The 144,179-nt window shown below is 46.6% G+C and overlaps 1 protein-coding gene across 1 annotated transcript; it reads right to left on the bottom strand.

Moving 5' to 3' along the window:
- Positions 1-37,666: 37,666 nt before the first annotated feature.
- LOC146865427 (uncharacterized) lies at positions 37,667-90,470 on the bottom strand. The gene is made up of 5 exons (XM_085632165.1): positions 90,219-90,470; positions 78,460-78,617; positions 67,559-67,727; positions 61,158-61,293; positions 37,667-44,862 (listed from the first exon to the last, which is right to left on the bottom strand). Exons 1-5 carry the CDS (start codon positions 90,265-90,267, stop codon positions 44,607-44,609), a joined length of 768 nt encoding a protein of 255 aa, XP_085488291.1. The 5' UTR covers positions 90,268-90,470; the 3' UTR covers positions 37,667-44,606.
- Between the last annotated feature and the right edge of the window lie 53,709 nt (positions 90,471-144,179).

The following is a 144,179-nucleotide window of genomic DNA, read 5'->3' as shown; positions in this document are numbered from 1 at the left end:
GGTGGACCAGCGCTTCGACACTCTGGCGCAGAAGATCGACTCGGTCCTCGTGGACGTGGGCCTCGTGAGAGCCGATCTGTCTAAAACGAATGACCGGGTCGATTCTTTGGCCCACTCTACCTCGGGCCTCACAACTGACGTGGCGGCCCTCCAACAGGAGGTGCGCAGGCTTGGCCAGGCGAGCGCCCTGATGAATCGTCGACTGGAGGATTCCGAGGGTCGGGCCCGGAGAAACAACGTCCGCATTATCGGGGTGCCAGAGGGACGAGAGGCGGAGGCAGCGGATCTGTTCGTGGAGGACCTGGTCCTCACCCACCTACAGCCTCGGGGGCTGAGCAAATTCTTTGCAGTGGAGCGGGCCCATAGGGTCCCCGGGGGTAGGCCTAAGATCGGCGCCCCTCCGAGGCCTCTCATCGCCCGGATCTTCAATTTTAGGGACAGAGACGCTATCCTGCAGACTTCTAGGCTCCAAGGGCCAGTCAGACTTGACAACATGGATATTAATTTCTATCCTGACTTTACCCCGGCGGTCCAAAAGCAGAGACTAAGCTTTCTGGGTGTCAAACGTCGCCTACGAGACCTGAATCTCAAATATTCGATGCTTTTTCCAGCTAAGCTGAGGGTGGAGGTAGATGGCCGCACGCACTTTTTTGATCGTCCCGAGGCGGCCGGGGACTGGCTGGACACTTTGCCCGGAGATCGGGGCCGGGGGGGCGGGGGGGGTGCGGTTGGTGGGGAGGGCCCGCCGGGTCAGGCCTAAGGGACTAATGGTAGGCCTTGCTCCGGGCTGTGTTATTGTCACCATTGTCACCATTGACTGTTAGGGTAAGTTCCCCTCCTGTGGAGGTCATGCGGGGTCTCTTGGGGGATCTCCCTCCTCCTCTGGGGGACTAGTTAGTTTTCTTCTATGGGGCGACAGGCACACTGCACTTTGGGGGGGCTGTTTGGGCTCATGCAGGGGTGCAGGGTGGGGGGAGTTCTGTTGGGTTGGGTGGGTTGGGGGGGGGTGTGGTTCGTTTCTACCGCAAGGCAAGCCCTTTATTGTACTGGTGTTTTTGAGTTGCTCTCGGGGGGACAAATGATGGCTTCTGTATGTGATGGGGGGTAGGGACCTGACTTTGTTGTCCTGGAACGTTAACGGGCTGGGGGATAGGATTAAGCGGGGTGTGGTCCTGCAATGTCTGAAACGGATTTCGCCTGATGTGGTCTTTCTGCAGGAGACACACCTTATTGGTAACTCCTTTTGTGCCATGAATCGACGTGGTTATCGGTTGGTGGCCCACTCGGGCTTTACGTCAGGCTCACGAGGGGTGGGCATTATGGTCAAGACCTCGCTCCCGCTAGAAATAGACGAGGTGCGCCATGATGAGAGGGGACGCTACACTGTTTTGGTGGGGAGAATGGAGGGCAAAGTAGTCGTCTTTGTCTCAGTGTACGTCCCACCGGGGTTACAGTCCACCACCTTTGCGGACCTGGGACGCCTCCTTCTTGACCTTCCGGGGGGGCTTCTGGTGGTTGGGGGGGACTTCAATGCGGTGGTTTCTGGGACTATGGATCGTTATCCCCCTAGGGACCTCCCCCGGGCACAGGCGTGGCTGTCGGGCCTTTTGGACACACTGGGATTGGTGGACTGCTGGCGTCTAAAGCATCCCACTCAGCTGCAGTACACCTTCCATTCGGGTGCCCATGGTAGCCTTTCGCGGCTTGATCATATCCTTGTCCCTGCGGCCTATGCCGGGAGGGTGGGGGAGGTGCGCCATTTGGCGAGGGGCATTTCAGATCACTCCCCGCTCCTGTTGCATTTTGATGTCTTCCCGAGGGGGGAGGGCAGGGTAGCTCCAATCAACGCTTGGTACCTGCGCGACCCCACTATTCGCGCTGACTTGATTAAATCCTTGCAACGGTATTTCGAGGAGAATGTGGGGTCAGTCCGGTCGGCTATCTCCCTGTGGGAGGCTTTCAAGACGGTGCTGAGAGGGGAGGACCTCTCCTTCATTTCCCATGCCCGGAGGCGCGCACAGGAGGAGGTGACCCGGATGGAGGCCGAAATTACTGAATTGGAGGGTGATTTGGGGAGTGGGGTGACTGACGCTGCGCTCCACGTTCTGCACCTTAAGCAGGCGGCCTATAGGGCCCTCGTCACGGAGGCGGCCAGGGGCCTCAGCAGAGAGCAACAGGGGCGATTGTATGATGTGGGTGATAAGGCGGGCAAGTTGATTGCGTGGCTGGATAAGAAGGAGAGAGCGAGTCGTGTGGTCCCGCTGATTGAGAGGACGGATGGTGTGCGTGTCATTGAGCCGGAAGGCATTGTTTCTTGCTTCGCGGATTATTTCCGCGAGGTATATTCCCCGGTTTCTCCCTGCTCGGAGGAGGATTCCCATGCCCTGCTGCGTGACATCGCGCTCCCCTCCCTTTCTGTGGAGGACAGGGAGTTGCTGGATGCCGCCCCCACCTCGGACGAAATCGCCCTCGCCATCCGCTCGGTCGCTTCTGGCAAGGCCATGGGCCCGAACGGCATTCCCATCGAGTTATACAAACTGCGACCGGATGTACTGGCACCCCACCTTCGCGCAATGTTCCTTGCGGCCCACTCGCGGGGCTCCCTCCCGCCGGACCAGCGTCTGGCTACCATCGTGGTCATCCACAAGGGGCGGAGACCTCGAGATCGGGTCACATCCTATCGGCCTATCTCGCTCTTGAATGCGGAACCTAAAATCCTCGCTAAGGTGCTCGCCAACCGGCTGGTCGGCGTGGTGGGCGACCTGGTCCACCAAGACCAGTCCGGCTTTATCCCCCACCGCAATACGGCTCTTAATCTGCGACGCCTGCACGGCGTGCTAGCGCGTGTTCCGTTCGTGCGGGAGCCGGCCATCTTGGCGTCTTTGGACGCCACTATGGCGTTCGACACACTCGAGTGGCCGTACATCTGGGCGATGCTGGCGAAATTTGGCTTTGGGCCGGGTTTCGTCAGCTGGGTCAAATTGTTGTACTCGGACCCACTTGCACAGGTGGTGGTGAATGGTCGAGTCTCGGCCCCATTCGGGTTGGGACGGGGCACGCGACAGGGTTGCCCCCTGTCGCCGCTCCTGTTCGCACTGGCCTTGGAGCCCCTGGCAGAGTGGCTGCGGTGGCACCCTTCTATCCGAGGTCTCCGTTGGACCCCTGAGTATGAGGACCGAGTGTCTCTCTATGCAGACGACATCCTTTTGTACTTAGCCTCCCCGCGCAAATCACTGATTGTCCTGGTTGATGTTCTGCACTCTTTTGGCCGCAATTCCGGCCTTGTCATCAACTGGGCCAAATCCTGTGTCTATGTGCTTTCCGGGGAGGCTCCTGTCCTCCCGCGGGGCTGTCCGATCCAGATTGCCTCGGAGGGATTTCGATACTTGGGTGTCTACATTACGCTGGACCCGGTGGCCCGCTACGAGCGAAATTTGCTTCCCCCCCTCCAGCGCTTGAAGGAGGATGTCGCGCGCTGGAGGCGCTTGCCGCTCTCGCCGCTCGGCCGGGCGGCGTTGTTCAAGATGATGTCATTGCCGAGCTTCCTGTACGCTCTCCAGAACACTATGGACTTGGTCCCAGCGCGCTACTTCCGTGAAGTGGAAGGTTTACAGCGCCGCCTGTTCTGGGATGGGAGGCCGCGTATAGCCTTGGCAAAGTTGACGCTCCCGTGGTACGACGGAGGGATTGCCCTCCCGGATATTAAACGGTATTACTGGGCCTCCCAGTTAGCTGCAATTAATCAGGGCCTCTATGGGCCCGCCCTAAACCCGGCATTTGAAATGGACAAGATGCTCCTACCCGGTGGCGACTACAATCGAGCGCTCTACGCTCGTGTGCCCGATTCCCGCTTGACGGGACCCACGCGTGTCATGGTGCGAGTATGGCACGCGGCTAATGCAGCTATGGGCTGGAAGGACCGTTTGACCCGGGCGTCACCGCTGTATGCGTCTGAGAGGTTGGGCTCTCTGTGGACCTCGAAGGGCTTTGAGCAGTGGGACACTATAGGCATCAGTACAGTGGGGGATCTCTGGACGAGGGGAGGATTTAAAACATTCGAGACGTTGCAGGCGGAGTTTCAGCTGCGGGGCAGTGAATACTTTCGGTACCTGCAGGTCCGTCACGCGCTGGGCTCCGTCTTCCCAGACGTGGCCTCCATCCCGGAGTCCTCCCCCCTGGAGGATCGAGTGCTAGATGGCCATGTTCCGGACAGCACGATCTCCCTCATTTACAAGAAATTGATAAATGATCGTTTGGGCTTACTGACTGGCCTCCGCGAGTCCTGGGTTGCCGATGGGCTGGAGTTGGACGACGAGGACTGGATTTCCGCGGTGGCCTCTCCGAAGGAGGTGGCCATCCCGGCTCGCCTTCGTTTCGTCCAGCTTAAGATACTCCACCGGGTGTACATGACGGGGCCAAGGCTTCTGCGTATGGGCTACGCCGAGGACGGATTGTGTAAGCGTGGGTGTGGTGCTTCAGCGACCTTTTTGCACATTTTGTGGGAATGCCCGAGGGTGGAGCGATTCTGGCGTGATGTGCATGAGGTCCTGCGAGCGGTTACGCATGTCGCGCTGTTGCCTGAAGCGAGGAGATGTTTGCTGAATGTGTGGGAACCGACCGATTACTCGGTTCCTCAGACGCGATGGGTGACTCTGGGCTATATGGTGGCTAAACGGGACGTTGCACAGCTGTGGGGATCCCAGAGGTCCCCGGCGGTGTCGGCCTGGAAAGAACACATGGATTGGTGCATGTTCCGAGAAAAGGTGGTGTATGTGGCGCGGGGTAAGCCTGGGGCATGGGTGAAGATATGGGGCCCCTGGAACGCCTACCGCGGGGATATCTGCGAGCCGCCGTTGTTGCCTCCCGCTTCGCCAGCTCCATCCCCCTAGTTTGCTCCCTCCCTCAGTTCCGAGCACAGTATTCTCCCGGTCCCAGACCTGTTTCCCTTCCCCTCTCGGGGGTTTACAGTGGATGGTTTGGGGTCCCCCATTTGAGGAGCACGTGCTGCCACTTTCGATCGTGGGTTGCCTTGCGGGTGTGTGTTTATTTATGTTGTTGTGTTGTATAAAATGAAACCGTATTGTGGGCTCAGAGCCATATGGCCCGCGTTGTGGATACCTCCTGCCTTAGTGTCTATGTAAAGCTAAGTGCCTCATTGTATGTATGTCATTTGTTATCGTCACTTTAGCGGCCGGCCAGAAGGTTGTAGGCCCCTACCTGTATATATTTGAGATTGCAATAAACGGTTTCAAAAAAAAAAAAAAAATGTCCAGCTAACTATAAAAAAAAAAAAACACATTACAAAAAATAGCCGGCAGATGATGGAAGTCATCCAGGTAATCCATTAAGGTGTATGAGCAGTAAGTTGCAACAGCCTCCAAGAGGAAGTCATTGATATGGTCAGAAAAGAGAGTATTATCTGAACAATGGGGTAACCCTGTGTCCCTCAGAACCTGGGCATACGCACTATAAGAAACAATGGTTCTGTCGGGCAAAGACCAACAATTACTTTGTTCTACGAATGGATCAAGACACAATTGAATACATCAATTATGGAAGAGAGTATTCTCTTTGTAACAGTGACCACAGAAAATATGAAGTACAAATCACGTATACCATGTCAACATACAAATCAAGATAAAGTCAAAGTCAAATTCAGTGGGTGAAATGCTGTTCTTTATATATAAATTGCATCATTCATATAGGCACCCACATCATTTATAACAAAGCACGGTTACCAAAGTAGTACACCATAGAACAAGTTTGTGAATCAGTGAAAAAGTGACATGAGTGACAAAATTGTGCATAGTATATACAAAAATGAATACAAATGATCTTTATGTACACGATAAAAAGAAGAGGGCCAGTTTCAAAGAAAGTTGCAATGACACAGTTTCATGAATCAATCAAAGTATGTATGGAAACAGGTCTTGAACTGGTCCTAGCTATTGTCGTCGACGTTTCAACCCAGTATAAGCGACACTAAATCGTCAAGCGGGTCTTCATCAGGACTTAAAATAAACGATGGCAACCTAGCCGTGGGTCTAGGATGGCCTAACAGTCAAGTATTCAGGAGACGAATTAATCATCCAATGGGGATTCTCAAAAAGTGTTTCCTTATATGCAGAACCGTGTTAGTAGATTGTTATGCGTCAGATCTGATGTTAGAGTTACTATTTTGGTAAACTTCAAATGTATTTGATATTCAGCGTTAGCCACTCGCGCTGTCACACCACCTTTCGTTGTGGGGAGAAAACAACGAAAGGTGGTGTGACAGCGCGATTGGCTAACGCTGAATATCAAATTGGATGATTAATTCGTCTCCTGAATACTTGACTGTTAGGCCATCCTAGACCCACGGCTAGGTTGCCATCGTTTATTTTAAGTCCTGATGAAGACCCGCTTGACGATTTAGTGTCGCTTATACTGGGTTGAAACGTCGACGACAATAGCTAGGACCAGTTCAAGACCTGTTTCCATACATACTTTGATTGATTCATGAAACTGTGTCATTGCAACTTTCTTTGAAACTGGCCCTCTTCTTTTTATCGTGTACATAAAGATCATTTGTATTGATTTTTGTATATACTATGCACAATTTTGTCACTCATGTCACTTTTTCACTGATTCACAAACTTGTTCTATGGTGTACTACTTTGGTAACCGTGCTTTGTTATAAATGATGTGGGTGCCTATATGAATGATGCAATTTATATATAAAGAACAGCATTTCACACACTAAATTTGACTTTGACTTTATCGTGATTTGTATGTTGACATGGTATACGTGATTTGTACTTCATATTTTCTGTGGTCACTGTTACAAAGAGAATACTCTCTTCCATAATTGATGTATTCAATTGTGTCTTGATCCATTCGTAGAACAAAGTAATTGTTGGTCTTTGCCCGACAGAACCATTGTTTCTTATAGTGCAGAAAAGAGAGTAGCCATCCATTCCAGCAAAGAGAATGAACATACATGTTCATCAACAATGGGAGCGTCTAGCACCATCAGTGGACAACTTGCGTGTTCCTCAAGAAAACTTAGTTGTAGGAAATCATGTGCAGCTGCACAGATATCCCATTCCGCTAAAACTCCAAGCGCAGCTGCGCAGGCCATAATCCCAACACCAGAACATTCCAGCTCATGCACCACTAGAGGACTCATTACCAGGTCGTAACGCGGGGCAGGATACACCGTATTGGAGAGGCAAAGATCCAATGCCCATTCAAACGAACATTCCAGGCAGTGGAAGACTGGTTGCACGCATGTGAAATAACCAAAACGAAAGGATAATCCTTAATCCACGCTCAGAGTGGCTAGTGGCAAAGTAACGTAGCATACGACTACAAAGCAGCAGCAGCCGGTCTCGGATGTTTGGGGCCACAGGAAGAGCATCCATTTCGGAGCAAGCAAATTAACAGCAGAATCCCAGCAGCTAGGGCAAGTAATAGTGGTAAACCACCGAAGACGCTGGAAAGAATAGAATGGATAAATGCTTTTATCACACCAAATATAGTTTGAAAAAAGGTCACAAGGCCAGAGCCCACAGCTTTAAAAAGATGGGCAATGCCTGTAGTGTTAGAAGCATTGAAGATAGTGTGAATCAACGCACCAAAATGCAGTGGGAGGTCAGTATTAAGAAGCGCATGTACTTTTGTGCAGGTGTTAGACACGTGAAGGACGAATGTCTCACGGGCAGATGTGAGAGCAACTTCTTTTTGGGACAATAATGCTCTTATTCTGCTCAATTTATTGAACTCTGCCTTCCAGGTCGGAATGGAAGGCCAAATCGAGATGTCAAGCCTCCCATGCGGGGGTGGAAAAAGCACATTTTTACAGCAAACCACACGTTGTGAGACTGTACAATGTAAGGGATGCCAGCAAGCAAGCCGCAGCAATCTTCATTATTTAAAAGCAAATAGCTACCGTTTGCTAGCAGGGTAAACATAGGTGCGATAGCTGGTACTGGATGATCTTTCAAAACCCACACCAAATTCGGTGCTGTTAAGTTACATGCACCATGCAACTGTATGTTCTTACACACAAGAGAATGATCAGGCGAGGAATCACATGATTCCCCAGTGAGGTACACCTCTTTGTCATCCCATAAGCATCTATATGTGAATGGTAAAGACCACACCTCGTGAAGAAATGCACTGCCTAAAGGTTCATAGCGGCCCAAGTGACAATGTTTCATACAGGAACTAAATTTAAACAAGGAAAATGGCAGAGTTATTACCCCATGGATGAGCCACACTGCTGAATTAGTTTCAGCAACAGAAAATGGCAAAGGTTCTAATTTTTCAATATGTAACAGAGTGTATGTGGAATCCTTCATGTTCATAAACTGTTGTTTATCTGTCAAGTTAAATGGTGAAAATAACGATGACATGTTCATGTAATCCCATGGAACTTTCCCCATCTTCAAAGTTTGCAATGTCCATGCAAACTGCATAATTGAACGCAATTGATTTTGACCATTGCGTGAGACACAATAAACTGTGGAGCATATTAAAGGAAATGGGTGTGGAACCACCGCTTATATCTTTTATGAGGTAATTATATAAAGATGCTAGTGCTAGAGTTCGTTTTGATAGGCAGGGTGAATGCACAGCCAAATTTCGCATCAGTAAAGGTGTAAGGCAGGGCTGTGTGCTCACCCCCTTACTTTTTAGCTTGTACATTAATGACTTAGGACATTTTTTAGCTGAACGAGCTCAGGATATCCCTATCATTAATAAACAACCTGTGCCTGCATTGCTGTACGCGGATGACGCGGTTTTAATGGCGCGTACTCAATTAGGCCTGCAGAGAGTTTTAACGAGTTTTACATTATTTATGGGTGCAAGGGGTCTGAAAGTAAATACTTCAAAAACATATATTATGAAATGTGGTAAAAATAGCGCAAGGTGTCGTGATATTTTTATTGATAATACAAAAGTAGATTGTATTAATAGTTTCCCATACCTTGGAATTCAATTTGATTACCGAGGGACCTGGGGACCTGCTGTGCAGGTAAGAAAATCATGTTTGTTAGGACGAATGGTGCTCTGACCAATTTTGCTAGAAGGCTAGGTAGAAAACCAGTCCCAGAATTAATATTGATATACAAAGCTAAGTGTCTTTCCACAGCTATATATGGAGCAGGCATCTGGGGCTACACGAATATGAACTCCATCCAACTAATAGAAAACGCATTTACAAAGTACCTACTGGCCGACCCCTCCAGCACGGCGAACTTTGTTTGTCACTCTGAACGTGGGTTGACTCATATAGCAGATTTGGTCAAAATCGAACCGATTTTATTGTGGCACAAGGTCTGGGCTACCGAGGAGACCAACTTTAATCGTGAGATGATTAGGGATTGCTTGGGTATGGAGATGGTGTCCTTTATCGCGTGGTTAAATTACATCAAAAAGTTCACGTGTGATATTTGCCACCCAGAATATTTTGAAAATCCAGATAGTATCATCAAATCGACGAGAAAGTCCTTAAAAACATTTTGCTTAGCGCATTTATAAATTAATAGACTCACCACGGAGATTGTTAAACAATCAGTTGTGAGGAACCAACTAATGCTATCATGTTATGCTATCCAGCCATTCCTAGTCTGTGTTCCTGGGCCTTATGAGAGGATGCTTTTAACACGATTTCGCTTTGGGATCTTACATAGATTGGTGAGTTTCCCCATTACTAATGATTGGTCAAAAACATTAGGTGCCTGCTCATGTGACGCTATATCACAACAATCCACGTTACATGTTACCCTATTTTGTCATTTTTATTTGTACCCAAGAAAAAGATTTTTAAAACCAGTTTTAAAAAAGATGGGGCTGAGACAATGCCGTACAGCATTTTTAGCGATGCAAGTTTTAGATGATGAACTGACTATTTTAGCCGATGTCTCTTTCTTGAAAAATGTTATGAACTATGGAGAATTTTAATGAAAATAGCTGATGTATGATTATTTTGAATTATTATGAAATTATTTCCTTGTAAAAATGTGTTTTTAGAATGAATGTTTAGCTTAGTGCTTTTATGATTTAGAAACTAAATCGAATAAAGTTATTTTTGATTTGATTTGATTTGACCATGATAGAAAACAGAAACATCCTCTTGCACAATGTCAACAACAGATGAAACAATATTGTCCAATGTGTAAATGTTGGAAGGAGATGTGTTAATACTATTATCAACAACAGCAAGCACTTTTTCTAAATTAGCTTCCTCTGTTGTCCTTAGACGAGAAGCAGCTTCAATTTGGGACAGCTTCCAGGTTTCATTGTAAGCTGCATAAAGAAATCGTTTTGATCTAGAACCAGCAGGTCCTTTTATAAAATCTGTCAAATCAATGTCACTTGACAACAATGACAAATGGCGTTTTACTGACGTAAGAGTTGAGTGTTGCAACCAATTTTGACATAATTTTCCTACTGAATAGGTAGTAACCGAATGGAAGTCCGAAAAACGTGGATCAGATCTATCCTGAGTGTATCCTGGGACCTTGCCTAGAAAATGGAGTTGGCAAGAATCTGAACTTCTTTGCCAAACCAACCAACCCAGGGGGTCCAGGCTAGAGATATTAAAAGTATGATTGGTAAGCAACAATTGCAAATCATAAATGGCCAAATCAGTATGATTATTCCAGTTCTCATAATGAGCTAGTGCAGGTATTTTAGGTGCATTCATTTGTTTTGCAGTGGCTAAACCTAAACAGGTTGTTTGATAAATCGAACTATTCAAGAATAGGATTTGTATTGGGATAAGGCATCTACGATGCAAAGCTTCAAGGCCTTGTACCTGCCAGAATTTAGAACCCCAAACAGACTTAAGATCTACTGCATCCTTCCACATCTCATAGCCACCCACTGCCAGTTGATCAATAAAGAATTTGGAATACACTAATTTAGTGTGGGTTAGCATGACTTTAGAATTGGACGCAGTATTCATTTTAAAATAAAATGAATCCGGATTGGATTTATTAAAATCAGTGAAATATACAAATCTTTTCAAAAGAGTTTTCGAACTGCCTGCAATTGGAGCCGGGCAATGTTCCCATTGTGTGTAATTAAAAACATTTCTAAATGTATTAGCTTTATGCAGGTAATGATGGCCATAATGCTGGTAACAAAAAAAATCAGCATAATTTGCAGTATTTAAATACAAATCCCCAGCATCAAATGCAGCATAATACTTTAAATCAGAAAATAAAGATTGAACGGCTTGTACGTCCCAATCAGAGCGTATGTTATGTTTCACTACATCCCCCATAGAAACAGTAAGAACATTTGGAACATTAACCACCTTGGTGGGGCCATAAATTTGGAAGTTTACTGCATCCCAAACTATTCCATCCCCAACTGGCCAGGCAGAGATGTTGACAAAAGTCTGGTCTCTTTTCATGATGTAAGAAGAGGAGTGTGGTGCCAAAGTTCATTCAATTACTTTTACTGCAGAGCGTTTAGTGAGGTAGTGACCATTTTTTAAAAGGAAGAAAAACGTCACAAATCCAATCGACATGAACAAAAAAATGGCGATGAGCACCAACCAAATATATGTCCAAGGAGGAACCAAATATTTTCTTTTAAACCAGGTGACAAAAATAGAAAATTTGGACGGGGGACTTTGGAGTTAGTGTCAAAAGAAAATCGTGACTGGTTAAGGGTGTTGTCTTGTAAACCAGGCAATGACTCTGTAGTGGGATCCGCATATTCAGTTTCTTCCTGATGACTGCAAGCCGGAGGGTTTAGCAAACGATCAGTAACCGGTCATCTCTATGGCAGTGTCAGGCCTGATGTTGTTGGAATTGGCCAAAACCGTATTCCTGGATATTGTTGGACAGGAAGCAGCCGGTGTCATACTAAGTAGAATCGGCCAGGAGTTGTAGTTTGACATTGTCCACTGAGATGTATCTGTTGTCTTTGCGACCAGGAAGTGGTGGTAAAATGAATGACGAGTACCCTTCACGCCAAGCACTGGGACAGGTGCACGATAAGAGGGGCCAAACTCTTTCTTGTTCTCCACCTTCTCACGGACCAGGTCTCCGATCTTGGGTAGCCAGCCGACTACCGGAATCTGCAGCGCCACTTCAGCGGCGGAGGGTAAATGTTCCTTTGCAAGACCGTCTCGAGTCTCTTGCAGTTTCTGTAACACATCAGAATGATTATCTAGGTCAAAGGATGTGGCTGTCGCCGCCATGTCTAGACTGTCAAGGTCTGTAACAAACATTTTCATGCCAAAGAGCATTTTGTATGGGGTCCGCCCACCCAGAGATCTTCTAGGGAGATTATTTAGTGCACGTTGTACGCTATCCAAATGGGTAAACCAGTTCCTGCCAGTACCTATAACTCTAGCTGTCTAGGATTGCTATAGGTCACGGTTCATTCGCTCCACAACTGAGTTGCCCTCTGGCCTGTATGGAGACGAAAATTTGACTTGTACCCTCAAAGACCTCATGGCATCCTTGTATGCCTTAGAGGCGAACGCGGGACCCTGGTCAGAATGAAAGGTGCCACATGCAAAAATTCCCACAAAGACACGCAAATCCCGGATGACAGTTTGTGTGTCAGCACTGCGTTGTGGCCAAACCCAAAGAAAACGTGTGCACGAATCAACTGCAACTAAGATGAACTTATACGCAGTATCTACGGAAAACGGACCGCAGTGATCTAAATAAACACAACTGAATGGTTTATTAGAAATGTACAGCTGTGTTTGTGGCGGGCGTGCTGCAGTTGAAGGTTTAATCTGCTGACAAATGTCACAAGAAAGGACATAATTACAGGTTTGTTTATATAACCCACGCCACCAGTAACGTTGCTGCAAGATAGAGACAGTCGCCAAAACGCCGGCATGAGCCAAGGCCATGCCTTCATGCACGGCTGTTATCAATGCTACTCTGCGGTCCTCGTTGGGAATCAACCTGTCACCAACATCATTAATTCTCACATAGGGAACTTTATCGGGACTTAAATGATAAGAGTATTTTGAAGGGAAACCCTGTGGGTACTTACTTCCCTTCTCTGTAGCAGCTATAGCTGCCAAGATGTCATCATCAATCTTAGTCATGGATCTTGTAACTGCTGCAACAGAATATGTGGCTACTGCTGTTTTAGCTGCTTCATCAGCCAAACTATAACCGACCGCGTGTACTCCTACGTGCTGGTGGCCGAGAGTATGAATTACTTGTGTGAGAGGCAGACATTCTTTAAGCTCTGTGACTTGAACCCACAGCATTATATGCTTAATTGCGCTGCCTTTAGAATCACGATAGTCATTCTGAGACCAAAAGAATAAGTTGTCATTAAAAGACTGAACACAGTAGTAAGAGTCACTTACAATCAAGGTAGTCACATTAGGATCAGCAAACTCCAGTGCTAGCACCAGAGCTTGCAGCTCCACTAACTGGGAGGTACAGTCCCCTAGTGCCTGCGTGTGCACGACACTGGACTTGAACTCACCGTTCACTATGGTACCTGCCACTATAGAGCATGCTGCCGAGTAAGAATGTTTTGATCCAGGCGCCGGTTGCGCAAAACCGTCAGTATAAATGATCCAATGGTAGTCCTCGAGCGGGCACATTGACAGAGGAGCAGGATGAACAAATTCATACTGTAAGAACTCCTGAGTTTGCAATGAGGAGTCAAAGTTATAGGTGACATCAGATGATGTCAGCGAAGTAGCCATTGTATCCAACGCAGATGTAAAACTTTTGAGTTTGGTACACTGGCTTTCGTCACAGGTTCCAGAGCAGGATATGGGGTTACAACCATCATGCGTTTTCCTTGCGCCAGTTTGCGTTCCTTCAGGATCGCCATCTGGACTGCGGTCAATACTTTTTCAACAGTGGAAAAACGCAGTTCAGCCGAAGTGTACAAATGTGACTTGTAAGCAATAGGTACTGTGTCACCTTCATTAAATGTCAAGTATGTGAAACCCACTGCCCCTGGCACAATTCTTATCACCAGGTTTGTGTGGTTATCACGCGTTAACAAGTATTTAGATTCAAGAAGATCAGACTGCAAGGATTGCAGAATAGCTGAAGGTTCCGGAAGCCAGCAGGCTTTTGTAAAGGTAGGTTGTATCAAGGCATACAGTGGCTTGATATGCTGGGCATAATTGGGAATGTAAGTTCGTCCGAAGTTTAAAAATCCCAGCAAAGATTGCAGTTTTTTCAGGGTTGTAGGAGAGCGCAAACGTGCGCATTTCTCCAAGAAGTGAGGCGCCAGGCCTCTACCTTCAATATTGAGCTCATAGCCCAGGAACAACACTGTGTTAAATTTGTAACCGTAGTCCGCAAACAAAACTATGATGCGGTCCACGCGACAAAGATGCGGCCATAATTCGTCGTCCGTGGGATAAATATCATCAACGTACGAGTACGCATCAGGGTCTATGTCGTCTTAACAAAGAGACAACACGTGCGGCAAATACTCCCGGGCTGTTTTTGTAGCCCATGGCCAATCTTGTAAATTGTTTTTGTTTGCCGCCCAAGGTGAATAACTACTTATAGAGGACAGATTGTGGCTAAAAAAAGCCATTGGAAATGTCAAGTGTAGTTTTATATTTTTACGCACAAGACTGTCTACAAGACGGAGGTATGGGTATTCTGAACCGTACAGTTACGACAATGAGAGTTAAAATGTAAGTAATCTAAAACTAAGCGGTATGACCCATCTGGTTTGGGTACTGTAAAAAGAGGGCTATTCATCGGTGACACACATGTCGCAATCACTCCTTGATACTCTAATTCTTCAAGAATTTCAGAAACGGGAGCTTTTGGTTCCCGCCAGAGGGGATATTGGGGTTGTGGCTGTGGCAGAGACCGCAATGGTATCTCATGAGGCGGAGAGGTTTTATCCCAGCCCACCTGAATACGGTACAGAGCCGGTGCGAGTACCAAAGCCCACTCTTTCGCAAAAGCTATTCCTTGCTCCTTGGCTACGTTGTGTGAAAAACTAGGGATGATTACCTCCTGCCCCAGTGGAGCGGCTAAAACAAAAGGCTGGGGCCAGACTGCCTCAGCTAACAAGATGTCATACGAAGAAGTCAGATTTTCCCAAAATATCCCTTTAACAACACGTGGTATATCACCTTCAATTAGAAATACAATTTCATATAATATGTCAGGGGGAGCCACTCGGGTGTCAGCAGTTTCTACTGTGATTAAAGTGTCAGTTGCTGTCGCCTCCAGAAATGGACGCAGTGCTTGGCGTACTATTGTAACCTCCGCTGCGCTGTCTAGCAGCGTTACTGTCCAAGTTAGATTCCGAAGGCGGGTTCTCACCGTCCGTGGCATATCTCGCTATTAAAGCAGCAACTTTCTTTTTCTGAAACTGAGGACGCCAACGAGGAAAATCGTCTTGCTTCCCTTTGCCGTCAGTCTGACGAGGCTCACGTCCTTGCAGAGCACCTCAACCTCTGCCGCGATCCTGGCGATCACCTGCACCGGCTTGTGAGCCTGATGTTTCCTGTGAAGAACGAGAACACTGATCAGGAACCTGAAACCTGTCAGAAGACCTAATTTTCGCGCGGTCGTGCAAAGCATAAGTGCGCTCAGAAGCTTTCTTCCCCTGTTTCCTTTTTTTCCAATTCTTTTTAGAAAAATTAGTACTGTTGTCCTTAGTAGACTGCGCCGTCTGAGTTTGCTGTTGTGCCAGTATTTTAGCAAAAGGCTTAAAACCCAAACTATTGCGTCTAATGGGCTTATAAGCATCTCCAATAATTTTCGGTAACTCGCGGGGTTTGTCTCCATCCGGGACAAGACGCAAAACATTAGACACTTGAAAGTTAACTGCATATCCCTTGACGTTAGCAAGGATGAGATCAGCAACTACGTCAAACACTCCGACAAGCCTCATCCCCAACTCCACCGCTGCCTACGATGAGTGCTCATCCTGAACACGCTTAATCACGGAGGGCAGCACAGTCATAGAGGGTGTGCCAAAACACTTCTCATATACTGCTGCGAATACTTTACCCCAATTATCACAATCGGTTACCTCTGGTATTAAATCTTTCTGCAAACTTATTGCAAAGATCCTGTGTTTCTCCACAGGAGAGGTATTAGGAAATATCGATTCCAGCTGGTCAAATTTCTCAGCAAGCCAGTAAGGTAAATCATCCTTATTCTGTGGTCGCTTGCCCATAACCGAATCAACCATGATGGGACTAATAGACATCCCGGCCGGGCCAGCTGTTTGCGCCACAACCCCAGGTGCTCCCATCTGGAGATTGCGGAAAACGTATTGTACTAGAGCCCTAAGCACCTCAATTAAGGAGGTGTGCAAGACACGCAATTCGTCTACATTGGCTGCTAGATAACGTGGATGTGGTGTGAACCCGGCCAAAACTGGCCAAGTGGCCCCTGGAATCGACAAAGGGCCTAACCGGACCGGAGTCACTGTGTGGGGGAGGGCACCATTAAACCAAATACGATGTTGCCATGCTGAAACCGGAACTTTGAGAGTCGTATATGGCAGATACGCTACAGTTATTGCAGTGGGAGTGTATGTATGGAACAAATTATCATCTCCGTTCACTGCTGGAAAGGTTACCCAAGAGTAAAATACCTCAAAGTGGAAAGCCGGATTGGCTCCAACCACAAAGAAAAGTGCGCTGCCTGTGTCTGGCACTCCATATGCGGTCAAATGACGACAGAGTGGTGCGCGACTATGCACCGCAATATCAACTTCAGCCATAAGGACTAATCAATCAATCAATCAATCAATCAAAGCCATTTATAAAGCGCACTACTCACCCGGAGGGTCTCAAGGCGCTAGGGGGGGGGTGCCGCTACTGCTCGAACAGCCAGGTCTTGAGCTTCTTCCTGAAGGGGAGGTGGTCTTGGGTCAGGCGCAGGTCGGTCGGGAGGGAGTTCCAGGTCTTGGCGGCCAGGTAGGAGAAGGACCTTCGTCCTGCTGTCGCTCTTCGGATGCGGGGGACGGCGGCGAGGGCGTGGCTGGTTGATCGGAGATGGCGTTTGGGAGCGTAGAAGTTGAGGCGGTTGTTGAGGTAGCTCGGGCCTTGGTCGTGTAGGGCTTTGTGTGCGTAGGTGAGGAGACGGAAGGTGATTCTCTTGTTGACGGGGAGCCAGTGCAGGTCTCTCAGATGTCCGGAGATGTGGCTGCTTCGGGGGATGTCGAGGATGAGTCTGACTGAGGCGTTCTGTACCCGCTGAAGTCTCTTCTGGAGCTTGGCGGTGGTTCCGGCGTAGAGGGCGTTGCCGTAGTCCAGTCGGCTGGTGACAAGGGCCTGGGTGACCGTCTTCCTGGTCTCGGTGGGGATCCACCGGAAGATCTTCCGTAGCATGCGCAGGATGTTGAAACAGGACGAGGAGACGGCGTTGACTTGTCTGGTCATGGAGAGGGAGGAGTCCAGGATGAAGCCCAGGTTTCGTGCGTGGTCTGTCGGTTTGGGTGCGGTGCCCAGGGCGGGGGGCCACCAGGAGTCGTCCCAGGCGGAGGGCGAGGAGCCCAGGATGAGGACTTCCGTCTTGTCTGAGTTCAGTTTCAGGCGGCTGGTCATCATCCACTCGGCTACGTCTTTCATCCCTTCGTGGAGGTTGGCTCTGGCGGCGGCGGGGTCGTTGGTCAGGGAGAGGATCAGCTGGGTGTCGACGGCGTAGGAGATGATGTTGAGGTTGTGTTGGCGTGCGATGGCCGCAAGGGGGCTCATGTAGACGTTGAAGAGGGTGGGGCTGAGTGAGGATCCTTGGGGGACGCCGCAGATAACTTCGGTGGCCTCTGACTTGTACGGTGGTAGGCGGACTCTCTGTGTCCTTCCGTCGAGGAAGGAGATGATCCATTCCAGTGCCTTCTCCTGGATTCCGACGTTGCTGAGGCGCTGCACTAGGGTGCGGTGGCAGACAGTGTCGAATGCCGCGGAGAGGTCTAGGAGGATGAGGGCCGCTGTTTCTCCGTTGTCCAGCAGGGCTCGGATGTCATCGGTGGCAGCGATGAGGGCGGTCTCGGTGCTGTGGTTGGCTCGGAAGCCAGACTGTGAGGGGTCGAGGGATCCATTCGTCTCGAGGAAGGCGGCCAGCTGCTTGTAGACGGTCTTCTCGATGACTTTGGCTGGAAACGGGAAGAGCGAGATGGGGCGGTAATTCTTGAGTTCGGTGGGGTCCGCTGTTGGTTTCTTTAGTAGAGCGCTGAGTTCGGCGTGCTTCTAGCTCTCAGGGAAGGTGGCGGTGTCGAAGAAGGTGTTGATGATGTCCCGCAGGTGGGGTGCGATGACAGCGTCGGCCTTGTTGAATACGTGGTGAGGGCAGGGGTCGGTCGGAGATCCGGAGTGGATAGAGTTCATCGTGCGGATGGTGTCTTCTGTGTTGATCGGGGTCCAGGCGCTGAGGGTGGTGGTGGGGGGCGTTGGTGCGGTCGTGGGGGGCGTTGTTTGTGGGATGAGGCTGTTGTGTATGTCAGCGATCTTGTTGTGGAAGTAGGAGGCGAGGGAGTTGCAGAGGTCTTGCGATGGGGTGATGTCGTTGTTTCCGGCGTTGGGGTTGGAGAGCTCTTTCACGATGTTGAAGAGTTCCTTGCAGTTGTGTGCGTTGTTGTCCAGCCGGTCCTTGAATGCAGTTTTCTTGGTGGCGTGGATTAGTTGATGGTGCTTCCGGGTGGCGAGCTTGAGGGTGGTCATGTTGTCCGGTGTTGGCTCCCTTCTCCAGGCTTTCTCGAGGGCTCGGCAGTTCTTCTTGGAGCTCTTGAGTTCGTCGGTGAACCATGGGGCCTTCTTGCTGCCGGGTCTGCTGGGCGGGATCCTCAGTGGGGCGAGTTCGTCCGTGCAGGTGCTGATCCACTTCGTGAGGTTGTCGGCGGCCTGGCTGGGGTTCACTGAGCTGGCTGGAGGGTGCTGGCTCAGGGAAGCGGTGAGCTGGTCGGCTGTGATCTTGTTCCAGCTTCTTCGAGCATCCTGTTGCCGGTGGTGGTGGATCGTGGTTCTTCTGAAGGTGAAGTGGACACAGCTGTGGTCCGTCCAGTGGAGTCCAGTGGCGTGGCTGAAGGCGATGTCTTTGCTTGATGAGAAGACGGCGTCGAGTGTGTGTCCGGCGAGGTGCGTGGGGGTAGACACTAGCTGCTTGAGTCCGAGGTTGGCGAGGTTGTCAAGCAGGGTGGTAGTGTTGCGGTCATTGTTGTTCTCCAGGTGGAAGTTGATGTCCCCCAGGAGGATGTAGTCAGCGGAGGGGAGGGCGTGCGGGCTGATGAAGTCGGCGATGTCTTCGCTGAATGGTGTGCGTGGTCCCGGGGGTCGGTAGATCAGGGTGCCTCTGAGGGTGGTCTTAGGGTCGGTGTGGATCTGGAAGTGTAGGTGTTCGGCGGTAGTCAGGGTGTCGTCGGTGTTGGTCGTGATGCGGATGGTGCTCTTGTGGATGATGGCGATGCCTCCTCCAGAGGGAAGGGTGCGCGGGAGAAAACCGGGCAGGGGTACAGGAGGCAAAATCAGGGTGGTGGACACAGATGAACAACAGGGGAAGAAGCAGGCTGAGGGGTACAGAAGAAAAACGGTTGGCTGGGGTTCAGGGCACAGTGAAGCACAGGCAGTCTGGGGTACAGAAAACAAAGGTTAGCTGGGCACAGGAAAAAAACGGGGGAAGTGCAGGCTGAGGGGTTGTAGTATGCAGGTATTGTGTATTGCACCTTTCCCGATTCCCTACCTTGCTGCTCAGCCAGTGTGGATGTTCTTGGAATGTTGGTATGCGTGGTGAGATCATAGAATGCTGGTATGACTGTGTGTGGAGTGTCAGTTGAGAGGATGGGCTGAGCAGCAAGGGAGCTGCTCCTGGTGGGGCTCTGAATTGGAGATCTATCATACATCAATTGTTATCCTGTGATTCCTGATTTACCAACTCTTCAATAAACATACATGTAAATCAAACTGGTCATATCTCCATACTTCGATTATTACAATGGCGACGATTGAAACGAACCTGCACCTCAAGAAACTCCATGATACTTCAAGATGAAGAACATTAAGCATGAGAAAAGAGATTTTAAAAAGCAACTCAAGTTTACTGGCACCCGACCTGAGCCCCACCAGTGACCACGTTATCGGTCGCCCTCAAGTCCTGATGTGCCAGTTCCTACCTGCATACATCTTAAGTATGCCAATTTCTGCCTGCATACAGATTAAGTATGCCAATTTCTGCCTGCATACAGTTTAAGTGTGCCAGTTCCTGCCGCAAGCTGTCTGGAATCAAGCTGTCTGGAGCAAACCCAGCGTTTACATAGAGAGTATGCTGTACATCGTTACGCTATGAGCACTCTTCAGTGAGCAAACAGCCGAGCTTCTCTCCCAACTAGACAGCCTGTCAACCCTAGAAGTGCATACTTGTGGAAAAACGGACTTTCTAGCTTTCCTGCACTTTCTCTTGAACGTGGACAGAGAGAGCTTCTTACGGCGCGTCTCATCTGTTGGTGAGTTTTCATGTGATTTGTGTCTGGGCAAATCTAGATATGCTGTTTGTGCACTGTCGAGCTCTGCGTTTGTGAGCTTGTACGGCAGTGTCTGTCATGGCGTGAACACTTCATCTTTAGACATTGACTGTTCAAAGGAGTTCGTGTTTTCAATTACAGCTTGTGCATCTCTAGCATTTATTTCCCTGATGGCGTCTGGATTTATTGTATTCTTTGTTCATGCCCTGGTTAAAGTCAAGTGCAACTCATTTTTATTTTTCACGTGTGGCCTACGCTGAGACCTGATGCCCTTAACTTGCTAACTGTCATTTTTTAAATTTCAAAAAGAAAGATGTGGCTCGAGCTCTCCAGCGCGCACTCACCTTCATCTTCTGGACATGCTGACGTCTCGTCTTTCCTCTGTGACGATGTAGGTGCTGCTCATTGCACGCCTTGGTGCTTCAACGTGCTGTGAACCATACGGTGCGCCGTCAACTAAACGTGCCGCCATCTTAGCTGCCAAGGTTTCTCTTCAGGCTGCTGTTAGTGCGAGTTACTGGAAAAGTCTGTGGTGATGATTTGTTTCCAGAATGCTTCGATTCTTGTCGTCTATGTTTTTTTTATTTAATACAAACTCCGAAGTGGCGGAAAACGTGAGTACGACATGCTGCATTTTGACACTGCAATGGAAAGTGATCTTCGCGCTGCAGACAAGATGACATTGCATCTTATTGTGATTTAAGCACTTTGACTGCCAGAAACTTTTCAATCCTTCGTCAGTAAACAGCTGAAGCAAGATTTTCAATGGCGATCTTTTCTAACATGAGTGGGTTCGGGTGAGACATCGCTCATCAGGGTTTCTGGACTATATTTTGGAGCTGTCCTATATGTGTTTTTTTTGACTCATTATGGTCTTATTGTATCTGATTCTGTACTAGTATTTTACTGTACCAAACTGCTTCTGGTGATTTTTGCAGTTTTATTTTATTCTTGTAAATGGAGTCATATGTTATGCACACTATGTCAGTATGCTGTTTCATACTTAACTTGTGGAGTTGCATTCACTAAGCAAAATTGTTATTCATTTGCTGTGGTTCTTGATCTAGATATTTTTAGGGTACTAGGCTTTGAATTGTTTTGTGAGGGTATTTGTTGTGTTGGAGCTGGCTTTCACACACTCTATTTTAATCTACAGTGTGGGTAGTGCACACCCTTTACACTGATTCTACCCTATATGGTTTTCTTTGTGCCTAGCATGAGTGTTACAATCTCGCTACCTTTTATATTGTTATTTAGCTGTGTGGATTGATAGTTACCTCTAGTTATTGCATAAGTTTGAAGTGGGCAATGGACAGCATTCATATTTTATTATGTTATGCACAATAGCCAGTGTACCTATATTTTGGGTAGTGTTCCCATATTTTAGTTTAGGCGCAATGGGCAGTGGACCCATATGTAGTTTATGCGCAATGGGCAGTGGACCCATCTTTAGTTTATGTGCAATGGGCAGTTGACCCATATTTGTTTATGCGCTATGGGCAGTGGACCCATCTTTGGTTTATGTGCAGTGGGCAGTGGACCCATATTTGGTTTATGTACAATGGGCTGTGGACCCATCTTTGGTTTAGGCGCAATGGGCAGTTGATCTATCTTTGGTTTATGCGCAGTGGGCTGTGGACCCATATTTGGTTTATGCGCAATGGGCAGTGGACCCATATTTCATTTCAATGCGCAATGGGCAGTGTGTCCATACTTTATTTTTGAAATCCATAATGGGCAGTGTTCCCATATTTGGTTTATGTGCAATGGGCAGTGTACCCATGTTTTTTGGTTTGTTATGCGGAATGGGCATTACGTCCTTTCTTATTTTGCTTGTAAAGGAGGAAGAGGTGGTGTAGTTAATTGATTTAATGCGTTCATTATTGGGATTGATCGCATATTTTCCTTTTTGGAGGGATTGCATATTCTAGTTTTGTTTTGTTCGTTAAATGCAATGTTTTACTACAATATTTGGTTATGCTTTTACTATGCTTACTGCTTACATAATTCTTTTGTTTTCTTTATTAAAGGGGGAAGGTGTGTAGTATGCAGGTATTGTGTATTGCACCTTTCCTGATTCCCTACCTTGCTGCTCAGCCAGTGTGGATGTTCTTGGAATGTTGGTATGCGTGGTGAGATCATAGAATGCTGGTATGACTGTGTGTGGAGTGTCAGTTGAGAGGATGGGCTGAGCAGCAAGGGAGCTGCTCCTGGTGGGGCTCTGAATTGGAGATCTATCATACATCAATTGTTATCCTGTGATTCCTGATTTACCAACTCTTCAATAAACATACATGTAAATCAAACTGGTCATATCTCCATACTTCGATTATTACAGGGGTACAGAAGAAAAACGGGTGGCTGGGGTACAGGGCGCAGTGAGACACAGGCAGTCAGGAACCAGTGCAAGCAGCGGCAGCGAGCGGCAGACGGCGGCCTGCAGGGCACACAGGGGGCTGCGTGGCGGTGAGGGGAGCGACCTACCTGAAGCAGGGTCAAAGGTCGCTCCCACTAAGAAAAGGAAAACAACTTAAAAGCGTGGCAGCGCAACAGGTTCGATATTCATATGAATGAGAAAAAACATTTTATAATATCAAGCTTGAAAAGACCTATAAAGTATCAATACAGGTAGGTTATGCCATCACCACTGTTTACTGGAAAACAGGAGTGAGGGTATTGTGGACAAGTAGAAGCACTACTAAACGTCTCGTAAATAAGTACCAGACCAAAAGTTAAGGGTGCCATGTTGCAGTGATTCTGCTCATGCACAGAACTATGCGCAGGAAACCAGGACCTCGGTGTATTGTGTGTACCAAAAAAGCCACCTCAGTGCGCAGAACCCCAATCCGACTAGCAATAGTGTCTCATTCATTCTCCGTACTACAGCGAAGCTACCAATGATTAGACAACCTAGAACATGCGACGTAGCAAACTCTCACGAATAGTGGGAAACAAGAACACTCTTTCATTCACACTCATACTTGTCCACAATGTGAATAATCAGACACTGTATAGTTTAAAAAATTTATTTTTAACTAAGGTGCAGTACTCTAGCCAATACGAGCAGCATAATGCATAAGAACAATATAATCAGCATTGTTACAATTCCATAAAGCACAAAAGGGGAAATCATATTATGATGACAGTGGAAACAGGACTATAGCGCTTTTTACCTCCCTCCCCGTGCTCATGAACTAGTTTAGAAGAATTATAGAAGACCTCTGGGCTTTGTCAGCGAGACCCCATACCTACGAGATCAGATGCAATGAATTACATCCCAGGATCACCACAGCTCTTCTATGTTGGAAAGGTTTCCTCCAAGTGCCTTCTCATGCATGTAATGCCATATTAAAAAGCACCCGAGTTTCAGTTGGGCCGCTGTGCTTCATGTTATGTCTAAGTGCGTTGGACTGACCAAAGTGAATCAACAGCATACATTGTTATTCGACCTTGAACACGCTGAGAGCACGGTGCCCAGCTAGATAAGTGAAAGGTAGACACTTCTCATGTGAAGCAGCACCAGCAAAGTATTTTACAAGAACAGAGCCATGTAGTGTTGTGTGCAAAAGCGGCAGTGTGCAGCCAAGCATATACTACTTATGCTAACTTAGCAATGTCTGCAGTTAACCCCATTTCCTCACTACACAGCAGAGTGTGCCACAAAAGCAGTACTTTAACCCTTCAGCCAAAAGGTTTGTCCTCCTCAACTTTACCAGCCGGCAAAGTGCAGGTTTAGAATCGCAGTTCAAGAAAGTTCAGTTCAAGGATCTGGCATAGGGGAAATCGAGAGTCAGACAATCAGCATGCCAGGCAGGGAAACTGGAAATGACAGCCAGCACCAACTCTTCCTCCAAAGGTTCACGGTTTACACCCACAAAGTATCCTTTTCATCAGTCCATAGGGTTCTCGTTGGTCGCTTCCAAAGGGCCGCTCATGGGGTGATCAATACATCAGAAAAAAATCCGGAAGGGTAAGTAATCCTTTTGCAAATTCATAAGATTTATTAAGTTCAATTTGTATTACATATCCGTCCCTTCCACGGAAGTAGGTGGAACTTCACTTTGCTCACAGTTTGTCCGTTTCCAAGCGCCCTTCCTACGTTTGCAATAATGCTACTTTTCTGTCAAACGTGTAAGTCCATTGTTAACCAATACAAAAAAGAAACTTCATGGAAAGTTCTCACAGTGGCTAAAGTGACTACTTCGTATGATTTTATACTTGAGCAGAAAAGAAAATCATTTGACGCATACATGAAAATTAAATGAATTAGTGTTGTGTTATATTATGATTTAGCACACATTAATAAAGAAACATTCAACATCTCTTGAAGAATTCAAGTATCAATCTCTGTTAGAGGCTTCATGTCAATATTAGGTACTACTAAAAACATCTGTTTATAACATCATTTGCACGTTATCGTTTTCGAAGCATATTATTAACGTGTCACTCTGAATTATACCATCTAAACTTTACAGAAAGCGGCAGGTTTCCTTAATATCGAGTATTACTAGATAAGCATTTTAGCATTACAGGAACTTCATTATGCAGACATTTCATTTCATTTTTAATTGCATATGGAAAATATCGTCACAACACTATGTTAGCTATATTTTATTTCTCATAACACGTAAATATGTTCATGCTTCTTTCTTTATTTGCATTTCATAATCTTGTTTTCGCCATGTCAAGGTTGGGGTCTAAAATTATTCCCAGTGACTTCACAGAGTCTGCCGGAATGAGAGTGTAGTTGAGAACATCAATAGACTTTATCCATTCCGTGATTCGGGGTGTCTGCTCTTTGTTGGCTATCAGGAGGATTTCCGTTTTGTCTTGGTTGAGTTTCAGATGGTTTTGGGGCAACCATATTTGGACTTCTATTAGGGTGTCATTGAGTCTTTGCATGTCCGCTATGGTGGAGGTTTCGAGGTAGATCTGGGTGTCATCTGCGTAGAGGTGGAAGGGTATGTTGGCTTTTTTGAGGATGATGGTGAGTGGCTCCATGTAAATGTTGAACAGTGTGGGTGAGAGACCTGAACCTTGGGGAACACCTCTGGTTATAGGGTGTAGATCGGACGTGAAGTTTCTGATTTTTATTCTTTGAGAGCGGTTTTGCAGGAAAGAGGTGAACCATTGTAAGACCACCCCTTCTGCTCCTACCCTTTCTCGAAGTACGTTGATGAGTAGTTTGTGGTCAACCGTGTCAAAGGCCGCCGAAAGGTCCAGGAGTATGAGTAGGCAGCAGCGGTCCATGTTCAGTGATTTGTGGATGTCATCAATGACATTCAAGATGGCAGTCTCTGTGCTGCATCCTTTTCTAAAGCCCGATTGGTGAGGGTCGAGGAGATCGTTGTTGTCCATGTGATGGGTGAGTTGATGGCGAACACATTTTTCTAGTAGTTTTGCTAGGAATGGGACATTGGAGACAGGCCTGAAGTTGTTGAGATCGTTTGGGTCAGCGCCTGCTTTTTTCAGTAATGGTGTTACCTGACCGATTTTGAGGCAGTCAGGCATGATTCCTGTTTTCAGGGAGCTATTTATAATCTCCGACCAGCGTAGGGCTAGGGAGAGATTGAGATTTTTAGCCAGTTTGGCGGGGAGAGGGTCCTCAATGTATGATGAAGGCTTGGATCCGATAGTCAGTTCAATAATTTCAGTTTCAGTGAAGGGCTCGAATGTTATCCAGTTGTTAGTGGAATGCCTGAGTGGGTTCAAGTCTTCTTTATAGAGTAGCAGACCTTCATTGGGAGGACGGAGGTGATCCTTAAGTGACTTCCTGAAGATGCACAGGGTGGCCTTCGCTTCGAGGCTAGATCATGCGCCACCCCATGTGTCATTAAGCTGCAGGCATACTCCGTTTGGCTGCACCTTTGGTTTTCCAAGGACTAAGGTACTCCAGAGCAGACGTTTGGTTGTAAGTGGGATATGGGGAACCATTGGATGGACCAGTCTTTGGCCTCCGTTGGGGTCAAACATGGGCCTTTTCTGCAAAAGATACTCCAATGTTCATGAGGTATCGGGTGGGGGTTATTTTACTGTTGTGTTAAAGGCTGTTAGGCACAGTCCTGGTGCCTGCTTGATCGCTTATCCATCCATTGCAGCTCCTGACATTCGTGCCCTCATTTTAGATGGTTGATGTAATCCCTACCGCGTAACTTTGCCATATTTCATGGAATGTCTGAGAGCTCTTAAGTAAGTTCAAGCATGGTGCGGTGCTTAGACAGGCCAAAAGGTTGCAGATGAATATCTTTCTTTTGCAGGAGACCCACCTTCTTGGGTTCATGGTCCCCTGTTTTCCTAGGTTTGGGTACTCTCAAGCATTTCATACTGGGTTCGTCAGAGGATTGCGAGGCATGGCTGCTCTTATTTACCGCAAGGTTCCTTTTATGCCTTCTAAAACCTGGATAGACACTCAGGGCAGATACACTTTTGTGGCAGGCACAATATTTGGAGAGTCTTAGGTCATTGATAGTGTCTATGCCGCCAGGCCACTCGGGCAATCATTTGTTGATCGTATCCTTGGCCTGTGGGGGGATTTGCTGGAGGGTCTGTCAGTCATTTGCGGTGACTGGAACGATGTTATGTCCTCAGAGATTGATAGATGGTGTGCAGAGGACTCGAAGTTCCAAGGTGAGGCCTCTGGTGGATTGACACCTGGAGGGTTTATCACCCAGCCAAAGCAAGTTATACGTACTACTCTGCGGTCCATAGCTCCTTCTCTCCTCTAGACCATCTCTTGGTGCCAGCTGGTCACATACATTAGGTGTCTGGGGTCGATATTCTGCCCCAAGGGTTGTCTGACCATTCCCCGGTGGCGCTATGGCTTGACATTGGTCCGAGGCCCCCCCCCCTCCATTTAAGATGGAAGCTCTCACCGTGGCACTTGAGAAATCCATTATATAAGGCACATTTATATTATGCATTGACCGAATATCTTTTCCTAAATGTTAAGTCCGCTTCCTCAAAAATAGTACTGTGGGAGGCCATGAAGCCCACGCTTAGAGGCGTTGGCATTAGTTACTGTGTCAGCGAGCTTATGAGCAGGGCCAAGGTAATGTCCCAGCTGGAAGAGCAGGTATTAGACCTTGAAACACGTATTTGTAGTGGGAGTGGTAGAAATGTGCAGCAGCAAATTGAATTAACTAAACAACAATTTCAGCGGGTACTTCTTCATGAGGCCAAGAGCTCATGGCAGGCTTCTCAGAGCTGCATCTATTAATGGGGAGACAAATCTAGTAAAATGCTCCATAGATTATGCCAGATGTTCCACACGGTCGCCCTAGTGCCGGTAGTTGATGAACAAGGGGGACTGTTGTCGGGTCCCGAGGAGGTGGACCAGAGCTTTGCTGACTTCTATAGAAATGTATACACACAGTGAGAAGTCCTGACTGTCGACTAAAGACTTTTTTGACACCTTACTCCTAAGTCCCTGTAGGTGTCTACCAGCACACAGTTAGATGAGCCACTCACTGCAGAGGAGTTGACCGCGGCCCTGGCTGAATTATGGTCCGGTAAAGCCAGTGGACCCAACAGGTTTCCTAGCGAATTCCTCAAGGAGTACATGCCACAGCTGGGGGTGCACCTATTGGGCGCGATTCACATGGCACGTGAAGTGGGGCGCCTTCCTCCAGACTGTAGACACACTGAAATCGTAGTGTTCCTGAAACCCGGCCGCCCCCCTGAGGTCCATTCCTCCTATCGCCCCATTTCCCTTCTCACCCAATAGATTGATGACATATATGCCGGACCTGGTCCACCCAGACCAGACCGGTTTTATGCCTCACCGCGCCACTTATCATAATATATGACGTGCTCATAATGCTATGGCCATAGCGGACCGACTGGGGTAGCCCGCAGCATTGTTGTCGGCCGATATAGACAATCCTTTTGCCTCTGTGAATTGAGAGTATCTTTTTGTGCTCCTCCAGCGGCTTAATTTTGGGCCCGGGTTTCTTTCATATATAAGATTTCTGTACACACATTCTGACTACATCTGTCCGAGTGACTGGTGCAGTTTCTGCCCCATTTTCTATTCGGCAGGGCCTCCTGCGGTCCCCATTGTTATTTGCCCTGGCTACTGAGCCATTGGCTGCCTGGGTCAGGATGTATGCCCAAGTGACGGCCTTTGAATGCTCAGACAGAATTACATTATCTGTTGACGACGTCCTATTCTTTATGACGTACCCAGTGAGTTGGGCCCCTATACTCTGCAGATTATGCGGGTATTTGGTGAGACATCTGGACTGTACGTGAATTAAGCCAAGTCTGTGCTACTATTGCTGAGTTGCTTGTCGGATGATATGGGAGGGCGTTGGGGCTGAGCTTGGCAGCTGGAGGGGTTTAATATCTTGGGGTCTTGGGAGCACAGTATGGCTCCCTTGCACCTCCAGGGAAGGGAGGAGGTTAAGACTTGGCCTCCATTGCCTCTGTCTTTATTTGGTAGATCAGCAATCTTTGAAATGGTATCCCTAACCCGTCCCCTCTACCAACTTCCAAATTATCCCTATACTATTCCCCCCACATGGTTTCGACAGATCAACGCAATATTTGGCCAGTTCCTGTTGGGTGGAGGTACATCCTGTATAGCCCTTAGAACCTGCTTTCAACCCACCTTTTGTGGGTGTATCACCACTGTAGATGTTCAATAATATTATATTGCATTCCTCTTGCAGATCCTGAACAACTGGTTGTATGGTCTCTAGAATGATCCGGCTTATACCACGGAGTGCTGGGTAATAGGAGATGTTTCAATTTTTCATTGGATACATAGTGGGTCTGGGATGAAAGCTGTTCCCCCCACGATATGAGCAGTGGTGCGGGTATGGCGACAATCCCTTTGTAGAATAGGTTGGTGCGGGCACTTGACATGCAAAACACCGCTGTGGCAAGGCATTTTTCTCCCGCAAGTAACTGGGCTGCAGGGCTTTCAAGGGTGGGATGCTATAGGTTTCTCTACATTAGGAGAAGTTATGCATGGCACTATACTTAAATCGTTCCAGGAGCTTCAGTCTGACTTCACAAAGCATCGTAGTAAATTTTACAAATACTTGAAGTTGCGTCAAGCTATCTTCCTGTATCTGCAGGACCTCCCGGCCCTCCCAGAGTTTAGTCCGCTCGAAGGCAAGCTTTTAATGAGCAACTTGGATAGCCATAAAATCTCAAAAAAAGATCAATCACTGGTCACCAACGGCTCGGCGATGCTTCCCGCCCGATGGGCAACATGGCAGGCCTATATTGACGACCTAGATGATGACGATTGGACAGAGGCCTCGGAGGCCTCCCGTGGTGCGGCAATTTCCTCTTGTCTAAGATTAATCTGATTAAAATACTTACATAGAGTATATTATATGAGAAGTCGTTTGTGGCGTATGGGTCTCATCGAATCTCCCTTATGTCTCTGATGCGAAGTTGAGGAATGCACGTTCATGCTCACTGTATGGAGTATAGTGTATTGACACAATTCTGGAGGGTTGTGGTGTCTTGTTTGTGTGAGGTTATGGCATGGGATATTCCACTTGTCCCAAAGCAGCTTCTCCTTCATAGTACTGATGCAATAGAGGAGAACCGGTATAAACGCCACGTATTGTTCCTTGAGCTCACACTGGTGAAGAGAGATATAGCTAGACATCGAAAGGCCAACACTCTGCCATCTGTGGGGACATGGAAGCAGGGGATGGACTTTTGCATGGGGTTGGAAATAGTGGTATTCCAGGCCAGGGGATGCCCCCAGAAACACTCAAAAACTTGGGAGCGATGGGCAAACTATAGGGGCCTATTCCTGGAGCCAGTACAAGCAGTGGGCCTACATGTGGACCCTGAAATGAAACAATATGGCAAAAATATACAAGACACTGCACCAAGATAGAGACGTACAACTGTATAAGATTCTTTGTGTTGTAGTGAGGTGGGTAGGAGGGGATACCAGATCTTCTGTGCATATGGTTCTGTTTTGTATGGTTGAGGGTTTCATCCTACAGAGTCTAATGTTTATACATTGCGCGTTGGGGTTGTTTGCTTCTTTTTTGCTTCAAAACATAATAAAGTTTGTGTGACAAAAAAAAGAGTCATAGATATTTTGTCCTTGAAGAAGATAGACAAGGATTTCCAGAGGTCAAACAGAGGAGAAATTGATTCAAGGGCCCATACAGGATTGGCAAGCCCACGCACAATCCTGAATATTTCACGGGAGACATTACTAGCCTTTAATGCGAGAGGAATAATACTTTGACCTAGCATCTCAGATCCCCTTTTTATATTTTCCAAGTGCAGTGATACTGGCTTTTGATAATTGGACAATAATTAAGATACCAGACTAGTTTCAGTCAATAACAACCTTACTTAGTCTCTGCCTCTGCAAGAGCAGGAGAGAACCAGAGGGTGAAGGTCTGGCTCAATGAGGCACTAAGGTTTTACTGGGAATGAGAATGTCTAAAGCTGATGTCAGCCGTCTGTTGACACTATCATTATCAGCCTGGGGATCAAGAGACATCTTTCATGAAGTCAATGTGATATGTTATGAGAGCCTAGACTGTTTAATTTTAGAATAATCACATTTAGCCCTGACTATGGTGGAAGGACCCTGATAGAGGGACTGGACTTGTTAAGCAAGAAAGAGCAGTGTGATTCGAACAGAAAACTAGGAGGTAATCCCTACTAAATGAAATCCCCAGATAAAAAATAAAAAAAATTAAGAGGTCTGTTATAAAGAACATGCGCAGGTAAGTTTCTGAGTTCTTTATTTCTTCTTTAGTAAAGCCACCAACTCCATCTGCTGCTCTGTTCACTCTCCTCTGGCAACTTTCTCACACGAGACGCTACCATGGAGATGGACCACCCATGCAGTTGCAGCACTTAAATAATTACAACACATCCCCCTTACAAAAGAAAAAGAGAGTAGAAAACATGACAGGAATAAGTAAGAAGAGAAAGTGGAAGAAAGAAAAAGAAAATGTAACAGTCTAACGTACATCATAACAGTTCAAAACATTACAGGAAAAATCAATACGTTTCATATTCTTCAAAACGCTTGGGAGGACAACGAGACCTGGAAGAAAAACTTTGTGAATGAAAACTTGTTGAGAAACCACCTTTGGGTAAACTTGGATCAGACAAAACATCAGGGCATGAAGGAAACATGGATTTGTCCCCCTTGAATTTCACCTGGCGAGACATACTCCACTTACCACCATTATGAACTGTAATCACATTCTTATGCACAGCAATAATAACAAAAGGGCCCATGAATTCAGTGACACCCTTTCTGTGCCACCGTGGTCTCTTTATAAGTACCCACTCACCAGCCTTCCATGTTATGGGTTTGGTCAATTTCTTAAAATAAAACCTTTCCTGGTACTTCTCCTGGTAGGACCTGATCTTAACACCCACCTCCTCCTTATCAAAGGTAGGACCTTCAATGAGCGGTAACCAACCAGGGTTGAGTTTAGACAAAGCAACTCTCACTCTCAATATCTGAAAAGGAGACCTTTGTAAGACCGTATTGAGGGCAGTGCAATGTGCCCACCATGTGTCCCTTAGGACGCTTTTAAGAGACACTTTCATCTCAAATGCCCTTTGAACACATGACTTGACAACTCTGTTCATGCGCTCCGCAAGTCCTTTGCTCGGGGTGCATAGAGCGCAGTTCTCTGATGAATAATGCCATAATCACTTAAAATCCTTGCATTTCCTGAGAGACAAACTGCACTCCATTATCTGAAATGAGAAACCTGGGAGCGCCCTCGCTAGCAAACTCATCTTTAAGAAAATCTATGACTACCCTAGTAGTAACAGAACTCACACATTTAGTGGAGACCCATTTGGAAGAATAATCCACCAACAGGATCACAAATCTCTCTGCAGGATTAAGCAACTCAAAAGGTCCCATAAGATCCAGACGTAGCTTGGCTCACTCGGAACCTCAACAGGTGACAAAGGAGCAGTGTTGGTGACATGGGACTTGTCACTAGAAGCACACTGACAGCATTCTTTGACCACCTTTTCAACCTGTCCATCCATTTTTGGCCACCAGTACCTTTCACGAAGACGTGATTTCATGAGATTCCTACCTAGGTGTCCCTCATGAGCCAGATTTATGAGCTTAGGCTTAATATCATCAGGAGGCACCACTCTCTCGCCACGCATCAACTGACCCTGACAGAGGGTAAGTTCATTCCTGATGGACCAAAAAGGCAACAGATCAGAATCCATTTTCTTGTTGTCAGGCCACCCTTCAACGACATAACGTGTCACCACAGGGAGTAACAGATCATCTTTCAAAGCATGTTCTCACTCAGACTCTTGGATGGCAGACTCTTTGACCCAACAAACATTAACAACATCAGAGTCAGATAAATCTCCACAACACTCAATAGGCAGTCTGCTGCTTTGTTGGCAGAACCAGGAAGATACTGCACATGAAAATTATACTCTTCCAACCCTTCGCTCCATCGAGTCAGTCTTTCACTTTCTGCACAGGAGAATACTTGAACCAAGGGACGGTGGTCAGACCTTACTAAGAAGGGAATCCCCCACAAGTAAAACTTGAAAAGCTTCACAGCCCACACTATGGCCAGAGCTTCCCTTTCACTACACGAATATTGTTGCTCTGCCTTTTTCAGCGCTCTAGAGGCAAAAGCAACAACTTTCTCTTCACCACCATCAATCTAAGAAAGTACAGCCCCAAGACCACACAAGCTGGCATCAGTGGTCAGGAAAGTTTTCTTTTTAGCGTCAAAGTGACCAACAGTCGGCATCTTGCCAATCGCTTGCTTGATGACATTGAAAGCTGTCGTACAATAAGGTGACCAGGAAAAATGCACTCCTTTCCTAAGAAGAGCTCAACTGTGGAGGCAAAACCCTGAACAAACTTGGAGTAATATTCAGCGAGGCAAGGAAAGACCGCACTTTTTCTTTGTCAGTTGGGGCAGGGGCATCAATAATATTTTTTGCCAAATCCAATTTTGGTCGGATACCCTCCCCAGATATGACATGGCCCAAATAGGAGACAGAAGTTACACTAATTCTGCATTTTTACCGATTCACAGTTAAACCCTTGTCAGCCAGTTTGTGTACAGTAAGTCTCAAAATACTGTCATGTTCTGAATCATCCTTCCCATAGACTAAAATGTCGTCTTGAAAAAACATGATGTTGGGAATGTCACTCAAGACCACTTTCATAATACGTTGAAAACAAGCAGCTGACGAGGCTAACCCAAAAGGCATTCTGACAAAACGGTAAGCCCCCAGTGGTGTTACGAAAGATGTAAGATGTTTGGAGTCTGGATGAAGAGGCACCTGGTGGTAGGCCGAAGATAAATCCAACACACTAAAAACCTTAGCACCTCCTAGCATGCTAATTGACTTGGAGATGTTAGGGAGTGGTTGACGATCCACCCATATGCACCTGTTCAAGCTTCTCAAGTCAACACACATCCTAATGTTCTTTCCTCCATCCTTACTTACTTACTTAAATAATTACAACAAGAACCCTACAACATGCATAGGTTCAGAGACAAATTGGTTGAGGCCCTAAGTAAATAGTCTATTAGTGGCTGAGAGATCAGGAGTATCTGTCCATATGTTAAAATCTCCCACGGCCAAAAACGTGAAGGCATTAAGCACAAACGGAGAAATAAAACTGGCACACTATTGACTGAACTCTGTATTATTTCTGAGGGGGTGGGGAGGGCTACAACAGAGGGATATACCAAAGCACCTGTTAGGTAGGTAGAAGCATTACAGGAGATGTTAAATAAAATGTGTTCTGCCCTTAGATATCCCTCTGAGCCAAGGTTGTCAGTCAAATAATCTCGATAAATAATTGCAATACCCGCCACAGGTGTTGCACTTCTGATCAATATATGTAATTTTACATCCTGGAGCAACTGCTCTGTAGATCTCTGGTGAAGACGTTTCTTAAACTGAATTAGAGTCAAAAAGAGAATGACTAGGTGGTGATCAAAGTTGAAATGATGTACCTCATCACAATGTTTCACCAGGGATCTAATGTTCAATAGGGTGGCCAGCAAACCATTATGACATGCTGTCATGCATGCGGGTAAGACAGCAGTTCTTCCAAGAACGTATCAGAGAATTGTTCAGAGAGATAGCAATTATTACGTTACCCTAACAAAGACATGGTAGGAGCCCATATTAGTAAAAGTAGCCTTGCAGGTACCAAGCTTGTGCAATCTACTGGAATCTGCAACTGAGAGGGGAGTCAGCGAGAGAGGCTCATTGCTTTGAGCCTGCTGTCAGGTAGGCTTGCACAGGCTTATGTATTTTACACATAATTACTGACTTTATATTGAAAATCTAAAAAAACGTTTACTTGTGATGTAGGGTTTATGAAAACTTTCCTGATGGGCAAGGTGTTAGACTCCAGCTTTGATCAGTATAAGCTCCAACTGCTAACAGCCAGGGCATCACTCAGACAAAAAGAGTTCATCATCTGTTAGGGGAGGCATTTACATCCCCCTGAAGATGGCTGATTGTCATAGTAAAGCAAAAGGAAGATGAGAAGATGTGAGTTGGCGCTGCTGCAGTACCCAGGATTTGGCTCACTTCAAGGAAGTGCAAATGGAACAATTTATCAGGACTGGCCCGAGTTCTGGATTTGGCTCAGGAATAGCTTCCAGAATCCAGCTGAATCTCATTCTGTAGAGATACTGAATGCATTGCTTAACTAGACTAATTGGAATCAGTGATATACACAGCATTCGTATCAACTTTTTCAGAATAATAATTCAGAATGCCTGTCTTTCTTATTACAGATATTTGTTAAGAAAAACATCCAGTTCAGATCATCCCAGTTTCAGCACAAAAATACATCATAAAGCGCTAAAGGGACCACCTTAGCAATTGCTGATGGGATAGGGTCTCATTGCTTGCCCACAGACCCCCACCCCTTGCAGTACAGTACACATAAGCCCACCTAACTCTGGAACAAAGTTGAAAGGGCAGAGAAAGCTGTCATTGGTGCAAAACGGGATTCTTGGCCTGTAATGCTTTAGCATTCATCTGCTGGCTGTGGGCTAAGGCAGTTTTGGATACCTGAATGGCTGTGGGGTCAAAGTAGTGCTTTTGATGCACGCCAAATAAACGTTCTGATGAACTACAATGTCGTTTAAGAATGGTTGAAGGGGTGTTCAGAACTGCAAAGGTTCCACAGTAAGAAAGGGTCATGAACCAGTTCAGTCTGCTCACCACGCAGGCATGAAAGGCATTAGCCCAGGCTTAACTAGTTATGAAAACATGGTGGTATTCCAGAAAATTTCTGATCTCTTAGGAAGATTACCAGAGTCCCAAAAAGTTCCTTCAGTGTTCCTGCCAACGATTCAGGAGGAGAGGTCCCTGTGGCAGGGGATTGGGGAAAACCTAAGTGACTTTTGGACCTAAAGGGACTAGGTTCAAATAGGCTATAGAATAGAGTTTAGTTCAACCCCATGCAACATCATTCCCACTATATATACATATGTGGGTAAGATGGCAGATCTTGCAAGGAAGTATCAGGGAATTGTTCAGAGAAATGGCAATTACATTACCCTAACAAATGCATGGTGTATATGATTGTGTCTTCCTGATACTGAAGGCATAGAGAGACTTCAGGATTATAAGCAATCTCAAGAAAGTCAACGTATTTGTATGTACTGTGCATTTCAAAATGAATTTAGACTTTCATATGAATCATTCCACTAGGTCGATCAGAGCGGTTCTTGGCCTCACTGGATCTGAGACTGCAAGCCTTCACATCCCCAATCCTAGAGAACTAACAGTGGTTCCTCTCTTTTGCCACCCAAGGTTTGGATTTCCAAGTTCAGGTTCTACTGTTTGGCCTGAAACCTGGTCTAAATGTCTCTGTGAGTGACAGAGTTGCAGAGCTTCCTTATCAGTTTGAGGTAGTCGTAGCCGACACCTTGTCAGCATCTCCATTGGTGCCAGATTTTGAACCGATCTGGGTGCCATGTTTCTCCCAGAAGTAAGAGCTCTAAATCCCTTGTCTCTGGGAGAGAACTGAGCTTTGCCAAGGAGATGGCACTGACGCTGCTTCTGTAATATATAGTGAGTCATTGTCAACAATTAATCCTACTATTACCATGTTCTAATGGTGTTCTATTACTGCTTATTTCCCTTTACACACTATTTATTTCAGGTGTTCAGTGAAAGCGCTGGCCTGAGGTATTATGTGTTCAACATGAGAGGGTTTTGGCCCTTAATCAGGAAGGCTAGGCCAAATGTAACTAGCACACAGCAACACACATGCCAATACTTATGTAAATTAGTCATCACTCCACATGATCACACATGACACTTGATGTGACTGTAAATCGTAATTTTATTCATTTCATTCATACAAAGGTTCACAGAAGAATCACAGCATTAATATGGATCAAGTTTAGAAATACTCACTGTCTGGCTGCGGCCCGACTAAGGTTACTTTTTGTTTTGTTAAACCCAGTGCTCAATGTGTAAAACATTAAGTGCCAGGGCTCCAACCAGGAGGCCACTGCAGCTTGCACCACCCATCGCCCCTATCATCGCTGCCAAAACAACTACTGGCCATCTCTCTCCCCTGCAGGTGCGACAGTTCAGATTATTCCAGGTCCCCAAAGCTAAAGGAATGGCTGGGCGGCAGGTATGAGCACTATTTTAATTCATATCGTATTCCTAAACACACGTTGTTCAGCTCATCTCTAAATTAGATGAGCAGCGCCACTATGTGGTAGACTGTTCTATGCATGGTGTTGACAAATAGGTGCAGGTGCCAAGTACCGGAAAACAATAAGGTACAGGAAAGGACAGGCTCAAATTAAGCACTGGTTAAAACAATATCCTATTTCAATCTGCAGGGCGATGTTTATCTGTCTCTTATTGTAAAGGAACTTGCTTATAAAATACAGAACTCGCGCTTATCATTTGTTTTTGTAATGTTGAATCTGTTGTCTATGTTGTGTCTATGACTTGGACAACAATGTAGTTTGTGGCGTTGGATATTGGAATACAACATTTATGAAAACATTTTCACAAACAAATGGAAAAAGTGAAAGAAAAAATTGAATACAATTATGATTTACGGTCCCTTCAAGTGTCATGTGGGATCATGTGATGACTAACTGACATCAGTATTGGCATGTGTGCTGGCCTGTGGTATTACGTGAAGCGAACAGTGATTCTGCCACAAGTTTACTTAACAAAAAATGTAACTTCAAAGTTACCTATCCCTTTACTCGCTAGGGATATCACAAATGCTTCTCCAAAAATTGTCCAAACACATGATGATAGTACATAGCACAAATTAATTAATTAAAAACTTTGAAGTTACAAGTAAACTTGTGGCAGAAGCACTGTTCGCTTCACGTGATTGTCCCCGGGTTCTGCGCGATACTGGGTATCCCCATTGATTAATACTGGCCTGTGGTATTATGCACGCTGTACCATATTTTTGGAGCTGGTACCTGGGCATGTGAGCTTGGTTACCCCTATCTTCCTTCATAGAGTCATATCCCATCTGGCTACTTCCTGTTTGTGGTTCTGGAGTTTGGGAAAGCTCCGTGATCTCTCCTGCTCCGCTGGTGGGCGGAATTTGCGCAATCGCGTTACGCAAATCTCCGCGAAACGGCAAAAAATCTCCGCGAACACGCAGAAGTTCCGCGTTGCTTGTTCGCGATACTTTTTTCCTGTTCGCGATCGCTGTTTGCGTGCTCGGGGTGAAATATCTCACGAACACGCATATTGAGAACGCGAACAAGCAAAAAATTTCGCGAAGTCGCGGAACGCAGATTTTTGGGCAATTTCGCGTTCTCCGTGGAACGCGAAATTACCCAAATTCCGCGAGCGGAGCGGAATTTGACGCCCAGGCGTATGGAACGCACACTCCTCCCTTACCAGAGTGTGTTTTTTTATGTAGAATGAAGGCAAGAACAGGGTTCCTCAGCACCATACAATTCTTATTAGACATATTTGTCACACTTGTCCTATAAATACTTCACCTAAACAGATAGGAGAGATTGCAACGTATGTGGGCATGTCATTTATATGACGGTCCTGGCACTATTGTCCATATAGGGTCGCCACATATCCTTGACCTCTTGCCGTTTGTAGCTCTCATCCTGCATCAGTTACTTCCTCACTGGTACATTACACAGTCAGTGATGGCTTTGGAGATGGATGTCACTTCCGTTCTTTCTTGGTGGTTGCAACTGACGATGTTGCTGCCCATGTGACTTGTGAGTGATTTCCTGTGCCAAGATGTACATAATGCTACCTCTGGAATATTTGACACCAGGTCACCAAAAAAATTTTTCTCCATGAGGCCTTTTCTCCAAGCCAAATGTTACTATTCGGCACCGGGGAAATGCCTTGGAACGGAAAAGCCACAGCTTTCCTATGAGTACATCCGGAAAACTGTGACTGACATAGCTTTTCCAGCACAAGCTGGGACAGTTTATTGTTTACACAACAAAAATAAATACAAAAATAAAAGTACACTCAGATGGGAGAGGACATTTCCAACATAATTTTACTTTTTTTTTGACACGGTCACAGGGTCCGAGTCACAAAAAGCCATGCAATTACACCTTTAGACATACTCCTACACATGGCTGTACATGTATGATTTTTTTGAATTCACAAACATTCCCAGTAGTATGCCTGAATAGCAGTCCCCGTGGGCACTGGGGAAAATTCTTCTATATATTTTCTCCACAAGGAATAAAAAATTCTCTGTCCGAGACCTCTTACTGCGGCCCACAGTTTGGGAGTGTTCTGTTCCTGCTTTCACTCTGGAACAGGAGTTACTCCAGCCTTTTGCTGCGGTAAATTGGCAACTGCTCCATGAAAGGGACAGAGAGGTGTTTGTGAATGCCAACATGAACACAAGTTATTGAGTGTCCATAAAATTTCAAGGCAAACCATGCCTGGTTTCACCCACTTTCTGCTTTACTTGTGTTGCGTTTACTACCACTGCCATGGAAGGGTTCCGGTATTGTAAGCCCCCTTGCTGCGGGGCTCGGGGCGCGCTGGCCTTGACGCGCGTGCACATAAATTGGAAACCACACTCCGTTCCCAGTTGGGTGCCAACTGCCTATCCAAGGCACGCCCCCTTTATTTTTCGTTGCGCGCTCCGCCCGTCGGCATGAGCGCGTGGGTGCAACATATCCAGTCGCAACCCTGACAGAGCGCTAGACCGCTCAATCATTACATCCCATCCCAACTTAGTCCCTGTCCCTTTTGGTGGGAGCCCACCGTCTCCTTACTTGGCATACGCAGTCCTTCAGGCGGGAGCTGGGTCTGGGGTTTTCTCCAGGAGCTGGGTCTGGGGTTTTCTTTCAGTCTGTACCTGGGGTGACCACCTCGAGTGCCAATTCAGGAATCTGGTGGTTCGGGTGCCATTGCCTTAGCTTCATCGTAGCTTGGCGTCGTTGGTCCTGCTTCTTGGCATGCTTCCCTGGGCGTCGCATTGCTCGTTGGTGGCACAGCGTTCATGGGGGCTTCCTCTTGCTCTGTATCATTGCTTTCTCCGGTGTCCTGGACACTGTCGGATTGCATGTTGGAAAGAGGGTTGGGTACTCGTTTAAACCAAGAGATGTTGCGGGTCACGTTCTCTCCTTCTTTCTCTACTGTTATCTTGGTCCCTTTTGCACTGACCACTGTCCAGTGGCCCGGCTCGTACCTTGTTTGGAACTTTCCTCCTGGTCTCCGATCTTTCATTATCACTGTGTCCCCTCTTCGCATTTCTTGGGGTGCCGCCCTCCTGCTTTGGCTGGGGGTGAGATTTTTCCTCTCTCTCTGCTCGAGGGTGTCTTCCTCACTGTATTGAGACGGGGTCCACCCTGGGCGCATAGGGAGGGTGTCACGGCGGGCTCCATTGAACATCAGCGCCCATGGTATACAGCATGTGGTGCTGTGAGGGGTGCTTCTATATTCTCGGAGGAATAGCTGGAGGTGACGCTCAGGGTCTGCGTTTTCTGCCACGACAATCCACAGGGTTTTGTTGAGGGTCCTCATGAACCTCTCAACCTCTCCGTTGGCTTGCGGCCATTGTGGGGTGATGCGGCGATGATGTATGCCGTAGTGCTGCATGAAGTCGTAGAATTCGTTCCCCTGAAACGGATGCCCATTGTCGCTCTTGATTTCCTCTGGGCACCCGAACATTGCGAAGGTCTTCTCGAGCACTGGGGCAACCCGGGAGAATGCGGTGGGGCTGACGACTTCTACCAGGGGATACTTGGACTAGCTGTCGATATTGACCATGATAGCTCGGCCATTGGGAAAACTCCCGAAGTCGATGTTCACCTTCTCCCACAGGTCTTTCCCATGCTTTCGTCTGGACTGGTGCTGGTCTTTCCGAGGCGCTGGTTAATTGGCAGGCTGGGCATCTTCTCATGGCCTCCTCCACCTGGACCTCGAGGCCGGGAAACCACAACTTTTCTCGCATCCGAGCCTTCATTTTTTCCACTCCTTGGTGTCCTTCGTGAGCCAGCTGGGTTGCCTGATGTTGCAGGGCCGCCAGTACACCAATTTGGGACCCTCTTAGCAGAATTCCTCCTTGAGTTACTCTCAGTTCGTTCCTGATCCTCCACATCTTCATGAGGCACTCCCTCTACGGTCTGGCCCAAACATTGGCCGATTGCAAGAACTGGTGCCAGCGTCCCCCTTGGACGGCTGCGCGTACTTTGGTGATTATGGGATCATTTTCCACCGCAGTGGCAATGTCCTCCAGCGTCCAGCGTCAGGGCTTTTGGGCACCTGATGGTTGAGATCATGTTCAAGTGGGCTTCAAGCGCCTTGACGTCTGCCTCCTCATTCTGGTCTTCTTGGGGGTGGGTGTGTTGCTGAACACCTGAACAGCGGCACCAATGGCTGGTGGTCGGTAATAACCCTGAATGGCTGGCGGCAGACATACAAATGAAAGTGACGGCATGCCCAGCGGATAGCCAGGGCTTCCTTCTCAATCTGGGCGTAACATCTTTCTGTGGGTGAAAGCGCTATGCTGGCATACGCCAGAGCCGCCCATCTGCTCCTGGGTCAGCACTGCCCCGAGGCCTACGGGGCTGGCATCAACTAGTATCTCCGTCTGCTTGGCAGGGTCAAAATAAACCAGGATGGTGTGGTATTGATCTTTTGGAAAGCTGTTTCTTCCGGGGTTCCCCACTTCCACATGGTGTCTGCTCGGATGAGGATCCGGAGTGGTTCCGCAATGGTGGCCAGGTCCGGGATGATTCAGCCACCATACGTGGCCATCCCGAGGAAGCTTCATACTTCAGACACTGTCACAGGGGCTGGGGCGTCCTTGATCGCTTGGGACTTCCGTGGGTCCACTTGGATGCCTTCCTGATTGAATAGGTATCCCAAAAACTTCATCTGTTTTTGGAAAAAGAGGCACTTCTCTCAGTGTAGGGTGACGCCATGGTCTAGCAGCCGCTTTAGTGTAGCCCTCAGGTGGCGATAGTGCTCGTCCGCGGTTTCAGAGTAGATGAGGATGTCATCACTCACGTTCAGCACTCCTGGCAGGCCGGATTGGATCTCCCTTACAGTGTCCTGGAACACCTCGGCTGCCGATGATATTCTGAAATTGAGGCGTTTGTATCTTCTCAGCCCAAGGTGGGTACTGAACGTGGTGATGTAGCGGCTTTCTTTGTCTAAGACCAGCTGATGATAGCCTGAGTTCAGGTCCAATTTTGAAAACCAACGGGATCCGTTGACATCGGCCACAATGTCATCCATCATTGGTGTGGTGTGATATTCGCGCCGGATGGCTTTGTTGGGGAGGCGCATGTCTATACATAGCCGGATCTTTCCTGGCTGCCGGGGCTTCTCGGCTATCACCATGGGTGATACCCATGGTGTGGGCCCAGAGACCTCCTCGACGACCCCTTGGTCTTCTAGCTTTTGCAGCTCTTGTTCCACAAGTGGCCTGAGGTGGAAAGGAATCCTACTGTGTCATAATGCTGTAGGTGTGACTGACGGGTCAATATGTAGCTTTCTTGATCAGTCCCAGCCCTTGGTGAATTGGGCTAACAGCTCTTTGGTCTGGTTCGCTTGTACACTCCTCGCGAACACTACCAACCCCAGATCTTCTGCAGCGTGGCTGCTCAGTAGAGTGTCGGCCTCTTGATTGATGACGTGAATGTCAGACGTGATCTCGTGGTCTTCAGCATATATCGGCGCTGTCAACTTGCCGCGGAGGTGCAGAGGTGAGTCCCTTCCATATGCAAATATCTTCATCTTGGACGGTCTGAGCTCTGGTTTTGGACTCAGCCGGTTATATTGCTAGATCCCCATGACATTTGCCGACGCGCCGGTGTCGATCACTGCGCTTACTTCCGATCCGGCGATTTTTACTGTGCATGTGGGCTGCAGCCTTCTTCTTTTCTTCACTGCCTGTGTGAATGACACTAAGTATGTTTCCCCTTCGTCATCCTCAGTCGAGGAGTCTTCTGCTCGGTGGGTTGTCCGTACACTCTTTCCTATCCCTTGGGAGAACGCAAGGGACATACTCGACAGCTGTCTTACGAGCTTTCACATGGGCCTGGCTCCTATTCTATCCTTGCGCGGGCCCCTTCGTCTGCACACGAATGCAAAATGGTTTGTGATGCTGCAGTTGGTGCATGTCTTACCCCAGGCATGGCACGCATGTGGTGGATGCTCTTAGTGCCCCCAGCACCCACACTGGCCTCTCTGGGTCTGGGGCAAGAGGTCCCGTGGCCTGCTCCTTTTGTCTTACATCATGACGGCATCGGCTCGCTCCGCTTTGATGGTCGCGCTCTTCTCGGTGGTACGTGTTAGCGCCAGGTCCATTTCATCTGCCCTTGCTGCCGTCAGGTCGTGTGACCTGGCCATGACCAGTATGCCGTTCAGGGGTATGTTAATCTGCCTTAGTATGAGTCCCTGCAGTACTTTGCTGCCTGCTCCCTGGATGAGTTGGGCTCGAATCTCCTCCGCGGCCCTTTAGTCGATGAGATGCATGCTTGCCAGTTCCCTGAGTCTTGTGTGGAACGCGTCGATGGATTCTCCTTCCCTCTGTCTGACCTGTTGCAACTTGAATCTCTCATAGTCTGGTTTCAGCTGCGGGTCGAAATGTGCATTGAGCGCAGCCACCGCTGCGTCGTAATCGGTTGGGCCGCTTGTGATCGGGAGGTGTTTGAATAGCAGGTAGACCTCCTCCCCCGCATAGTGGAGCTGGAGAGACTGCCTCACCGCTCCGTCCATTTCCCTGGTGGCTATGAAATAATTTTCTAGCCGACCCAGCCACGTTTTCCACCTGGGGAATGCCATTGTGGGGTCCGCAGCTTCGCTGAATGGGGGCAGCACGCCTGTGGGTGCATGTTGAGTGACGACTCGGACTGGCGTCTGGTTCCTATTGGGGTTATCTCCCACCTTCTTTCATTTCTCGGGGGTCACAACTGCTGGTGCTGTGCTGCACTATGCGCAGTGTAGTGCTGTCGTGCCTCTAGTGTGCGCACCCCTAGGTCTGGCTCCCGTTGTCCTGCGATGCTACAGGGTCAATCCTGGCACCTTACTTGTTTTTAAATATCACTCTGCTGTCTGTCTTTATAGTGCTGATGTACTTGTGCCCATTCTCCTTCTGACAGAGCGCTAGACCACTCAATCATTACAGGTATTAGTAAAACCATGTATGCCAGCCAGGAATTCATTTAGTGGAGCTATTTTTGACTATAAACATGGGTTACGGCCATAAATGTCTTTGTGAATGGGGCTCCCCTGTTTCTGTTTACGCCTCTTCTTTAACAGCAGCTCTTTGCCAAAACCCAGATCTGGCCATGTACTAATGAACAGAAAATCCCAACAACACAAACCTAGCTTTTTATTTTGCTGATTGCCAGAGAGATTTTAGTTGATACCTCCTCTTTGGTATTCACTCCTCTAATCATTTATAGAATAGAGTTACCCTCCTGACATATAGGGCACCAAAGATTGCAGAGTAACAATCATTTTCTTGAGTTGTAGGCAAAATGCACATTTTGTAATTGAATGTTTATGTTTATATCCACACTTTCACATATGAATACGTATACAAATAACCGCTTTATCCAAAAAAGCATATTTCGTAACTTGAAAATAAGGAATACATTCCAGAAAATCTATCAAAACATTTCTTTTTCTTCTAACATATATACAAGGCATAATGCTGTGTGGTTTTTCTACTTTAGAATTTAGCGAAACATAAGTGCCAAGTGAGTCCTTCTTTGGGGTGCATGGGCGCTTCCAGGCAAGAAATCCACGCTGAGTCCTAAGTCCTTTACAGTCACCTTAGACCTGGCTGTTCCCTCCAGTCTTGTGATCAGGGCTTGCAGCTCACTGTTGAGGTTTTTCAGCTCTTCGTTTTCTCTCCTTGTGATCTCGTGTTCGTTTAATGCTAGATCTCTCTGCCATCGGACAAAGGCAATTTTTTCTTCAAGTTGCTTCAGGCTACAGAAGAGCAGAATTGATTATAGTAGTTCAGGCAGTTGGTGATAAGTTATAGAAGAGCTGCTACTCAAACAAGAATTATGCGTAAGCTGCTGCTGTTTGTTATAAAATATACACCTACATCGTCCATCTGATCTCAGCGGGCAGATTCGTTATACCGGTTCAATTTACATGTACAGATGGCTTGGCTTACTCGTGCAAAATATTCACAAAATGTTAATTTGCAATAATAAATCAGTTTACTCACAAGTAACATCATAGCTAATGGTGTAATATTACATATGTTTAAATTTACTTCCAGGGGTGGCAGTGGCCACTTGTAAGGATTATTCTTTTTGCGGGGGGGGGCATGACTACTCACCTCAAGGAATAATCACAACCCTTGTCAGGGGGAAATCTCAAAGTCACAAAATTATCCCGAGCTCAGCCCCCTGTTAGATATGGCACAGAGCAGAAGGGCTTAGCTAAGGACAATGAGTAAAGTATTTATGCAATACCAAAATGGTAATAAAGGAAAAAATCAAAACAATAAAAATCCCAAACCGAAATAGAACAATAGAGTAACATTTAATAAACAAAATAACGCTAATCTGACAAAAATACAATAAGGGGAACCGTAGATATGGATTTTTAGGTCTCGCCAAGGCAGCACTTGCGCCATCTCTTTGAGACATGCTGTATTCAAGTATAGACTTGAAGCTCTACCCACTCTCCACCCATATTTGAATGGGCTGCTGTAACTGTCCTTTGTAGATGTAGGCTTTTGATTTGTTTATAGACTTATTAGTCCCTCCTTAGTACCTCCCTCTTTCCCTTGTTACATCCCAATAGGACTGACCTTTTTACATGTGTTGTTGCTCAGTATGTTTAATTTACAGTCTGTCAGCACTATTTTCTTAAATGACTTCTCCTGCCTGTCGTTGCAGGCAGGACATGCTCTCCTGCAACTGCTTGTTTTTTTGTACCTGTGGGGCACGCTTTATGTTTTACCGCTTCTAAGGCGCAAAAGAAGTGTCATGACGCGCAGGGCCATCATGTACCTCCTCTGCTTCTCCTTTCAGCCCAGAACAGCATCATTCTTATTGCCCCTTTCCAGTGTTTCTCCCTGCAATGACTCTGACTCCTCTCACCCACCTCTCTTCCTTTGTAGTATGCTTTTTGTTGCCTCCTACTAAATGTCTGTTCCCTCTGTAGCATCTTATTGATCATCGTCTCCTCTCCTCTTCTCTTCAAGGCTTCCCTTTTCAGGCTGCAACTCTATAAGCAGGTGCAAAAACAACAGTTGATGGACAGAATGCAGAACAATGTCATACATTCACCCCAGTACAGAGATCTGGGCCTAAATCCATCGTTTTTTTGCTAACCATGCCATTCCAGTTTGAACCCAGCCATATGCAAATCAGTCTTGACCCTGTGCCTCATGGGAACAGTCCAGCCCGAACTGCCAAGCCAGGTCCTCCCTGGACTGGAACCAAGCATCCTAGGACCGGTTTCGGGGTTTCACCCCTCTTCAGCCAGGATAGCTATGGAGAGCACGGGGCTCACGTCTGAGCATACCCGTCCCACTCAGGGTGACAAATGCAAAAACAACAGTTGATGGACAGAATGCAGAACAATGTCATACATTCACCCCAGTACAGAGATCTGGGCCTAAATCCATCGTTTTTTTGCTCACCATGCCATTCCAGTTTGAACCCAGCCATATGCAAATCAGTCTTGACCCTGTTTCCCATGGGAACAGTCCAGCCCAAACTGCCAAGCCAGGTCTTCCCTGGACTGAAAAAAAGCATCCTAGGGCCAGTTTCGGGGTTTTACCCCTCATCAGCCAGGCTAGCGTACCTCAAGTGGCATGGAGAGTACAGGACCCATGTCTGGGCATACCCGTCCCACTCGGAGCCAAAAGAACAAATGATGGACAGAATGCTGAACAATGTCATACATTCACCCCAGTACAGAGATCTGGGCCTAAATCCATTGTTTTTTTGCTCTCCAAAACTGGGGTGGCATGGTGAGCAAAAGAATGTTGAATTTAACCCATCTCTCTTGACTGAGGGTGAATATTTTGATTTGTTCCGCATTCCGTCCATCACTTGTGTGTCTTTTGCTTTCTCGCCCTTAGTGCACCGGGTACTGGGGTGAATGTATGACATTGTTCTGCATTCTGTCCATCAATTGTTGTTTTTGCACTCTATAAGCAGGAGCACAAAAACATCAATGGGCAAGGTCTGAACCCGCGGTCACACTGCACACAATACATTTTTAGGCTATTTTAGTCACTTTGAAGCCTTGGCCAGCGGTTCTATGTGAAGCTGAAAGTGGAGAATTTCACATGCAGCTCTGCTTGCGGCAGAGGGGGAGGGGGCGGAGGGCAGCAGGCTTGCGTTACACGGGCCGTTCCCAGACGAAGCCAAGGCACAGCTAAGGAGGGAAAGCAGGCTGATACTGAATTGAGCAGTAGGAGGTTACCGAGGCAATGTCTGCTGGTGGTAAAGAAGGTGTTTCAAGGAAATTGCTACAGCCCAAAAACAAATACAAGGACGTTCCTTGCATACAACAATGCACAATGAGTGGGAAGAATTAATTTAACATCAGAGAGGGTGAAACAAAAAGTGCGAGACATAACAGTGGCAGAAAGCAGCAGTCTAAGGTTGTTCATTATGTATCCGCATGCAACAAGGTACACAGACACCTACATTATTTTTAAGCTTGTTTACCTAAGATTCCTGGGCAAAAACAGTTCAACCGACTTCCTTACTAAGTCAGGATTTGCTTACATACATACGGTCGAGTCATGCACAAGAGTATGCCATAAGCACCATAATAGGCAGGGACCTAACCTCAGCTTATATGACGAGAAGCTTACTCTGTCCCCTGAGTGTGTCAAAATCAGATGCAGCTGTTTTAAGTCCCAGTAACATGTACAGCAACTTGAGCACCAAGTGGTTGGCACTGACCTGTGCAGGAGTGGACATGTGTCCCAATTAAGTATAGACAAGAATATGTGCTCACAGTTGTAGTCCTCATAACTTGTACCACATTTATTACTACATCAAACGTGTCCCGTTTTACAAACAGTTCAACACCAGCCATAGCCAAACTGAACCAATAGATATGCAACATTATATAGACTCTGCCTACAGGTGATAACCAGCAACCCTTCTTTCTACATCCTCCGATTTGATGTTATATCAAAAGCCCCCAATCCACTACATCCCTCAACCCCTGCATACATATGACTTCAAATAATAACAACTGTTCCTCTTCCCTTCACCCTATCCTTACCCACCATCCTCTGCATGCCTTATGGTCTGAGTATAGCCTACTGTGAAGCATGCCTGTTCACCTAACTCCACTATATTTCTGCATACTGGCCACACATCTCCTCAAATCACAAACTCACCTGTGTGACCATTCACTGCAATCTAACAATATCTACTCTCTGCCAGATTACTTGCTCATCTCTCTTTGCTCTCTGGGGGCAGAAGACTAACCCCAATAATCAACAAATACTAATAATCACTAAAAGAAATAACCAACCATGGGTTTCTGGAGTACTATGCTACCCACCACAAAGCACTTCAACAACTTGACAGGTGTAGTAAGCGCTGTATAAATGCAATTACAAAACAACACAGAGGCACTCAATATAACACACACTCAGTGATTCCAAGCATTGCAATCACGAGTGCAGAAACATTACACAAGACCATCTACCATCCTAAATACACAAAGCCACTTCTTAAGTGTACAGTAAAAAGCTTTCAGGGGAAAGAAAAGAAATAATGCCTTCAAAAATGAAGCCAAAGATGCCTAAAATGTTTGGCACTCAAATGTGTCCAACCGAATCCCTGAATGTAGCATGCAAAACATCTGTAATCATTGACACCAACATTTGTGAGAGGCAAATAGAGAACAACATGTAGAGTAAAACCATGCAGTACTTCAGGACCGTAAAAAACATAACATTTTCTTTGGTGCTAAAGCATTGAAAACCTGCCAGGGGTGGATAAACATGTACTTTGTACTTATAGTCCTCGCTTACCAGAAGCAAGACTGGCAGTAAAAGAGGCGCAGTAACTGGCAGCCTTGCTTCTTGTAAGCAATGACAAGAAGTACAACATGCGTGTTTACACACCGCTTGCAGGTTTTCCAAACATAAATAAAAGGCATTGTCACTTACAATGTCGTTAGCTCAATCTCTTGCACATGTGAAACCTATAGCATTGCTGATGCTCGTTACTGTTTTAAGTAGGAATAGCGCCAAGAAGCATAAAGCCAATGGTCACTGTAGACTGGAACTTAGGTGCAATTTAATGCTGAATACAATGGAGCGTGGGTCTGGTATACCAACCAGAAATGTTCTGGTCAAAGGATTTACCTTTTGACTATAGTCTTTCAAGTCCCAATCCACCACAGAAGTTCACTTCTAAACCGCCCAGGACCTCAGTGGAGGCACTTAGAGACTCACAGGGTGTTAAGCTTAGGGCAAACAGCGGTATCCGGTACAGGTCCAGATGCCACTGGTAAGCTTGGAAGCTGCAGGAAAATACGTCTTGTAGCTTGTTGTTGTGAGAAGTTGGACTGGTATATGCTGTCCACTAGTTATAGTGGGCACCTTGTACCAGTCCAAACAACCCTTATTGATGAATAGGTTTAAAGACAACCTTTATTGAAAGGTATCCTAGTGGTAGCTATGGAGAGCAGCCTTCAGGCTAAGTCTTGAAGGAGTGTAAAGCAGCTTGGTTTACCAGAGTATAACCTTTTGAATTACTAAATGAACGGAGAACCACACAAGGTATATATAAAATATATGTATTTATTTCTAAACACTCACTACTAATCTCTTTATGAGATTAGACTCCAAGATACACAATAATACAGTTCTAAAACGACAGTAAATAGCACAATATACAATGGGCCCCGGGGGGGGGGGGACCAAACCATATTTTAAGAAAGTGGTATAAGAACCACAACTTGACTAGACACAGTGCCTAGAGCACGTAGAATCGCTGGGACCCCAAGGAACCAACCAAGGTAGTGACATAGGAGACCCACGGGGGACGCGTGCAGTGTGAGAACACAGGCGCGAGCCCCGTACTATTCTATGGGAAAGTCGCGGTTGGAATTTTAGAAGTTAAGGACACTTAGGAGAGGACTTTGAGCAAACCCCTTTAGATTTAGTAGGTTACAGGGCGAACATCCAAGGGAGCATCGGAGTACTTGAGCTACCTCACCCAGGGAAGCCGGGTGCATAGGTATCAAATGGTGTTGGGAATCGTCGTTGATTTCAATGGCGATATGCTGCAAAGTGCTGCTGCCGGGAAGAAGAAAAGTGTCCGGTGTGATCCAAGCCTGGATCGAAGATCAGAAGAACCTAGAAGCAGAGGGGACAGAGTCTGGGTCACTTGCCAGTGACCAGGGGCACGATAGACGAATGCCCACCGATGTCGGGTGTTTCAGGTGCGAAGAGGTGAAGCTTGACTCTGCAGCCACAAGGATCAGGAAGTGTCGACGATGACCAGGAGCTGGATTCGAGCTGTCCCACAAAGGATGTCGAGTGCTGCGGTGTCGGTGTTCGGATTGAACCCAACAAGCCTTGGCAACAGCAACCCATGCAGGAAGAGAAAAGATGCTTCGGTGCGGATCAGCAAGGTCCTGGGGACTCCCCAAGTGATGGAGAGTCAGGGCACGTCTGGAGCAACCAGTAAAGCCCAATTAAAGTTAGAGTTGCCTTCACAGGGACCCACCAGTTGATGGACCAGGGATCGCGAAGGGACCTCAAGAGGAGTCACACAATGCCAGCCCAAGGGACACTCGGTGAGTGTAGGCCAGTAATCTTCAGTGGAGACACTGCTCGGGGTGTGGACTACAAGTAGTCCAAAGCACAGCCTCAAGGATCGACAAGAAGCATATGCACTTGCAAATGTGCACGGTGTCCAGGGGTTCCGGTTCCACAGTCCCCACAAGGGCTACGGATCTCAGCTTTGCTGGGAGCTCGGGTCGACCTCTGGGAAGTCTGGGAACCCACCTCCTGTGTTGCAAATTCTTTGGAGTCCGGCGGGAGCTTCGGAGATGCAAACCGGTCAGATGTGTCTTAGGTGCCAGCCTTGCAGGGGAGTAACTCCTTTACTCCAAGGGAGATTCTTCAATCATCTAGCGCCTTGTAGATTGTTGAAGTTCCAGGATTATTTATCAGAGTTTCGTCCAGGTAAATCTAAAGTCCTGTAGCCAGTTGTTCCTATCTTATACTCAAGAAAAGGGTGGGACAAACTCTAGGGACCCACCTATGGGAGGGTCAGGAAAGAGGGGTGGCTACACCCATTCCCTTTGTCCAGTTTTGTGCCAGAGCAGGGGCTGGCAGCCCCTGCAAACGGTTTGAGCTGGAATATGCACAGGGACACCAAATTTGCCCCAAGTGCAGACTTCAAAGCACACTTGGAGTGGACCCACCCAGCCCCAATACACTAAAGCCTGTCTGGGAGGTGGTTACACCTCCCTGTGACAGGAAACATATTGTCCAGGCCTCCCCTGCTGGAGTTTTGTCCAGCAGCAGGAGGGCAGACTTGTGTCTGTGGCTGGCAGCATCCATTTTGTGATGCCAGGGTCTGTTTAGCTGGTACCGGGTATACTGGTGCTGTCATGTTTCTCCCTCTAGTAGGGTGGGATCATACTCCCACACCAGTTACTGGTGTGGGGGTATGATTCCAAGGTGTTTGACACCAAACACGACATGTTTTCATGCAGCCATTCCAAAGTTAGCATTTACAGCGAGGTTATAATGCACTTAAGAGTATATGGTTTGGCTGCATCACAAACAACCCCGGAATAAAGGTTCCAAAAGCTGCAGAGGGGCTCTGCTCATGCATGGGCACCCTCTCACATGAAACCCAGCACCCTGCCTTCAGAATTGTTAAGGCCTGCCATAGGAGTGACTGATAGGTTTACATGTGCAGTGATATTGAGAGATATAGGTAACCTATATCTCAGTAAGGGGTGCATACACCACCTTGCCCAGGCTGTAATAGCAGACCTGTGGTGTCATTTTAGAAGGCTTCTCAGGGGTTGCACACTACATGCTTCAGCCCCTGGGAGGGCACTGGGGTACCTATGCCCTGGGTACATAGTATACCATATACTAGGGACTTATAAGGGTACCCCAGAATCCAATCTGGAGTGTACCTAAAGTACTGGTAATCAATTTAGAGAGGAAGCAGCTAGGCTGGGGTCCTGGTTAGCAGGGCCCCAGCCAGACTTAAGTCGAAAAACTGTGAAACATCAGCAGCGAAAAGTGGGGGTGACTATAAGAAGCAGATTCTACTCTCCTACAGTTGTGTTTCTGTAGTTTTAACAGGAGGTCATTCCTATGACCCTTGATTATCCACTCATTTGTCCTGGGGAAAAGAAATAGCAGGTCCAGTCCTGCAGGGCTCGTCTCGGGTGGCAGATAGCAGGTTCAGTCCTCCTCTGATCTTCCTCAGGTTTAGGAGTGTTCTGAAGTGAGTGCTTGCAGGTGCCTTATTTATGCCTAGCAGAAGCTAGGGGGATATAATGACTCCTGGGCATGACCTAACCAATGGGGTAAGAAGTCCCTTGGCCAAACACTTAGGGCTTTTTCAGGATAGCGAAAGTCATCAGTCTCTCTAAACTTGGGGTGTGAGGGCAACACTAAACTTGGGCTGTTAGGGCTAGGTGCTTTTATTTTAACTGCCACATAAATCTTAAATAAAAAACTCTATTTGAAAAATTAAGGGAATCCTCAAAATATCACAATATTTGAATTTCAGACTCACCACAAGCCACAGCTTTAAGAGCAGGTGTCTTGAGTAAAACATTAGACAAAAGTGTCTTCAGACAGCATTGTAAAGGGTGAACCAGAATCAGCCTAAATTCCTAACTATACATTTCCAATAAACTGAACAATAAGGTCCTTTCTGACTGCCTACAACACCCATGTCATTTTGTACTTTTACTGTAACTATCACTTATGAAACATCTTCCCTGACTGGTAGAAGAATTAGTATTCCTGCACACACGCATAAAGTGACCAACTTTCTTGCACTTGTTACATTTCTTACAATGCGCAGGGCAAATAGAATTCTTATCAACATGTGTGCCTGAACCACATCTTGAACACACTAAACTTCTAAACAAAAGGTTCGCCCACTTTGATATCCCCCTTGTGACTTGTTCACAACACTTACACTTATTTGCTCAAAAATAACACCATCACCCAACATCACGCATGTAGACTCGACCAACCTCTCAATACCATTTGCAATTTGCTCCAATATGGGCTTAGTACAACATATTGAATGCTCCTGTATTTTTTGAAGTGCAATTTAAAACAATTTGATCTCCAATATATTGTTCCACGGCATTTTCAAAGGAGCATGTGTTGGCTAAAATTCTGAACCCCAGGGTATATGGAAACAGTGAAAGGCTTGCAAACGTATAGTCCAATATGGAGCTTGTTGTCAGGGAGTAGTATGATTGAACAGGAGGTGTGTCATCGGGGAATCTGCCATTGAGCGCTCTGAGGTTTAAGTGTTCTAAGTCTTCCAGGAGGCGGCTTATCTTGCAGCTCTTGCCATATGTTGGAGCGCGTTGGGTCGGGATATTATAAATTACAGATTGTATGCGAACCTCCTCTACCCCTGATGTACCAAAGAAGCAACATATTGGTCAATGCTTTCTGAAGGCGATTGTTTACTTCAATAAAGTTATGTATTTCCAACATCAGGGTTGGTTCATCTGTAAAATGTGACAAAAATCTGTTAACAACCTCAACGTGCACATCCCACATACCAGAGTCTCCAGACTGTTCTTCTGTAGGTCTTACTTCAGGTAGATGGCAACACTTTTCTGGGCCTCAGTACCCAGACAATTGGATACCGGGGCATATTTCGTAGGTGCTGCATAGCCAATCCATCAATGGCAACCAGATAATTTTGAAACACATGGATCCAGTGTTTCCCTTTTTGTGCTGGCTTCCCAGGATTTAGCAAAGAAATATGGTGGTTGTTGAATATGACCACCCGTAGCTATTTTAAATTGCAGTACTGATAGGACCGCAATGAAACTTGTAATGCTTATGGTACCCCCAAAGCAAAAAGTATCTGGAGAAATAATCCACAAAATTAATGATTCAAACATTTTACTGTCGATAACAGAATGTTCAACTGGCGCAAAGTAAGCTACTTCCTTTATTTTCCAGAAATACATATGCACTGTTGAAACACTGTAGCTGTTCTCCACCACGTTCTCCAATTGTGCCTTTCCACAATGTCTCAAGATGGCCACACGTTATAAACACAATGTACATTGGTGCGATGACGTATGCCTTGTCCCAAGAGCAGTGATGCACACTAGTCCTGACCTTTGCTTCAAGCATATGGCGTTTGAAAGGCGTAGTAGCATAAGCATAATATGCCAGCATCTACCCAATCATCCAAATATGTCGAGAGATAAAATTGTCCCACACTGCCAGTCCAAGGCAATAAACAGATTCAGCTGAAGAACTCAGAAGAATCACAGTGGGCGTGAATCCTGAAAGGCTTTCACCAAATATGCTGTGGTATGTCTCCAGGTTATCCAAGAAAGAATGAACACACAAACAATGAATTGGAAGTAAATATGTATCTATCCAGAAAGCAAGCAAGACTAAAGGAGCCCACAAGAACTGGAACGCATAACAACAAGCAAGTAGCATGAGCATGCAATTCTATGGCAGAACCGGAGGCTCAGATTATGCTTCTCAATCTTTACTACTCATTAAACAGCTGCCAATGAAAAACAGTAAAAACATTAACCACTACATATCCCATGAGGCTTTGAACCACGCCTCTTACATCAACCAATCCGAGCAGTCCAGAGTCTTACAAAAGAGTGAGGTACCATCTTACTTCCTCTTTCTTTGCTGCTCCACAGTGTCTAACTTGTGCAATACACTTTTACTTTCAGATTCATCGGTGCGTGTTGCGCTGTTCTCTCCGTGCATGGTTTTTAATGTTTTATGCCCGTAAATGATGTTAGTTAGACCGCTTTGACCCATGCGGCCGTGCCGTTGCACTGCGCGCTCCTCATGCCATCGGTAGGGAGCGGCCCCTCCCTGGGAGCGAGGATGCGTAAAGAAACCCAATTGGGCTGCTTGTGCGTTCCTCTCGGGAGTCTGCACGTGTCAGGGCATGCGACTGCAGACTCCCGACACACGTTGGATGATGCCTCTCCACTGGCTTGAACAATTGAGGGATTGCAGCCTCGACAGTGTTGTGCCGGTACCGGGCCTGATTTGACATGCTTTTTCGGAGCATTTCTTTTCTGGGAAATTTTTCTCTGCAGTCTATAATCCTACATGCTGCTGTACTAACAGCCTCAATTTTTGTAGAGATGCTTTTCTTCATTAGCTCCCCACAAGCCCTAATATTATGGTGTTTTTTGGTACCTTTTCAGCCTCACTGTCCCAGCATCTTGCTCCCTTCTGACGCCCTGTATCCTAAGCTGGTCAGGGTTGTAAAATTGGCTTCTCACTGGGGAATTTTGAGAGGTCTATAATATATTCTTTAAGATGTCGGACTGTGAAGTCTATGAACAAGAACTAGCTGCATATGGGCCTGCAGAAGATGAAGACTATTACTATGATGAAAATATGGAGTCCCTCATTGATAAGACTTTAGATAAAAAATTAGACAAGTCTCTATCCTCTGCCCTTTTGCCTATCTCAATCCGCCTTGACCAATTAGTAGTTTCTACCCTAACATTCCTCCTGGTAATCTCTCCTCTACCCGTCCCCCCTACCCTCTGAACCCCAAGGCCCCTCTTGGCCCCATGTCAAAATTTACACCAAAGTTACGCAAAAAGCCAAATACCACGACTATAATGTCGATCGGCTGGCCCCTTCGCTATCACCTTTCCCCTCTAACCCCCATCCCCATACCGATACAGACACTGATACTGATTCCTCACAGGAATCTCGCCTGCGCAAGCGCGCTAAGAAATGAAAACACTCCTTTTCCCCTGTTATTCCTTCTCCATTTAAGTTTGACCCTTCTAGTATTATCCATCCTAGATCTTCCGAATGGGCCCCGGCGGTGGCGGAATATATGCAGACAAATCTGCTCAAGAGCTTCGACAAAGAAGTTAGATCCTGACTTAGATCAGAATGCCCACGTCCAGACCTTCCGAACAAAACCGCCCTGACCCCAGAAATAGACACCTCTATGCAAACCTTCCTCAAAAAATATAGGAAAGATCCAAAAGAAAGGTATAGATAGGGCTCTGAGAGCCTGCCAAGATAAATTACTCGATGTCTCTGGCCCACTGGCAAAAATTTTGGAATTAGCACTACAAGCACCAGAAACGGCTGCAGCTATTCACCCGGAACTCATAGCTGGATGGACTCAGTGAGCAAGTTGCCTCCTTAGCAATGCGAACTGCACACTTTCTTCAGAGAGAGGCAAGCCGGTCCTTTTGAGGTGGCAGAACTGGCCTCAGCCGAGCCAGGTCCGCTAGCGGAAGGTCAACTATTTGGCGAACGGTTTGTGAAGGATAGCGCACAATTTGTAAACACTTTCACATCCCTGGACAAATCTCAGTCCTCCCTCAAAAGGGTATTCTATACCCTCTCTGGTAGGGCTGGTCGTGGCAGAGGACGCTCGAATGGCCGCTACAGCTAGCAAAGTCCTCAACGTGGCTTTGTTCTTAGACGCAGAGGCTATACCCAAGAACCAGATCAGGCTAGATTCTACCCCACTAGATCTCGGGGTTTCCGTGGCTGTTACAACAGAGGGATCAATCGAGGTTTCAGAAACGACGCCCAATCTACAGATAACAATTCCTTTTCTCCCTTTGATTCCCCTTGGTGGCAGATTGATGCATTTAGTACACAATTGGGTCACCACAGATGCATGGATCATGAACACTGTTCAAGGGTACCAAATAGAGCTAATCTGTGTTCCCACCCAACAGGCCCCTCCTCCTCCTCTCCATTTTTCCCTACAAGAGCAGTCCTTTATAGAATCCGAACTACTAGAACTTTTAACAAAACAGGCTATTGCTCCAGGAGCCTTTATTCCGGATGGCTTTTGCAGCAAGATCTTCTTGGTGCAAAAGAAAGTAGGAGGCCAGAGATTAGTGTCAAATCTCAGAGAATCCAACCCCTTTGTCATTTACAGACACTTCAAGATGGAGGGTATCCATCTTTTAAGAGATCTGTTGTTATAAAACGACTGGATGGTGCGCTTCGACCTAAAAGATGCTTGTCTGACAGTTCCTATTTTTCCTCCACATCAATGATACCTCCAATTTCTATGGAAAGGACAGCGGTTCAGATACCAGGTCCCTCCCCGTCGACCTGTCATCAGCTCCCTGGGTGTTCACCAAGCTGTTGAAACCGGTGGTGACTCGCCTTCGGAGTTGGGAGTTCGCATGATCGTTTGCCTTGACGACATGCTTCTGTTGGCACAAGATCAGACTCAACTGTGCACTCATCTACAGTGGACTATGTCTCTGCTACAGAAACTGGGTTTTGTAATAAATCTAAAAAAATCCAGTATGACCCTCTCCCAACAGGTGGACTTCTTGGGTTTTCGGATCAACTCGGGGAGAGGAGTTGGCCTAACGGTTAGAGCAGTCGATCTCGAGTCTGGGGATCCGGGTTCGAGTCTCGGCAATGACGCTGAACATCCTTTGATTCTAGGCAAATCACTTAATCTCACCATGCCTAACAAAAAAAAATGAATGTGTCCTCATGTAAGGCAACTGGTGCTATGTAATGCGTTCTGATACCCGATACCGTGTCAAGTTCGCGCTATATAAAACTCCGTAAAATAAAAAATAAAAATAAAAATAAGACTCAGTGACTGCTCCTCCCTCCAACCAAGATCAAGTCCATCAAAAGGGAAATCCGAATGATGTTGTCGAAACAGAGGGTTTCTTTGAGGTCCCTGGCGGGGATTGTGGGCCTTCTGGCATCCTCGATCCAGGCGCTCTTCCCTTGTCCTCTACATTGCAGAGCATTGCAATGCCTCAAGATTCATTATCTTCAATGAAATGTCACTTACGATCACTTGGTTTCTCTGTCACCCGACGCTCAAGAAGAACGCAATGGTAGTTAACCAATATGGAAGCTTCTCCCGATATAGTTATCAAATCAGACTCCAGCCGCTGGGGCTGAAGCGCCAGATGCGGAGACTTCGCTACTGTCGGACGCTGGTCAGCAGAAGAATTGAAATTACACATCAGTTGTCTAGAGTTGTTGGCGGGCTCGTTTGCCATTGTGTCGATCTCACCACTAAAGAGCAATTGTTGCATGCTCCTCAGGACGGACAATGTGTCAGCGGTGAGGCACATAAATCGCTTCGAGGGACGAGATCTCGTCTGTTAGCCAACATTGCATGAGAGGTCTGCCATTTCTGTCTTGCGCAGAAGGTAACAATAATGGCTTAATATATCCCCGGCAAATACATCATAGTCTTTCAGTCTCCAGGTTCCTGACAGACTTCAATGACTGGAAGCTCCATCCTGCCTTGTTTCAAGAGATCATTAATATTCGAGGCCCATGTCAGATAGACCTGTTTGCCTCCCGTCTCAACACTCAGCCTCCCCGCTTCTACAGCTGGAGACTGGATCCAATGGCAATCGGAACAGATGCTTTTCTTCATCAGTGGGGACAGCAGAGGAATTTTGCTTTTCCTCCCTTTGCATTGATCCTGAGAGTGGTGGCTCAGGTCCGTCGTCAGTCAGCATCGTTGGTGTTAGTCACACCACTGTGGAAGACACAACCGTGGTTTCCGACTCTCCTGGAGTTGTCAGTGGATCTCCCCGTTCAACTTCCTGTTTTTCCGCATTACTCCTGGACCCAGTGGGATCCCTCATCCACTGGTCCTTCAATACCAACTGGTTCTCATGGTTTGGATGCTCTCAGGAGACATGAATGAATTGAAGGCCAGTTGCCGAATTTATACAACAGGATTGGGCTCCTTCCACCCGCAAAAGATATTCAGCGGCATGAAAACGATGGATGGGTTAGTGCCTTCAACGTCAGGTGGATGCAGTGGGATCAGATTTGAAAGACATTTCATATTTTTGTCAGAATGTGCAGAATCAGGTTTATGCTATAGATCAGTTAACAATTTTATATCTGCCTTGTCTGCGGGACACGACCACATAGATGGAAAGATGGTTGGAATCCATCCGATGGTATGTAACTTAATGAAAGGTATGAGGGTTGCTCGCCCACCAAGACCCACATATAATACGTTATGGGATGTGTCTAATGTTCTCTCATTATTGGAATCTTGGCTTGACAATAAAGATTTATCATTAAAGCAAATATCAGCTAAATCACACTCTTATGTCTTATTTCTTGTTGAGATGTATATGCGTTAGATCTAGCAAGCAGGGTTTTCTCTCCTCAGGATGTATCATTCATTATTTCTAGAACTAAAACAATGTCTTGTTCTGTTGACTATCCTGCTTTTTCTCATAATGATAAATTATGTGTCATGAAATGTTTAAAAAGTTATGAAGAACGTACTTTGTTGCATAGAACCGATCCTTTAGGACCATTGCTTTTGTCAAACCTTTCAGTACAGTAACGGCGGCCCGTTTGGCTCGTTGAGTCAGATGAGTTATGGCTGAGGCCGGTATAGATGTATCTGTGTATGGCGCTCACTGTGCGAGAGGTGCAATGGCCTCTAAGGCCCTTATTATGGGACCCCGATTAGAGGATATCCTTAAGGCAGCGGATTGGTCATCTGATTCAATGTTTAAAATATTTTATTACAAACCAATTGTGCATGTTTCTTCTGTGGTTGTTGGTCATCTTTGAACCAGCATACTCTGAACCTCCGGTCCTGCCATAGAATACAAAATTTTCCGGCATTTGTGAAAATAATTTTAGATTCAATTAAGGACACACAGGCGAAGATTATCCTACCCGTTGGGACAGGTAAGAGTTGTATTACAAATGTCATGATGTCATATGCTGTATTGCTACATGTTTTTCTTCCCTCCCTTGAATACCAAACTTCTTTAGTTCTATGGTTTTCAAACTTTTTTCTGATTTCTGGAACGGATTCCAAACAGAACTGAATATGGAATATCTTCTGGCTATGTGTTCTGCGCTGTTTATGGATAAAGTTGTATCGTCTGAGACCTGTTATTTGGAGTTGCTCTCCGTTGAGAGTGGGAACTGTATCCTGTTGTTTGAACTTGCCTTAAGGAAAGACTGTTTGTTACAAAGAAAGAGGCAGTAAGACGGTGCCTCGCTATTTTGTAAGACTCTGGACTGCTAGGATTGGTTGATGTTAAGAGGCGTGGTTCAAAGCCTCGTGGGACATGTAGTGTATAATGTTGTTACTGTTTTTTCATTGGCTGCTGTTTAATGAGTATAAAGATTGAGAAGCATAATTCTTGCCTCTGTGTCCTTAATAGAATCTAAAATTATTTTCGCCAATGCTGAAAGATTTGGTATAATGTAGCACATGGAACTAGCAAAAATAAATAAACCACGCGTACAGATACAACAGTAACCATTTGAAAAGGGTCAATGGTGACCTTGTGTGCCGAGACAGTGATGGCCAAGTGAAAGTTGGAGTGCTATAATATGCTGAGTTTACAGAATCCCTGCAAAGAAGCGGAACACCGGCAGTGATAGGAAAGGACCACTGATGCTGGAAGCAATTAATCAGAAGGAAGAGCTCTGTCATAGACTATTGTTCTTCCCCAATTTGAGCACAGGAATGATGGACATTCTTACAGTAAAAAAATGGCCTGGCCTGAAATCTGACGGGGTGGCAATATTACACTATCATGCAAAACTCAAAAGGGAACATCACGGGTAAAAAATTCACTTGCTCACAATAAGCGGCAGCTCAAGGCTTGCCGGAGAGTGTCAGACTCATCAAACTTCAACACTGAATTGTAAATTCATGAAGGTCTTCTCATGATGTTGGGCGCCAGAAGTTGTGGATGGGTGTTCGGCGTGATTGTGGTCAGAGTTGGAGGTGGTATGCCATATGAAAAGGCACTGCTGTGATTTTATTATCTTTATTTTAACTCTCTACTCTCCAGCTGTACCACGCCCAGCATCACTCGGACCTCGGTGCACCGTGTAAAAGAATGAGGTTTAATTTAATTTGGGAGTATCTAAATTAAAAGAAACTCTGGAAAAGGGGTGACGCCTGAGAACTTATATCTATATGAGCTAGTAGCGTTTTGTTGTTGCTGTGAATAATCTCAATAAACAGATTAAAAAAAACAGGTAAGTATCTAAGGAAGCCTCAGTGGATACTTACTTATGCTGATATTTGCTCTTCAGATATTGGATTCTCCGGTGCAGTCTCATGTTTTCTTCTTTCAGAGCCCACTCATGCTCATTGAGGGCAAGCACAGCTTCCGTCAAATTCCGCTTCTGATATGCTTGTGACTGACCTTTATACAGAAAATAAGGCATTTCTCATAAGTTACGCTTCAAATTCCCTTGTTGAAATTGTTTCACTGATGCACAATAAATGCCAGGTTGTATAATGTGTGCAGTGAAAATTGTTTGTATGTTCATCATAATTGGAGGAACTATTCAAACTGCAACAGTTTTAATAGCACATTTAGCAACAAGAGCCTTTACAAATGGCGCTCCCGTGCCCCATAAATGAAGCACATAAAATCACTGACTTTTTTATGATTGATGTTATTTGTGAAATCAATATAAAGCATAGAGATGCACCACAACAATAATCCAAAAACAAGAACAAAGATGTCATTCTTGTCTTTCTGTTTTTGTTTTTGGAATAATTTCACATATTTGCAGTGAAGACAGCCAATGCATTTCGTCCATGAAATTGACTTCTTCAGGGCAAGTATAAACACACACGAAGTTCAGCCTAGTAGCAGCATCACAATACAGTTTCATAATGGAACCATTGTAATATATTTTGTTAATATTCTGTTTTATGCATCGCAAGCATTATTAAACATTGTCGTTCTATTCAAAAGGCAAATATTTGCCACAAGAGTGACACCCTAGTAGGGTAGTGACAATAGTTACAAGGGCCAATAAGCCCAGATAAGCACTACGATAGGTGATGTAGCAGCCAGCATCTGTCCGCTGCACCACGGTGTAGTGGATAAGGGAATATACACAGGGTATAGTGGATACCGTGGAAAGGAGCACCCGCTGAGGCAAAGAAATTCTATGTATATAATAACGACGGAGTGAGATTTTCCTACAGTGTATGTACGTCATTGGATTCCACATGTGTATAGAGTTTTGAAAGTCTTTTTGTGTGACGAGACAGACAGTACGACTTCAATGTCGAATTTCGCCTGAAGAAGGGTGAACTCACCTGAAATACATTGGGATTCGCAAACAAGTCGTGTTCTACTTTGCTTTATTGTGTGTGATGATGTCTCCTATCTGCTGTGCTGAGAAACTTTGTGAAACAGAAATTTAGTTGCATTGTGGTTGGGCTGAAGCAGAGCTTTACTGCCTGCCTACAGGATGTAATGCCTTTTTGTTTGAAGATTGGGCGGAGCAGATCGCGCCTAACGTCCAGTAGGCTTGGGCAGATACAGATTATGTGCACAAGATCCTTACTTCCATCTCCAGGGAGGTAAGTGCGGAAGGATGCCCAGGTGATATCTTTAAAATTTCTCCTTCGTCATGATTTTGAACCCTGCGCTCAAGTAGGGTTGTGGATTGAGGGATTTATAGTCACTGAGAACAGATCAGCCGTGTGCCCTTTTTGCCAGAGTTCCTTTATCTTCGATTATAGATTTTAGCTTTTGTAGCTTTAGTTACTGCTTTTTTGAAGCTCAAATCGGTTGCTGGGATATTCCACAGATTGGTTAAGCCTTGTTTCGATAGGGAGTCTAGCACCTCCTAGACTCCCTGGTGGGTGAGTTTCCCCAGTGTGAAAGTTCGTTTCAGAGTTGTGAGTTTAGTGAGCCTTGCTCGACTCCCCTGATTTTATGCCATCTTTTTATGAACGCCCCCCCACCTTGACCCCCCCTTCTGGCCACAGTCTGTTTCTGTAGACCAAATTCTAACCAGATTTGGGCTGGGGAAGCATAGTTCGGGATGTGGAAGATCGCTCTATAGGCACGGATGATGATTTTGTCCAAATCGATTGCATCCCTCCATAGCATTGGCTTGCTTCCGTGGGTTAACGTTGGTTGTAGCTTGGCCAATAAGACCTGTAGCAGTGGATCTAAGGTCAGGTCTAGTAGCGCTTTTTTTAGGGGGCTTCATTGCTATTGTTGCTGTGATGTCTTTCCTGTGCAGGGCCTCCATCTGAGGTTTGCTGTCTAGTAAAACTTCAAGGTAGTTGTATTCCATTGCAGTTTCTAGGTGATGCACGTCCAAGTGCCAGTGCAGCTTTTTCTTTCTATTTTACATTATTGCCATTGTTTTTGTTTTGCTTAAGTTAATATGAAAAGTCTTTGGTAGTATTCAGTAGGTTCTGTAATCAAATTGGTGTTCTGCTTATTAAGACCAGGTTGTCCGCATATATAAGGTTGGAAAGGGACATATTTCCCACGTTCAGGGTGTGTGCTATGCTTTTATCCAGTTTTGCCAGGAGGTCAGCCATGAAGAGGTTAAAAAGGAAAGGAGCTAGGACACACTCTTGCTTTAGCCCTTTGGTGGTGTTTATGCACCTGGAGATGTGTGTCCCTGATCCTGACTTGAGTTTGACCCAGGTGTTTGTGTGTAGTAAGATCAGCTGGTTTAAGAGGGCAGGTGGAATGCCCCATTTTCCTAATTTCTGCCATAGTCTAGCACAGTCTACATGACCGAATGCAGAGCTAAAATATATAAATTGTGGTTGCTTTGCCTCTTTGACTGCATCAATCAGCAGTGACAGGGTCCTGATGTTGGTAATGGATACCATTTGTCTGCAGAAGATGGTTTGGTTTACTGGAATGATGGATTTTAATGAGGCCCAAGATGTAAGTTCTTCTAGGATCACTCCTGCGTAGTAATTAGCCTCATTATCGATTAAGGAGACAAGACAATAGTTGTTTGCATTACACTTGTCGCCCTGCTTGTAGATTGGAGAGATCGTTGATCCCTTCCAAGATTCTGGGATGGTTTCTTTCTCCAGTTGAGAACAATAGAGGGGGGGCCCACACTTGATAGAACAAGGAAACACACTATATGAGACATCATACTCAGATTAGTGCCTTGCTCTTTATTTTTAATTAGGGTAGGAGATCCCCAGAATAAAAAAACTTGCTTACCTCGGCACTCCCAACCCTATTTTATCTCACTTCATCTACACAATTCTGGCCCCATACCCGCACGTCATCACACGGCAATTGGATAAAAAGACCTCCGCCAAAGAGCCCCTAATTTTAGGGAGCCCGTCGGGTATTGCACCGCCGACCCGACGAGGAGCAGCCCAGATGATGAAGCATGACACCTGCAAGGGTGTGTGAGGGCATTATTATCCAAAACTTTGGATTCCCAATATTTTTCCATACTATTGGAATTATGGGGTCCTTGTCTCCTGCGACTCTTTATAATTCCGACCTATAAGGAACAGCATAATATCTCGTTGATCTAACGTTTCTTTCTCCAGTGCCTTGTTGAAGACTGGCGCCAGAACTTTACTCCAGTACTATGGGTCATGTTTGTACGGGATGGGTGGTATTCTGATCTCCCTTTGGCTATTTGCCTCCTGATTTGTTGCGCTGATGTACTATGGAGTTCCTCGTTGCTGGTTTGAGGTGCTTCAATGCCTGCTGCTTCTACTTCTTTGTTGGATGTGGTTTGGCTCTGTGTAGTGCCTGAGTGAGTGCCCCCTTTCTTTTTGGCGCAGGACTCGTTCCCGGTTTTTTCTCCTCCCTGATCCAGGCTCTTGGAGTGATGGTGCTGGAGTTTTGGTTTATGGGTCAGTCTGGTACCTGGGTGTGTATCGTCACCTGGTTTGACACAGGGTTCTTCACCGATCTTTTCTCTCCGTTTATCCTGGCGTTAAAGTGGTGATGCAGGTGTTTTGCCCAGTCTTTCTCTGAAGTGGTAGTTTATTCCTTGGTGGCTTGGCCGCTGGAGGGTGTTGATTGTCCACCAGAACCGAGCAGCGTTCTTGCTTCTTGAATCGGGCAGCAGCCTTGCCCACAATCATTCATTTTCTTGCCTTTTTGTCCATTTTTGTTCTTTTCAGGATTTTCTCAGTTCTCCTTGCAGGGTTACGTTTTGAGGGTTCCTGCGGAGTTGTCTTAATATTTGCTTTATGGAGCGTTTGAGTCTTCTGACCTGGGGAGTGATTATGTTTAATGAGGGGTTCCTTGCTGTTGACCCCTTTTTTAATCCTACCTTGATGGCGTATGTATCCCTGAAGATCTTTGTGAAGTTCTCCCATGTGGTTAAGGGGTATGTTGTGGTGTCAAATTCTTGACGAAGGAGGACTTATGCAATTTCTGAGAGCTTCTCTACTGAATTCTATGCTAATTGGTTTTCTGACCTGGTTTACAGATTTGGGATTTTGCTTTGAGTGTTACTTCTTGCAGTAGGTGGTCACTTTGCTTGTTGTCTCCCAAATGGTAAGAGGAGATTTTATGAAACACGGAGTGTAACAAATGTATAGTCGAGAAGAAAAGTAGTTGTTGTTGAGTGAAATGTAGGTGAAGGAGGATTCTCCTCCATGAAGCAGCCATTCAGGGCCCTTAAATTGAGATGTTCTAGTTCTCGTAGTAAGTAAATTGATGATCTGGTTTGCCTGTTTAGGTGAGTTGGTCCATGGGCTGGCATTTCCCACTCCTCTGATAGATCCCAAAGTAGGTCCTCGTCGCATGACCTGCCCAAAAGGTGAAGATTGAAATCTCCCGCTATTAACTCTTATGGGTGGTTTTCAGATGCAGGGTCTGTTCTAATACTCCCTACATGAGTGGCCGGATGCTGTCATGGTCTGGTGACAGTTAGTTGTTTCGAGGGTCAAGCATCTACTTCGGCAGACAAGTTCACTCAGTGGCCTCGATGTGATATCATGATTCAAAGTCACTTTAAGGGCGTTTTGACTCTGTGTGTGCTGGTGCGATAGCTTCAGATTCAATCAGCGTGTTGGTCAGGTATAGGGTCTGCTTCAGTGTAAATAGATTCTTGATCTTGTTGCACCTTTAGCCTGCAGTTCTATAAAGTACTGATTTACCAGAAATACCAAAGCAGGTTTTGTTTGCACTTGACCTTTGTTTGTCACAGATATGGTGAGGGTTTTAGATCTATTTTTGACAGTACAGACTGAGGTTGTTGGGTCATGTATGTCCCACTGGTTGCTTGTTTTGCTCCATCCCAAGTCATATGAATATGCAATTGGTTATCACATGGATGAGTGTTATCAGCTGATAAAATGGTAGGCATTTTAATGGCTATGGGCCAAGTCATAGAGGGCCCTGTGTTTATCTTTTTGACCAACCTTGGACCGGGTTTTTAACAGTGGATGAGGTATTATCTACTGAGAAACATGTCAACTCAATTCCAAACTGTGATGATAGAGTGCGGTCTGCACCTGCAGTGTGTCTTTCTTCAACGTCTTGGTAGTTTTCTTTTTTTCTTTTTATAAATGATGTGGTTTCTTTTATTTTCAAATTAATTTCAGTTTTTGAGGGTGCAGAGATCTGCCATTGCTGGGGGTGGTTGCCTCAGTTGTTGCAGGACTGGGTAGTGGATGCACTGCTCATTTGAAGGTATATGGGTATTTTAGTGTTGTTTAGTTGCACTGATGTGATACTCCTTCCTAATTCATCTGTCTGTAGTGCCTGTGTCTTTTTGAGGTTCATTTAAAAGAAAATGCTCACTGACATATCCGGAGGAAGACCTCCCAAGGCCACTTCAGAAGAAAAACAGGTCTGGGGCTTCACCATCCCATAGGTGTTGGGGGCAGTAGCTCGTCTACCGCCACTTTCGACCCTCTCCACCCATCGGATTTATTTAGATAAAGCAGAGGGGAAGTAGAATCACCTCCAGCCTGGCCAGCTGGGCTCTCCCTTCCTTCTGCTTCTAAAACATGTGGCTGCAGCTCCGGATGCTAAGAAAGCCCTTAGCATGGTCATATGGCTTACAGGCAGATAGGGAGCAACATTGTGGAGAGATGCTATTTGTATTGGCCCAGCTCGTCTTTGACATGATCCATCCCATAGATTAAAAATAAAAATAAAATAAATCAGTGAACATATGTCTATAAATTCTCGGTTTTCAAGAAGTCACTATTTATACTCATCAGATCATTGTCCTCATTAGCGGATGCCAGCAGCACTCACTTGCCTCCCTTTGTTTATATGGGAATTAAGTCCCTCCTCACTCTCTATCTTCCCTTTCCGCTGCCACTGTGAAAACCACCTGCTTTGTTGAGGAGCCCCATGCATGATAATGTTTGCTGGTGATTTCAAGTGGTGGGTACAGGTACTCATTTTTAGGGACCAGAACTTATTTTTAAACATCAGACTTTCACCCAGAAGAAGAGAAAGGAGTGGAAAAGGGAGGCAAAATGAGGAAAAGAAACATGGGAAAACAGTGACAAAGGGAGAAAAGAGGGGTAGAGAAGAACCTGTAAGAATAAACTAAGACGCAGGAAGACAGAAGAAAGAAGTGGTAGACGAAAGAGACATAAAGTGGATTCCAGTTTAGGCTGGTTTGGTATTTGACAACCCTGGCATTTGCCAGCAGTGGCCTTTATGTTAGAAATTAAACACAGCTTATTACCTGTAGAGAACGATGGCTCATGTCTGGTTATTTCTCTAAAAAGTGTCTGAGCTAAATGCCGGTATCCCATCTCACGAAGCACATCACAGAAAGATATAAACATTTGTTGATCTTCTTTCTTCAAGATTTCAAGAAGTTTGGAAACTTTACGCTCTGTAGAATCTTCCAGCTGTATAACAGAAATTGAACCCAAGTTTACATTTTTTAGTTTTAGAAAGAGATGCTAGTGTGCTCACCTGAATCTAGGCACTGGTGAGTTCAAAACATGCCTTTTATGCTATGTCGATCATTATTTTCTGATCTCTCCGGTACCATCAAATGACAGTTTTGCATAACTGCATAGCCCTCAGGCAGGAACCAATAAGAGAGTAGTGTTTGTGTCTACATGGCTGAGATGGGTAGTTCAGTACTGGGTGATGTCACCTCAAGAAAAATACCGTTTGAGTGTGCTGCATCCCTGGAGTGCACTACCAAAGGTAAAGGAAGCCAAAGTTAAACATGACAACTCTTCCTACCACAAGTAAACCGTCTCACCGTGTCGTAGGAAGTGTAGTCATCTGCAGCGTAACTTCTACACTTCTGATTTTTTTACTATGGAATGGCCAACTTTCTCTGACCAAAACAGGTAGGATGTTCAGGTTTCAAACATAAGCATAATGATATCAATACAGGAAATAATATCACATGATGTGACATAGATCAGTTCACAGAAAATGACAGTGTGCTCCTGGATACGGAGAGCATCACCAAGAGGGCGGGAGCAGATAAACGTATTGAGCTAGCTTACTGCGCCCCATTGGAAATGGCAGCTGTCCGGCATCTACCACCCATCCTTTGCTAAAAGAACATAAGTGATCTCATTACTCTTGAGGTCTCATTTATGGGTTTTTTGCCGTAGGGCAGCGCAGCAAGCCTTGCTGCTGTGCTGCCTTACGGCAAAAGAAAAGGGCAGGAACCTATTAGATACGATGCATTCCTGTCCTTTTTCGCCGGCGCACAATGGGCTGCCGTGCACCAACGCAGGCACCTTTGCACCATGGTGCAAGGTGCCTGCGTTGCGGGGATGATTATTTTTGTGCAGGAAGGGAAACCTTCCTGCACAAAAACAATCACATGAGGCTTTTTCCTCTTTCTATGTGTGCTGCAGAATAAAGATATTTCTCCTCGTTGTGCCTCCCTTACGCCTCACCTGGGAGGCGTACGTTTTTGGCGCTGACTCAGACTTACGATTTCTCGTAAATCTGGGGCAGTGCCAAAAAGCCATGGATGTGGCTGGGAACGCCCCCAGCAACACCCATGGAACACCCCTTTTACGCAGTTTCCCGTAGGAAAGGGGAACATATTTATAAGGTCATGAAAAGCCACGTAACATGGCTTTACCGACAGGATACTTGTAAGTAATTTAAATGGGGGTTTCAGGATTGGGCACAGAAGGTGTGCATTTTCCGTGGCGGTGAGACCCCCAACACTAGATTTTACTTTATTTCAGCAGGTACAGATGCACGGTGGCGTCTGGTTCCGATTTTGTAGAGCTGTTGTCGCCCGACCAAAGTAGGTTGAGCTAGAGGTGTGCTTACTGGGAAAGTGGGCGAGTTTTGAAAACGGACTCCTTGGTACAGAGTACTGACACTAAGCATGGTTATTTTTAAGGAGAGGTTTTGGAGTGGTTTCACGATGTACAGGCACACGTGTTGGGTGCAATGGATGTAATATCACCTCAACTTTGATTTTAATTCTTCTATTTTCTTCTGTGGTGGTCACTTTATGCTTGAGTCTATTTCCCTGCATGTGCATGAGTCTATGCATGAGCAATACACGGCATGTTTGTTTATGATGAGAACAAAGTGTATGGTTTTAAATTGTGGTATGTTGTATTGTAGGGAGTATTTGTGTTCAATTGGGTTACCCTTGTCCTGAGGAGGCCTGACTCAGTGGGCTGAAACGCGTCAACATATGAAGAGGAGGGGTCCATCTAAATTGAAATCTGATGTTTGAATATGTTTGCTACACGCTATATAAATGACTGAATAGATAGGAGGTTGCCTTTCTGTCTAGGTAGTGTGTAAATAGGATTACCTCTCCCTGGATTGCTGTGATATTGCATTTGAGTGCAACCAGGTTAAAATGGATGGGTACTACAAAAGATTTTGATCAACTTTTGATTGTGAATATGTGTTTTTGTATATATATTTTTTTGCTTCATGATAAATGTTTAATCGTGCATATACCCATATCTATAATAAAAGAAAGATATGTTAAAAGAACTGAGAACATCCTCATAAGTCCATAAAGAGTTGACAAGTTATAGTTGGGGACTTTGCTCACATGCATGAGACAAATTTTTTTGTCTTTTCGTTTCGTTTCAGAAATCTTTATTTCGATCACAGATCATAAAAGATACATAGCAAAATATGAACAATTAAAAAAGTATTAAACATGATGTGATCCAATGAATTAAGACATTAAAATGCATTAAGGGAAAAAAGGAAGTATAGTGTACTGTGCTAAAATCTAACCATAAGTCAATTTATACAAGTCTTTTCAGGACGCTGCTACGGGTAAACCACATGGAAGTTAAGAATTTCGCAAGTGCAAAAACGACAATGGGAGAAAGGTCTGACTTTAAAACCCTATAGGCTGGTTGGAAGGATCTGAAGCCCAAGTTCCTAAGTAACGGGACTAACCAGCGTTTCCTGCTCCTCTTGTAGCCCTTACAGAAAAAAACGGCATGAACTTCGTCTTCTTTCGGATGAGCACAAACAGGGCAGGTTGCTGTGGTGGAGCATGGAAACCAAGACGCTGTGAAAAAAGCTAAAGGAAGGCATCCATATCTCCATTGAAAGAATAATTTCCTCGTTAGCAGAGGGGAGATCGCATCAAGAGTGCTTTCAAGGCAGTAGGAGTCTTTTGCTTTCAGGAATAAGTGGGTCAAGGATCCTACACGGCTCTCGTTGATGGCTCTTGTGAGCATCAAATTGTAGTATGCTCTTGCGAGTGCCTTCTTTGAAATCTTTACACAGGATTTGGAAGGGTCGGTCCATAATTCCGGATAACCCAGATCCTCAAACCTACCCTTAACATAGGTCAGCCACGGAATCCTCGAGGTGTTCCGCAGCTGTAAGAATTCCTGAAGTTCCTCTCTGTAAATTAATAGATCGGAGCTACACCACAAACGCCTCCAAAAGGTTAGGGGTTTAAGACCTAGCTCCTCTGATATTGGTCTTACTCCCAGGTCTAATCTAAGGGGGAGTAATGGAGTGCTTTGAGGAAGGGCAGTTACCTGTCTCAGGAATTTGTTTTCGGTGGACTGTAACTTTGGGACATGAGTGTGACCCCAGATTTCACCCCCATATGTAACACCCGCCCTTGCTTGGGTTTTATATATGTGAATAATTGGGGTCAGTGGACGGTAGAAAGATTTGTTCGCCAAGCGCAAAGTGCCACCCGCCAACTGTGCCAGTTTGATGGTCGCTTTGGCCTGATGAGACGTCCACGATAGATGTTCGTTTAACGTGATCCCCAAATATTCAATATTGTGCACACGTTCCAATTGTGTTGTGCCGAGCCTGGGTGGGGCACGATTCTGGGGCTTGGGGTTCAGAATCATGAACTTAGTTTTTTGAGGGTTGATTTCCAGTCCCCGATCGTTACAAAAATCTAGAAAACCATCCAAGATGCGCTGGATCCCCGTAGGGGATTTAGACAGCAGCAGGGTGTCATCTGCAAACATAATTGCAGGCACCCTGCTGCCGGTTAATTTTGGAGCATCCGAGTTGTGAATCCTGTTTAGGTGGGCAACTACCCCGTTCACAAAGATGCAGAACAGGGTCGGTGCGAGCACACAACCCTGTCTCACGCCTCTGCGAACGGGGAACCTTTCGATTAGTTTGCCACCTTTGCCACACCTTACGCGAGCGTAGTTATTGTGGTGAAGTCTCATCAGGATTGTCAGGATATCAGTAGGTACGTCCAGCTCTTCCATAACTCTCCATAGCCTCGCTCTGGGAACCAAATCAAAGGCGGCACGTAAGTCTACAAAGATGGTGTATAGACTGCCGCCCTCGATTATGGCTGTTCTCCAGTAGAGGAGATTTAACCTGAAGATTTGGTCTATGGTTGACACGCCCTCCCTGAATCCTGCCTGGTAAGAGGACAAGATTTCCATTTCTTCGATCCAGGCCTGAAATCGGTTCAAAATCAGTCTACCGAACAATTTTTGGGATATATCGATTAAACTGATAGGACGATAGTTGGAGGGGAGCAAGGGGGATCCCTTTTTGAAAATTGGGACCACCTCTGCTCCCCTCCAAGTATCAGGCACCTCCAGTCCCCCGGCAATGGCATTAAATATTAGTGTGAGATAAGGTGCCCATATCCCGGGTTCCTGCTTAAACAGGTCACCGGGCACCCCATCGAGACCAGGGGCTTTTCCAGCAGCTAACCCTTTAATGGCTTCCCTCACTTCTTTTTCAGTGAAAGCAACCCCGATCGGGCAGAATGAAATTGTGGGACCATCTCTGTTCTGTTCACCCCCACCCTCTGCGTACAGGGCTTCAAAATGGGTCTGCCATACCGTGGGGGCTATATTGGGCTCTATTGCGGAAGATAAATCCTCCGTGCCATTCGCCACTACACGCCAAAATTTACGGGAATCTCTGGTTGTTAATGCATTAGTGAGATTTTCCCAGTAATCGTGGTCCCATTCTGCCCTTGCATTCTCAAGGAGGATTTTATAGGATCTTCTCCTGGCGCGAATTTCATCTTTGTTGTGATGTTCCTTTATGGCAAGTAGCAAGTTGGCCTTGGCTTCCCTGCAAGCAGCGTTGTACCAAGATGTCTTTGGTTTAAGGCCATTCCTTTGCTTTGAAGATGAAAATAGATCCTGCTCTAGGGCAATGAGGATGCCTGCATGTATTTGTGCAAGCTCTCCTCGCATAACGTCGTCTAAAACCCTAGATCCTAGCTGGAAGGCATCCTCCAGTAATGGAATTATCCTTTCATATAGGCGGGATATTCGTTCTGGGTTGCTGGCCAGTTTCTCCCACTTGACCTTCCTACGATTATTTTCAAGTAGGAGGCCCGTTTTATCTTTAACCAACCCATTGATTCTTGGGTCTCTCCCAGGTAGACAGTAGGTCAATTCCAGGGAGTTGTGGTCACTGTCTAGTCTTGGGGTAACTTTAAAGTCCACTATTGCTGACCACATGAACAGTTTAACCATTATGTAATCCAATCTGGATTCGCTGCCGGGTTTATTAAAAGTATGGATACTTGGCGTGTCTGATTTAGTGCGACCGTTGCATGCCCTTAGACCAAGGTTGAGAGTGAGGGCGGTTATCTGTAGGGCAAGTGGGGTCCAAGCGCGTGGGGAAGGTGCCACCGTCTCAGGTATGAGCCAATATGAGTCTTCTTCCAGAGAAGGACCATCACGTAGCCCCGGCAGTGGTTCATATTGAGCATTAAAATCGCCTCCTACCAGGCAAGCCAGTTCGCTTGGGATACCTTCTAGGAGCTTGGCTAGCTCATCCACTGTGCCAGATTCTTTATGCATTGGAACCGGCCTTGAATAGATATTAATTACTATCAACTTCGATGAGTCTGGCCACTCGAGTGAGACAGCCAGTAAATCATCAGAAGCGGTCTCTAGATAAGTAGCTTGGCATCCTAAATCCGTGGCTACCCATGTGGTTAGTCCCCCAGATGGCCTGCCCCTACCCCCCCATTTAGCTGCTTTGAAGAAGGAGGCAAAACCCGGAAATGCTATTTCTTCACGCGCCCAAGTTTCTTGTAATAGAATTATATCCTTCGAACTGATATATGTACCCCATTCTGTGCAATCTATCTTGCTAGCAAGGCCAGCCACATTCCATGAAATCACTATTATTTCTAGTGGTTGGGTGGAGGCCGTGCCCATATGAGCCAAAGTGGTGGTAGTGCACTCGTGGGGCCGCCGAAGGTTTGTGGGGACGACGGACGTGCCCTTGGGGTTATTATCATGGAGGGGAGAGGAGGGCGCGACACTTGGGACATGTGCAGGATCAACTGTGCCAAATGCTGAGGGATGAATATCAGCACCCAGGTCAAATTTGAGCCCATTTATGTGAGATGTTTGAATTGCGCTCCCCTCGTCAACCGCATGTCAATCTACCATCTCAAGGCTACTAAAGCGGTTATGGGTAGATAGATGGGCGGGGTAGTGTATTCTATGTGGCCCTGGAATTCCCCTCCTCTGTCCACCGCCTCCCCCCCTCCTTCTTGCAACAGTTTCCCAGCCGGCCTCACCCCCATAACTAGGGAACTGCTCTGTTAGTCTTTCCCTGTATGACGGATAGTTGTTATTCTTCCTCCGACTATTTTCCCAACCCTCCAACAGCTCCTGGTGATGCCTCCACCTGTGATCCTCCAGATTGTAAAATTTTGAGGGGTAAAAGAATGAGAGGGGTAATGGTTGGATGGCGCTCGCAAAATCCCCATCAGCAGCACGAGTGCAGATATATGCGGCTGCATTCGGATCTCTGAAGGTGACCAGAATGCAGTCGCCACCGATGGATTTCTTAGTGTAGCCCACCCACGTTGCCCTCCTAGCCATGGTTATATCGCTAGTAGTACCTCTCGGTAAGGGTCTGTTTACGGAGAGCCAATTGATTACTTTATTCATAAGTGAGATGGTGGATTCAGATGTAGTAGAATTTAATTCAGGGACCCCCACCAGAACCAAAGTGTAAGGTGCTACTTCTGGGGGGAGGTTTATGAATTTAGATTTAGAAGTAATGTCAGGTTTCTCTCCAGTAGTAGGAGGGTCACTCTTAGCTTTGGCCGGAGGCTGGGTATTATTGTCTTTCGGCGGGAGGGTTAATTTTGGGATAGCAATAGCTGGTTGTTGAATGGGAGTGGGGGCCTTATTTACAACCAATGGTGCCGGAGCGTTAATTGGTACAGGTTGTGGGGGTTTGGGATTAATTTGCGGGGATTTATTAGTAGTTGGTGTGGGAGGGAAGTTGCCTTTGGTAAGTTTTGAACCTGATCCCTCTCTAAATATTTTAGTCCCACTGTTGACAGTTTTCATTGAGTCTACTAGTTGCACGGTTGCCTTTTCAATGCTAACTAGTCTGGCTTCCATCTTAATCAGTCTTGCCTCGAGAGGGCTCAACAGAGACCTAACTAAGGTGCCTATATCTTCTAAAGTTATGTCATCTGAAATAGTATCTGATGGTGCGTTGCTAATAGGTTGTGGTAATGAAGTTAACTTACTCGTTCTAAGGGGAGATGGCGGTCCTAATGTATTCCCAGTGGGCTCGGAGGAAGCACCTATCTCCCTTTTGCCTCTGGCTTGCTTAGATTTCGAAGTTTTAGTCCTATGATCTACTTTATTTTGGAGGCCCTGCTTCTTTTTGGGAACAGCCCCTTCCCTGGTACCCCTGTTGCTGTCTAGGTTAGTTCCTGCAACTTTAGCTGTCTCAGTGTTCTCTATGGATGTAAGCTGGGGGATTTGCGTGTTGGGTAGGGCCATAAGGCTCATGTCCTCAAGGTAACTCGGGGCCTCAGTAGTAAACTCGGGATTGGTAAAATTAATGGCTGGGATAGGACATGTTGCCGGGTCTATACTATAGTTATTTGGAAGACCAGGTCTATTTTCTGGGGTTCTAACATGGGCCATGGGGCCCAATGAGGACCTTCTTACCCAGTCTATTTCTTGTGAGATTCTGCGCTCGAGAACCTCTATTTCCTCAAACAAAAGGGAGCCAGCTTTGGCAAAGTAAGTGTCAATAGGTCCTTTAACGGCCCCAGATGCAGTTTGTGAGGAAGTTTTGCTCCTGGTTTCCCGTGTGCACATTTTACTGACAGTTCAAATACCTTTGGATCCAGGCGAAGGAGGGGGGGCCCGGACCGGACTCTCACGTACTCGAACGGCCTCAAACGGCCCGCTCTTTGCCCGGTCTTCGCCCTGGACGCTCCCGCGCGCTCCCGCGCAGCGTCACTCTCCAGTATTTATATCCCAAGGACCAATGAGGTGTGTCGTGACAAGGTGTGGGCGGGGCGTTCAGGGAGAGCGGGGCCAGGTGACTCAGCCTCCGGGTCCGGGGCTCCTGGGAAGATGAGTCCCGGTTCACGCTCGCAGCCCTGTAGCCTCACAAGCCCCCACGAAGCAGCCAGACAGGCAGGAGACCAGCAGCGGCAAGTGGAGGTGAGGGGGTTCCGCAGCGGGACCCGCGAAGCGGGTTCCGCAAGTCGTGGGTGTGAACAGCCCTCACACCGATGCAGCGCCAGCCAGAAGCAACAAGCAGCGTCCCACGAAGAGAGGGTCCAGGTGCAGTTTAAATTTAGCAAGGTGTGGGCGGGGCGTTCAGGGAGAGCGGGGCCAGGTGACTCAGCCTCCGGGTCCGGGGCTCCTGGGAAGATGAGTCCCGGTTCACGCTCGCAGCCCTGTAGCCTCACAAGCCCCCACGAAGCAGCCAGACAGGCAGGAGACCAGCAGCGGCAAGTGGAGGTGAGGGGGATCCGCAGCGGGACCCGCGAAGCGGGTTCCGCAAGTCGTGGGTGTGAACAGCCCTCACACCGATGCAGCGCCAGCCAGAAGCAACAAGCAGCGTCCCACGAAGAGAGGGTCCAGGTGCAGTTTAAATTTAGCAAGGTGTGGGCGGGGCGTTCAGGGAGAGCGGGGCCAGGTGACTCAGCCTCCGGGTCCGGGGCTCCTGGGAAGATGAGTCCCGGTTCACGCTCGCAGCCCTGTAGCCTCACAAGCCCCCACGAAGCAGCCAGACAGGCAGGAGACCAGCAGCAGCAAGTGGAGGTGAGGGGGTTCCGCAGCGGGACCCGCGAAGCGGGTTCCGCAAGTCGTGGGTGTGAACAGCCCTCACACCGATGCAGCGCCAGCCAGAAGCAACAAGCAGCGTCCCACCGCAACAAGCAGCGTCTTTTCGCTATAGTCGCTTGTGCATATTTTTCCCTGGACATCTTTTTTGTGCTTCTTGCTTTGTTTTTGCCCAGATGTTTCCATGGGTGATTAGGGCATAACCCATCTTTTTGATGCAGTGCTGCCTTACGGCACAAGAAAAGGGCAGGAATGTGCTGTATCTATTAGATGTGGTGCATTCCTGTCCTTTTCACAATGGGCTGCGTGCACCAACGCAGGCACCTTGCACCATGGTGCAAGGTGCCTGCGTTGCGGGGATGATTATTTTTGTGCCGGAAGGGAAGTCTTCCTGCACAAATGCAATCACATGAGGCTTTTTCCTCTTTCTATGTGTGCTGCAGAATAAAGATATTTCTCCTTGTTGTGCCTCCCTTGCGCCTCACTTGGGAGGCGTATGTTTTTAGTGCTGCCGCAGACTTATGATTTCCAAAAAGCCATGGATGTGGCTGGGAACACCCACAGCAACACCCATGTAACGCCCCTTTCACGCAGTTTTCTGTGAGAAAGGGGCACATATTTATAAGGCCATGAAAAGCCACGTAACATGGCTTTACGTGACCTTATAAATATGTCAGTGGCACATTGCATAAACGGAACGTCAAAAAAGTGACGTTCTGACGGCGCAAAAGTGCCTTGGTTTTTTATTATTATTGCAGCCTCTGCCTGTTTCCATCAAGTGCATACATTTCCAGCTTTCTAAGGCCCTACACCCTCACTCACTAACACCACTAGGTCCTAGCAAAGCTCGTTTGCAAAACCTTAGCTCAACCCTTGGTAGCTGTGGTTTAGGGCAGTGAGGCTTTGTCAAGGGAACAAGTAAGTACAAAGCACTTAGAAGTACCAAAACAGCTGAAATATTAGAACACTGTATACTAATTTGCCACTCCCACTCCCAATCTCTTCCTTTTTCCATGAGGAAGGAGCCCTGGTCTGCCTGTTAAGAGGAGGAAGGAATCCCTGTCTTTACCTTTATCTTCATTTCAGACCCTATCAAACCCTAAATCTGCACCTGCCCCACAGAATAGACACAGGAACTCATATGTAGAATGTAAAAATAATGAAATACTCTCTCAAAGTGAAGGTCTTCCAGTGTTGAGACACAGTCGAGTTGAGACAGGAATTCGCACTTCAACAGATGTTACCCAGCAAGAAACAAGCAAGATATATTCAGTGGATGCCATAATCTGACATTAATGGTGTTATGTGATGTGACAACAGCTGCTCTTCATTCTACCCATTAACAAACGTCCTAAAGGAACATCCCCATCCATCTCTGCGACGAGCTGATATCAACCATGGCGTACTAACACAATAGGAATTAATATACACAATGGATTAGGGACTTTATGTTTAGTCGAACTAGAAGCAATTGTTGCAAATGGAATTTGGAGCCCTGATGAAGCTCTCAGTGTCGGAGAGTGAAACGCGTTGGCTGCTTGCTGTTTTTTCCAAAGAAGATCAATAAAGAATTTTCACCAGTGCCGACGAGTTGGGAATTTCTGGAAGATTTGTTGCATTGAATTCATGAATGGACTGATTATTACAAATTAGTGTACAGTGATGTTGCCTCTCCATTAGTTGAAATTGTATGGTATTCTGGGTCTATGACAGTTGATCCTGGGAGATGGGCAATATTTCCATTCATTGAAGGTGGACGTATCGGTTGATGTGACTGTTTTGTTACCTTAACTATCCATTTATTTGAGAAAATTGATAATAATGTCTGTTTTACAACTGGGGCAGAAATTATGTATGTGGTGCATTTTCTGGTTTAATCCAGTATGATTGGCACATTTTTCACTAGGCCTTTTCATGATGTACTATAAACTCAGTTTGGTGCAAACATAAATCAACTCAGCTTTAAATGGGTTGTAGAAAATAACTGTGAATGTCAACTCTGTGTAGGATAGAGTAAGTGCACTGACATCTGAAAAAAATGATTTCCCATATGGTTGGAAAAAACATATAATTTTCCTAATTACCCTACCTCAATCTCGCCTATTTGGTCTGTCGTCAAAACGCCTGTCTCATTCAGTCTTCTGTACAGCAAAGCACTTAGAGGGAGACTCTTGACAAAGTCAGCATAATTGTGCTGTAAGATTTGGGAGTGACTCTTATTCCCAGTCTTCCCTTCGTGTCCTCCACCTGAAAAAACAAAAGTAATCGAGATTACAATGCCTCCAGACATTCTCAAGCGCAAATAGTACATGAAAACATTAGTAATATATAAATGATCTAGGTTGCCCTTCTTTTCATGAACTTCTGCTAATGCCATACTGTAGAATATTAGAATCCCTGTGCAGACGTTTCAACAGTTCATTTTCTCCTCTCTGCCCTAGGCAGAATGCTGTATTTCTTTTGTTCTTTGCGAACACTCTACTTTTTAATATATATTACATATAGGGCTCCCGGTTTTATGGTATTTTTTTTTTTTACATATCCATCTGTATTTATCCATATTTATTTTTTGCTAAATGTATCTGTATTTATCCATATTTATTTAGGGATTTGTGGAACAATTAAGCTGAAATTAATATATTTCCACATTTATTTAACCGGTTAATATACACTCATGCTTGAATGCCTACTAGGTTTCAATGCTGTAAACACCTGCAGAAGATAAATTAATGTACTTTTAAGAAAATATGCAAATTTCAGTATCAACCTTGTGCATAGCTACTACTATTAAAGTCTTACCAAAATTCCTTTCTTTTTTAGCCCACTTACCTATCAACCACACAGCTATTGGCCTGGCAGTCATGGCAGACAGTAGTTAGAATTACTCAAAAAGTAGCCCAATTTCCGTTTTTATCCAAATTTAAAAATAAATACAAACAAGAAAATAAATGTTTTCTGTCTGTATTTATCTGTAAAGATCGGTAAAATCGGAAAACAGGGAGCCTTAATCACATATCACCGCCATGATGAAAACTCACCAATATTAGTCTTGCTCATTTCACCAGTATCGGGGTATCAGGGTTTCTTATTTTGCCAATACCACACTGCTGTCGCTATCAGGTGGACAAACTGGAGCCAATGACCAGCAGAGATGGGCCTTGGAAGGAGACCAATGGGCAGCAGTAAAACTTGGATCATGGCGGCAGCAGACAAGTCCCTTCTCTTCTGCAGCAAGCAATACATACTTTTCAACTGTTTGCTCATCTCAACTCTGAGCTTGTGGTGTCATCAAAGATGGTGAAAAAATTGCAACAAGTTTGTATATAGAATCATTTTCATTATGTTTTGAAGACAAGTTTTGAGCATTACAACTCTAAACCTAACTACAAGACATGGGAGAATGTAATCTAATCATACACAGGTTTTTACACAGCGGAAAAACATGATAGAGCGCTGAGAATGCGATCATTAATGCATATGTCGATGTCTATTTAATGTGCATTCAAATTAATATGATACTGAAATGGAATGATTCTATCTTAATTATTTTCTGTTAGTGAAACAACAATAAATTAAAGGACTGGTGCTCCTACCAAGCCTAACACCAATATTTGGAAAGGATTACTCGGTTTAGCTATGGACGTCGTTGATGGTAGGATCATTTGAGTCAGTGAGTAGCTTCAATATGCCCCCGAAGGTACTATTGAATCATTGGTATTTGCTGCTGGACAGACAGACTTTTTCTTAACTATGGGACAGAACTGTGGCGTCCTAGACTCCTGGAGACATTTACACCTGAAAGAGTGTAGCTTTTATTGTGCACCATTAATACCAAATTATTAATCATTTTGTTAGCAAGACACTTAAAGAAACGGTGGCAGGTGAGTAAGGATAGCCCATAGTTATGTGTGATTAAGCTAGCAAATGAGGGTGCGGTCTTGGGCTAATACTATGCTTTAGTAATTGTACAGATTATCAGATTACGGTACTTGCAAAATGAGTGTTGAGAAATCATATTTCCCTTAAGAGTAGCCTGTGATGCAAACTGCTAATATAAATGAAGAGCTCTATGAAGTAATTAGTACTAATAGTTAAGTAGAAATATTAATAAAAACAATAATAATGACTCATTAATGATATATAAATAATAGTTAATAATTGCCTAATATAGCCTTATAGCCCACGGCTATTAAAGGCCTGCTCCAGCGTTAAAGGCCTGAGCCGAAGACGAGGGCCTTTAACAAGGGAGCGGGACTTTAATAGCCGGTATAGCCCAGCTATGAAGGGCTATAAGGCTATTAGAACATTCTGACACTAGAGGGCAGAATGTTCTAACAAATAAAACAAAGGCGTCTCGAGCCCGAGGGGCTTTAAATCCCCTCGAGCTCCGAGAGGCCTTTGTTCACAGCAACAACTGTGAACAAAAGCAACATTGGAATGTTGCTCTGCGGGCCTTTACGGGCCCGTAGAAGCACGGAGCATTCCATTGTATTCAATGGAGTGCTCCACATTCCAATGTTCTAATAATTAATACATAATAATTAGCTTTAGGCCCAATTAAAAATAGTGAAACCTATCTGTATCCAGAGTAAGACTTTACTGCTTGGAGTAGAAATTCCAAAATACTTTTATAATTTAAATAGAGAGTCAGAGGGGACATAAGAGAAGCTTAATGGTAGATGTAATCACAAATCATCAGAGTAACGCCACGCTTTAAAATGAGGTGCCGGCTGAGGTTTTTGTTAAACATGGGAGAAATCCTTCATAACTTGGATGTCTTGTCTAGTTAGTAAACCCTGCAGGCACTTGGAGAAACTTTTCAGATTCACGACCCGCCTAAATGGCACTGTTTTCCCCACAGAGATAAATACAATAGGGGTAATGACATGCACCTCCAGACTGCATTAAGTAGTTACCCCATGGCATAAACATCATCAGCAGATTAAAGATATGTAAATATTTTACAATATAAAACAAGACACTCCAAGAAAACTCTGAGATAACCAGAAAATAACACCAATACGAAATTGCAAAGGAAATGAAAAGTAAAGGAACATATGCAAAACATTTATTAACACTTATACAACAGCTATCAATAGCACATTAGCATCATGTCCGATATGCATTTATGCAATCACACATAAATGGCTTTGTTACAGGTATTATCAAACGTATCCATGGTATTTCTTGTTCTAAGGATAAGGATCTCCGAACATACAAGCATAAATATCTATTGGAGACAGATGCCAATATTAGGGACGAGGTGTACGCACCACATTTCAAAGGTGATCTTTTTTACAGCTCACAAAATAACCTAAAATAACTTTGCAAGATATCCCATTAATTAGAAATATAGGATGAAGTAGATGTAAAACACTTTCTTTTCTACATGCTCTGCTCAAATGCTTACTTATCAGACCCACAGTGGCCATTGTAGCTGGGATGCAGATATATTTTAGATTATATTTTGCTGAATCAGTCCAGGAAATTGGTTGATTGAGAGAGTGGGTAAAATTGATAGCTTTCCACATTTTATTGTCCAATGCCATTTACAGTCCTGTTGCCCATTATTTTTCTTATATAGGAGAAAAATCCCTAAATTGGAAAAATTGGGTAATAATTTATAAATGACAGGGCCATAATACCTGTCAGCAGCTGCGGCTCCCCCGTTATACAGTCCTGCCAAGTACAACGCATCAGGCGTTAGGCTATCGCAATTTCAGTGTGGTACTGCGCATTTCAGGGCCCCGATGATGTCAGGCGCCGTGCCGCAGGGCATCACAAGAATGATACAAATGTAGCGCTAAGCAGGGTTTGTAAGCCCACCAGAAGCCTTAGCCTTAGCCCAAGCCTGGAGCAGCGTGTGCACCCTATGGTGCTGTGCGCTGCCACACTTAACAGTCAGGCAGCACTTCAGTGAGTGTCACAGCTGAGAGTCAGAGATTATGCATATGTGTGACAGTGCATTTCAGTGTGGTAATGCGAAGTACCACACTGGAATGCATTAGTCTAACGCCTGGTGCGTGGTACTTGGCAGGACTGTGCCCCGGCCTGCCTCTGGTGATAGTTGTCCGTCCAGGCTGTCCGAATCTATAAAGTTGTCCTATGTGTTGTTGGTAGATGTTGTGGTAAGATGAGGTAGAATGTGATTGGAGTGATTGATGTTGTGGAGGTGTTGGATGTGTTTGAGTAGTTAAGTAGTTGGCGGTTGACAGTGGGTTGTTTAGCTTTATAGCATTATAGTGGGTGTGTTTAGATAAAAACTCTGAGAAAGGTTGTGTTTTCTTCTATGTGAGTATAGATGCCGGTGCTAAGAGGTATGTGTATGTGTGGCGGTTAGGGGCTTTTATTTATAATGCCGCCTTCTGATTTCAAAACAGTTAATTGAAGCATTAGTCAAACTTAAAACTCTAAAATGTCAATCAATAAACTAATAAGCAAGAGAGCACACACCTGGGTGAATGCCTATGAGGCGAAAACATTATGTGAGTTCAACAAAGGCAGGCATTTTCTTGCCAACTACCTGAAAGTGAAAAGCCAGAGCGCCTCCGTTAACGCCCTCAAAAACATAGCAGGCAAAATGAAAACTGAAGCCAAAGAAATCTCAAGTTCCTTTGCGCATTATTATAAAAATGTATAAAATCCAGAACGACACCCAACCCCTGCAGATTGCGAGTAATACCTGTGGAATATAAACCAGCCCTAACTCAAGGAAAGGGATCAATCCTCACTTAATAAACCATTATAGTCAGATTAGATTAAAAACTTGATCAATACGTTAAAACTAAAAAAAAGCCCCTGTGTCAGAAGACTACACAAGCCAATTCTACAAAATCTTTAAACCCCTACTCCACCTCATCTAAAATCCCTTTTCGACTTCTATACCTTAAACAGCAAAATAGGCCCAGACTTCACCGAAGCTATTATTTCAGTTATCCACAAAGATAATAAGGACTCGTTAGACACCAAAAAACTACAGACCACTTTCTCTACTCAACGTAGACCGCAAATTATATGCTAAAATTCTTCGCTCCAGGTTGGAAAAACTTCTCCCATCTCTAATCCACCCTGCTCTAATGGGCTTCATTAAAGGGAGATTAGCCTATGACAACATAAGATTATTTGCACGCATATTAGAATTATTGCCCCTCCTAAACTCCCCTGCGATGGCCATGGTTCTAGATGACGAAAAGGCCTTTCATAAGGTCTCCTGGCTTTTTTTAAGATCAGTAACCTGAAAATTCAACCTTGGAACCACCTTCAAACAAATGTTGTCTGTACTATATGATAACCCCCCAGCCAAGGTTATGGTCAATGGTTTCCTCTCCAAAAAATCCAAACCCCCCCAAGGAACCAGGAAAGGATGTCCTCTTTCACCACTACTCTTCCTCTCAGTGGCGGCGGCGGCCTATCTTAAGTGGTACGGCGGTCGCTGGGGGAGGCCATGGGTTTGGGGAAGGGGGGTGGGGAGGGTTAAAATAATATAAGAATTTTTTTTAATACTTACCTGCCACTCCGTTCCTGCTGACGGCTGCCTCATTGCTCCTCTTAATGCCGTTGGGTCGGAAGGGGATGGGTACCAAGGGCACAGGCTCCACACCCAATCCAGACGCTTCTGTCATATGAAGTCAGTGCCAGGATTGGTCTGCATGGCCTCGATTGCGGCTCAGACCTGTGCCTTTTCTCCAGTCCAGGTTGGAGAAACATAACTGGGCATAGTGTGTTTGGCCGGCCTATGACGGCCGGCCAAGCACACATGCGCACTTACGAGTGCACTCTACTCTTTTACTCTTTCACCCTGACATGCCCGGCCCCGTCCGCCCTATATTCATTGCGGGGCTCAGACAGACAGCATAAATAAAATCACAATTGTGTTATTGTCATTTTATTTATCATCTGCTGGTGCAGGCTGTGAGGCGAGGCTCCTCTGCCATCACGGAGGAGCCGCCCCTGCTTCCTCTTAGCAATTGAACCTCTCCTTAAACAAATTCATCATAACTCTGTCATCACAGGCATCCCCTTTGTCCCCACAAACCACAAAGTAGCAGCCTATGCAGGTGATGTCCTCATCTTCTCAAAAGATATAGAAGCAGCTATCCTGGAAATCCTCAAGCTAATCGGTGCCTATTCTTATGCATCTGGCTACACACTAAACAAGGGAAAAAAACGGAAGTTTTTCCACCCAACCCCACCTGAACACCCTCAATTATCAAGGACACAGACCTCAAATGCAAAACCTCCATCTGAAATACTTAGGCCTACACCTAGGTAAATCCCTCCACGAATCACGCACATTTATTGAAAACATCCCACTGAAAAAGATCCAGGACCTGATAGATACTTGGTCACCCAAACACATGACATGGCGGGGAAGAGTAGAGTGCACCAAAATTCCAAATGCTCCACAAGTGAACTTTATCATCAGTATGTGCCCCCTCCAACTATCAGACTCCTTCAAAAATCTAAACAAATCCACCACTCAATTCACCTGGCATAATAAAAAGCCTAGAATTGCTTTCCAAAATCCTATTACTCAGCAAAGAGAACGGAGGAGTGGGCCTACCCAACATCAGTAGGATGCAATTGGCGTTCCTGCTTAAGCAATCCATGCATTGGTTCTGCTCAAACCCCCTTCCCTGTGGACAGACATCGATCTAGACCTCTTCCAACTCTTCACGCCACTTGCAGCTATCTCTATGGACCACTTTAAACCTCAACACTCTTTAAACATTCTTAGAGATCTAATACTTGCTGTAAAACACCTGGACAAGAACTGCTCAATCCAAATTAAATATTCCTAATACGAATCCATCTGGCACAACCCATTAATAAAAATTGACCGTAAAGCCCTCCACTGGCACTCCTGGTCATCTCGCAATATTCTATACATCAAAGATGTAATCAACAGAAAACAACCCCATCCCATTTTCCTTAGTTCAAGCCTCCTTAGGCATTCCCGGTAAAGAATTCTATAACTTCCTAAAACTCAAAGTAGCAATTAACCCGCAACCAACATTTCAGAAACCCTCAAATCCCGAGTATACTTAAGAAACTTGCCTCACTCTCCATCCACACTCCTCAAGCATAAAAAATCTACAAGATTCTCCAAAAATCGGCCTCTAACCCCATTTATAGATACCAAAAGAAGTAGTCAGACTATTGCCTTAAGGAAGGTTACTCCTAACTTACTGATAATAACTGGTCACTGGTTTGGAAACACTCCACCAAGCTTAAGATATCTCCGATTATACTCCAGTGCAAATATTGGTTACTATATACAACTTTTTGGACATCAGCTAACCTCTACAAATTAGGCCTTCTTAACTCAGAGAAATGTTGAAACTGCTTCTCAGAAGTGCGCAATCCTGACCAGATGATCTTTTATTGTCCCATCCCTGGAAGACATTGAGAAAAGTATCAGTGGCATCTTGCATTGCAAGGTATCGCTGGATCCAGTGTTGATCTCCTTAGGCCCTGGTCCCTCCCCAACCCCCCACCACTAAACACAACAGAACTACTACTATTCGACCTGTTACACACACTGGGAGTAAAAACAATTCTCTGCGACTGGAGAGATTTCAAATCTATCGCTCACCACACTTGGGGGGCCTGGGTTTGCGTCCTTAGAAGCGCGAACAACAGCATCCTTAACCAAACTTTAGATCATGATAAATCGAGACTACTCTGGGCCCTATTAGACTCTCACATCTAAACAAAACCCACCTAACAAACCACCTTGGCCGGGTTATGGGATATCCCTTCCCCCCTTCTAACCTCCAAACAGCCTCCCCTCTCTCCAGTCCACTCCCCTCTTTCCTTTCGCTCTTTCCCCCTTCTCCCCTGTCCGCTCTCTTTCCTTCTCTTATCTCTTTCTCAGGGAGAAGTAAATTGCCTTCTGTCCACAGGAATATTGTAGCCAGTATTCCAAACCTCGCAGTCAGACAATGACACCTCTCTCTGACCTGCACTGCGCCATGGCTCTTACCACCGCAGCGACAGGAATACTTTGCTCTCATGTTGGACGGAGACGTGATAACTGAACTTAATGTCATGTACGTCTCGTCTTCCCTATACATTTGTTTACTGTATGTTTTATTATATTGAAATGCCTAATAAACCAAAAAAAACGCATCTTTTTCAGTTGTAAGTCGGGTGTACTCTCCTCCTACCTTGACAGCGCCAGGACACCCTTGCGGGTATTTGCGCACTTAATAAAGCTAAGTCAAATCAAACAAGTTCAACAAATGAAGGAAACAAAGCATGGGCGTTACCCCATACCTCCTTCAGATCCCCTCCTACCACACTCGAGCCAAGTGATAAAGACGAGGCTCCCACAGGAGACTGCTAATACTGCTTCTAGAAATGAACAGGTGATTATGTCCAAAAAAATATAGATCATGCAGGGAAACAGCCAGGAGAAATACCCAGGAGATACGTCACACAAAAGATGACAGTTCTGCGGTGGAACACCTTCTATATGAAAGAACCAGACAAAACTCTGTGGAAGGAACCATCTCCAGCTGGCCGTGCCTAGAATGAGGCCATGCTTGATTTCTTGCCGCCATGCTTGCTTTCATGCCACCATGCTTGCTTTCATGCAGCCATGCTTGCTTTCATGCGGCCATGCTTGCTTTCATGCGGCCATGCTTGCTTTCATGCCGCCATGCTTGCTTTCATGTGGTCATGCTTCCTTTCATGCCGCCATGCTTGCTTTCATGCGGCCATGCTTGCTTTCATGCCACCATGCTTGCTTTCATGCAGCCATGCTTGCTTTCATGCCACCATGCTTGCTTTCATGCGGCCATGCTTGCTTTCATGCCGCCATGCTTGCTTTCATGCGGCCATGCTTGCTTTCATGCCGCCATGCTTGCTTTCATGCGGCCATGCTTGCTTTCATGCCGCCATGCTTGCTTTCATGTGGCCATGCTTACTTTCACACCACAATGCTTGCCTTCATGCAGCCATGCTTGCTTTCATTCGGCCATGCTTGCTTTCATGTGGCCATGCTTGCTTTCATGTGGCCATGCTGGCTTTCATTCAGCCATGCTTGCTTTCATGTGGCCATGCTTGCCTTCATGCGGCCATGCTTGCTTTCATGTGGCCATGCTTGCTTTCATTCAGCCATGCTTGCTTTCATGTGGCCATGCTTGCTTTCATGCGGCCATGCTTGCTTTCATGCGGCCATGCTTGCTTTCATGTGGCCATGCTGGCTTTCATGCGGCCATGCTTGCTTTCATTCGGCCATGCTTGCTTTCATGTGGCCATGCTTGCTTTCATGCGGCCATGCTTGCTTTCATGCGGCCATGCTTGCTTTCATTCGGCCATGCTTGCTTTCATGCGGCCATGCTTGCTTTCATGCGGCCATGCTTGCTTTCATGTGGCCATGCTGGCTTTCATGCGGCCATGCTTGCTTTCATTCGGCCATGCTTGCTTTCATGTGGCCATGCTTGCTTTCATTCAGCCATGCTTGCTTTCATGTGGCCATGCTTGCTTTCATTCAGCCTTGCTTGCTTTCATGTGGCCATGCTTGCTTTCATGTGGCCATGCTTGCTTTCATGCGGCCATGCTTGCTTTCATGTGGCCATGCTTGCTTTCATGCCGCCATGCTTGCTTTCATGCCACCATACTTGCCTTCATGCGGCCATGCTTCCTTTCATGCGGCCATGCTTCCTTTCATGCGCCCATGCTTGCTTTAATGCGGCCATGCTGGCTTTTGAGCGGCCATGCTTGCTTTCATTCGGCCATGCTTGCTTTCATGTGGCCATGCTTGCTTTCATTCAGCCATGCTTGCTTTCATGTGGCCATGCTTGCTTTCATGTGGCCATGCTTGCTTTCATGTGGCCATGTTTGCTTTCATGTGGCCATGCTTGCTTTCATGTGGCCATGCTTGCTTTCATTCAGCCATGCTTGCTTTCATGTGGCCATGCTTGCTTTCATGTGGCCATGCTTGCTTTCATGTGGCCATGCTTGCTTTCATGCCGCCATGCTTGCTTTCATGCCACCATACTTGCCTTCATGCGGCCATGCTTCCTTTCATGCGGCCATGCTTCCTTTCATGCGCCCATGCTTGCTTTAATGCGGCCATGCTGGCTTTCGTGCGGCCATGCTTGCTTTCTTGCGTCCATGCTTGCTTTCATTCGGCTATGCTTGCTTTCATGCCGCCTCGCTTGCTTTCATGCGGCCATGCTTGCTTTCATTCGGCCATGCTTGCTTTCATTCAGCCATGCTTGCTTTCATGTGGCCATGCTTGCTTTCATGCGGCCATGCTTGCTTTCATGTGGCCATGCTTGCTTTCATTCAGCCATGCTTGCTTTCATGTGGCCATGCTTGCTTTCATGTGGCCATGCTTGCTTTCATGTGGCCATGTTTGCTTTCATGTGGCCATGCTTGCTTTCATGCCGCCATGCTTGCTTTCATGCCACCATACTTGCCTTCATGCGGCCATGCTTCCTTTCATGCGGCCATGCTTCCTTTCATGCGCCCATGCTTCCTTTCATGCGCCCATGCTTGCTTTAATGCGGCCATGCTGGCTTTCGTGCGGCCATGCTTGCTTTCTTGCGTCCATGCTTGCTTTCTTGCGTCCATGCTTGCTTTCATTCGGCCATGCTTGCTTTCATTCGGCCATGCTTGCTTTCATGTGGCCATGCTTGCTTTCATGCCGCCTCGCTTGCTTTCATTCGGCCATGCTTGCTTTCATTCGGCCATGCTTGCTTTCATGTGGCCATGCTTGCTTTCATGCCGCCTCGCTTGCTTTCATTCGGCCATGCTTGCTTTCATTCGGCCATGCTTGCTTTCATGCGGCCATGCTTGCTTTCATGCGCAGGTCCTAATGGCCCCTCCTGCTCTGAAAGCAGCTCCCTAGCCTGAAGCTCACCGAGAAAATTCCTGTCAATCCGGACTTGTTGCATTTTCTCTACTGATGTCTCATTAAAAGGGGCCATTGTAGAGAAAAAAACCTTTTTCTTTACCATGTCTCGCTTCTTCTATCAACATCAACAGGCCTTCCAAAATGTTGTGCTGTGAGATCGGGTCTCCTTTCGTTGTCACAAGATGACCCCTTTAAGTATTTCCCTTTTCCAGGTTTTCCGCTCTTTTCTGCAATACTAGTGAATGCGCTCTTCATTTGTGACGCAGAGGAGCTCACATGGTCAAGGCCAATGTAAGCAGATCTCTGTCATTCCATCTTGGGTTCCATCACATGTGTGTGTGGGGCCCTACCTGAAAAAGACTACTCTGATAAAATATAAATGTATAAACGTATGTAATACATTTTATTTTCTGTGGGATTTGTGTATGTTGCTTTTCGTTTCGATTTGCATGGATATTCGGAAGTTCGAAGAAATTATTGTATTACTGGAATAGTCTCTAATTTTATGTTTATTTTAGTCTATTAAAAATACGTTGACTGAATGCCTCTCCCAATCTGTCAAAATGAATAGTCACATTCCATGTGGATACCCAGTGATGCAGCCAGGGGGCGATAGCCTGCCATATAAGAGCAGGAAGTTCGACCAGGTAGTACCCAAGAATTCCTATTTTCATAAGAAGGGTGTCGTAACTTATGAATGGGTACCTTTACAGAGCGGCAACTTCCATGTACGTTGCTTTAATGTGTTTGAGTCATACCACCATGCATACTCCACAACACCGGATCCAAATTTCTTTCAAAAAAATGATTATACAAAAATGTTCTCTTGCCACACAATCATGCAAAATTACGGGTACCAAAATGATGATAAAAATTAGTTTTTTCTAGACCGATCCTGTAGCAGTCCCAAACCAGGGCACGTATCTTTTCATATAATGCCTAGGGGCTGCCTGTGTATTTGCTTATTGCGCTGCGCTCACCGTAAATCGGTCTCTGGTTGAAAGTGACTTTTCTTTTTGAGGTCGTCATTCTCCTCGGCACACTGGAGCGGGGCGGTGGGAATCGAGAGGTCAGTCTCGTCCGGCTGCTGCTCTTCGTGCCGAGGGCATCCGTCTAGCTTGCAGTGCCCCTTGCTTCTTCTTTGAGCAGGTCATTTTCATTGTCTAGCTTCATTTCTTTTCTTCCACATACACATCATGTTGACTGGGAGCTGGTTTCTGGCGTGTTAAACGCGTAATCCTGCCCTGTGTTTGGTTTCCAGTTCCCGGGGCGAGGCAGGTGTGCCCGTTGCTACGAGAAGTGGGAAGGCGCTGCCTGGCACATGGAATACCAGCGCTGTAATGCCTGGCTGGTGCAGCATTGCATAGGTTTAAGGCTGAAATCGATTATTTTCGAAAGGAAAACTAATAACTGTTCTCTTTATGCAAACTCTTGATGGCTTTCTTTATCAATATACGGTGTTATAACTAGAAATGGGTTGTTTTCGTTATTGATATATGGGGAGATGATGTGGCGTAACGGCCAGAGCTTCCGACTTTGGAGCTGGGGAACCAGGCTGAGTCAAATCAATTTTATTGTCTAGTTGATAAAAAATCTTTACAGACAGTAACAAGTGTTGAAAGTACAGAGTGCTATGAAAGCCGTGTGATAAAACTGATAAAAACAAGTCATCCTACCACCTGAGTACCCTTGAGCCTGGGACCCACTAGCTATAGTGTTTCACTTGCCCTCCTACCCACTTACAGAGGCACAAGTGATTAGGAACCACAGAACACAACACATCCGACCCTCTCAGGAATCGTGGTTACTGGACAAACGCTTTTGGTCTCACACTCGTACTAGTCCTCAATAAGATCTGACAGAGGCACGAGGAAAGTGTAAAATGTTCATTTTAACTATCGTACTCTAGTATGCAGTGTACGTGCCACAATAAGTAAGAAAATGCCTAACACAAATACAGTCAGCATAGGAAGTAGTCCATAAATCATAAAAGGCGCTGTCATCGTATAAGACAGGATAGATTACCTCCCTCCCCTTCTACAGAAGCAAAATGATTATATATCAGAAGAACTTTGGGTGTTGGCAGCAGACCCCATACCTTAGCATATACAGATGAAAGTCCTACATCTCAAGTGGTGTCACGATCTCTTCCCTGGAAAGATCCCGCTCCAAGTGTGTTGTTACCTATTCGTGCATACCTATATGACAAGAGTCCGTGTTCCTAAACAACAGCTGCCTTTGCATGTTTTGTCTAGGTGCTAGGGCCTGACCAGTACAGAATAACAAGGGGCATTCTCGTTTCACATTGTCTACAGTGTTCAGACTAAATCCCAGAAAAGAACAAAACGTGAAAACAACTGCAGGTTCTGTGTGAAAGCACAGTGTGGCACAAAGCAAGATACATTTGTATCGTAATGTGCGCAAAGCACAGTCTGCAACATGCTCATGCTAACATAGGGAAATGACAATGGGCCTGCACAGGACAAACGACATATCTACCCCATGAACAAATATTTGGCTAACCTTTACCCTTTGCTGCCTGACCCTCTACTGCTAATTCTACTATTGCTAGTGCAGCTGCTACCAGTGTGACAGACACTGCTGCTATAATACTGGTACAACTGTGTCACCGGCTTGTTGCACTTTGCCTTGTGGGGATGATATGGTTGTTTTGAGCCATCCTTGTCTTGGGCTTCATGCCTCCTGGTGAGACTTGGAGCCTATTGTGCAAGCCGCAAGTTAACCCCTTCGATGCTCATGATGGAGCGGTTCCGTCATGAGCATCAGTTGGGCTGTGCTCATGACGGAACCGCTCCGTCATGAGGACAGCCCCTGGGGGAAGCGCTGGCGCTCCCCCCCTGGGGCATCGATCGTGCCCCCACAGACGGGGATGGCAGCGGAAGAGTTTCCGCTGCCACCCCCGAGCCCCCCCACGCTTCCTGGTGACGTCAGCGCGCAGAGCGCACGCCGGCGTCATCAGGAAGTGCTCGGACGCCTGGAAGCCATTTGCTTCCAGGCGTCCACAGCGAGTAGGTGAGTCTTGTGTGTTCCGGTGGGGCGGTGGGGGCCTTTCAGAGCGTATTGAGGCATCGGGGGAGAGGAAAGAGTATTTCCTCTCCCCTGATGTCTCAATACAGGGCATTCCTGCTCCACGATCGCGCACAGCGTCGCGATCGCGGAGCAGGGATGCCCCACTAGACACCAGGGATGTGTTTTATTTTATTTTGGAAGCGACCCCTTGGGTAAGGGTCGCTTCCTGGGGGCCATATATGATTATAAGACTTTTCTGCCCCCTCTGGGGGCAGATCGGTGGTTTTTTTTTCGCCGTTTCTGCTCCCAGGGGGGGCAGAAAAGCCCACTAGACACCAGGGATCTTATTATTATTGTAGGAAGCGACCCCTTGGGCAAGGGTCGCTTCCTTGGGCCCACAAATTTTTGAAAGACTTTTCTGCCCCCTCTGGGGGCAGATCGGTGTCATTATTTTGCCGTTTATGCTCCTAGGGGGGGCAGAAAAGCCCACTAGACACCAGGGATCTTATTATTATTGTAGGAAGCGACCCCTTGGGCAAGGGTCGCTTCCTTGGGCCCCTACATTTTTTGAAGACTTTTCTGCCCCCTCTGGGGGCAGATTGGTGTTATTTTTTTGCCGTTTCTGCTCCCAGGGGGGGGGCAGAAAAGCCCACTAGACACCAGGGATCTAATTTTTGTTGTAGGAAGCGACCCCTTGGGCAAGGGTCGCTTCCTTGGGCCCCTAATTATTTTGTAGATTTTTCTGACCCCTCTGGGGGCAGATCGGTTTTATTTTTTCGCCGTTTCTGCTCCCAGGGGGGGCAGAAAAGGCCACTAGACACCAGGGAATTAGTTCAAATAAAAATAGAAGTGACCCCTCGCTTCCAGGGTGTAATTTGTTTTCTGGCACACAATCCGATTGACCATTTGGGTAGTGACATAGCATGTTATAATGTTTATTGTTATATTTTTTGTGAATTCCAATTGTAATGTTTTTTTTTTGTTTACTTTTTTGTTCTAGGTGAAGGCTTTTCTTCATTTCACGTTGCAGTTTTGTGACTGGTGGTTCTGCTGTTTGTGTAGTTTGGTAAGAGACTTATTTTTGTACAATGTAAATGTGTTTGATTTCTCTGCCTGTTTTGCAAATGGTGTAATAATAGCAGTATGTCTGGTTTTTGAGTGTCAAAAACTTTTTGCATTGGTGCTCGATGTGTATTTTGTTGTCTTGTGAGTAATTTGTTTTTTTTTCTTCTTTCTAGTTTGATATCGTTGGTTTTTGCTGTGTCACTGCAGAGTTGGTTTCTGGTGAGTGCAGCTGTCTCTTGTAATTGGATTGTATAGTTTTTGAGTACATTGATCTTTGTGATAAAGGTACACATTTCTTTACTTACTTGGTTTGCACATTGTTGGTTGTTGTTTTTTTTTTTTTTTTTTTTTTTAAAAACCTTTATTCGTATAATTCAGATACACAGCTATTCAGCCGACATCCCGGAGGTTCGGCAGCTCGTCAATCGACACATGAAGTCATCCATAGCTCTCATGCAGGATAAGAACAAAGGTTTCAATTTTGAAAACTACCTAAAATGAACACAACAAGCAAGGCAGTATACATCATAAGTTCGCGTCAGTTCCCAACGAGGGGGCGGCCCCATTTCCAACATCAGATCAAAGCCACCGATTGAGAGGATGAGGGAGAAGCAGAGGCGCTAACATTCTAACAGAGGTGCATCAGAAAGACCCAGGTCGGAAGTGAGGCTAGGGGGAAAGTTGCTCCTCTGGTGGTTCAGTGGCAGGAGGCAAACATATGCCCCCCCTATACTGGTTCCAACCTCCCCATACCTTATGCCATTTCTTAGGCCTCCCCCGCGCACTATACACCGTTTTCTCCCGAAACATGCACCAGTCCATGTTGTCCTTCCACGCATCCAGGGTGGGCGGGCTAGGGGATCCCCACAATCGTGCAATATCTCGCTTAGCCACCATATTGCCTAGGGTCACCCATTGAGTCTGCGCAGCGTCGTAGTCTGTAGGACCCCACACATTCAAAAGACAGCGCCGCGCCTCTGGGTGCAGTACAATACCCGTGACCTCCTGCATCACAACGTGAATCCGCTTCCATAATTCCGCAATCACACCGCACTCCCATATAATGTGTAGAAAGGTGCCCACCATCCCGCAGCCCCTCTTACACAGCCCATCCTCGGAAAAACCCATATGGACCAGCCGGGGCCCAGTGACATAGACTCTGTGGAGTATCTTAAGCTGGACCAGCCGCAACCTGGCGGGGATTGCGACCTCCTTAGGAGAGGAGACGGCGTACTGCCAATCCTCATCGTCCAGCTCAAGGCCGTCCCTAGTCCACTGATCCCGCACCCCCAGGAGGAGATCGGTCCGAACGTTCACAAGCTCTTTGTAGATTAGGGAGATTGTGCTCTCCGGCATATGGCCGTCCAGGATCCGGTCCTCCAATGGAGAGGACTCAGGCACCTTTTCCCCCTCAACGAGGACCGACCGCAGCGCATGGCGCACCTGCGCATACCGGAAGTATTCCGTGCCCTCCAGCGCATATTCCGTCCGCAGCTCGTCAAACGACTTAATCCGCCCCTTGGTCAGCATGTCCCCCACCCTGGAGATGCCAATCAGATCCCATTTGTCGAATCCCTTAGAGTGCCAGAGTTTCCCCAGCATGTCTGAGTCATACAACGGAGTGGCGAGGGTGAGCCTATCCTTCCAGCCCAGTGAGTTCGTGACTGTCCTCCACACGTGCACCGCCACCCCGGTCGGCCCCGTGAGGGACCCAGCCGGGGGCCTCGAATAAAGTGCTCTATAGTAGCCACCACCACGCAGCAACCACCAGTCCATAGCAAAGCCAGGGCTAAGCGCCGGACCGTAGACTCCATGATTGATCGCGCTCAGTTGGGAGGCCCAATAGTATCTTCGGATGTCGGGAAGCGCGATACCCCCATCGTACCAAGGGAGAGTTAATTTTGCTATCGCTATACGCGGGCGGCCGTCCCACAGCAGCGAGCGCTGTAGACTCTCAACCTCCCGAAAGTAGCTGGCCGGAACCAGCTCCTGGGTGTTCTGCAGGGCATAGAGAAAACGGGGAAGAGACATAATTTTGAATAGCACCGCACGGCCAAGGAGGGAAAGCGGCAGCCGCCGCCATCCCACCACGTCCCGCCGCAGGCGCGCCAACGGAGGGAGCAGGTTCCTCTCATACCGTACCGTTGGGTCGGCAGAGATATAAATCCCAAGATACATGAAACCCTCCCGGGCGATCTGGATCGGGCAATTCCACGGGGGAACCGGGACGTCTCCACACAGGGCATACAGATATGACTTACCCCAGTTAATGGTTAGTCCCGAATTCCTCCCGAAGGAAGTCAATATGTCGCAGACAACTATGAGGGACTTCCGGGGTGAAGTGAGATAGAGCAGAATATCGTCGGCATAGAGGGAAATGCGGTCTTCGTGGTCAGGTGACCATCGAATCCCCCTCACATCTGGGTGCCATCGTATCCAGGCCGCCAGCGGCTCAAGAGCGAGAGCGAACAACAGCGGCGACAGAGGACAACCCTGCCTGGTACCCCTCCCCAGGTCGAAGGGACGGGACGCCCTACCGTTGACTGCGACTTTGGCGAGAGGTCCTTCGTATAATAGTCTCACCCAGCCCACAAATCCGGGCCCGAAGCCGAATTTCGCAAGCGCAGCCCACAGGTATGCCCACTTTACCATATCGAAAGCCATCGTTGCGTCGAGCGCTGCCACCATGGCCGGCTCCCGCATCGTCCCCACCCTTGCGATCACTCCGTGGATGCGCCTAAGGTTCAACGCGGTGTTACGATGCGGGATAAAGCCAGATTGGTCAGGGTGGATCGAATCACCGACCACCCTGACCAGCCGGTTAGCGAGGATTTTGGCGAGGATCTTTGGCTCAGCATTAAGGAGCGAGATCGGCCTATATGAGCTGCACCTGTTCCTGGGCTTGCCATCTTTATGGATGACCACGATCGTTGCCAGGCGCTGGTCGAGCGGGAGGCAGCCCGTCTCCCGCACCTCCACAAACATAGCTCGCAAATGCGGAGCGATCTTATCCGGTCGGAGTTTGTAAAGCTCAATTGGCAGGCCATTCGGGCCCGAGGCCTTGCCCGGACGCAAAGAACGGATAGCCCCCGCAATTTCGTCGACTGTGATGTCGCCATCAAGATCGTCTCTGTCTATGTCGGAGAGGCAAGGCAGAGCAAGATCGCGCAGGAGCTCACATGAATCCCCCACTGGCCTGTCCGACACGGAGGTATAGACCGTGTGGAAGTAATCCGCAAAGCACTGGACTATGCCATCCGGCTCCGTGACCATGACGCCATCCTCCGTCACGAGGTCCGGCACAACACGATTGACCCGCTCCTTTTTATCCAGCCACGCGATCAACTTCCCAGCCTTGTCCCCGACGTCGTACAGACGGCCCCGCTGTTCCCTACTCAAGGCTTTGGCCGCGTCCGTCACAAGGGCCCTGTACTCCGATTGTTTAAGGCTCAAATTGTGCAGCGCCTCCGCCGTGACCTCCCCCTCCAGAGCCAGCTCTAGATCCGCGATCTCCGCCTCAATCTGGGCGACCTCCGCGTCTCTCCGACGCTTGGCCGCTGTTATCAAGGAGAGGGCCTCACCCCTAATCACTGTTTTGAACGCTTCCCACAAAGACACCGCCGACGTGACCGAGCCGAGGTTTTCCTGGAAATAACGATTGACCGCCTTCAGTACCGCACTACGAGTCGTAGGGTCCCTGAAATACCACGGGTTAATTGGGGCCACCCTACCACCCACTCCTCTACCAACATCCATACAGATCCACACCGGAGAATGGTCGGAAATACCCCGTGCCATGTGCCTGGCCTCAGAGACAAAGGAGGCGTGCGCAGCTAGGGTAAGGACATAATCAATTCTGGAGAGACTGCCATGCGCCCCTGAATGGAAAGTGTATTGTCGTTGTGTGGGATGCAACAGTCTCCAACAATCAACCAGCCCAAGGGTATCTACAAAATCAGGAAGCCACTTCTGAGCCCCCCCCGAACTCCTTTGCGGGTGTCTGTCGAGCAATCCGGAGCCAACCGCATTGAAGTCGCCACCCACCACCAACATTCCCTCTGGGAGATCCAACAATGTCCTCTCTAAGTCCACAAGTGTAGAAGGCTGCAGTGCAGGGGGGACATAAACCGACACCAGGACCAGCGTCCTGCCCTCCCACCGCCCCGCTACTGCCGCAAAGCATCCCCTATCGTCAACAGTAGTGGAGTCAACCTCGAATGGCAGAGAGGACCTGACAAGTATTCCCGCCCCTCTAGAACCCGAGGAAAACCCGGAGTGTGCGACAAATTTGTAGCCTTTCCTATTGAGTGCATAGCACGTGTTACCAATCAAGTGCGTCTCTTGCAATAAGACAATATCAGGGGTACATCGCTTCAGAAATTGCAGGACAATCCCACGCTTAATACGATCCCCCAAGCCATTTACATTCCAACTGAGTATTTTTAGGCCCCTACCCCCCATCCCAACATGTAAGGAGACCACCACCCCCCGCGTGGAACCAGACCCGAGTCACAGAAGCTTGCATCTTTACGCCTTGCATAACCAAAAACAACAACAACCCCAACAACAACCCCCCTCCACCCCCCACCCTGCACCCCTGCGTAAGCTCTAAAGTGCCCCCCAACTTGCAGTGTGCCTGTCGCCCCTTATAACGACTAATCTACAAAAAGAAACCCAGAGGAGGAAAAAGCTCCCATACTGCCCCCGCTACCTCCCGGACTATCAACCTCCCGGGAGAACCGGAGTCCTAGTACTTAAGTCCTGGCTCATTGATCATCCCCACCACCGTCTGCGCCACCGGAGCGTTCCACGCCAGTCCGTCCTTGGGGCAATGTGTCCAGCCAGTCTCCGACCATGTCAGGTGACTCAAAAAAGAAAGTCCGCTCTTCGAACACCACACGCAACCTGGCCGGGAAGAGCATGGCGTATTTCAGTCCCATCTCTCGTAGCCTTCTCTTGACCGCCAGGAAGCCTTGCCGTTGCTTCTGCACCATCTGGGTAAAGTCCGGATAGAAACTTACAGTAGTGTTCTGGAATGGCAGCGGGCCGGACACCCGCGATGCTTGCAGAATGGCATCTCGGTCCCTGAAGTTAAAGATCCTGGCGACAATCGGCCTCGGAGGGGCCCCCACCTTGGGCCTCCCGCCAGGGACTCTATGGGCCCGTTCGACAGTAAAGAACTTACTGAGGCCTTTGGGCGCCAGATGGTTCACCACCAGGTCCTCCACAAACAGGTCCACCGACTGCTCCTCCGAATTTTCCGGGACCCCAATGATGCGCACGTTATTGCGCCTTGAACGGCCTTCGAACTCTTCCAACCGTCGGGCAAAGTGATCATTTGCCGTCCGCAGGGTACGGACTTCCTGCTGAAGGCCGGAGACGTCGCCCAGGAGGCCGGCAGTCTTGAGGTCCAAGGACTGAACCCGCTCATTAGTTTTCCCCAGGTCTGCCCGAATCAGATTGATGTCAATCGATATGGCATCCACTTTATGCGCCAGGGTCTCAAATTGTTGCCCAATCGAGGACTTCATCCCTTCGATGGCGCCCATGATATCTTGCAGGGTTAGTTCTGCGGAGGGGGGCGTCGCGTCCTTCGAGGCCTCCAGTACCGGGCCCGATCCGCCCGGAGACCCCTTCTGATGGGCATAACGGTCCATGTTGTTAGTCTGGGTGTAGCCTCCCCGCCTGGTACTCTTGGGCTTCTGTTTTTCGGCGTCCGATTTGCTCGACATCGCAATCTGCCGCGGAGACAATCTCCTTGCCCATACAGAGTAAACAACCATGCAACCAGTGGCTGGCACTACGCACGCCCCATCCCGGGCGCGGTGGAGACTGGAAGGCGAAAGTGAAAGTGAAAACACCTTCCTTCCGACGACTCTCCCCTAGCACGGCCGCTGTTGTTCAATTAGTGCACGGGCACTGTGCCAACGCAAGTCCCGGGCACCTTTCGGGGAGTAGGCCACAAACTTCCAGGCAGTACAACTTCGGTCTCCGGTGGGCGATTTCGATCCGGACAGCGGCTCTCGCCTCAGCAACGGCTCCCCTCCAATAATCCGGGCGTCAAAAGCAGGATAGTAGACAGGATAGCTGCCGGAGGGAGCGAGGGTCTCGGGAGCTCTAGGCTCACGCGGCCATCTTGATCACGCGCTAAGCTCCTCCCCCATTGTTGGTTGTTGTTGACTTGTTTGTGCAGTCTTCTATCTTAGTAAGTATAATGGCTAGCCGCAGGATTACTGCTCAGCAGGTTGTTGGTTTGCTGTTTGAGTCTTCCTCTGACCATGGTTCAGAGACTGACTCTGCATCTGAGGGAGAGGAGGCAGGGGACGATTCTGGCAGTGAGTTTTCTCTCCGTATGGGGTCATCGGATGATGAAGATACTCTTAGTGCGGATGAAGTGCCTGTGTTAGAGGAGGAGACTGATGTGCCGATAGTGCGGCAAGAGGCATCTGGGCTGCAGCCTGCGGCTGCAAGGCTTCCCGTTGGTGTAGTGCGGCAAGAGACATCTGGGCTGCAGGCTGGGGCTGCAAGGCTTCCCGTTGGTGTAGTGCGGCAAGAGGCATCTGGGCTGCAGGCTGGGGCTGCAAGGCTTCCCGTTGGTGTAGTGCGGCAAGAGGCATCTGGGCTGCAGGCTGGGGCTGCAAGGCTTCCCGTTGAAAGTGATGACCTCTGGGTTGCCCCTGGCATGGTGCAGCCGGAATTTCCAGAGTTTACTGGTGTTCCAGGGTCTAGAGTGAATACTGAGAACTTTTTGCCTGTAAATTTTTTTCAGTTGTTTATGGACGATGTGTTTTTGGCAGAGATTGTTGAGCAGACTAATTTGTATGCCGAACAGTTTTTGAGGGACAACAGTGCCAGTCTTAAGCCACACTCTAGAGCTACCCGGTGGACTCCCACAAATGTTGAAGAGATGAAGAAGTTCTTGGGTTTAACTTTTTTGATGAGCTTGCTAAGGAAGCCATCATTGGCTTCATATTGGTCTAGCAGTCCCTTGATGGCAACGTCTATTTTTCCGGCAGTCATGACTCGTGACAGGTATTTGCTTCTGCTTCGGATGATGCACTTTGTTGATAATGGTTTAGCGTTGCCACGAGATCACCCTGATTGTGACCGTCTTTTTAAGATTAGGCCTGTCCTTGATCACTTTGTTGATCGATTTTCTGAGATTTATGCCCCTGGTACAGAAATTGCAGTGGATGAGTCTTTGGTGTTGTTCAAGGGCCGCTTGGTTTTTAGGCAATACATTCCTAGTAAGAGGGCACGCTATGGAATAAAGCTGTATATGCTGTGTGACAGTAGGACTGGATATGTCTCTAATTTCAGGGTGTACACCGGTAAGGAATCTAGGTTTAACCTCCCTGGTTGTCCGTCCACTTTTGGAGTGACTGAGAAAATTGTTTGGGAACTTGGTAGAGGATTTTTTAACAAAGGCCACCATTTATATGTAGATAACTTCTACACTGGTGTGCGGTTGTTCAGGGAATTGGCCAAAGTGGACACTTTTGCTTGTGGCACAATCCGCTGTAACCGTAAAGGTTTTCCGAAAGAACTTGTTTGTCAAAAGCTTGTGCGGGGACAGTGCAGTGCGTTGCGTTGCCAGGAGCTTCTTGCTGTGAAGTTTACAGACAGGAGAGATGTCTACATGCTGACTTCCATCCATGATGAAAGCACTGCACCTGTGACTGTTTGGGGTCAGGTCGCTGAAGCGCGCAAACCTGTGTGCATTTTAGACTATAATAGGCACATGGGTGGTGTTGACAGAGTAGATCAGAGGTTGGAACCTTACACTGCTCTTCGTAAGGCTTACATTTGGTACAAGAAGTTGGCTATCCATCTTTTCCACTTGGCAATGTTTAATGCTTTTGTTGTGTTCCAGGATTCTTGCCCTGAGTCAAAGATGACTTTTGCTAAGTTTCAGGAGTCTGTAATAGGCAGCCTTGTTGTAGTGGAACAGGCAAGTGTTCCTAGAGTTGGACTGGTGGAGGATGTTGCTAGATTGAAAGAACGCCACTTTCCAGATCACATTCCTCCCACACCCGCAAAAGATTTTCCCAGTAGGAGATGTAGAGTCTGTTGGCGAAGAGGTTTGCGGAAGGAGAGTCGTATGTACTGCCCCGATTGTCCCTCTCATCCTGCACTGTGTCTCTCTGCTTGTTTCAGAGCGTACCACACGCGTAAAAATTTCTGGGAACATTCATGAGTGGTAAAGTGAACTGCCTGGTCTGTATTCTTTGGAAAATATGATTCTGTTTCAAGGTTGGTGTTAGTGCAATGTATTTAGTTGCTGATTTTCTGTTAGAAGATTTGTATCTATTTGCAATTTGTTTGTGTTTTTATTTTTTTCTAAAAAAATCCAAAATGTGATGGCGGTGTGTGTAGGCTTGCGCTTGGCTGTTGGTGTGTGTGGACTGGCACTTGGTTGGTGGTGTGCGGGGAATGGTGCTTGGCTGACGGTGTGCGTGGACTGGCGGTGTGCATGGACTGGCGGTGTGCGTGGACTGGTGCGTGGCTGGTGGTGTGCGTGGAATGGTGCTTGGCTGGCGGTGTGCGTGGAATGGTGCTTGGCTGGCGGTGTGCGTGGAATGGTGCTTGGCTGGCGGTGTGCGTGGACTGGTACTTGGCTGGCGGTGTGTGTGGACTGGTGGTGTGTGCGGACTGGTGTTTGGCTGGTGGTGTCCGTGGACTGGAGCTTGGCTGGTGGTGTCCGTGGACTGGAGCTTGTCTGGTGGTGTGCGTGGACTGGAGCTTGGCTGGCGGTGTGCGTGGAATGGTGCTTGGCTGGCGGTGTGCGTGGACTGGTACTTGGCTGGCGGTGTGCGTGGACTGGTGGTGTGTGCGGACTGGTGCTTGGCTGGTGGTGTCCGTGGACTGGAGCTTGGCTGGCGGTGTAGGTGGATTGGCGATTGGCTGCCGGTGTGCCTGGACTGGCGATTGGATGGCGGTGTGCCTGGACTGGCGCTTGGCTAGCGGTGTGCGTGGACTGGCGTTTGGCTAGCGGTGTGTGTCGACTGGTGCTTGGCTGGCTGTGTGTGAGTAGTGACTTTCTGCTGGTCACTACACACACTGCTAGCTGAGTGCCACTCCACGCAATCCTTCAGCCTGTGTAGTTGCTGTGTCTGGATTGTGGGCGTGTGAAAGTGATGGGCCCTTGAATGGCGCTGTGTGCTGGTGTGAGTTTTGTTATGTGATGGGCCCGCGGCTGGCGGTGTGAATGGTTTTGTATGTCTCACACGTATGAAAGGTGTATGAATGGCCTGTAAAGAAGTTGGTGCCTTGTCGTGGCTTCACAGCTCACGAGCTGTGAGTCAATGGTTCAGTTTCTCGCCCTTTCAATTATCACCAGTGCATTTCATGTTTTGTGAAATCACTTGCTAATACAATTTTATCTACTGAACCATCACTCACCCTCGTGCCAAATCCAACCAGTATGTGTGTGTGCTTGCGGGTTAGATGGCTGTGCAGTAATATTTGTCTTTCTGAAGCAGGGTGTACCTTGTCCCTTTTTGGTGATTTTTGTACTGTGTTGCTTTTGTACCTGGTGGTGCGAATGGTCTTGTTTGTATCACGTATGAAAGGTGTGTGAATGGCCTGTAAAGTGGTTGGTGCCTTGACGTGGCTTTACAGCTCACGAGCTGCGAGTCATTGGTTTGGTTTTTTGTGAATTTAATTATTGACAGTGCATTTCATTTTTGTGAAATCTCTTGTTAATAAAATTTAATACACTGAACCATGACTCGCCCTCGTGCCAAATCCAACCAGTATGTGTGTGTGTTTGAGGAATAGATGGTTGTGCAGGAATCTTTGTCTTTAGTTTCTCTGCCAAGGTACACTTTCCATGTAAGAATAACCCACCAACTGTAGATATTGTCGAAAACCCTTGGGAGTTCATGGTGATGTCTCTCTAGTGAATTGAAAAATATTTTTTATCCCCACTGTCCTGTAAACCTCAAACTGTCTGCCACATTTTCTTTGCAGTATTATTCCTAAATTCTCACGCTGTAGTAACAATAGTTAATCTGGTTTTGCAAGGGGGGTTACTTTGGTTTTTTGCCCAGGGCTCGGCGGCCATCTAGGGAAACCTTCCAAACCCACGCATTTCTGAAAACTAGACACCCGGCGGCTTCCAGGGAGGTATGGCTTGCGTGGATCCCCCAACGTTTCCTTACCCAGAATCCCCTGCAAACCTCAATTTTTGCTCAAAAAATCACTTTTTTCACACATTTTGGGGTGGGAAAGTAGTGGCATCACCGGGCTCACACAAATTTACCACCACCCAGCGTTCCCCCAGGTCTCCTGGTAAAAATGGTGCCTCACTTGTGTGGGAGGCCCAAGTACCCGCGGCAGGCAAGGGCCCAAAACGTAGTGAGGCGACATCAAAATGGCCTATCGCCAAACCACCTGGTTTTGCAAGGGGGGTCACTTTGGTTTTTGGCCCGGTGCGCGGCGGCCATCTAGGGAAACCTACCAAACCCACGCATTTCTAAAAACTAGACACCCGGTGGCTTCCAGGGAGGTATGGCTTGCGTGGATCCCCCAACGTTTCCTTACCCAGAATCCCCTGCAAACCTCAATTTTTGCTCAAAAAATCACTTTTTTCACACATTTTGGGGTGGGAAAGTAGTGGCATCACCGGGCTCACACAAATTTACCACCACCCAGCGTTCCCCCAGGTCTCCCGGTAAAAATGGTGCCTCACTTGTGTGGGAGGCCCAAGTACCCGCGGCAGGCAAGGGCCCAAAACGTAGTGAGGCGACATCAAAATGGCCTATCGCAAAACCACCTGGTTTTGCAAGGGGGGTCACTTTGGTTTTTGGCCCGGTGCGTGGCGGCCATCTAGGGAAACCTACCAAACCCACGCATTTCTGAAAACTAGACACCCGGCGGCTTCCAGGGAGGTATGGCTTGCGTGGATCCCCCAACGTTTCCTTACCCAGAATCCCCTGCAAATCTCAATTTTTGCTCAAAAAATCACTTTTTTCACACATTTTGGGGTGGGAAAGTAGTGGCATCACCGGGCTCACACAAATTTACCACCACCCAGCGTTCCCCCAGGTCTCCCGGTAAAAATGGTGCCTCACTTGTGTGGGAGGCCCAAGTACCCGCGGCAGGCAAGGGCCCAAAACGTAGTGAGGCGACATCAAAATGGCCTATCGCCAAACCACCTGGTTTTGCAAGGGGGGTCACTTTGGTTTTTGGCCCGGTGCGCGGCGGCCATCTAGGGAAACCTAGCAAACCCACGCATTTCTGAAAACTAGACACCCGGCGGCTTCCAGGGAGGTATGGCTTGCGTGGATCCCCCAACGTTTCCTTACCCAGAATCCCCTGCAAACCTCAATTTTTGCTCAAAAAATCACTTTTTTCACACATTTTGGGGTGGGAAAGTAGTGGCATCACCGGGCTCACACAAATTTATCACCACCCAGCGTTCCCCCAGGTCTCCCGGTAAAAATGGTGCCTCACTTGTGTGGGAGGCCCAAGTACCCGCAGCAGGCAAGGGCCCAAAACGTAGTGAGGCGACATCAAAATGGCCTATCGCCAAACCACCTGGTTTTGCAAGGGGGGTCACTTTGGTTTTTGGCCCGGTGCGCGGCGGCCATCTAGGGAAACCTACCAAACCCACGCATTTCTGAAAACTAGACACCCGGCGGCTTCCAGGGAGGTATGGCTTGCGTGGATCCCCCAACGTTTCCTTACCCAGAATCCCCTGCAAACCTCAATTTTTGCTCAAAAAATCACTTTTTTCACACATTTTGGGGTGGGAAAGTAGTGGGATCACCGGGCTCACACAAATTTACCACCACCCAGCGTTCCCCCAGGTCTCCCGGTAAAAATGGTGCCTCACTTGTGTGGGAGGCCCAAGTACCCGCGGCAGGCAAGGGCCCAAAACGTAGTGAGGCGACATCAAAATGGCCTATCGCCAAACCACCTGGTTTTGCAAGGGGGGTCACTTTGGTTTTTGGCCCGGTGCGCGGCGGCCATCTAGGGAAACCTACCAAACCCATGCATTTCTGAAAACTAGACACCCGGCGGCTTCCAGGGAGGTATGGCTTGCGTGGATCCCCCAACGTTTCCTTACCCAGAATCCCCTGCAAACCTCAATTTATGCTCAAAAAATCACTTTTTTCACACATTTTGGGGTGGGAAAGTAGTGGCATCACCGGGCTCACACAAATTTACCACCACCCAGCGTTCCCCCAGGTCTCCCGGTAAAAATGGTGCCTCACTTGTGTGGGAGGCCCAAGTACCCGCGGCAGGCAAGGGACCAAAACGTAGTGAGGCGACATCAAAATGGCCTATCGCCAAACAACCTGGTTTTGCAAGGGGGGTCACTTTGGTTTTTGGCCCGGTGCGCGGCGGCCATCTAGGGAAACCTACCAAACCCACGCATTTCTGAAAACTAGATACCCGGTGGCTTCCAGGGAGGTATGGCTTGCGTGGATCCCCCAACGTTTCCTTACCCAGAATCCCCTGCAAACCTCAATTTTTGCTCAAAAAATCACTTTTTTCACACATGTTGGGGTGGGAAAGTAGTGGCATCACCGGGCTCACACAAATTTACCACCACCCAGCGTTCCCCCAGGTCTCCCGGTAAAAATGGTGCCTCACTTGTGTGGGAGGCCCAAGTACCCGCGGCAGGCAAGGGCCCAAAACGTAGTGAGGCGACATCAAAATGGCCTATCGCAAAACCACCTGGTTTTGCAAGGGGGGTCACTTTGGTTTTTGGCCCGGTGCGTGGCAGCCATCTAGGGAAACCTACCAAACCCATGCATTTCTGAAAACTAGACACCCGGCGGCTTCCAGGGAGGTATGGCTTGCGTGGATCCCCCAACGTTTCCTTACCCAGAATCCCCTGCAAACCTCAATTTTTGCTCAAAAAATCACTTTTTTCACACATTTTGGGGTGGGAAAGTAGTGGCATCACCGGGCTCACACAAATTTACCACCACCCAGCGTTCCCCCAGGTCTCCTGGTAAAAATGGTGCCTCACTTGTGTGGGAGGCCCAAGTACCCGCGGCAGGCAAGGGCCCAAAACGTAGTGAGGCGACATCAAAATGGCCTATCGCCAAACCACCTGGTTTTGCAAGGGGGGTCACTTTGGTTTTTGGCCCGGTGCGCGGCGGCCATCTAGGGAAACCTACCAAACCCACGCATTTCTGAAAACTAGACACCCGGCGGCTTCCAGGGAGGTATGGCTTGCATGGATCCCCCAACGTTTCCTTACCCAGAATCCCCTGCAAACCTCAATTTTTGCTCAAACAATCACTTTTTTCACACATTTTGGGGTGGGAAAGTAGTGGCATCACCGGGCTCACACAAATTTACCACCACCCAGCGTTCCCCCAGGTCTCCCGGTAAAAATGATGCCTCACTTGTGTGGGAGGCCCAAGTACCCGCGGCAGGCAAGGGCCCAAAACGTAGTGAGGCGACATCAAAATGGCCTATCGCAAAACCACCTGGTTTTGCAAGGGGGGTCACTTTGGTTTTTGGCCCGGTGCGCGGCGGCCATCTAGGGAAACCTACCAAACCCACACATTTCTGAAAACTAGACACCCGGCGGCTTCCAGGGAGGTATGGCTTGCGTGGATCCCCCAACGTTTCCTTACCCAGAATCCCCTGCAAACCTCAATTTTTGCTCAAAAAATCACTTTTTTCACACATTTTGGGGTGGGAAAGTAGTGGCATCACCGGGCTCACACAAATTTACCACCACCCAGCGTTCCCCCAGGTCTCCCGGTAAAAATGGTGCCTCACTTGTGTGGGAGGCCCAAGTACCCGCGGCAGGCAAGGACAACAAACGTAGTGAGGCGACATCAACATTGCCTATCCCAAATGTCGCCTCACTACGTTTGTTGTCCTTGCCTGCCGCGGGTACTTGGGCCTCCCACACAAGTGAGGCACCATTTTTACCGGGAGACCTGGGGGAACGCTGGGTGGTGGTAAATTTGTGTGAGCCCGGTGATGCCACTACTTTCCCACCCCAAAATGTGTGAAAAAAGTTATTTTGAGCAAAAATTGAGGTTTGCAGGGGATTCTGGGTAAGGAAACGTTGGGGGATCCACGCAAGCCATACCTCCCTGGAAGCCGCCGGGTGTCTAGTTTTCAGAAATGCATGGGTTTGGTAGGTTTCCCTAGATGGCCGCCACGCACCGGGCCAAAAACCAAAGTGACCCCCCTTGCAAAACCAGGTGGTTTTGCGATAGGCCATTTTGATGTCGCCTCACTACGTTTTGGGCCCTTGCCTGCCGCGGGTACTTGGGCCTCCCACACAAGTGAGGCACCATTTTTACCGGGAGACCTGGGGGAACGCTGGGTGGTGGTAAATTTGTGTGAGCCCGGTGATGCCACTACTTTCCCACCCCAAAATGTGTGAAAAAAGTGATTTTTTGAGAAAAAATTGAGGTTTGCAGGGGATTCTGGGTAAGGAAACGTTGGGGGATCCACGCAAGCCATACCTCCCTGGAAGCCACCGGGTGTCTAGTTTTCAGAAATGCATGGGTTTGGTAGGTTTCCCTAGATGGCCGCCGCGCACCGGGCCAAAAACCAAAGTGACCCCCCTTGCAAAACCAGGTGGTTTGGCGATAGGCCATTTTGATGTCGCCTCACTACGTTTTGGGCCCTTGCCTGCCGCGGGTACTTGGGCCTCCCACACAAGTGAGGCACCATTTTTACCAGGAGACCTGGGGGAACGCTGGGTGGTGGTAAATTTGTGTGAGCCCGGTGATGCCACTACTTTCCCACCCCAAAATGTGTGAAAAAAGTGATTTTTTGAGCAATAATTGAGGTTTGCAGGGGATTCTGGGTAAGGAAACGTTGGGGGATCCACGCAAGCCATACCTCCCTGGAAGCCGCCGGGTGTCTAGTTTTCAGAAATGCGTGGGTTTGGTAGGTTTCCCTAGATGGCCGCCGCGCACCGGGCCAAAAACCAAAGTGACCCCCCTTGCAAAACCAGGTGGTTTGGCGATAGGCCATTTTGATGTCGCCTCACTACGTTTTGGGCCCTTGCCTGCCGCGGGTACTTGGGCCTCCCACACAAGTGAGGCACCATTTTTACCGGGAGACCTGGGGGAACGCTGGGTGGAGGTAAATTTGTGTGAGCCCGGTGATGCCACTACTTTCCCACCCCAAAATGTGTGAAAAAAGTGATTTTGAGCAAAAATTGAGGTTTGCAGGGGATTCTGGGTAAGGAAACGTTGGGGGATCCACGCAAGCCATACCTCCCTGGAAGCCGCCGGGTGTCTAGTTTTCAGAAATGCGTGGGTTTGGTAGGTTTCCCTAGATGGCCGGCACGCACCGTGCCAAAAACCAAAGTGACCCCCCTTGCAAAACCAGGTGGTTTTGCGATAGGCCATTTTGATGTCGCCTCACTACGTTTTGGGCCCTTGCCTGCCGCGGGTACTTGGGCCTCCCACACAAGTGAGGCACCATTTTTACCGGGAGACCTGGGGGAACGCTGGGTGGTGGTAAATTTGTGTGAGCCCGGTGATGCCACTACTTTCCCACCCCAAAATGTGTGAAAAAAGTGATTTTTTGAGAAAAAATTGAGGTTTGCAGGGGATTCTGGGTAAGGAAACGTTGGGGGATCCACGCAAGCCATACCTCCCTGGAAGCCACCGGGTGTCTAGTTTTCAGAAATGTGTGGGTTTGGTAGGTTTCCCTAGATGGCCGCCGCTCACCGGGCCAAAAACCAAAGTGACCCCCCTTGCAAAACCAGGTGGTTTGGCGATAGGCCATTTTGATGTTGCCTCACTACGTTTTGGGCCCTTGCCTGCCGCGGGTACTTGGGCCTCCCACACAAGTGAGGCACCATTTTTACCAGGAGACCGGGGGGAACGCTGGGTGGTGGTAAATTTGTGTGAGCCCGGTGATGCCACTACTTTCCCACCCCAAAATGTGTGAAAAAAGTGATTTTTTGAGCAAAAATTGAGGTTTGCAGGGGATTCTGGGTAAGGAAACTTTGGGGGATCCACGCAAGCCATACCTCCCTGGAAGCCGCCGGGTGTCTAGTTTTCAGAAATGCATGGGTTTGGTAGGTTTCCCTAGATGGCCGCCGCGCACCGGGCCAAAAACCAAAGTGACCCCCCTTGCAAAACCAGGTGGTTTGGCGATAGGCCATTTTGATGTCGCCTCACTACGTTTTGGGCCCTTGCCTGCCGCGGGTACTTGGGCCTCCCACACAAGTGAGGCACCATTTTTACCGGGAGACCTGGGGGAACGCTGGGTGGTGGTAAATTTGTGTGAGCCCGGTGATGCCACTACTTTCCCACCCCAAAATGTGTGAAAAAAGTGATTTTTTGAGCAAAAACTGAGGTTTGCAGGGGATTCTGGGTAAGGAAACGTTGGGGGATCCACGCAAGCCATACCTCCCTGGAAGCCGCCGGGTGTCTAGTTTTCAGAAATGCGTGGGTTTGGTAGGTTTCCCTAGATGGCCGCCGCGCACCGGGCCAAAAACCAAAGTGACCCCCCTTGCAAAACCAGGTGGTTTGGCGATAGGCCATTTTGATGTCGCCTCACTACGTTTTGGGCCCTTGCCTGCCGCGGGTACTTGGGCCTCCCACACAAGTGAGGCACCATTTTTACCGGGAGACCTGGGGGAACGCTGGGTGGTGGTAAATTTGTGTGAGCCCGGTGATGCCACTACTTTCCCACCCCAAAATGTGTGAAAAAAGTGATTTTTTGAGCAAAAATTGAGGTTTGCAGGGGATTCTGGGTAAGGAAACGTTGGGGGATCCACGCAAGCCATACCTCCCTGGAAGCCACCGGGTGTCTAGTTTTCAGAAATGCATGGGTTTGGTAGGTTTCCCTAGATGGCCGCCGCGCACCGGGTCAAAAACCAAAGTGACCCCCCTTGCAAAACCAGGTGGTTTGGCGATAGGCCATTTTGATGTCGCCTCACTACGTTTTGGGCCCTTGCCTGCCGCGGGTACTTGGGCCTCCCACACAAGTGAGGCACCATTTTTACCGGGAGACCTGGGGGAACGCTGGGTGGTGGTAAATTTGTGTGAGCCCGGTGATGCCACTACTTTCCCACCCCAAAATGTGTGAAAAAAGTGATTTTTTGAGCAAAAACTGAGGTTTGCAGGCGATTCTGGGTAAGGAAACGTTGGGGGATCCACGCAAGCCATACCTCCCTGGAAGCCGCCGGGTGTCTAGTTTTCAGAAATGCGTGGGTTTGGTAGGTTTCCCTAGATGGCCGCCGCGCACCGGGCCAAAAACCAAAGTGACCCCCCTTGCAAAACCAGGTGGTTTTGCGATAGGCCATTTTGATGTCACCTCACTACGTTTTGGGCCCTTGCCTGCCGCGGGTACTTGGGCCTCCCACACAAGTGAGGCACCATTTTTACCGGGAGACCTGGGGGAACGCTGGGTGGTGGTAAATTTGTGTGAGCCCGGTGATGCCACTACTTTCCCACCCCAAAATGTGTGAAAAAAGTGATTTTTGGAGCAAAAATTGAGGTTTGCAGGGGATTCTGGGTAAGGAAACGTTGGGGGATCCACGCAAGCCATACCTCCCTGGAAGCCGCCGGGTGTCTAGTTTTCAGAAATGCGTGGGTTTGGTAGGTTTCCCTAGGTGCCGGCAGGGCTAGGGTTCAAAATCTACAGCTAGTCACTTTGCAAAAAAAAGGGTAATTTTTCACTGCAAAACCACGTTGCGTTTTGCGCCGTTTCCTGTCGCGGGCACTAGGCCGACCCGCACAAGTGAGGTACTATTTTTCTCGTAGGACTTTGGGGAATGCGGGGTGGGTGGAAATTTGTGGATCCACGCAGATTCCAGAACTTTCCATCACAGAAATGTGGGGAAAATGTGTTTTTTTTGTCAATATTTTACGTTTGCAAGGGATTCTGGGTAACAGACCATGGTGGGAGGCAGTCAAGTCACCCCATCCTGGATTCCCCTGGGTGTCTAGTTTTCAAAAATGGTTAGGTTTGCTAGGTTTCCCTAGGTGCCGGCAGGGCTAGGGTTCAAAATCTACAGCTAGTCACTTTGCCAAAAAAAGGGTCATTTTTCGCTGCAAAACCACGTTGCGTTTTGCGCCGTTTCCTGTCGCGGGCACTAGGCCGACCCGCACAAGTGAGGTACCATTTTTCTCATAGGACTTTGGGGAACGCGGGGTGGGTGGAAATTTGTGGATCCACGCAGATTCCAGAACTTTCCATCACAGAAATGTGGGGAAAATGTGTTTTTTTTGTCAATTTTTTATGTTTGCAAGGGATTCTGGGTAACAGACCATGGTGGGAGGCAGTCAAGTCACCCCATCCTGGATTCCCCTGGGTGTCTAGTTTTCAAAAATGTATAGGTTTGCTAGGTTTCCCTAGGTGCCGGCAGGGCTAGGGTTCAAAATCTACAGCTAGTCACTTTGCCAAAAAAAGGGTCATTTTTCACTGCAAAACCACGTTGCGTTTTGCGCCGTTTCCTGTCGCGGGCACTAGGCCGACCCGCACAAGTGAGGTACCATTTTTCTCATAGGACTTTGGGGAACGCGGGGTGGGTGGAAATTTGTGGATCCACGCAGATTCCAGAACTTTCCATCACAGAAATGTGGTGAAAATGTGTTTTTTTTGTCAATTTGTTATGTTTGCAAGGGATTCTGGGTAACAGACCATGGTGGGAGGCAGTCAAGTCACCCCATCCTGGATTCCCCTGGGTGTCTAGTTTTCAAAAATGTATAGGTTTGCTAGGTTTCCCTAGGTGCCGGCAGGGCTATGGTTCAAAATCTACAGCTAGTCACTTTGCCAAAAAAAGGGTCATTTTTCACTGCAAAACCACGTTGCGTTTTGCGCCGTTTCCTGTCGCGGGCACTAGGCCGACCCGCACAAGTGAGGTACCATTTTTCTCGTAGGACTTTGGGGAACGCGGGGTGGGTGGAAATTTGTGGATCCACGCAGATTCCAGAACTTTCCATCACAGACATGTGGGGAAAATGTGTTTTTTTTGTCAATTTTTTACGTTTGCAAGGGATTCTGGGTAACAGACCATGGTGGGAGGCAGTCAAGTCACCCCATCCTGGATTCCCCTGGGTGTCTAGTTTTCAAAAATGTATAGGTTTGCTAGGTTTCCCTAGGTGCCGGCAGGGCTAGGGTTCAAAATCTACAGCTAGTCACTTTGCCAAAAAAAGGGTCATTTTTCACTGCAAAACCACGTTGCGTTTTGCACCGTTTCCTGTCGCGGGCACTATGCCGACCCGCACAAGTGAGGTACCATTTTTCTCGTAGGACTTTGGGGAACGCGGGGTGGGTGGAAATTTGTGGATCCACGCAGATTCCAGAACTTTGCATCACAGAAATGTGGGGAAAATGTGTTTTTTTTGTCCATTTTTTACGTTTGCAAGGGATTCTGGGTAACAGACCATGGTGGGAGGCAGTCAAGTCACCCCATCCTGGATTCCCCTGGGTGTCTAGTTTTCAAAAATGTATAGGTTTGCCAGTTTTCCCTAGGTGCTGGCAGGGCTAGGGTTCAAAATCTACAGCTAGTCACTTTGCCAAAAAAAGGGTCATTTTTCACTGCAAAACCACGTTGCGTTTTGCGCCGTTTCCTGTCGCGGGCACTAGGCCGACCCGCACAAGTGAGGTACCATTTTTCTCATAGGACTTTGGGGAACGCGGGGTGGGTGGAAATTTGTGGATCCACGCAGATTCCAGAACTTTCCATCACAGAAATGTGGGGAAAATGTGTTTTTTTTGTCAATTTTTTACGTTTGCAAGGGATTCTGGGTAACAGACCATGGTGGGAGGCAGTCAAGTCACCCCATCCTGGATTCCCCTGGGTGTCTAGTTTTCAAAAATGTATAGGTTTGCTAGGTTTCCCTAGGTGCCGGCAGGGCTAGGGTTCAAAATCTACAGCTAGTCACTTTGCCAAAAAAAGGGTCATTTTTCACTGCAAAACCACGTTGCGTTTTGCGCCGTTTCCTGTCGCGGGCACTAGGCCGACCCGCACAAGTGAGGTACCATTTTTCTCGTAGGACTTTGGGGAACGCGGGGTGGGTGGAAATTTGTGGATCCACGCAGATTCCAGAACTTTCCATCACAGAAATGTGGGGAAAATGTGTTTTTTTTGTCAATTTTTTATGTTTGCAAGGGATTCTGGGTAACAGACCATGGTGGGAGGCAGTCAAGTCACCTCATCCTGGATTTCCCTGGGTGTCTAGTTTTCAAAAATGTATAGGTTTGCTAGGTTTCCCTAGGTGCCGGCAGGGCTAGGGTTCAAAATCTACAGCTAGTCACTTTGCCAAAAAAAGGGTCATTTTTCACTGCAAAACCACGTTGCGTTTTGCGCCGTTTCCTGTCGCGGGCACTATGCCGACCCGCACAAGTGAGGTACCATTTTTCTCGTAGGACTTTGGGGAACGCGGGGTGGGTGGAAATTTGTGGATCCACGCAGATTCCAGAACTTTGCATCACAGAAATGTGGGGAAAATGTGTTTTTTTTGTCCATTTTTTACGTTTGCAAGGGATTCTGGGTAACAGACCATGGTGGGAGGCAGTCAAGTCACCCCATCCTGGATTCCCCTGGGTGTCTAGTTTTCAAAAATGTATAGGTTTGCTAGTTTTCCCTAGGTGCTGGCAGGGCTAGGGTTCAAAATCTACACCTAGTCACTTTGCCAAAAAAAGGGTCATTTTTCACTGCAAAACCACGTTGCGTTTTGCGCCGTTTCCTGTCGCGGGCACTAGGCCGACCCGCACAAGTGAGGTACCATTTTTCTCGTAGGACTTTGGGGAACGCGGGGTGGGTGGAAATTTGTGGATCCACGCAGATTCCAGAACTTTCCATCACAGAAATGTGGGGAAAATGTGTTTTTTTGTCAATGTTTTACGTTTGCAAGGGATTCTGGGTAACAGACCATGGTGGGAGGCAGTCAAGTCACCCCATCCTGGATTCCCCTGGGTGTCTAGTTTTCAAAAATGTATAGGTTTGCTAGGTTTCCCTAGGTGCCGGCAGGGCTAGGGTTCAAAAACTACAGCTAGACTCTTCGCAAATAAAGTGTAAATTTTCAGTGTGAAAATGTGGTGCGTTCACCTTAGGTTTTGAGCCACTTCCTGTCGTGGGCACTATGCCTACCCACACAAGTGAGGTACCATTTTTATCGGGAGACTTAGGGTAGTTTAAATTTGTAAAGCAACTGTTATTACCTATTGGTTTTTGATGCATTTCTCCCTTCCAAATGAAAGACATTGTGTAAAAAAAAAGTCATTTTGAAAAATGACCAATAATTGTCATGCAAATATGAGTATTCCCAATTTCGAAAATGTGCAAATATACACTGTTTCTAAACTCTGTAATTTGTTCCCATTTCAGAAATACATAGGTGACTTTCATACCGATTTTTCCATGTATACATTTTCCCACAATATTTGCTATATACCCGGACCAAAAAAAAAAAACATTACAAAATGCTGCTCAGTTTTCTACTCTGGGTTCGTTGGGCTCTTGGTGAACCTACAAGTCCTATATGTCCCCACAACCAGGAAGGTCTACCGGATGTAACGGTACATTGCTTTCAAAGAGATGTCATAATTCGAAGAAGTTACAGGTGAAAACGTTGACTCAAAAGGCTGCTTTTTTCAACAAATTTTTAATTTTTCCTATATTTACCTGTAAATTTCTATAAAGAAACCTTGATGGATCTACACAAATGACCCCTTGCTGAATTCAGAATTTTGTCTACTTTTCAAAAATGTATAGCTTTCCAGGATCCATTATTGTTTTTGTACCCATTTCTACCGTTAACTGGAAGGAGGTTGAAAGCACAAAAAATAGCAAAAATAGGGTATGTCCCAGAAAAATGCCAAAACTGTGTAAAAAATGTTGGTTTTCTAACAAAATTCTGTCATTCCCTAAAAGCTGGAGAAATGGTGATTTCAGCCCCACAAACCCTTTTTTGATACCATTTGCAGAGAAAAACCCAGAAGCTTTCATTTGCAGCCCGTTTTTCCCATTTTTCACACAAAAAAAAAAAAATGCTGTATTTTGACTAATTTCTGGGAACCCTCTAGGAGAATCCACAAACCCTGGGTACCTTTAGAATCCCCAAGATGTTGGAAGAAAAGGACGCAAATTTGGCGTGGATACCTAATGTGGTCAAAAAGTTACAGAGGCCTAAGCGCGCACTACCCCAAATAGCCCAAAAAAGGCTTAGCACAGGAGGGGAAAAGGCCTAGCAGCGAAGGGGTTAAAGATACAATTTATAAAATCTATGATCTTGCAGTTTTGAGGGAAGGCTGAGGTTGAACAATGTTTTCTTGGTGGTAAACAGCTGAAAGTGACTCCTGATACCTCACTACCTCAGCCTTACATTGGATAATCATCTGTCTTTGAAACCTTTCTAGACTACAAAAAAGAACTGCTGAGTCCATGGGTGACCTAAATAGGGTTAATAGCCACCTTGCAGTTCTTCGCTGTAATCATTAATTCAAGCATACAAAAAGTGTTCTATTTAATTCCTTTTTGTTTTTAAATATTTTCATTCCACCATCGGTTAAGTACATTTATACAAAAGCATCCATAAAAAACAAAACATTCTTAAAAAGGTAAAAAGAAAAAACATACAGAGGAGCAGTACAGTACCGTTATGGTTAGGTTACAGAATATAGCAACGCTGACAAAAAAGGTTACACAAAAATCAAGGCATAAACAGAAAAGAAAATTACCCCAATAAGTTTAAATCACTGAGTTATACCTGGTATGCATCCATTCTGGTTTTCCAATCTATTACAGGGGCCCAAATAAGTTTCCTAGCCTTCCACCCTTTCTTCTTATACAAACCCTTTTCCAAATTATACATAGCTAAGAATCGTGTAAGCCATTGTTGAAATGTGGGGAGGTAGGGTCCACCCATGCAGATGATACACAAATTCTAACCACAGCCATGGCAAGAAATACAAATTCCCGGTGAGGTAATGGCGTTCCATTTCGAAGCACACCTAAAACCATCAGCTTGGCAGAAAGTTTTATTTGGATCCTCAGGGTTTGCCCCATAAATCTTTCTATAGCTCTCTTAAGAGGTTCCAGGGCAGGAGGCAAACATATGAACTATATCTGCCTCGTCACCTTGGCAGCGGGGACAAGGAATACCATCAGTCCCACCACATTGAGCTATCTTAGCTGGGGTGTAATAGAGCGAAAAAAGCATTTTAAAATGTTGTGCTTGGAGGCTCACTACTTTTAAAACGGTGTAGCCAAGCTTAAGTGACGCCATAAACTCATCCCCTTCAACGTTCAGCTTCTGCTGCCGTTTCTCAGAGTGTTTTTCTAGATCATCGCCTTGTAGTTGTCTCAACTCTCCATAAATCTGGGCGATAGTGCACCCGTCAGGGTTTTGGACCGCTTCCATAACTGGATCTCTAGAGAAAGCTTTAACTCCCCCCTTCTTCCTTAAAATAGAGGAACAAATCTGGAGGAATTTAAAAACTCCCGACCATTGAGGATAAAAAAGATTTGGGCTTTCTCAAATGAGATTATACCATCTGAGTAAAAAAGATCCCCCATCGTCTTCACCCCTAAAGCATCCCAACGCCGCATAATTCCATCGTGAAAAATCTCGGGGAGAGACAGATTTACAAATAAAGTAGTATAATAATTCATTCTTCCTAACCCCAACTTTTTTCTGGCGCCAGTCCAGACCACTACTGCTGCACCAGGGGTCTTAAATGTAACTTTTTTATTATAACTGGCCTCACTGAATCTCAAAAGCCAGTTAGGGGCTTCTCTTTCTAACAGTAGTTCATATACATCCATAGGAACATCGTTCATCCACTGGTCAATGACCTTTCCACCCAACAACCCTCGGATGTATTGGATCACCGTGGCCCGATAATATATTTTTAAATCAGGGACCGCCCAGCCCCCTCTTTCCCTAGATAGGGACATATATCTAGGCGCACTTCTCGTCTTCCCTTGAGCCCAAATAAATCGGTTAATCAGCCTCTCCATTTCCTTATACAATGGTTTTCAAATTTCAAGGGCATCATCCTAAATAAATCCAAACTTTTTGGCAGGAATATCATTTTAATAATGTTGCATCATCCCACAATCGAAAGATGCAAATTACTCAGCCTATCAAAACCTTTGTTAGATTTTTGAATCACGGGGACAAGATTCTTTTCGACGACTTTACCTAGTTCTGATGCTATAATAACCCCGAGATAGGTGGTGGATTCAGTCACCCTTGGATCTGAAATAGAGAGGCTGCCATTAACTACAATTTGTGTCTTTCCCCAGCTAAGCCGATAGCCAGAGATCACCCCAAAGCTTTCAGCCTCATGCTATATTTCCGTTACAGCCACAGATGGATTTGCGGCAGTTATTGCCAGATCGTCTGCATATCCCAAAATATTAGTTTCAAATCCGTGTAGTCAAATAGGAAGGATTCCCTTATTTGCCTCAATTTTCCTAATCAAAGGGTCAATGTAGAGAGGGGAGAGCATGGACACTCCTGCCTCGTCCCAGTGTAATAGCAATCGGGTCGCTTGGCCCCCCATCAGCCGGAGTCAAATCTTAGGACTCCTATATAGTGTCTGTATGGCTTTAATACACCCCTTTCATACCCCCGTATTCTCAAGTACAGCCCAAGAATAGCCCCACGAGACCCTATCGAACGCCTTCTCTGCGTCCAGCAGGATAAGCGCCACAGGATCTTGCGTGACAAAGGTGCCATCAAACAAAAGTACAAACTCTGCAAATATGTTCGGCTGTGCCTCTGCCTGGGATGAACCCATGCTGGTGGGGCGAGATCACCTTCCCAATCATGGTACTAAAACGATTCGCTAGAATTTTTTTAAACAATTTGCGTCGCTATTCCTTAAACTAACAGGTCTATAAGAACCAGGTGTATTAGAGGGCTTTCCTTTCTTTAGAAAAATGATCATGCTAGCTTCTGCTCATGACTCTGGAGGTATTTCCCCTTTCTGTGCCTGGCGCTTTACAAAACTTAAATCACCCCCTAAAGTTGAGAAAAATCCTTATAAAATTCTAGTGGGATTTGTTCAGGACCTACAGCCTTGCCAGATAGCAGTTCCTTTAAATTTCTTCATCTGACAATCTGTCCTTCAAAGCCCTTGAGTCTTCTAATGAGAATGTCTGGGCAGTGAGCAATGCTAAATATTCTTTTATGTTCTTGGGTTCCCTGAGCCCATTTTCCCTGTATAAATTCTCATAATAGTTTTAAAAAACCATGCGTATTTTACTGGGTATTTTTTTTAACCACATTTTGTTGGCTTTTAAACAATATCAACATACATGCACATTCTGAGGCTCGTATCTAATGTTCAATGTACATGACATGCCATGTACATTCTCTGGTACATTTTCTTCAACATTCCCTTTGATACAAAACTAACCCCTCTTCCCCCCTTGAGTTGCGCTTATGTGCACAGGTGAGTGTTTCTACGTGTTACTGGATTCTCGTGTGGCAGTCTCTCAGATTCCATGCGTTATAATGCTATACCTTCAGATGTCATTAGGCTGAATGTCCCTCCTGTCTATCCTCTCGTTCTGGCTCTGCCAGTCTCAGAGTGCTCGCTCCACTATTGCTGTCCTGCTCATTCGCCACCAACTCACACACTAGGCTTTCCCAGGCTCTAGCCCTCTCCATTTTGCCTATTCCCCGGCTGGCCTCTCTGAGTAACAATCTGCCTTCTGCTCCTGCCCACCTCTCAAGCTCCTTTTTCCATGTGGTAATCCACGGCCCTCCCGGCGCTTTCCAATTCCTGGCTATCTCCCTCTTAGCCAGGACATAAGCAAGGTCCTGCAACTTTCCTGTCACTTTATTTTTGGTCATATGGGGGAACCACCCTAAAAGGAAGTGCTCTGGGGTCTGTGGAAGCTCTTTGTCAATAAGGTCGCTACCACCTGCCGTATCTCCTCCCAAAAGGCTTGCAATATGGGGCAGTTCCAAAACATATGGAGCATTTGCGCCTCTCTTTCCCCGCATCTCAGGCAAACTGCCGCATCCGCACCAAAATGTCTCCTAATTCGGGCCCGCGTTAGATACACTCTATGTAGCACATAATAGTTACTTAATTTAAATCTCGCATTTCAAGATGCTTTCAGGGTGCGCTCTAGGATTTTTTCCCTCTGGTATCTGTTTACCCAAGTCTTCTTCCCATTGTAATCGCAAGCGCTCCAACGGCTTTTGCATATCCCCCCCCGTATTGCCTTATAGAGGCAGGACACCGTCTTAATTCCTCCTTCTGACAGCGCAACATATGTGAATCCCTCCAGTGCTCGTGGTTCCGCACCCCCAGCGTTCCAGTGCGTTCTAATCCTCCGTGTGAGGGCCACATGCTTCAGGAAGTGACCCCCGGGCAAATCATACGCAGTTTGCAATTCTTCAAATGAAAGTAGCATGGAATCTTGGTACAGGTCCCCCATCTCTCTTAGTCCTGCCTCAACCCAGTCCTCCAGCCCTGTCCAGTGCTCACCCTGTGGAAGATAGCGTAGCATTGTGATAGGTATGTCAGGGGAGAACGGTGTTGCGGAGCCCACTTTCCTCAAGTATCTAGCCCAGCATCACCCCACCACCCTATTTTCGGTTGTGTCTTCGGATGTATTCCGACGCACTCGCAGCAGTATTTTTGCCAGAGTTGCAGTGTCTGGTGCAGTTGGGCATTGTTCCTGTGACATCTTAAGGTTCTCCACCTGTTGCCAGGTGCTATAGAATGTTATTATGTAAGTCTGAGACCAGTTAGACCCTGGCTTGGATCTGTATAACAGGCTGTTTGTGGATGGGATCCTTAATCTGGAATAAACCTGATTTCTACTTCAAGACTGTGTCATTGGATTCTTACACTTGGCGACAGAGGATGGCTCTTCTCTTCTAGGAAGGATCCCAACACTACTTCAATGACAATTTTTCATAAGGGAAGTGATTTCTACTTACAAGAAGCATGACATGAGACTATTGAATGTGTTGAGTAGACTTGAAGAATTTAACTTGACCGTAAAAATTGATAAGTGCAAGTTCAGAAGAGAATCCATTGATTATCTAGGTCATACAATTTCTGAGGGTGGTGTTCGCCGAAAGAAAATTTGGTTTTTGCCATACAGAAAATGCCTTCCCCTTCAAGTAAAGAAGAGTTGATGAGTATCTTAGGAATGGCAGAGTATTACAGTAAATTTATTCAAGGTTTTGCTTCTTTATGTGTCCCCATGAGGGCTTTGTTGCAAAAGGGGTGTGAGTTTATTTGGAATGAAATTGTGAACAATAATTTTTTGTTCTTAAGGAAAAGTTGAGCTCAGCACCTAAGTTGAACAGTTTTGACCCAGAGAAAAAAATCTATCTTGATAACTGATGCCAGCCTGAAAGGACTGGGAGCTGTCCTTCTGCAAAGAGCCCAGGGGCATGATGAGGTTATACTGTTTTTGTCAAGAAGCTTGAGGGGCGCCGAGTTCTGATACTCAGTGGTAGAGAGAGAAGCTCTCGCTGTTTACTGGTCGATAAAGAAGCTTAAAAATCTATTGTGGGGAGGTGTGTTTGAAGTTAGAACCGATCACAAGCCATTGTGTGATTTTTTTTTAAAAAGGGGCATTGATACTGTCTCTAGTAGAATCACCAAATGGGTTGTAGCTCTACAATTATTATAATTTCGACATAAAGTACTTACCTGGTGTGGAAAATAAAGTGGCAGATGCTTTATCTCGCCTAGTTGTTAGAGATGATGTGTGCCCTGATGATGAGTGTGAACAAGATGAAGAATGGTGCGTGCTGTTGAGGGTAGCATTATTGACAAAGAGAGATGGGAAACAGCCTTGTATGCAGACAAAGATTTAGTAAAAGTTCTAGAGTCAGTCAAATTCAAAAAAGATGAACACTTGGAGAGGTTTTGGCATGTCAGGGACCAACTGTCAGAACAAAATGGTTTATTTGTCAGGGGGGTGAGGCTTATTCCCCCAAATTCTCTTAGGGAAGAGCTTATTTCAATGGCTCATGTTTGACATCAGGGAATTTCTAAGACAAAGGAAAGATTAAGATTGTTTTATTGGAGGCCTGGCATGGATTTACAGGTAGAACGGATTATTAGGGATTGTGTACAATGTGCTTTGAGTGAGAGAGTGGCCAAACCCAAAGTCCAACCCATGGTCATCAGGGACCGTCCTGATGGTCCATGGAAGGAAGTTGGACTTGACATAGTTGGTCCTATACGTTCTTCAGGCACTGAGTGGTATATACTTGTTCTTGTTGATTTCTTTTCAAGGTGGCCAGAGATTGCAATCACACGAGGTATTGAAACAAAACATATAAAAGTGTTTTGGGAAAAACTCATTGCTAGAGAGGGCATACCCAACACTATTCTTACAGATAATGGTGTACAATTGGTCTCCAGGGAAATGGAGGAGTTTTTATCTAGACAGGGTATCAAGCACAAGAAATCCGCCTTATACCACACAGAGACCAATGGAATGGTTGAGCGGTTTAATCGTGTGCTCAAGGAAACTATTGAAATGGCAAATTCTGCTGGTTTGAATTGGCGTGCAGAAGTTTTTTTACAAGTTGAGATTTATAGGTTGTCTCCCCATGCTGTCACCAAAAGGCCCTAGTTTGAGTTGTTTAGGGGTAGGTGTGCAAACACTTTGGTTACACCTTCTTGGGTGAATGACATGCAACCAGATTGACATGTTGAGAATGAGAAGGGTGATTGGAGGTTGGCTGAGTCCAAGAGATTTGAAGCTAAGAAAAAGCTTCATGATGTTAAGAAATGTGGAAAGGAAACTGTTGTGAAAGTTGGAGATTGGGTCTTGATAAAAAATACCTGCAAGAAAAGGTCGTCTGAGGCGTTTTGAAACCCATTCAGGTTATTAAGATCTTCAACAATGCCATCAAGACTGCTGACCACCGTATTTGGAATTTGAATAGGGTGGTGGTGATTAGGAAGGAGTTTGTTAGTAATTCTAAGTAGTCTTCTGGTGAATTGGGTCACACCTCTACCTCTATTGATCCACATGTCTTTCGGAATTCCTCGAGGGTGACATCTCCTCCAAGTTACTTAAAAGATTTTGTTCCGTAGATTTATGTTTTTTTCCTTCTGTTCATGAACTTATTGCTGTTTGCCATTGTAATCTTATTTGAGTATGTTTTACTTTTGTTTGTAAAGAGAGAGATGTGTGACATCTTAAGGTTCTCCACCTGTTGCCAGGTACTATAGAATGTTATTTTGTAAGTCTGAGACCAGTTAGACCCTGGCTTGGATTTGTATAACAGGCTGTTTGTGGATGGGATCCTAAATCTGGAATAAACTTGATTTCTACTTCAAGACTGTGTTATTGGATTCTTACACTTCCCTTTCTGGGTTACGATCCGCTGCCAACCATTGGATCAGCCAATATAGTTGTGCAGCTAAGTAGTAACTCTCGAAATCAGGCACTGCCAACCCACCCTCCGCTGTGGGGCAATGCAGTGAGGCCAATGCCGCGCACCTTTGTCCTGCACCCCAAAGGAATTACGTGACCATTGAGTCAAGCTCTTTGAACTTCGCTCGCGGGATCCACACCGGGAGAGACCCGAACTAGTATAGTAGGTGCAGCAACGTTACCATTTTCAGGACGGCTACCCTTCCAGCTACTGACAGCTGCAGCGTTCCCCACAAGTCCATCGCTATTTTCACTGACCGTATCGCCTTACCCACATTACCTTCCAGTAATTCCGTCGCTCCGTGATATATTTAACTCCAAGGTACTGTAGGTAGCTAGGCTCCCACCTCAAGAGTTCTAGATCAAGCAGCGGGGGGGGTGGGGGGGGGATTAGCCGGCGCCATTGGGTATACGCTGGATTTTTGACAATTGACTTTAAGGTCAGACATGGTGCCAAATCAGGCCAGCATATCAGGCGCCCCGGGCAGCTCGTCCATTGTGTTGTATTAGAATAGCAAGTGGTCATCAACATACAACGCTATGATGTGTTGCACCGCTCCCATCTCCAGGCCTTCATAGTCCTTCCCGCTCCTGGCTCTGCTCACCAGCAGTTCCATAGCCAGTGCAAACAGGAGGGGCAGAGAGGATATCCTTGCCTCGTACCTCTCTCCACCCTCTGTCTAGGCGAGATGGTCCTCCCAGTGCGCATTCGGGCTGTAGGAGATGCGTACAACAGCCGCACCCATGTCAGAAATCCCTCCCCCAGACCCATCTTGGCCAGGATTCATATAGGTACGACCACTCCAGGCTGTCAAATGACTTCTCTATATCCTCTGCGAACACTGCCGCCCTCGCTTGTCGTACCCCTCAAAACCCATCCCAGCCAGAAGTCGTCTAATATTTATGGCTATATTCCGTCCTGGGATAAACCCCGCCTGGTCCGCGGACCAGGTTGGACATGTGAGGGAGCAAGTACGTCGCAAGAATTTTACTCAGGATTTTATAATCCATGTTTTTCATGGATAGCGGCCTGTAAGCCGTGTAGTCGTATGGTTCCTTCCCTGGCTTGGGCACTGGGACAATAAGGGCCTCCCTGGCACTTTTGGGCAACTCTACGAGTTCTCGTGCCTCTTGGTACATTGTAACCAGGCGGGGGCCCAGCTCCTCCTCGTATATTGCATAGAATTCGGCCGGTAGGCCGTCTGTGCCCGGAGATTTGTTTTGCGCCATGCCCTTAATGGCAACCCGCACCTTCCGCTGTGTGATGTCTGCTCCCAGCTCTTCTTCCTCTGCCGGGCTCAGGCTCGTCAGCCGGAAACCAGCCAGGTATTCCCTTACGTTCATAGGCCCGCCTTCGCGTGTCTTCCTGTAGAGTTTGGCATATTAGCGGGCAAAGACCTCATTGATCTTTTCTTGTGTGAAGTGTCTAACCCCCCACTCATCCTCTATCTCCACCAGGGGAGACCCCTATTCACAGGGTTCGTCAGCCATGCCAGAAGCGATCCTGACTTGACCCTCTCAGCATGCGTACGCTCTAAGTATTTCTTGTAATCGAAGCTTCTAAGCCTCTCTGTCTGCTTCGCCACTTCCTCCTTGGCGTCTAAGAGTGCCTGTTGAAGCTCTGGGTGCTCTGGCCTTCTGCAGTCTAACTCTCTGAGAGCTGTCTCTGCCCCCTCTACATCTCTCATGATGACTCTCCTGACACCCGTGGCACGTGTAATGCATTGGCCCCTCAGGACCACATTGAAAGCGTCCCACTCTCCGTTCAGCGATGCGGCCTTTCCTGCATTAATGTCAAAATGGTGCACTATATCGCCCCTGATCTCTTCCCGAAAGACCTGGTCTTCCAGGGTGTCCGGGCGAAGTTTCCATGTACGAATCGCTGTTGCCGGGTGTGCCCACTTCAGGGACAGAACTAGTGGATTATGATCCCAGATGGTTCGCGCAAGGTATTCCGCAGCAGTGACATGACGCTGAGCATCTACTGAGCATAAGAAGGCATCTAGTCGCGCATGCACCTCATGGACCACTGAGAACTAGGAGTAGTCCCTTCCCTGTAAGTATAGGGTTCTCCACGCATCTATCAGGCCCCAGCTCTGTCTCCATGTAGTGAATGCATGAGAGGCGCGCGCCGCTTGAGAGTTTCGTGATGGGGTGGGATCTGTCCAAAAGTGTGTCATCTACGCTGTTAAAGTCTCCTCCCATTATAACAGTACCTGTGAAATATTGTGCTAGTCTGTGACTCAACGTTGCACAAAAGGCCAGCTGCTCTACATTAGGGGCGTAGATCCTTATTATACTAATCTCTCGATCCTCTAGTCGCCCCTTATGGCTATATATCGACCCTCCGGATCTACCATGGAGCTCCGCAGTTGAAATTTGACTCCCGCTTGAAACCATATTAGTGCCCCCACACATAGGCCGAAAAAGTGGTGTAAAAGAGCTACCCCCTCCACCGTATTTGTAGTGCCTGTCCTTCCTTCTGCGTTCGGTGCGTTTCTTGCAAAAGAGCTATCTGTGCTCCCCACCTCCTAAGGTATGAGAGGACCTTATGGCATTTTTACATTGTATGCATTCCCCTAATATTCCACGTCATACACTTGTATTGCTGTTTGTCAGCCATTATCGGGTATTACTGTGCCCCGTTCTCCTCTCTGGCAGTGTGGCACCCCCTGCACACCCCCCCACTTGAACCTGTGTGGTGTCTTGTGTGCTGCAACTCAAGGTTTCCCCTCCAGTTCAACATTGAACATTTTCCCCAACTCCTACTCCCCAGGACAAGTAGGAAAAAAAAAACATCAAAACTAGTTTGAAATGTCTACAAGTGACTGCTTGCAGTTCAATCAGTCAGTCCCAGGGGAAGGCCACTCGCAGGTGCTATCAAAGTCTCTGCGGCCGCCATCTCCCTCTGTTATGTCAGAGGTCCTGCCCGCAGCATTCCCCCTTATCAACACCTGCACATTATTGCAGAGGCAAGAGCGCCTTGCAGCATTCCAGATCTGTTCATCGCAGTCCACCGCTCTTATCCACCAAACAATGTCATCCGACGTCTGCGAGGTGACGTCCGGGAGTATCACACTCTGCGCCTCAGAGTCACTGGACCCATTCTCTGAACCGGATTCTGCTGCAGTCTCACTGCCCTCAGGGGGCACCTGGCTCCTCGCTTTGCCACTGAGCAGCGCTACAACTTGCATCGCGCACTGCCGTTCAAGCTGCGCCTCCTCCTGCATAGGTGCCAGAGTCTCTGTCCCGGCCCGCCGGTTCCTGGAGCGTTTTTCTCATCGCCTTCTCTTTTCAGGGTCCCTTGGCAGCTCTGCGTATTTCACTGGGTATTATGACTACTTCCCCCTCTGAATTTGTAATCTCTAAGATGTCTCCCCCAGTGGTTTTCTGTCTAGTCCTTGCAGCTAGCATGAGCCCAACTTGTTCACTAAATTCATAGCAAGATTGTCTCCAGGCCAAGAATTTTCCCGCTGCTCTTGCCTCCATGATTTCACCTGCTGCAGCCTTTACTAGCGCTAACTTCTGGAGGATCTCATTTGTATTTGAGCCAATGGCAATAGCCCTAACCAGTTCTTCTTCTATGTCTAAAATTGTTCTATGCATAGACTTAATCTCTTGTTTTGTATTTTTACTCCGATTCAGCGAGTAGCTCAGGGTTTCCATTCTGATTGCAGCCTTAAGAGCATCCCATACCACCCCATACCCAGCACTACCCCTGTTAATCTCCAAGAATTCCTCAAGCCATTTGTTTATATGTTGAACATAGTTCGGGTCTTGTAGCAGGGCGCATTTAAAAGTCCAGCTGCGTTCAGTCACCCCTCCTCCCGCAATGCTTTGAACCTCCAGGACCAAGGGATTGTGGTCGGAGATAATCCAAGGGAATTTCTTGATGGTACAAGTGGGAAGGAGAGAAGATTAACCCAAAAAGTATTCTAGCCGAGCTACAGCTCTATGCGGTGCCGAATAGTATGTGCTACCCCCCTGTGGTTTTAGTTGCGTCCAGGCATCCATGAGCCCATTATCATCCATCATCTGACTAAGGGCCCTATGGACCTTTTTTTTTCCCGACCTGTATAGTTACTTGGATTCCCCTTCCACAACCCCCCTATGCCATTTATATTAAGATCGCCACATCCAATGATCAGTAGAGGCCACTTAGCCAGTTCACAATTAAGAAAATCTCATTTTTCGGGGTCATCCCCCGTCGACCCATAAATTGAGCATAGCGTAAAATTAAATCCCTGTTCGACCTAACCCATCAGTTAAACAAGATTTAAACACAATCCCCCCCTTCTGTGCCAATATCGCTACCCCTGTGTCCTAGTCCCCTGTGTGGTGTGTGCTATCAAATAAAAACCCCAACTGTTCTAAAAGGATTTTCCTCGTCCCCTCAATGTGCGTCTCCTGTATACGAACTATGTCAGCGTGTAGTACCTTAAGCTGTTCCTTAACTATCCTGCGTTTGGCAGCGTCGTTCAATCCGCATATATTAATTGTTGCTACATGCATGGAGCATATGTATTACCACCCTGTCCCCACATTCCTTCTCTTCCTTTTTCTATTTCTTGCCATCCCACATTAACTTCCTCACACAATGGTGTTTTTTTCCCCCTCCCTAGTCCTTCCCCCCGTAAGCCTCCGCTTATCCCCTCCCTGCCCTCCCTGTCCTTGTGGCACCCCCCTTCCCACTCCCCCCACCTACAGTGTGAGACAAGCAGACCTAAGGTGTCTGTGGTGGAGCCTGAGAGTCAGCCCCCCTTGCTGCCTGCCTGCTAGATGTTTCTCTGGTTTTTCCTCCCCCTCTTTTTTCTAATTTTCAATAAAGTGTTTTTACCCCCTTTTGTAAAAGTGTTACCCTCCTGTGGTCTTCCCATCGGAAATTCTTACATCCTAGTGTTTCTTCCATAAAAGTAATCCACAAAAGTAACTTGATACAGTGATAAGAAAGAGTGAAAAATAAAGTACCAGCAGACACACCCCTCTCCCTACTTCAGTCTAGCTAACCAAAAGAGAAACATACAGGGCCCCGCCATTAAGTTTTTAGTTTTTTAATGTAATCTTTAGCTTGGATCTCTGAGGTGAAGACTCTTGTAATATTCTTGTGGATGATCTTTAATCGTGCTGGGTTCATCAAAAACGCTTGTGCTCCTAGGGCTTGACAGGGTTGGATCAGTTCTCTTAATTTCCATCGTCGTTCAACGGTAACATGGCAAAAATCTGGTTTTGCAAAGAAGGTCTGATTCTCATAGGTCCATCTGGCATTTGGGGCGGGCCTTAGCATACACTTCCTCTTGAAGCAAAAAGTTCCCGAAATAAATTAGTATTGCCCTTGGCATTGCAGTTCCTTCTCTACCAGGTTGCAATGGTTTTTTCAAGGTCATAGGAATGCGGTGAACCCGCTGTATCTCTATCTCCCAATTCCAGTGATGGAGTTCTGGAAAGGCTCCCTTCATCAGTCTCAGTACATAGGCCCGTATGTCATTCCCTTCTATTTCTTCTTCTATACCAAGTATCCGTAGGTTATTCCGCCTTTGCCTATTCTCAAAATCTTCCATCTTCCATTGAAGATCCGTGAACTGTGTTGCATAAGTTTCTGTTTGGGCCTGAGTTCTGACCAAGCCATCTTCAAGTATGCTAGTTCGCTCTTCAACCTGCGTCAGTCTCGAGTTTATACCTGTGCAAGCTTTAGCCACTTTCCTCACAGCACCCTGAAGTTTCTTTGTTGCCAGTTGATTTTTCTTTCCATCCATTCGGGTCTCTTCCTGCCGTTGCTTTATAGATTCATAAATCATTTTCAAGGAGGGCGCAGCGTCCTCCTACTGTCCCAAAAGATCTGGATAAACACTCCAGGTAGCAGAGTAGTCCCATTTTAAGCTAGGGTCTGCATTAAGTCTGATGTTGTCTTCTGCTTTCCTTTTCAATGGATGAGAGTCTCTATGTTTCTTCAGAAGCCTTTTTTTCATGACCACCGTGTCCCTCCGAAGGGTACAGAGACTGGAGCTGGAGAGCTGCACATTGCTGCTATCTTCTACATCAGAGGAACTGACTTCGGAGCCATCGGTCACTGAGAAAAATGTATCCCCGAGTTCCAAAGTGTCCTCCAACCCCTTAAAACCTGTCGTCTCCTTGACTAGCATCCTGGTGTCCGTTTGGGCTACAATGCCTGCGGGCCATTCCTGTGCCAGGGAGGAGTGGGCTACACTGACAAGATTGTCCCCCAAGGTTGTGACTGTCTGCCCAGATTCGGAAGACAGAAGAGGTCTGTGGCTGTTGGCATCCTCAGGACTTTCAGTAGCAATCTCGCCATGGATATCATCAGTTTGGGTTATCGCCTTGTCGGTTGGCTGCTTACTACAAGAGGCATCCCCCGTGCTTGAGGAGAGGGGCTGCCCCCCAGCCTTATCTGTATCAGGTTGTTTAGTCGATTGTTCCTTTTGGCTAACCATCACGCCATTACCATCAGCTTAGGGGGTCATGGTGAAGAAGTCTGTAATGCTGTGCTGCCCCACTTGCCCTTGGAGCCCTTGGAGCGCAAACTGGAGTATGCCATAGGATCTATTGGGCAAGCTTTTTTCCCCTTGACCCCAATATTACTGTCAATTAGATCATTCTGCTTTGCAACCTCCTGCATCTCACCTTTCTTTGGCCCGTCCTGGGTCTATTTCTCTTTCACCGATGTCCTGGTGTTAGAGTTCGCGCAGCCCACCGATTTTGCTCTCTGAGGACGATGTGCCAAGATGCTGGAATTTGGTTCTTTGCTCGCCTGCGCTTCGGGAGCCTTCAGGCGTGCCGCCTGGCTGGGCTTAGGAGGCATCCTCGCTTCCTCCGATCTGTTGGTGCGGCCCTGTGTCGTGAGCCACCTGATCCTTGCAGGCGCTCCGGTCTCTCCTGCCCCTCCTCTCCACCAGCCCGAGGTAGCTGCTGATCGGATTGTTCTCCGCGTCTCCCAGACGGCTGCCAAAACCAGCGTCAGAAATGCCTCAAGGGGTTGAAGGATGTCGGGGTTGTTCGTCTCCAGCTAGTGAGTCATGGGGGGCATGAATTTAATATGCTTTAGGGTGGTTAAAGTCTTTGTAGCGCTTATAGCATTTTCGGCAACCAGGGGTGACCAGTGCGTACTTCTCAATCAGGTGCCATCTTCTCTCCCAGCGATTCCCGTTCTATTTAATTCCTACGAGTGGATGTCCTTGACAAGGACATTTGTTCACTCAAGGGTATGAAATGGAAACATAATCTTTTGTTTGAGAAGTACTATTCCAATAAAGCCCAGTAGGATGGAGCTGTCTCAAGGCCTCTTATGGATTGCATATCAGGGTAAACATACTTTTGCCATTATCCGTTTTTGGCCAGTATGGGAATGATAATGCTGTGATCAACTCTCAAAACAGACACCAGGGTAAATGTTTCATAAGTAGCTGCACTGGCTTCTTGTTAACAAAAGAATCCCCTTTAAAGCTCTATCTTACATAGCACTTTACATGGTATTGGTCCTAAGTATCTTAACACCAGGATTCTAGAATATTGTCCTTCGAGATCCTTATGCTTAAGGAACTCGCGATTACTGGTTGTTCCGCTCATCAAGTAAAAGAGGCACAGTGGGCTTCTTTCTCTTTTCAAGTAGCCTCAATTTCGAATCAGCTCCCTTTCCAACGAAGAAACACCTTGAATGTTACTGCCACCAGGTAACTGTTAAAAGCTCACTTATTTAGCGACTCGACCTGATATGCCGAGTTTAGCGCCAGGACACTCTTGGGTAGCCATGCGCTTTATAAGTGCAGTCATTCATTCATTCATCAAATGTTTTTGACTAGATTCCATTTATTTGGATTGGCTATTCATTAAAGGTGCCCTTTCACGATCCATGGTTAACCAAATGCAAATTCAAGTGTGCAGATAAACAAGATGTCCAATATTTCCTTGTCAAAAGCTGTCATGCGCTCTGTTAATGAAGTCCAAATGCTAAAGAACTGCCACACTTCTCTATCAAAAAACATAGCTCCAAACCTTAAGAGAATATAGTCTTTAATGAAATCATTTACCTATGTTTGACTGCATGGGCACTTGGATAGGTCTTACATTGAGCACGCTACTAATGCATAAGGAGGTTATCATAGTTCAAGGCATCAACCCCTTCTTGATGGCCCATTCAGGTCTCCTCATATGTAAATTCAAGACCTGTTTTTGACATGTCCCTCTTTTTCACCTGTTTATCACTTGGTCACCACTTCACGTTGCTTGTGTTTCTCAGCTCTGCTATTGACACACCCATTCCGGACTACTTACTAGAAGGGCTATTTGCAGGAATCCAAGTGACCTCCACAGCATTCACTAGGGTATCTCAGAGCCCTATTATGTGTATCCGAAAGCACTGTATATTTGCCTGATTGACATTAGAGCTCTTGAAAGGCATCCACAAGAAATAAATCTTTGATGCCTTAGCTTCATTAACTAGGAATTCTGCCTTGGCTTCCAGTTTAGGGATGGATGTGTATATACAATCCTGAAATCACTGGTTTCTTTATAAGTTTGGACTTCTCTGTGACGCAGTGCCTTCTCCACAGTAACAACCCAGGCATTCTAAATCATTTTACATTTTAGAAATGAAATTCTGAGCCTTAATTTTCCACTGACAATATTCTGTACACAATTATCTCTAAGGTCTCTCCATGTCTTTTAATATAGCCTTAAACAAAGACTCGCCAGAGAAAATGTCACTTAAAGACCCAAGCAAATGGGATTCTGTTTCATACAGACTTTAGAGGGGCAGAGATCTTGTAGAAAAAATTCTATTTTCCTTCATCGCCTTCTCGCTGCAGCAATCGACATGGTACTATTCCAGTTTCAGTTCCACATATTACAGATATTATACAATCTGCAGGCTTGGCGTCAATTTCTAGAGGGTGAGAGAGCTGCCCCAGTGCTGACTACACATTTCTACTGACCTTGCATTGAAGCGCCCTTCTCCAAATATGGTGAAATTTGCTTACACCTAATTGGCACATTTAATTTAATGGTAAGCCCCTAGTAAATGGTACTACATGAACCCAGGGCCTGTAAATAAACGCTACTAGTGGGCCTTCAGCACTCATTACGCCACATACTGAAGGAGCCTTTTTAAACATGTCTCAGATGTGCCACTGCAGCCTGTGGTGCAGTTTTAAAAATGCCATTTTGAACAGGCAAAATAAACCTTTTGCCTGCCCTAAACTTTCCTTTTTAATACTCATAAGCCACCCCTAATGTAGACCATAAACGCTCATAGGGAAGGGGGCATTTAAAAAGTAGGATATGTGTGTCTAAGTTCTACATGTCCTGGTTGTGAAAAACTCCTAAAGTCGTTTTCACTACTGTAAGGATCTCTCCCATTGACTAACATGGGGTTCCCTTATTATGTTTAATGAATGATAACTATTGATTGGGAGCAGATAGAAATATGCTGTTTCAACTCAAATGAATTGCTATTTAAAATCATGTTTAATAGTAAATTTGGATTTTAATTCACAATTCTGAAACTATCACTTTTAGAAAGTTGCCGTTTTGCGTGCCTTCTTCCAATATCCTGGGTCACATGACATAATAGCTCTGCTGTTGGGGTTTGTGCATTCCTTCCAGATAGTGACACAAGGGGAATAGGTGTGGACAGAATGGGTCATCCTTCAAGGATGGTTGGAGATGGAGCTGTACACAGCCCCACCTACATTTCAAAGGGCTTTGCCTCCAGCACACACAAAATAACCAGACACTAGCCTTTTGTCCCCCCAGACTTCGTGGAGCCTTGACAGGGAAAGGGAGAACATTCCACACCCAGATGTGGGGGTAGTATAGGGAATCTCTCCACTTCAAAGGCACAATTCACATTGCCTTATTTGGACATAGAAATCCGGCCCTTATTTAGACATTGTCCGTACAAACTAAATACAGGCATGGCCACCTACATCCGCCCATCCACGTCACAACGAATTCTTGGAAAACCAGACCCTTAAGCCTTTAGAAACTTCTTTCAGCTTGAATATTTATTTCTCCAAGAACTCATTAAGTATGCATGAACATCTATTCCTTAGGGGTTCATTCATGACGTTCCTTTTCCCAACTTTTACGTAAATACTGGTATTCCTAGACACCTTCAAGGTATAAATATACCAGACTACGCGGTTCGCCACGGCAAATTTGGAAGGAGATCGAGTTTCAGCCTGATGCACTGACCTGACGCTGCCATCCTCCTCGCAGAGAATCCAGCTCCAGTGCTCTCTGACTTCCCTTGCGGGGTTTAGACTATCGAGTCCTGAAAAGAGATTCCAACCTCTCTCATTCTAAGGTATGGAGCTGACTCGAACTTAGAGAAACTTTTAGCTAAACTAAAATATAGCTAGCTATACTTTAGAAATGGCACCTACTTCAAACCTCGTACTGCACTTAGGTTAGGTACACTGGGGTAGAACAATTTACAAGCATCAGATGAGTATCACATTTTAGCTTATGTTAATTATGTATGTATTTTGATTAATATATGTCATAGCTACAAACCATGCTATTGCAGTATTATTTTATCTTACTGCTAACCTCGTACATATTGTACTTTGCAGTCTGTCTTACGATTGTAGCAATTCATACCTCTTGCATGAGAAATAAGACTGTTCAATAAATCCAGCATCAGAGTGCACTCCTCTACAAGAAAAGGTAAAATCCTGAGGTTGTGGACTATTCGTGACTGTTCGTGCTGAGACTCTTCACCACAATGACCTCAATTGCAAAGCGAGTGTGAATCTGATTCTTCAAGCTACAGCGAGGATCTCACAAGCTGATAAACTTGCATCAACACCATTGATGCAGAATAATTGTATTTCTTACCAAATAATTACTTAATTGCTGAAAGAACAACATCCAAACCAAACTTTTCATTCACAGCATCTGTAACATTGAGTTTATAATGTCTGATAAAGGTGTGATGACCAAGTGGCTGCTTTGCATATCTCCAAACTAGCCAATTCCTCATCCTCCGCCCAGTAGGCTGAAACTGCCATAGTTGAACACCCTTGAATGCTACCAGGTAGAAACTGTGCTTCATTTTTGTACGCCTGGAAAAATGCCCAGCAAATCCACCTACTTAATGAAGCTGTAGATACCTTTCTTACCTTTTTACTGAACCATGAGCAATAAAGGGATAGTTTGATGTTCTAAAGCATGGGTACTCGCAAACATTTTCCCTAAGGCCAAAAAGTATGTTCTGTGGTGTATGTTCTGTGGTGTGACCAAGGGCTTCACTTATGCCAGTAGGGTGGGGGAGGAGGTGTGGAATGTGTGCGTAAGCGAAGCGAAGGACATACGTTCATTCCATATTGCCCTCTAAGTCAAGTCCATATTCTCTATAAGCATCATAGATTTGAAAATACTTTGTTATGCCATATCTGAGCCACTGACCCTGTACTACACCCTGGTGTAATGCTTCTCTACTTGCTATCGCTAGCCTTGGTGAATCAAGTGCACAAAGGGAGTAACATTTAAATTGGGATGAAACATAATCACAGGCGTCACAATCACCTTAGGCCTTTAGTCTCGTATCTGTAAATATTAGGAGTGCTTAGAAACAGGCTCTGTTTAGGTAGCGTAGCAAGTGCTATAAAAATTCATGTTAAAGACCCTCAAGGAGGTGTGCAATTCACTGAGGTGGGCAGACACAGATACCCATCCTCCACTGCTAGAGATGGGACAGTGGTCAAGGTTTAGTCATTTTGCTGAGACTTGATATTTAATCCTAGCTTTAGCACTTTACAAACATATGGTGGCTGTGAAATATGTATTTAAAGTTTGCAAGGTTCCACAGCATAGTGGCATATCTTTAGTAAGAGTAGTCCCTGAGTCTTACCTTCGGAACCACTCGCACCCCAGCTGTTGTGTAATGAGCAAGACGTAAACATATGAAACCAGAAAGCGTGTTTTTCTTATTAATCTCTGCCTCCCCATGTGACAATTTGTTTGCTAATGGGTAATCACTTTCAGAACACATTTTTCTGCGCCTTTTTTAACAGATTAAATGAAACACTGGTAGCAAGTATGTGATAAGAAAACATGACTGTAACCCAACAAACCTTTAATTTTACTCATGGGGAGATATCACTCAGTCTCATAATTGACTCGTCAAAATATGTAGAAAGAAGAAATCCTGCACTGTGGCTTTGGTAATCTTGCTTCACCAAATTGTTTGATGAAAGTCACATCATATTCCGCCCCCTGTGCCTTTGATCCCTTAATTGGCATTATGTGGTAGAGATGGGCAAGTCACTAAATGGTCGAGCTAGATGCCTGACTCTGGTGCAGCTCAAGTTTCTCTTGGATCCTTGGGCCCAAAACAAGCTGTGCCTTCTGTCAGCAAAGCAGCTCTAACTTTATGCACCAAGAATTAAAGACAAAGCATTAACTTTTTATGTAGAATGAGAGAATAGAAGAGATAGCCATCTAGTGACTGAACTGCACAATGGGAAACCAAAAACCCTGGGATCAATCCCAGTTTACCCACTTGACCAAACTGTGCGATCCTAAGCAATTGTTTTTTTCACTTTGCTTAATTTTTCTTCATAATCACATGAGTACCTTGAAGTACATGTGACCACGATGCCCTCTGTACAAAACCTCTTATGTTTGATTTAATAAACGATCATGCTGTTCCATGTGCAATAATAAAATGGGCCACATAGAGAATGCACATGACAACTAACGTGCCTCTTGGTTCATGAATGGCATTGTTGTCAGAGTGGGGAAAGCATGAATGTTTCTAAGTTCATGTTTGAAAACTACCACTCAAACATGCAGTAGCGGCCGATACAGAAAAATACCGGCAGGTCGGGTGGGGGGGTTCAAGAGGGGGGCCAGGGAGAAGCATGCAGGGGGAGCGCATGCCAGGGTGGTTAATGATAAAACATTTAAAAAAATAAACCACTTGCCTGGTGCTGCCGGCCACCTTGCGCTCCTTTGCTGCAGTTCCTGTCCCAGGAGTCCCTGGGAAAGCATCAGGACTCCCATCCAATCCCTGTGCTGTTTTCAAGCATGAGAGCAGCGTGGGGATTGGCCTGAGGGGGCTGGGTTGACGCCCAGCTCAGTACAGGGAGTCTCTGCTGTTCCTCCAACCTGGCTGTTCAATAAGGCCGGGTTGGAGAAACCTAAGTACCTATGTGTGTTTGGCCGGCTCAAGATGCCCGGCCAAACACACATGCGCACTTAGAAGTGCACAAACCAGTCCTCCTCCCCCCCTCCCACGCCCTGTCCCCGACCCTTCCTGCACACGCTGGTTCAAAGCCAAAAGCTATAATATAAAATTATAATAAGTTATTGTTTTATTTTTCAGCTGCTGGCTCTGAGCCAGTGGGTTGACGCTCCTCCGCCATTGCGGAGGAGCCGCCGCTGAAAACATACCTTTCAATAATTTGAAAAGTCTTTACCGTATAGTCATGTTTATTGCACAATGTCTTTACAAATGATAGTTTTTCTACAGATACATGCTGCAAGGCACCTTCTTTGCTTCATTTCCTTTTACTTTAGTTAAAGTGTAAATAAATAGTTGCCTGATTAACACCTTTCTGAATGTCAGTGCAAAGTCAAGTAAACAGCAGGCCAAGGGGCTGCATATAAACCGGGCCGGCTTGTGGTGTGGGCGAGCTGGACCCAGGCTCACGCACCATTTTTTATACAGGCTCTTAGAGCTCTCTCCATTAAGGCCCTGCAGACAGCAGTCCCTCTATCTTAGCTCCAGTGATTCCATTTATAGCGCTGCTAATCTTTTTTTAACTTGCCACTGTGAACACCCAATCAGCCTCTTTCCTTGCCCTCCCATCTATCTTTGACCCCCTACTGCCACACACCAACACACACCTCCACCCCAACAAACAGCTTGGCATCTGCCTGATGGTAATATGCTTGGGCTGAGTCAGGTAAACTGTGATAGGTTGGAGATGTTTGTGTTCAGAGGCAAATCAGTGATATAGCCAGCCAGGACCCTCCCCACCGTTACCTCATTTTGTTTACCAGCAGCAGCAAATTTCTTTCCGCCCAGGGTGCTACTGGAGCAAGGGCCGGCTGGGCGCTATCAGAGCAAGAGTCGGCTCTGCATGTGAAGGTCAGGGGGCCGCATGCCGTACTCTGCGTATTAGTGTTCTAAGCTCTTTCGTATGGTCAAAGTAAAGGAATAAGGCTCTTCTTACCTCTAATGAAGAAGGAATTTTTTCCCCATGTGTCATCTTGTGACTATGGTAAAACCACCTCTTGGGATAAATGGAAAAATGTTGAAATCTTAGGAACTAACTTAAGGACCAACCTTAAACAGACCTTATCTGGAAAAAACTCTACGTATGGATGGGAAATAGATTTTTTTTTGTTGCAGGTAATATATAGAGTGAACTCGATCTGAAGGTATTGGAGCACTTTACATGTGCACCAGTTTCATTACATAGGCACAGGGAGAATAAGTGATTTGCCCAGAATCATGTTGAGCTGACGCCAAGACTTGAACCTCATTCGCCAGTTCCAAAGTTACCCCACATCCTCTCTCCCATATAATGCCCCAAATCCCCAAAATGACGGGCTGCTGTTATAGCAACAATGAATAGGGTCTTAGCTGGTAACCAAGTAAGATCTGCGTCCTCCAAAGGTACAAAAGGGCTTCCCTGTAATCCCAATAGTACGAGGGATAGATCCCAAGATGGTAAAGGACTATGAACCGTGGGTCTCTTCAACCTAAATCTCCTTATAAGTCTTGTCACCAATGGAGATACCTTATTCAGGATCCTGGAAAAAAACATGGAGTGCTTTAATTGCAGCTCACCGGAACGATAATGTAGATGGAGCCAACCCCTTAAGTCCTCCCTCAGAAAATCTAAAATCTGAAAGGGATGGATCAAAGTAGGGTCTTCTGATTTAGCTGATCACCATTTAGAAAAGGTACACCAGTGCCTTTTATATGAAGAGAGGGTGGATTGCTTCCTTGAGAATTGGATCACCACAGCAACCTGTTCTGAACAACTCAACCTTTCCAGAGCAAACCGTTCAATAGCCAAGCCATCAATCTGAGGCCCTGGTAATGGGCCATGGTCAGAGTTGAAAACTGTCATGGACATGGGTCATATGAGAGAGGAAAGTCATGTCAAAGAAGAGAGAAGCAATGACGTCTAGGCCAATAGAGTGCTATCAGAAACACCCTCAAACCCCCTCCTCTCACATCATTTGAAGGAATCTTAGAAGAAGAGGGACCAGCTGGAAGGCATATAGTAACCCTTGAGGCCAAGCAACTGACATGGCATCCACTGCTCAGGATTGTGGACATAAAATTTCCATGCAGAAGTTCGGTCACATTGCATTAGCCGGGGCCAAAAGAGATCTAACCGAGTGAACCTGAATCTGACATGTATCTGGTTGAATTGTTGGAGGGTAAAGGCAATACATCACAGAGAAAGGAAGTTTGCGACTGGGCTGTCTGCCCAATTACTCAATGTGCCCTGGATGTTAACTGCCTGTAAAGCCAAAAGATATTTTTTAACCCATAACACAATATGAAATGCCACTAGATTCAGTGATTCACTCCCTGTTACCACAGTCTGTTCAAGTAATATCCTGCTACTTGGTTGTCCTTTCTCGCCACCATACTCTTCCCTTCCAGCATGGGGTGAAATACCAGAAGAGATTTCATCACTGCAGACAGTCCCTTCCAATTTAAGGGCTGAATGATCTCTAAGGGAGACCAAGGAGCTTTCCTTTCCAGATCTTCTAGAACCACCCAACAGCCACAAACACTGGCATGTGTTGTTAGTAGGACTGTGTTGGATATTGAAAATAACCACCATTATCATATTACTCTACACCAACCACTATGATAATTCTTGGGCTATTTCAGGAGTAACTGGAATCTACTGCTCATAATTTGCAGAGCTTGGGATCCAAAGTGTCAAGGTGTGATTCACAACTGGATTCAGTATCACGCATCCCAGTCAGAAACAATGCCATTTTCATGTCCACGTTTCTTAAGTTGCCTTCTATCTGCAACACAGTGGCTTTTGCCATACATTTGCGTACATGTCAGTGCAGGATAGAATTTTGCCGAAACTGCATTTACTTACATTTCAACTTCATAGGCAATCTATCATGACACCTTGAACATTCCATGCAATGTATAGAGTTTACTGCACAAATGTCATGGCTTATTATTGCCCGATAGGTGACAACGCTATCTGGGTAACATAAATAATTGCGCAAAACTGAAGCTTTGACATGGCAGCATGGGACTGTTTAATATATATACAGTTCACCTTCCTCGTGAAGGGAGAGGAGCACTTTGCTGACACTTCGAGGTCACGGCACGCTGGAATTCCAGCTCAGATGATTCCTGTTATCTCCACGAGAGATGTCCTGCTCTACACCAAGTTGGACAGGTTGATTACACTTGCCTGCAGGTAATGGGGAGTTGGATCACACAGCAGGGATTTTTTGTCAGATCACCCACCCTGGGCAAAACTTGGTTAGGGAGCCTTAGGTAGGAGTACACTATATTACACACATATATGCCAGCATATATTCATTGTTTTAGCACAATGACAGAATTATGTATCCACTTCACTGTTCTTGTATTGCTAATCATGCTAATATGTTTCACTCTATTACTGACTGCAGCACACGTAGTTTAATCAAGAATGTCACTGCTTCAATAAATATTGAAACTGAGGTTGTGTATTTCTTGCGTATTTCTTTCGGTATGCATGAGAGTTCAGACGAAAGGGTTCTAGATCTGTTACCACGATTTCCTTACGGAGTCAGGGCTGTCATGTTCTGAGGTTGCACACACATTTGTTACCCTGTAAGGTTAAGGGTGCAAATAGTGTACTGTGAGTTAGCAGGACTATAGGCAAACATCTCCTGAGGGGGTGCAGGGAATCAGACTTGCACCATCCCGTTTATGTTGTCCAAAAACCGCACAGTTTTACGGGTGAGGTAAAAACCCTACGACATCAGGTGAAACCTTACCCCTAGTACCACAGCTGTTTATGCTGCTAATAGACCTTGTGTCCTCAACCACGATCTGGCCATGGATCTGGATTGTTCGAAATGTGTTTGTATATTGGTTTGGATTGACAACATTCTGTTAAAAGGAAGGAAAACTGCTCCCACTTTGATGTTGAACTGGGTCCTGATGAATTTCTTGACTTAAGAGGGAACCAGCTGTGACTTCTGGTGATTTAACAGAAGGCAAACCTTTTAAAGAGCTTTGGTTCCTCAGCCTTAAAAAACAGAAGTTTCCATCAGTAACTAATCATCCAGGTATGGGAAAACTGTAATACCTTTTTGTTGTAAATGTGCCACAATAGGAGCCAGTACCTTGGTGAATATCCGAAGAGACATAGCTAAGCCAAACGGGAGGGCCTAGAATGGGAAATGTTGTTCCTTTATTGCAAACCTCAGGAAGGGTTGACTGTTGATATGCATTGGAACATGGAAAAACAGGCATCTTGGAGGTCCATCTTCACCAGATAGTTGTCTACCTTTATCAGTGGGATGATAGATTGCAATGTAATCATCCCGAATGGCTCCACCGAAACAAATCTGTTCCATGCCTTCACAGCTACAATATGACAGAATTTGTAGAGTGCACTAATGCCCATAGAAGTGAAGGAGCTATCGCGGAACAAAGGAATCAGCAGAGGTGAAGCAGCCAAGAAAGGGGGTACTAAGATGTGAAAAGCCAGGTTTTCAGATGTTTTTTAAAGGTATGAAATATAGGTAGATAGATCCTTGCATAGTTCGGCAACTGCTACTGAGAACGAGCGACCCCCCCATCTAGTCTTAAGAAATCTGGGGATCATAAGTTTTTTGCAGGAAGAGGATCTCAGTGTCCTCCCCAGAATGTACCATTGAAAAAGTATATTCAAATGTGAGGGGCCTTAAAAAGTAGGTACAAATCCTTAAAAACAATGCATTTTCTGACAGGAAGCCAGTGCAGGGAGCAAAGCCACTCCCTAGCGGAATGACGCTTGGAAGTGTTCAGAATGAGACAAGCTGCTGCATTCTGTACAAACTGAAGTTTGTTCAGGAAGGAACTATTAATGTTCATATACAAAGTGTTGCAATAGTCCAGCTGTGAGGTAACCAGGGCAACGATGACTGACTGGTGCTGTTCCGATGGGATGTAGGGGATGCCCTTTTTATGGTGCTCATGATGTAGAAGCAGGCGCTGACTCTGCGACTGACCTGAGCATTAAAGCTCAAGAGTCATCAAAGATGAACCCCAGGTTCTGGCTGACCTAACAGGGGAGGGGAGAGGTTCGCAGACATCTGGCCACCAAGTGCTTGACCAGATGCAATTTTGAGAACCGAACACAAGCACTTCAGTTAAGCTGCTATCTTCCATCAGCCTTTGGAACTAAAAATTGAATCATATGTAATCCCGTGCGACTGTTCTTCAGGGGCTGGTACTATTGGCTCTTGTTCAAGCAGATCATGTGAAACAAATGTATTGCATGATTAATTAAAATCTTTACAAAATTTACTAAAGCGTAACAAATTAATATCATTATAAAAAATACATTGTACAATATACTTTAACAAGAATGCAATAATCTTTAAAAACCCTTCAATAAACAAATTCTTACTCTGGACATAAAGGGCCTTGGGTGCTACCAAATGTCCATGAAAATATGCTTGCACAGAGTGCCTTGAAAGGCATGTGTGCCTTGTTGCGCAACTGATTTTCCCAACTGTTTTTAAGTATTGAGCTTCCGCTTAAATATGGAAAGGAGTTTGTCCTGATCAATGTTATGGAAGCGTTTGAAATGGCCTGTGACATACTACAAGACCATCAGGTGTCCATATGAATGTCCCTATGAGTTTCCGTCAGAAGTAAAGTGCAAGCGTGCTGTGCAGCTGGATAGCAAGTAAGCAGCCTATTCATAATGGTCCATTGTGGCCACAGTAACCATTTTAGGTGCTAAGAATTTTATTAACAAGACCTAAGACGTGGAACAGGTTCTACATGGGAGAAATAAGATGCATCTCATTACCATATATATTCCATGAAAACATCTAAAGCATATTACAAGAAAAATGGCGAGGGGGAAGAGACACGCTTATAATTGGTTCCTAAGTATAAACATACTAAGTGGAAACATGACCACAGTAAAATAACGTCTAAACCAGTTTTAAAAACATAAATGTATATCTAAAACTGTCAACTTTTCATCTTTTGAGACATAAGCATAGGCATAAAATTAGACATGAATCTTACTAATATAACATTCAATACAGTGTTTGGCGGGTTCAGTGCCACAATAATGGCCTGCCTACATGATCGAACTTGCGCTTTGTTAAACTCTGGCCAAAGTAACCACCAGGAAAATTACGTGAACTACTGTTTCCTCTGCCTCTGGTATATCCTGCACAGAGCATCAGAAGATCAGATTTGCCACTTCAGATAGTAGTCCAGTGTTGGGAAGGCCAGTAGACGACTCTTGGTCTGCCATGAATAATTAATTTCCAGATTACTCTTGTCTTTTTGGAGATTTGTAGGATCCTATCACCAGAGAGAAGTTTACTGACAAGCTGGGCGTTAATACTGACCACTTCTTTAAATTAATTTTGGTACATTCCCAAAGACCATGTCCTTTGGATGTGTAGGTCATCCAAACAGATCTCCAAGTGCTGAGCATGGGGAGCCTTGTCTCCACCTTTCTTTCGCTCATTCCGTAATACTCCATCAAGTGAGTTAAAACTTGCCACTGATCCAATGTTACCAGGAACTTACACTTTTACCATCTGGGCCAAAATTCAATACCCTACAGTCCCTTTCATGCTGGATGAGTTTAAACCAAACCTACCAATTGGTTCATCTTTGATTATCCTTTCTTTGGGGATGACATTTGTATAAGTTAATTAGGGTTTGGCAAAATAATATTGGAATCTCAAAACTAATATCACCATAGAATAATCATCTCAAATAATTAATAATGACTCTAATAATGACGTACATGGCACACACCCGGTACATAACTGAAAAGTTTAAACAGTCCCTTCAAGGCAAAGCATCCGGTAGTAAGAAGGCAGTAAACATACAGAGAGTTCACCAGCACAAATCTACATCTGGTTAAACAAATTGCCCCAATCTTGCTATACCAATGCGGGCACAGGAATGGAATCCGCTGAGAGCAGCCACTTCCTTCAACCATTGGTGTCTGCTGCGTAAGCGTGGCCTCCCAGCATACATGTAGACGGGTCACCCTCCACGTAAGGAACACCACCTGGGTCAACAAGGGCATTGAGAGAGAGAGATTGAAGACTCGTAGAGCATGGCTTGGAGATGGGGAAAGCCCAACAATGAGAGTTCCAGACGATAGGAGGGATCAGACCATCCTCCATTATACCAGTCATGGAGGACAAGGAGATGGGAGGACAAATAATAGAGATAGTGCAGTGCCAAAGAGCCATGTCTGGGGTGATTGAAGTGGTAAGTTTTGAAAACCATAAAGGAAGTGCGGAAGGATCATCATTTTGTAAAGGGAGATGCGCCCCAGGACGTTGAGGGGAAAGTCACAGCACTTAATAAGGTCGGACTTGGTTTTCTGAACCAGGGGCTGGAGATTAGGAGCCCAGGTGAGCTTCGGGTACAAAGAGATCCATATGCTCAGATATTTAAAACTGAGCCGACGAAGAATTGCTGTTTGTCAGTCAAAGCAGTCCCTAGAGGGTGCCAGGGGAACCAGTACCGACTTAGAGGGGTTTGTCCGAAGGCCAGAGGCACGTTCAAATTGGTCAAGAAGCAGGAGACATCAAGGCGGGCAAGATAGAGCAGGACATCAGCCGTATATAGTGCGATGCGATCCTCATGGCCTGTGCCCCACACCCAACCGGTGTATTGGGGGTCCGCACGGATAAGTTCAGCCTGAGGCTCTATTGCTAAGGCGAAGAGGAGGGGAGACTTGGGGCACACCTTTCTGAGCCCTCGCTCTATGGGGAAAACGTCAGAGGGGACCCCGTTTACACGGACCCGAGTGGTGGGATTAGAATAAAGAACCTGCACCATGCTTCGGAATCTCAGCCAAAGGCAGGTGCGGACCAGCACCACTGGAAGCAGCCCCAGTCCACCGTGTCGAAGGCCTTCTCAAAGTAGATAAGGAGCAGGGCTAGATCAGGGGGCAATCGATGACGGTGAGCCAGGTGCAGCCGGAAGATACAGTGGCTTGTGCTCCGGAATGGCATAAAGCCACATTGATCCGGTGGCACTAGCTCAGTCAGGACTCAGAAGCATATTTGCCAGAACTGCCGCGAAAATGTTAACCTCACAATTGAGGAGCGATATTGGGCGATAATGCGTACACGTGGAGAATGGAGGCTGCGTCTTAGGTATCACCACTATAGTGCCTGAGTCTAGCTCCAGCAGAAGCAACCCCACTCAACAGACCTCTTGATAGAATGATAAAAGGTAGGGGATGAGTGACTCCCGGAACGCAGTGTAGTATTCCATGGGAAAGCCACCTGGGCC

The sequence above is a fragment of the Triturus cristatus genome, chromosome 2_1, assembly GCF_964204655.1.
Source record: "Triturus cristatus chromosome 2_1, aTriCri1.1, whole genome shotgun sequence".
Lineage (NCBI taxonomy): Eukaryota > Metazoa > Chordata > Amphibia > Caudata > Salamandridae > Triturus > Triturus cristatus.
Note: the sequence above shows the minus strand (reverse complement) of the source record. Positions and strands in the feature narration are given on the sequence as shown.

What these genes read in the sequence shown, in the direction of transcription:
- LOC146865427 (XM_085632165.1), bottom strand. Translation starts at nt 90,267, where the DNA reads ATGACGACCTCAAAAAGAAAAGTCACTTTCAACCAGAGACCGATTTAC. An exon ending in ACCAAATAGGCGAGATTGAG is followed by an intron (nt 67,728 to 78,459) that starts GTAGGGTAATTA and finishes TCTGTTATACAG; the next exon opens with CTGGAAGATTCTACAGAGCG. An exon ending in AAGAGCAAATATCAGCATAA is followed by an intron (nt 44,863 to 61,157) that starts GTAAGTATCCAC and finishes GCTCTTCTGTAG; the next exon opens with CCTGAAGCAACTTGAAGAAA.